This window comes from Phoca vitulina, unplaced genomic scaffold, assembly GCF_004348235.1.
Source record: "Phoca vitulina isolate PV1807 unplaced genomic scaffold, GSC_HSeal_1.0 scaffold1, whole genome shotgun sequence".
In the NCBI taxonomy this organism is placed as follows: domain Eukaryota; kingdom Metazoa; phylum Chordata; class Mammalia; order Carnivora; family Phocidae; genus Phoca; species Phoca vitulina.
Window position 1 is genome coordinate 5,807,000 of NW_022589704.1, and position 143,459 is coordinate 5,950,458.

A 143,459-nucleotide genomic window follows, 5' to 3' on the forward strand; every position below is an offset into this window, starting at 1 on the left:
TCCCCAAATGACAGCTTTTGGATCACCCTACTGTTATTCCTTTGGGTGTGTAGAAAACATAAATCAAAGGTGCTTTGTATGATTTAAAAAATAGCATCATGTGTGACCATGAAAGAGGAGCTCAATCTGAACTCATTCTCCAATCATTTCCCCAGAAGGCGGAGCAAGTACCATGTAATTGAGAGTGTATTTTCTCTTTTGGAAACGAAAATCTCACTCTTTTTCCTAAACTGTAGGTATTTCGGCAAAGATAGACCCAAATAATTTTTCCTCCCGTATTAAATCTGGATCCAGACAAACCCTTCACGTTTAGGACAAATATTGCATTGTAACAAGACAGGAGGGAAAATCTGAAGACTTGGCTTTCCTGTCGCATCTCTTTAAAATACAACGTTTTCAAATTAAAGCTTCAGAGTGACTGTAAAGAAAATGGAAGATTTCCAAGGTGGAGGAGGGTCTTCAGCTTATATTCATACTTAATTTCTGGTGAGACGTCATTGTTCATCAGTGGGTTCTTGGCCTCTGGAGAAACACCACGTTGCAGACATTGCTTAGCAAAATATCCCCAAAAGGCAGCTCAGCCGAGAAGTTCTCTGGCTGTTTGATGGTGCAGCTTGCACTGTGTGTAGGCGGCTGGGGTCGGGAGAGGGATGGGGGTGGGAGGTGTGATCCCAGGAGGCTGGCTGCTAGTCCACAAGGAGGATGCTTCTGGTTAGAACTCAAGACCACATCACGGTAACGGTAAGTCAGGATCACTTCATTAGACTCTAATCCTGTGTGAATGGGGATCTATTGCTTCTGTGGACCATCACTGTCCATACCTCTAACGACCCGTTTGGTCATCTGGTTCAAGACTACATCACGTCACTTCCGGCTCCCACTTACTCCAGTCAAACCACCTCACTGTTCACGGCTCATTCGCTGCTGCAGCCCCAACCCCAGGCCTCCTGCCCTTAGTTGGGAGGAGCTCTGGTATCTGGTGGTTAATAGGAAAAGAGCACAGATAAAAGGCATCCTTGCTCTTTTTCACAGTGAAGAATGCAAGCAGAATCTGCAAATGGGCCAGGCTCCTAGAATGTTCGGTTGATAACAGGTGCACTCAGTTTAGTCCAAATTGGAGCGCTGGTTGTGACTCCGAGTGAAGCAAACCCTGCTGGCTGTTTCGTTGTACGCTTGTTTTACTAAAATGCATTTGGCATTAAACTTAACTCATTAAACTCATAAGGCTTACGTGTGTACAGTGCCGTCTGTCAGTGGCACCTGGCTGCACGTTCACAATGAGGCTATTAGGCCAGTTTTGTTTTTTTTTTCTTGCCAGCTCACGGCAGAAAAATCGGTCCATCCGCTTGGGCTCTCCACTGGATCTGTGCCTCTTCCTAATGGGATTTCTGGGTGGTTTATGGTTATTGCAACCAACTATCGGACCACCCCCAGCCTCCCTCCTCCAGTGTACTGGCTAATGAAATGGAGGGAATTCTACTGAGAGTGACTGCCAGGAGAGTTCTCGTTTCCTTTGTAAAAGGAGACAAGCTTCGTTGGATGACCCCACGCCCTTTGCCCTCTCCCCTTAGGACTGCCTGGAAAATGGACCTGGCACCTAGAGATCTGAGAGCAGTCTTGACCAGGGCGCAAAGCCACGTTAAGGATGGCTGTGAGGGGAGAGAAGGAGCCTGGCTCCCTGAGCAAGTGCATCAGCCCCCAAACACTCACCCGCCCTGGTCAATTTATCAGTGAGAAAAACAAACCCTTTCCTCGATATAGCCGCTCTTAGTTTCTGTGGCATGCAGCCAAGTGCAGTCCCAGCAGATGGGCAGAATGATGCATGTCGTATGTAAGGTATGCATGGTGTGTGGTTGTTGAGAGCCTCTGGGTGGGGTGTGCCCTGGGTGCAGGCTGGCAAGCTGCACGGGGCCATGGCCAGCGGGCTGGCCTCTTCTCCCTTACCCCTCCTTAGCTTTACGCTGCTGGATCCCTCTGGGATACTCATTAAAACTCTGAATAGTATAGTCTTTTACAAGGACATCATCTTTTCCCATGGCTTCTAGGCCAGTGGTTGTTGCACTTTTGTGGATTACCAACCTGTATGACAATCTATTAAAAACTCCAGATATCCTCCTCAGGGAATGCACAGAGCAAAATGAACAAAAAATCAGCACACTATTTGAGGGTCTCCTAGACGCCCCCGGAAACCCATCGAGGTACCCTGCCTGGAAACATCCAGTTCTAAGCATATAAATCAATTTTGATTATCTGCCTATCTATACCCACTTTACTGATTAACAATATGCAAATTAGGTACTTGTTTGATTTTTTAATTTTGCAAATTTTGGTATTCGTTCTCTCCCCAGAGCCAATTCTAAATTACTCTCATTTCATACATTATTATCTGTAGCAAAAAATATATGGAATTATGAAAATATCAGCATTCCAAGGTAAGAAATCAAACGGCACAAAAAAGATATGCAACAGAAAGTTCTTCCCCCAAATGCAGATCTCCAGGCCTCAGAGACCCTTCTTGGACATCTGTGCAGATACAACCCACACGCTCACACGCTCATGCACAGGTGCACACATAGAAGAACGCCCCACACCTCCCGGGTACCTCTGAGCCCATTGAGCCCACACTGGCCAGCAGGAGGGACTTCTCCAGAGTCCTTGCCTAAGGACCAGCATTAACCAAATGAGAGGACTTGCTTCTGCCACACGGGGCCTCCCACGGAGGGAGGAGGCAGCTGGAAATCCCCACGCCTGGCCGTGAATGTGAGCCCCTGAATTCGGAACACTGGGCGGGGCCCAAACCTCAGGCCGGGCTGTGGAGCTCGGTCTCCAGCAGGGGGTAGGAGGCCCTGTCTGCCGAACAGGAAGCCCGAGGAGGCCCAGGACTGGCAGCGCGTGCCCGCTAAGCACCAGCCGGCGGCCCCTTTATGCCTCTCGGGGTGGGGACAGCCCAACAGGTGCCTGAGACATGGTTCGTATAGAGAAGCCTCCCTGAAAACAATTGCCTGGATTTTAATTAAAGTTCAGCAGGAGGCGGATGAAAGTGGGACAGTGTGGGGAGGCCAGGTGGCTCAGGAGTCTGGAGCCGTGGTTATAGAGATACGTGGACGTCACAACACAAACCGTGCCCATCGGCTCCTATCCAGAAACGGAAATCCCTTCCATTTCGTCTCTGCTTAGTGTTTTGCCATACAATTAAAAATTGAGCCTGCCCTCACACTTCAGCACACCTCGGACTCAGATGGGAAGCCTGGGAAAATGCAGATTCCCGGGCCCCCACAAGCAGCTGATTCTGAAGGTCCGAGAAGGCCTTGGAACCTGCATTTTTAAATGTGCTTCCTCCTGGTGAGTCTCCTTCAGGTGGTCCGTGGACTTCACTTAAAAAAAAAAATCAGGCGAGTGGTCACGGCAATTAGTTTAAAAAATGATCTTATATAGCTGACTTTTTTCTCAGGATCCCTAGGCTGCTACCCGCCTCACTCCCTCCCAGAGCTCTGGGCGGAGGAAGACATATAGGAATCCAAAATACGAATGATATTTTAACCAGACCTCTGTTATAATCTGATTGACTTGCAAAATAACCAAATAGGAGTGAATATTAAAAACATTGGAATAACACAAAGTAAAGTTTTATGTTTTGAAGACATTTCGAAAATAATGATGCTAATCGCCTGCCTTGTTGGAAGGGCAGTGTGAGCGCCGTGCAAAGCTCTTCCGTTCAGGAAGAAATGCTGCCTGAATGCATCAAAGATATCCAGGAACATTTTAAGCATAATTTTGGAATATAGTACATGTCACAAAGAGAAAACTGAGTTGCTTTTACTTGGGTATGAATTTCTGAATGCAAAGCAGATTTATTTTTGTTTTGATAGCCCCGGATATCCTGTGCATGGCGTCGTGACACCAGCCCTTGGTACCTCTCTATGTATTTTGCACAAACCTCATATTTGAAAAATGAGAGCTATCTCCCAGGGTCTGGGAAACAGACATAAATCTCCAAGGTCTGTATAAATTATTTCTAACTAGGTCAAGTGCCTGTGTCCCTCACCCATATCCATTACCTTTTCTGTCTTTAATTTCTCGACTCATCTCTCACATGGAAAATGTGATAATTAGGTATACGTAAAGGTGTTTTGCAAAATGACTTGGAGAACTGGAATCTGATTTCCAAAGAGATTTTTTTTTTTAACACATCAATGTATCCTTATGAATTTACTAGTTGCGCAAAGAACAGACCTTCATCCGGCACATCTGTCCACACACAGCATTGCATTTGTATATTTCGGTGTGTCAAGGCATGAAACTGACTCATCAGCCTGGATCCTACTATAAAGTCTTCATTCTGTAGCTGTTGATTCTAACCAGGCTCAGAGTCAAAAATGAAAGTGAGTCACTTCTCCAGATCCCTTCTCTTCTATAGGAGGATGGCCCTGGGAGTGCTGGGGCTGCCAGGCAACCACCCCGCTTGCCCGGCCACCTGCCCCCTGCTTGCTCAGGTGTCCAGGGAGGCCTGACAAGACCGCTCCCCGGGAGCTACAGATGTTCACCAAGTGTGTCCACGTCTGCTATTCTCACCTAGGTGCGATCATCCACATCTTGGGTGTGAAATGACTTTGCATTTGGAATGTAGAGAAAGACGCGGATGTGCGAACAATAAAGCTAACACTTATTATTCCAAGTGTGAGCTTCGGCTGAGCTGAACACATGTGATGTTACAGCGGGAAGACTGGTGAACTAAAACGAGTAGAGATAAAAATTTGTAGAAAAATATCCAGAATAGACTCCCCATAAAACTTGCATTTGTTTGATAAAAAGAAATCCCTACAATTACACACAAAGCTATTCGGACTCTAGTGCTAGTCTCCCTTCCCCTGGATGGTCTGCAGTGAACCCTGGGAGTTCTTCATTCAGCCAGCCATGCACCCGAGAATTTACTGAGTGTGAGCTTGAACGTATTGTGAGCTGGGCACCGTGGCATCTTCCTCACTCAGTTTATGGTCTGTGGGGCACAACTCGCAAATGCACGGAAAGACTTGGATTATATTTGCTGTAAGGGCGGAGGGCTGCTGGAAGACAGAGATGGGGTTTTTTCTTGGTGCATCCAAGAAGACCTCCCAGGGAAGTCTGATGATCAGAGCAGAACTCTGAAGGACTAAAATTCATCAGAAGCCCAGGTGCTTGTTTGCAAGCAACAGAAACTGGCCCTGGCTGATCCTTCTGGGAAGGGGATTATTAAAAGATAATTGAGTCATTCGCCAGAGGGCTGGGAGAGGAGCCATGCTCCACACTGATGTCCAGAACAGGCCTGATGAGGACGGCACCACCTATGCCATGGTGGGTCAAGGACCCAGGACCACTGCTCTCCCGAATGTTCCACCACACCCCTCGCTTCCTTCTGCAAGTTGCTGGTCTCTGAGTCAGAGATCCAATAGTCACATGCCTGCATTTAGCTGCAAGAGAAGCTGTGAATTTGTGTTGTCTGGGTTCCAAATATAGCAAAAGAGTTCTCAAGATGCCGAGCACCTAGAAAATGTGATAAAGCCATTATGACTACAGTGAGGAAGGTGGTCGAGGAAAAACAGCCACAAGGGCAAAGGGCCGAGGAAATAGACAGTCTCATGTTGTTTCTGCCTTATTTGTCCAAAACTTCAAGCCTTAAAAAAATGCATGGCTTTTGGTCATCAGCCAACATTTCACTTTGCCAAGAAAGGCATTAGAACCACAACTCTTACAATTTACTATCGTTATCAGTTACCAAAATAAAGGACATTTTAACACCAAAAAGGAATGGAGGGCTTAATCTCAGGACCAGGAGCGATAATTTGATTTGCATAAGTTTGGCTGAATGGAAATCCTCAGTCCACTGTGCTTATTTCTCTCATTTTGAGTGGACAGGTGGAAGCATCGTCAGGGCCAACAATGACCCATGGGTGGGCGTGGGGGCACCCCCCTGTTCATCTGCTTTAAACCCGGGGGCCACTGAAGGTGGGCGTTAAGCAGAAAGGGGCATGGGTTTCTATTTTAGAAGGACCGTCTTGGTGGTCATGTGGAGGATGATTTGAGGGGACCAGCATGGGGTTGCGGGTCTGGGGGAGACATGATAGTGGCCAGGATTAAAGGAGAAACCCCCTGAGAGAAATGGAAGGGTTTGAATCAGAAGCCTTCATTAATGATCAATATAATGGGAGTGGGTGTGTGGGGAGAGGGGAGGGGAGAAGCACTGTGGCTTCTCAAATCCTCTCTTGGTCTGCTCTGATGAGAATGCTTCCATCTTCCTCAATTTCAAAGGTCTGCATCTTCCTTATTGGAATACGGATTCTGGAGGGCCAGGAGCTCGCTCTTCTCTCCCCTGATGCTCTGTGTGCCCAAGCCTGGCTTCCAGGCACACACCGGACGACCAGCCCTCTGGTCGGCCCTCCCGCCAAGCTGCCCACATCTCACGAGGCTTACGCTGCATGCACACTCTGTTCTGGCCGTCTCTTGCTGACCCCCCTGGAGTGAAGATTACAAAGAGAGTTGTGTTGCATACGTAGGACATGAGTACACAGATATTCTTCTAAAAAGCAAACCAACTGAATTGGGAAATTAAGAAAAATGACTTCAGATATTTAAAAAGTCTCAGACATGACCATTTCTCCGATCCCTTTCTCCCTCATTAGGTAGTATATGGGCTCAGAGAAGCAAAGCTTTAAAAACACTATTTTGGCTAAGCTGGAGCAGAAAACATCATGCAAACCCTTCGAAGCAACTGGCAAAGCAAATCTGATTTCAGTTTCCTTAGGATGAGCTCCCTGTTTTTTAAATAAGGAAAAAAAAGATTACATCTTCATTTTCATTAACCTCTAACTGAACATTAGCATCTCCTCCGGGCATGTGTGGAGGCAAGGGACCTGTATTAGAAATCCCTGTGATTTTGTCAACGATTTCTCAATCTCAGATACTCGCAATGCTCATCACTATTCCGTGAGTTTATGGTGGATGAGACCTGCTACTAGGTTGTTACCTAGTGCATAAAATAGCATATATAACCTCACGACAATTAAAAAACCTTTTGCTAACTGTATGTAAATATAATTGCTTTCATTTGTGAGCTCCTGGTTTCCTTATTTTATGCATTTATTTAATTGTAAGGTCTCTACAGCTTTATTCAACTGCCAAAGGGGTCCATGACACAGAAGGGGTTAAAGCTGCACCGTACCCGCCCCGATCCTCTCCCTGGTTTCCATAACAGGACGCTGGGCTTGCCAGCAACAGGGGTTCTTTCTTCACTTAAAAAAATGTGGCAGAAAATACATAACAGCTCAGGTCCTGATCCCAGGGTCCTGGGATCTAGTCCCGCATGGGGTTCTCTGCTCCGCGGGAAGCCTGCTTCTCCCTCTCCCACTCCCCCTGCCTGTGTTCCCTCTCTCGCTGTCTCTCTGTCAAATAAATAAATAAAATCTTAAAAAAAAAAAATGCCTGGGTCTTAAAAGTGGAAGACATTTGTTTCTAGGTCAAGTACACCTCAATCAAGCCGAAATTTTTTTAAAAAGAAAAATTTGGGCTAAGTGCAAATATTTTAAATACTTGAGGTTTTAGGGAAATGGACCCCAAATCGTAAGGTTTAACTACTGCGCACACACGTTCCAGCAGAGGCCTGTGAGGGGTGGAGGGACAACCCGGCTGGCTGGTCCCCCCGCCCTGTCCCCAGGGCCCAGCCTTCAGAGGCACGCCCCGCTCCCGGGCACCTGCTTCTCAGACAATGGCCTGTGTGCTGTCGGGTTTCTCTCTGCTTCTGATGCGGAGGGAGGGCACAGCTGGGGGTGGACAGAGGGCAGGAGGGCACAGCTGGGGGTGGACAGAGCTCGCATTGGCGACTGCACCAGCTGGGCATTTGCCGCCCCCCCCAGCCCCAGCTGCTTTCCTTCTCTTAAACCAAGGTCCTCACAAAGATTAATTGGGGCAAACCTTTCATAGACTTCAGGTGTGAAGCAAAGCCTGGGCACTTGGCAGCAGTCTCTTTTTTCCCCCCAATTCAGGTTACTGTTTCAGATGATGCCATTTCAATCTATTTTACATAAAACTGAATTTTATTACAACATAAATCATGGAACAAACTGACAGTGTTTCCCTCATGCCCAGAAAAGAACTATTTTAGGGAAATTAATTGCTTTTGGTATATACTTGAGTTCCATCTACCATGTTCTCCCCTTCGAACGCTTCGAAAACTAAGCTGGGTCTGATGCCCTCATCACTGGCCGAATAGGTTTTATATTGGTTGTAAACCCAGTACAAAGCCCGTTCTAGCCACTCCAATAGCCAAGCTATCCGCATTCAGGGATGCGTTTCTATCAGTCATGGTCAATTCCCTCCCACGATACATTTGTGGCACCAGGCTCTGGGGATTCAGCGATGAGTTCAGACCCTCGATGACCTCAAGGAGCTCAGTGTGGCTGATGGAGAAAGGAGAGGGGTTCCAGCGTGGGGAAGCAGCTCAAAGGCAGGGAGGTATGAGTGTGGGGGATGCTCCAGGAGCTCTGCAGCTGATGGTGTGTGGGATGCGCAGCCAAGGGTGAGCGTGAGCCCGGAGCAGACCGTGTAGCGGGGAGAGTGGCTAGGTGGCCTGGGGAGGGGGGGAGGGGAAAGGGGCCAGGTGGCCGAGGTGGGGGCTAGGGTGTTGAGAGGAGTAAGGAGAGCAAAGGGAGAGAAGGCAAAGGTTGCAGTTCTGTCGTGGCAGTAGGAATGGTTGGGAGACTACAAGGTGCTGGGATCTGGTGACCTCTGTAGGGAAGGTCCCAGGACCAAGCCTGGGCTTGGCTGCTGTACCAGGTGACACCGGGGGTGGGGGCTTGGTGATCACAACAATGTGGCACCTGCCCCATGTGACATGACTGTATGACGGTCAAGTGAGGACCAAGGCGGGAATTTATTATGGACAAAATTGTCGTCTTCTTGGTAAATTGTTTTTTTTTTTTTTTTTTCTTTTTTTGCAGCCAAATCCTTTTCCTGAATATTTGGTCCTCAAAAAACACCTGCAAACACCATAATTTTATATGCAAATGACTATTATTTTGAATATCAGAATTAACATCGATAAAGAACTGGAGATTTTTTTTCCTTTTTTTTTTTTTTTATTTTAAGTAGACTCCATGCCCAGGGTGGAGCCCAACGTTGAGCCTGAACTCACAACTGTGAGATTAAGACCTGAGCTAAAATCAAGAATTAGATGCCTAACCAACTGAGTCACCCAGGCGCCCTGAGAACTGGAGATTTTAACCGAGCTTCTTGGACCGGACTACAGAACATTCAGTAAAAAAATAAAAGTTATCTGCTAAACCAATGGTCACACTGTCATCTAGCGGTGGCTCTTGGGGGAGGGAGCCATTATTCACAGATGCTTTCACTAGGTTTTATTGTTTTATTTAAAGTTTGGTTGGGTACAGAAAAACAGACACACACACTTAATAGGTTAAAATATCCAAATAAAATTTACTGCAACTTTTGTAGAATTTAATTTGTGCTACAAGACATGTTGCATAGGAAACTATTTAAAGCCCCTGAGGAAAAATATCCACGGTTTAAGGTGCAAGTGGTTTTGCTTCTTCTTTGGGGAGAAGGCGAGAGATGATCTCTGGAAAGAATGAAGGTGGAAATAAGAAGCGGAATTTAAGGTTATTTCATGGGATGAGTGGGGAATTGTGTGTCCTGGTTCTTGCAGCGTAAAAAACATAGTGTTTTCCTGTGTGTGTGTGTTTTTTTTTTCTAGCCAGTTGGTCTTTAGGATCTGAATCAATAGATACATAAGAATGTTTCAGCCCAATAGGGATCAACCACTGATTACACTAGGTAATTAACATAACATGTTTCAAGACAGCAGATTTAGAGAACGCGTTCCAGGTATCCCACGGTCCAGGAATCCCCACATCACCTCACACAAGCAAGCTGCGTGTCCCGGCACATTCCCGGGGATCAACTCTCTTGATTTGGCAGACAATTCTCCCGCCCTGCCCCTTCCTCCCTCCCGAGCTGCCACCTCCGCAGTGCGATCTGGAGCCCAGCACGCGGGCCCACACAGAGCCACGCCGATCTACAACGGTAAGGTCCTCAACGCAACACTCTGCCAAGTCCCTGACTTGAGGTGGGAAACATTTTCATTTTTGGAAAACGTTCGTCCTGCTTGCATAATCTTTCTATCGTACACAAAAAAGATGGTGTCCCCTATGCAATTTCCTAGGCCCTGGGGGCCTAGCAGGAAGGGACAGGGGTTGATTTCATATGGAACGAAGCGGGAGTTACCAGCCACAGTGGGCACCTCTGTGCACATGATAGCACAGGGCACCCCTCCCCGCCCCCGGGGAGAAACAGGACAGTGGTGGCTGGAGGCTGCGGGAGCCACCGCGTGGCAAATGGCACTGTTCTCTGGGATGACCGACTGCACACAGGTGGGGCCATGCAGAACGCCAGCTCCCAGCTGCCTTTCCATCTCGAGGGCACCTGCTTGCTCACGTAGGAGTTGACTTTGCCCACTAAAGCTCGAAGACGGTCCACATGTGCTGTCGCTGATCACTCACCGTAACACGAGGCAAAGGTACAGAAGAGAATGAAGTCGAGAGGGGACAGCAGGGGCTAGGACGCTCTCAGAAAGGATGGGCAGGAGCTGGACTCACCTACCGAGAAACCACATTCCTATTTGATTTATCCTTTTCACAAGCAGAGAGCAAAAGAGGTCCAACACTTGAACAAGCGTCTCTCCGCGCGCTAAGTGTTGAAATGCAAAGTGTGGCTGGGAATCGCAAATGCCCCAGTGACCTTTAAATACATATATACATCTGTAACATAATTTAAAAAGGTCTCTTAGAACATAAAAACCTCAAAGCATCCTCCCCTATTAAGGTGTGGTTTTTTTTTGTGTGTGTGTTTTTAACCTTTATGGTCCATTAAAAAAAATGAGATACCACCTTTTTCATATGCCTGCCCCCCCATACTTTAAAAAAAGTGATTTTAAATTTACATTTATACCTAACAAATAGAAAGCTATTTGATTGGCAACGACCTGCGGTAGAAATCCCCTTCAGGCCTCCCCCAACCCCCCCGTGATGGAGGAGGGTGGTGGAGCATTGTGTGTGCTTGGTCCTCGGGTGTGGGTCCGGCCCTCGAAGGACCCTGGACGTGTGTGAGCAGCGGCCCTTCCTCCCTCCCCGGTTCCACGTGGCGGCGCGGGCACCCAGGACCGATGGAGGGCGTGTGGCCCAGAGCAGTGGTAGCTGCCAGGGTACCCGCTCAAATCACAAAGTCGTCATGGTCCACGGGACTGAAGGCGGCAGCTCTCAGAATGTCCAGGGAGTTCACCAGGATCAGGGTCCCCGTGAGGTGTTTCCAGCGCTTGGTGATGGGGTTTTTCATCTTGTCCAGGCCTATGTGTAGCTCCTGGATGACATCCCGGTAGCTGTCCCCGATCTGGTGGCTCCAGGTTAATAAAAAGTCATAGGCGGGTTTCCACATGGCCTGCATGGTGGAGTCACCCAAAATAAAAAGGGGGGGTAGAGAAGATTAGGGACAGTAAGAGATTTGATCCTACTATTCGAGCCTATTAACTGCAGTCCCTTTGCTCATTATTTATGCTTCTCAGTGGAGAGCGAGGCAAACCCGGAGAAACCGGTGGAACGGACTCTGTCCAGAGCCAGCACATTTCTGAGGGAAGAAGGTGTTTTGTGCAAGAGCAGGCAGCAGAGGGTCCCTGAGCAAACAGGAAGGACTGCTCTCCTTACAATCCCTACACCCCTGCAGCACTTTCTAGGTGGACCATTTCTTTAGAAATTCGTGGCATTAATAAAGGACACCCTTATTCTGGGATTTCCTCCTTCCTAGGTCTCCCAGGCCCGAACCAGCTTTCCAGAAGCTTAAAGCAACCTCCGCCAACCAGTGAGACTACAAAGAACCTCTGAGCAGGAACCCCAGCCAGCTCTGGCCGAAGTTCCACGACATACCAGGTATTTAGCCAACACAGACCCGGCCAGAGGCCGAGCAGAAGTGGCCACAAAGGGCTCCGTTCATGCGCTGCTCCGTCTGATGGAAGGTCACTGAAGTTTGGGACGCGCAGCCAACAGTCCCGGGAAGGGGGAGACTCGCCCCACTCAGGGAGAGCCTACTGTGTGCTGGGCGCATGCTTTCTCACGTCAACTCACTCATCCCTATCCACACGCTGTCAAGTAGACAGCGCTGTGACGGAATCTCAGAGCCCAGGCTCACCTCGCTGTCCACGACCCCATTCCTGTCCCGGTGCGGAGACTCGTACGCGTCCATCTGCTGCTTGGACACCTTGGCGAGCTTCTCGGCCAGCTCCCTCCAGCGCTGCGCCACCTCGACCGCCGTGGTCAGGAGCACGAAGTCCTGGATGAGCCTAACCACCAGGCCCTGGCAGTCCATTTTCAGTAAGGCCTGAGGAGGAAGGAGCAGAGCACGAGGCAGTCAGAGGACAGGTCTGGTTTCACGTTGGAGTTTCACGCGGAGGCAACGCGCTCTTTACCCAGAAAGTTCTAAGGCCTAGAGAGTGCCCCCCGAACTCCAGCACGGCCGACGCCACAGGATGGAGGGAAAGCAATGAGTTTTGCAGGGCGGACTGGGTTTGCCAGTGTTCTCTCCCCAAAGTCATGTCCACCTGGAAACTCTGAATGACTATATTCGGAAATAGGGTCTTTGCAGATGTTACTAGTTAAAACCAGGTCATCGTGGACTAGGGCAGCCCCTCGTCCAATGACTGGCTGTCTTTATAAGGACAGAGACAGAGACAGAGGGAAGAAATCCATGTCAGGACGGAGGCAGAGACGGGGTGAGGCAGCCACAAGGCAAGGACTGCCAAGGACTGTCGGCGCAACTGGGAGCCAGAGGCAAGGACCAGACCGTCCCTCGGAGCTACAGGAGCAAGCTGCCTGCCAACACCTCCAGCAATGGCGGAGAACACGCCTCTGTTGTCCTGGGCCACCCCGTCCGTGGAGCGTCGTCTCGGCAGCCCTGGATGCTGACCCACGGGGTGAGGGCGGATGCTGCCTGTTGGCCCTGTTCGCGCTCCCTTGGAGCTGCTGGACATAGTGATGCTTCGCTGAGATGGACCGGGCGCCCGGGGCTCAGGGGCCCGGACCACGAGCTGGGCTGAGGTAAGGTGCTGCGGGCATCGGCCGGGCGCAGAGCTCCACGGGCAGAAGGACTCAGATGGGGGCTGAGGCGCACACTGACATCTGGGTTCTCAGGTTTTGGGGACAAGGTGAGGACCCCGTGCGGAGGATAAGGAGAACGGAGAGGCCCAAGGCTGAACCCAAAGAGCCCATCAGAACACTTTCTGGAATCAATGATTGCTCGCTTGCCAAAGCTGAAAAAACTTTCTAGTGTGTCTTCAGGACAGGAGTCACCAACTGTGGAGAGACTCAGGAGGGAAAGGAATGCCCACCACCCTGGGAAGGAAGGAGGCAAGGGGACCGAGCCTGGCCCAAATGCCCACCTGGCCCCAAGCCAGCAGGTGGCCACCTTGGGACTTGCTTCCCTCCCAGGAAAGGGGCCAGATCACGCAGGCTTCCAACATAAAGCTCAACAGTCCAATGTATTCTGTGAGACCCCGGGCTGGGGTCTTAAAGAAACAAAATCAAACCAGCTAGCACAAACCAGCAGGCCCCCGGGTCTGCCCACCGTGAGATGCAAAAGGCTTGCCACCCAACTTTCATGATAGCTGCTGGGTGCACGTGGGCCTGGCACTGTCCACGAAGGCTCTGTCGCCCAGCAGTCTCAGACTGCACCCCAACAGTGGGACAAGTGGGCCTCAGAGGCACCCTGGAGTCGGTTTCCCAGGCCCTCGGATGGTGAGCCTAAGACCAGAGAGGCTAGAAGCAGAAAAAGTCACCTGGTGTTCTTTCTATCCTTCTAAGCTCTATCCAAGCACCTATTGTTGTCACTCCAAGACTCCAAGAGCACGTGCTAAAAAAACCCACCCCACCAGCCCCTTCCCGACTGAGCCAAACACGCAGCTCCTTGTGAGAACTCTGTCCACTATTCCGTGAAGAAGGTGGGTGGCCTTGGCTGCGTGCAGTTACGGTCTGCTGGGTCCCTTACTGAGACTGAGTATCCTCATCTATAGTCCATGTTTATATTGGGGAAGCTTAACAAGAGGGAGGAATTGTGGCTTTTTTGGCAATTTGCTGAATGCATTAGCTGGATGCCCCAGCAGGTCAATTTCTGCAATTTGCAACAGGGGTGATGGGTCAATCTGGTTCTGTCCTGGGTCCGAGGATTGGCAGCTAGCTGGAACTACGGTTAGCCGGAAGGGAGCTTGAGGATCCCGTGGTCCTGTTCTGGTTTGTTTTGTTGTGTTTTGGAATAAGCTACTACGATTGAGCACTTACTGTGAGCCGGGCATGGGCTCATCCACTCCTCAGAACCCCCACGAGGAAGGTGCCGAGCTCACCCCAGTTTGCAGATTAAGCCGAGAGAGTGATGGAGAAGCCCCCACACCTGCAGGCGGCCTGTCCAGGATCCCTCGAGATGACAGAGGTGCAGGCAAGCCTTTGCAAAAGTTCTGCAGGCACTCACTCCTCGACATCAGGGATGGAACCAAACAAAACACCGATCTAGATTACGCAACATTTCAACTCTATGTATTTCAGAAAAGGGTCTGTTTTCACTTGAATTTTGATGCATTCAAGTGAAATTGTTTAAAAAAAAAATCAATGTTTAGTAGATCCGTCTTTCAGAAGATATAAATACACCTACGTCCCCATGTATGGCAGGGGGACATGTGATCCATTGGTTGAATTCTGGATTTAAATTTTTGTGGTGTGGTGGGGCTGAAGCCCCGAACGCGCTGCGGCTGGTGGAGTCCCCTGCTCCTCAGGGTGGACGGTCAGTCCCTCTGTGTCCCCGCTCAGCTTTTGCCCACGGCTTCCCAGCGCACACAGAGAGAACGTTCCAGAGGCGGCCTCCTTTTCTAGGCAACAGAACGTGCCAGAATCACGCTTCTGATTGGGGTCACCCCTGGCAGGAGCGATGACAGCGGCTCTGTCCCCAGGGGCACTGGGCGAGGACCGGGGCTCCATCGCGAGGAGCACGGTGAACACTGGGACGGGGGCTCCTTCATTTACTAACTTCAGCTCTGCTCACACTTGGATCAGCCAGTATGGGTTTCAACGGTCACAGAGCGGCCACACCACCCAAGGGGCATTTAGGCATTTTTTTAAGGGCACATTTTGGGTGCCACCGGGTCCTAGCAGGAGACAGCTTCCAGTAGGAGGTTCCGGCTCCCTTCCCTGTAGCTTCCTCTTTAATTTTCGCACACACACTAACACCCACAGGTAATCCCAGAAAATCCCATTCGAAACGAGGCTGACTCTGGCAGCAATCCCATGGAGGGATTGAGCCAGGTGACCAAACCTGTTCGACACAGGGCTAGACAGGGAAGAGGTTTCGGCTCTGTGGGCCCCGCGGTCTCTGTCGCAAGCCCTGAATCGGCCGGTGTGCGGTGAAAGCAGCACCGATGGCCTATGAAGCGACGGGCACGGTCTCAGTCTGGTGTGACTTCACTTACAAAAGCGGGCGGCCCCGAAGCCAGTCCACCAAGCCCTGTTTTTGGAGATATTCTTATAAGAGAAAAGACAATGAGGTATCATTTGGGTTTTGCTGTACATTAATCCCACCCATGCTTCTACTCCCAAGACGTGCAAACATCAGAAGGGCCATCCTCCCCCGTATGAGCTGCGGGTAGCAGAGCCTCCTGCTTTGGGGCCACCGGGCAGGAACCCCAGGAGCTGCCCAAACGTGCAGTGGTTAGCTAACTGCCCCCTCTCTGCGGGGGATAAGGAGGCTTTTCTCCCGACTCTCAGAGAATCACTCCACATGGTCCTCTCCAACCCCCACCCCTCCCCTGGAACCTCCCAGTTCGCCCCTCATTTCCATCAGCTTGGGGTTTATTCCACCCCTGCAAACAGCTGCCCTTCCCTTGATTTGTATCCTACAGTAACTTTCTCTTTCTCAGAGAACCTTCTCCAAAGAGCCTGCCCCGGACTCAAATGACCCCTGGTTGCCACGCTCTGAGCGCCGGCCTCGGCCCCTTCGGGGAGGCCTGCCCACGCCCCTGATGGTTCCCTCCCCGCCCCAGCTAACCCCCCGTCCCTCCCCACCATGCGGAGGGACCCTGCGTCTCGTGCCTGAGGGAATCCCGGCTATCAGGAATAACCTCTCATCGGGAAAGCACGTCGCTGAACCAGGATACCTCCTGCTGTTAGACAAACGGGTCCCTCGGGGTTCCGTCCTCCACCTTCCAAGCACATGCTCCCGGGGGCGGCCACCCAGACCTACTCCCGTCTCCAGCTTGAGCCAAGCCCTCTCCTTCAGCGTTGTCATAGTTCCCGGTACAAATCACACGAGCCCGTGTTTGCCACCAAGTGCACCGGAAGACGCAGGAAAGAACTATGCCGTGCCAAGAGCGAAGAGCAGCCTCTGGTTTCTCCCCCCCCTGTGAAGAAAACAAGAGGCCCAACGGGGGACCCACGGTTGGCAAAGGGAGGAGGGGTCTCCCGGGAGTCCGTCGCCACAGTAACAGCACCTGCACGCGCTTCCTGTCACTCCCCGCTGTGCACTCCCCAGTGACAAAACCATTTTCCATTCAGGACCCAACAAAACGTGGGATGAGCCAGGACAGCTGTGCAAACGCACGCCCCCGAAGCTGTGAAGGTCCCACCACTGTGCACGCGGCAAGAGAACAGAGCCTGTCGCCCACGACGGGGTGAGAGTGGCCGCAGGCCCTGGGGCCAGCCAGCCACCTGACGCGACCTGCCGGGGGAGCGGGGAGGGAGCACGCGGCAGCCACAAACGAAAGGCCTGGCTGCAGAGGGTTCCCTTTCGCGTGGCTGCCAAGTGTGGGAATCAGATGGAGGCTAAGTGGCCAAGGGGATCTCTGCCAACCTGGAAGGGTGACCCCCCCGGCAGTCCTCGGATTTGGCCGCACCGCTCACCTCTGACAAAATGCAGTTGCCTGTTCGTTTCCTTCACACGAGTCTATCTAGAAATGAGTATCTAGAAAGTTAGGTCCTCCACCCCCAGCCGTCCTCCTGATGTTCCACAGGAATGACATTCAGAGTGGGGTCCCCCACTGACGGCAGCTTCTGAGGGGCTCAGGGACTGTGGGGCATAGCAAGGGTCAGGGACACACCTGGATCCAGCTTGGCTCCCCTTCCTTTCACCTAAAACTCTGTACCTCTCCGTGCCTACAGATCAAAGCACAGGTGTTATCTGGGCCAGGTGGCCCCACACGTACCAATGTCTTGGATCACCGTGGCCTCTGGTCTGCCCCCATCTCGGCTCTTCCGAACCCTGGCCCTTGCCCACGCTGAGGCTCCCACCTGACAGCCCCCCACCCCCATCAAATGGGTGCCCGCACTTCCTTCCCACATCAGTACCAGCCCCCACCCCCAGGCCTGCTCGCCTTTCCCCGCTCTACCCGGGGGCCCTTCTCTTCGGGGTTCACGGCAAGTATGTCCTGCACTCATGTTCACTCCGTGCCTTGCTCAAGTCAGGGGCCCGCGTTCTCGGGGAGCCCAGCAGCTGGCATCGCCCCCGAGCACACGGTAGGCAGCCCAGAAACGGCGAGTGAACTTTGAGTACGAACACTCGCTCCGGCTGCCCGCAGCCGCTCTCCCCTGCTCTGCGTCAGAAGCTCCGGTCCCATACCTTCCACTCAGTAATCCTTGAGTGCCCATTCCGACATCTCCCCGGCCTGCCCGCAAGTCCTACCGGCAGAGGTCCCGGGGGGCTCCGTCCACCCTGGCTACTCGCCTCGGTCAGTGCCGGTCACGCCCACTCCCTGTAGCAGCCCCGCATCGCCCCGCCCCTCCCCTCCCCGCCGCGTTCGATCTGGCCTGGGGGGCGCGGTCGGCGGGGTGGCCGTCCTCTGCCAGGGACGGTCGCGGCTTCCACCGCAGGGCTAGGCGAGCCAGGGGCAGGAGGGGCATTCTCTGACGGTGGTCGCACACAGTCTGGGTGGGAAAGGGCAGGCAGGGGCAGGCCGGGAAGCCCACGTGCTTGTTCAAGACGCCCCTCGAAGCAACGATGGAAGGAGGGGACGGAAACGGAGACCCAGAGCAGAAGCACGGTCTGACCGCAGGACACGGCATGCTTGCTTTCATTCCTCGGACGTCAGAGTGTTTCCCGCTCCTTTCTCTCACGACGTTTAAATCCGATGAGGACAAGAGCAGGAAACACAAATGCCAGGCGCCAAGGCCATCTGGGATTGGGGAAAGCACCGTGCAGACAGCGATCTGGGCCGATGAAGGGCAGTGACCCCGAGCACAGGCTGTGGGAAAGGTCTGAGGGCACGACCTGCGGACTGGCACCGAGGGACAGGAAGAGCCTCCCTCCTGAGTCCACGGGGCAGAGTTCCGGGCTGAGGGAGCAGCGCGGGCCAGGCCTGACCCCACTCTGATGGGAGGACTGAACAACTCTGTTCTCCCTTCCCATCTCCCTGCAAACCCACCGTCCTAAAACTTTACCCCTTCAAGTGCGTTCACTGTTTCCAGACCAGGGAGTCCCATCTGATCAGAAAACTGTCATCACCATGCGAGGGGCCGAGACAGCTGCAGGGCGGGCGGACCCACCGAGGCTGCGGGAAGCCACCGGTCAGAGATTTGAGCATGGGGAGAAATGAAACCCGGCTTCCAGCGACCCCTGAAACACGCGGGGACAAATCAGCCTGTGGTTTCTAGAGATTTGGCCAACATTCTAATCTGCCCACTCTCAGGATGGTGATGGATTTAGTCCAGGAACCGAGCAAGGGAAACACTGCAAACCTCCGAGCAAACCTGCCTGGGGCTGGGAGAGACTCCCATCCCTCACGAGAGGAACCCAGGGACGGCCCCCAAAACATGTGCTGTCAGAGAAGCCCCCCACGTGGAAGAGAAAGAGCCACCATTTAAGTCTGGAAAGACCTGAAAGGAAGTGAGGAAACGTGGGTAAGCAAACGGCCTCCTTAGTCATCACTCTTCCACAGTGAGGAAGGGCCACTCCCACTGTCCCATTTCTCTCCTCTACCCACTGGAGGTGAGGGTTTCTTAGGCTGTAATGAAGGAACCATCAATATTGTTTATGTTCCATGAAAGCACCCGATTTTATAAACCACAGCGAATCCCAGCTTGAGGCCCTGGAGAGGGACCTGCGCCCCTGCCCACTGCACCGGGTCCATCCGAGGGGACACTAGGTCTTGCGGGCTTGCCACAGCTCAGGGGGTGCATCCACAGCCGCAGGGCCGGCGAGGGGAGGAGCATCCTGCAGGGAGGGGGCGGGGATGCTCCCCTGCTGCCTCCGCCCCTCCCCAGCCATGACAATCCAGCGTCCTCCCCACTGATGCTGCCATCACCAGGGCCCCCCCACCACCTCCTGGTTGCCAAGATCACCCCTCTACTCGCCACTTCTGTTCCCACCTCCTTCTCCTGGGCAACGTCGGGCCTCATTCTGCTGCATGCACCTGGCATTTTGTATTTCCGGGAGCCACTGGCAGGCTGCAATGCCTTCTCCCCGCAGTGGACTGCATCCCTTCTGGCTCCCGGCTCCCAGGGCAGCCAAGAGCTGCGTGTGCCACGGACGGACCTCAGCTGCACGCCCATGTCAACACGTGCACGCGCAGGTGGCGCATCCCCGGCTCATCCGGTCCTAGAGGCGCTCTCCCCGCATGGCGGGTGCCGGGTAGAAGAGGGAAGAGTACAAGTGGCAGAAATTCTGGGGGTGCCGAGGCTCACCTCTTACAAAAGTCAGGAGGCAAAAAGGCTGTGTGGAGCCTGGTGGAGCAAGGAAGGAACGCCTATGACCAAATCACAAGGGTTTCCGTAGGAAAAAGCCCAGGGATGTGTCCCTATCGGGAAGATGGGGAAGGGAACAGAGGTGGCTTCTGCCATAGACAGAACTTCCACCAGAGGCAAGGCGGGACGCCTAGAGAAGAACATTATCAAGCTTCTCCAAGTCAGCTACTCCAAGACAGGCCCCCGGAAGCACACGAACAGTTGGGAGAGGGTGGCAGAGCCCGGGCCGTGGGAGGCCATTCGGGGTCCAGCGCATGCTTTCCCCGTCGGCTAGCGGCCCGGGCGTATCCTGTAGCGTGACACCGACCTCCCCCTTTCCGCCTCTCAGGATCGCCAATTCCCAGTCGTGCTGGAGAAACAGAGGCTGTCCTCAACCCCTACTCACACACACAAAAAGGAGGCAGAGGAAGAAACATGGAGGCCTCGAGGAGAGGAAAACTCATATCAAGGCAAAGCTAGACTTTGGGGCGGCAGTTCTGAAAAACGTCAGAGTCCTAGATCCTGGTGGGAATCTGATGAAACATGGATCTTCTCCTAAGAGATCAAAACAGGGGCAACTGGAATGCAAGTCTCGCTGTGCCCCCCACCCCCACCGGGCACTCGGGGATCCGTCGGAGACCTCCGAGGAGCTCGCGAATCCAGCAGGAAGCCACCCGAATGGTGCTCTCCGTGGTGGATCTTGAGCTGTTTGGGGCTCCCGAAAGGCCCCGCGCAAACGCCCAGGTGCACGGGCACACACTACACCCTGTGCATTTCGGGGAGCGAAGATGTGCCCGGACGCCGGTCCGGTGATTCACCAGACGCACGCGCAGGGAGAGGCGGTGAGACCGGACTCGGCCCCAGGCCCCTGCTGAGCACTTACCATCATGAGCTCTTTCTGGAAGGATTTTCGGTCTTTGTTCTCCGTGTTGTTACAATCCTCCTTCAGCTTCTCCAGAACAGAGGCCACCCGCTCGGGCTCGCTGTCCAGCTCTGCCCGGCAGAAAAAGGTGAGCGGCAGATTCCCGTAGCCCAGGGCGTCGGCGAAGGAGCGCCAGCTGCCGATGTTCTCCATGAGCAGGGTCCTGACGGAGGCGTAGATGTAGGTGAGGAACTTACACGGCCGCAGGATCTGCTCGAGCAGCACCGACGTGCTCAGCTCGGGCCCCGAGAGGAGGCTCGGCCTGGCCTTGCCCACCACCAGCACGTTCTTGGCGTGCACGAGGCCGACCTTGCCCTGGTGGTAGCCGATGTACCACTCCTTGGTCCACAGCTGCCCCTTGAGCCGGATCTTCTCCTCGCTAAGCAGAGCGATGGTGTCGCCCTTCTTGTACTCCAGCAGGTAGTGGTTTTTGCTCTGCCGCACCACGGTCTTGAGCAATTTGCCGAACTTGAGGCTGGCCACCGGGCGGTCCTGAAAAGTCGGGTACTTGGTGGTGGCAGCAAACGGGGACAAAATGATCTTCCCGACCTCGTTCTTCTTGAGGAACCGTCTTTGCCCGGACGGCTTGATGGTACTTTTAGGGGGCGGCTGGGGAGTCTGGACACAGAACTGGGTCAGGATGGCCTCCTGGTCGCCTCTCACCTGAACCCGCAGGGTGAAGTCGGACAGCTCGCTGGGGTTCTGGCAGGTGATGGGGAAGATGAGGCGGCTCACCTTGCCCAGCTTCATCTGGAACCCCCTCACCACTTTGGCCTGCTCACTGCCTCTGACCTCGTAGTTGGTCATGTTGGAAAACATGCAGACGTGGAGGTCCTGGGGCCTGGACAGGACGAACTGGTGCTTACCCCAGAGCTGCAGGGCCACTGGGGCGGGGCTGGGGGCCTGGCGGGTGACCTCGCTGACCAGTAGTGTCTTTGGGGCACAATCGTGCCCAAAAATGGTCACCACAGTCTTGAAGGACGGGTGAATGTGTTTGGGGCCGTAGAGCCCCACAGTGATCTTTTTATTGATGAAGTCCCACACCGTGGAAGGGTAGAGAATGTTCGGGCCGTGGGCAACGATGGCCAGGTACATACAGGGCTCCAGGTTGTCGAGCTGTACCTGGACCGTGTCCCCATAGCTGTAGGTGAGGGGGATGGGGACGTAGGGCCCTTCCTTCAAGTCGCTCCTCAGGCACTGGAGGCCCACTGTGCTTTTGCTAAAAATGTCATTTTTCACCTCGGCTGACACTTTCATCTCCAAGATGATGTAGGTTTTCACCTCCAGGGTGCTCAGCTTCACCTCCAGCACCGGGCTGACGCTGCTGACCCGGTCACTGTTGAGCTCCAACGGGGGGTCCAGCAGCGCTTTCATGGAGATCTGCTGCGTCTCGCCAGGGGCCACGTGGCCTTCGGGCACGTGGATGCTGATGTTGGTGTCGGGCAGCTGCACGGCGCCCCCGGAGCTGTCCAGCTTGCACGCGATGCTCGTCTCCACCGCCTGGGTCTGGCCCCAGCCGGGGCTCTGGCCCAGCAAGTCCAGATCGTGGCAAGAGCGGGCCAGCTTCCGGTGGCTCAGCCAGGCGGCGCGGAAGTCCTCCCGGCTCTGGAACTGCTCCGGGGCCGGGGATTTCAAGCCCGTGAAGAACCCCGATGAGTCGGGAGCGTCCGCCTTGGCCTGGAGGACCGACAGCTCCGACAGGCTGTAGGAGCGCTTGCTCCTGAAGAACGGGTTGTCCCGCTTGCCCGGCACCTCCGTCTGCAGGCGGCTCGCGGCCGGCAGCTCGTCGAAGATGTTGCCGGTGCTCTTCGTGGTGGCGGAGCTGGACTCAAAAAGGAGCAGATCCACGGTGCTTTGGGGAGCCAGCTCGTCCACGCTGGGCACCACCGGCACGTTCCCGTTCAGAAATGGGTTTGTCTGGGCCCCGTTCCAGAAAGGGTTATTGCTGTAGGTTTTGCTGCACCCCTTGTCATCCGTCCACCCCCCGAGCAGGTCTAACTCCTTGGCCACCTCCTCTGGGCTGTCTGGGAGATTGTCGATCACCCCGCTGTCGCTCAGAGTGGAGTTCCGGTAGTTTACGGGCTGCACGTAGGAGGAGGGGATGTAGCCCATCTCCGTGGTGTTGTGTGCGTACCACCACTCCCCGCCGGACGTGTCCAGGACGTAGAGGTGGTCCCCCTTGGAGAACTTCAGGGTGGTGAAGTTGGTAGGGCAGTAGTCCTTGATTGCGATCACTTCCTTTGCGTTTCCAAAAGGTGTGGGATTGTCTACTAGCAAGGCACTGGGAGAAGGCACTGCACAGAACACAAAGAGACAGGAGGTGAGGGCGAGGCCCACGGCGTGCAGAGCACCGAGCAGAGCGAGGGAGGACGGCGCTGTTCGCGAGGCGCACAGGGCCCCAGGCAGTTAGCAGAAACAGCCGAAGCCAACTCCGGCTTCGCTCAGCAGGGCCAGCACGGCAGTCCTCTAACTCAGCACAGCGGGATCGCTAAGACGCCGTCTCGTTTTTAAATTTTTTTCATTTTTAAAGAACTCTTTTTAAAGAATTTATTTTTAAGTCATCTCTACACCTAACGTGGGGCTCTAACCCCCAGACTCGAGATTGAGAGTCTCAAGGTCCACCGACTGAGCCAGCCAGGCGCCCCAAATACCGTCTCATTTTGACCGGCCCTCTCTTTACTGTACCTAACTGCCCAGAGCTGCCGCCGGGTAGAGGGACAAGCTGAGTGTGACCGACTCAGCCACAGTGACGTTCTGAGCAGAGTGACCCACCGCCTGCAGCCGGGCACGGGCAATGAAGAGCTTCCAAAGCAGCTCTCAGGGTTTCTGAGCTGGTGCCACGCTCGACCCTCAACACAGAACATGCGAACGGGGTGGCGGAAGGTTCCCTTGACAAGCCGAACCCAGTCTTCACCAAAATAAGCCTTTCGAGGCTAGCCTCTTCCAGCCTCCTTTAAATGATCACTCAGGATGACGACTTGGAAACCGCCTCCCCCGCGTACCTTGAAAAGCAACGGTTTTACGTTTGGTGCCATTCACGTTATTTGTGAGCCAACGTTCAAGTCTGAAAAACCCCAACGCTTTAAACAGTGACTCGAGCTAATTTATGGTTCATGGCGTTCAGTATGTTACCCACGTAGACAGCAGTCGGAGAGGTCGAAGTCAGTCATCTCAACCAGGGGTGTGTGTTTTGAAAAGTAACGGATAATTAAATACCTAAGTGTTTTTTCTCCCTCTCATACACGACAAAGTATATCCAGAGGATGAAGAAAGTTCCTTCGGAGAGTAATAAGCCCCCACCCCAACTGTGCCTCGTTTCACAGAATTTGTAAATATTCTGAGGTCCTGTAACTAACAACTGTAAGAAAGGACCGTGTTTTTAGTGGGACTACCCCCACTTTGTCTCTAATACGTGATTAAGTCAATACGCATTCTGTTCTATCAAACTGGCCCTCCAAAAACACCATCTGCCAGTTTCTTCTTCCTTTGAAACGAAATAATGCAAATTGAATTATAGTTCCTTAGCATAGTCTTGGAAAATAAAGCGGGAAGTTTCTCTTTATTTCCATGAACCAGGTTAGAGGGATATGCTTGGCGGAAAGCTCACCTGGGCCGTGAAGGCTGTCACCTCCTACCTTCCGTGTGGGGTGTTGGGGGGTGGACTCTGGCCCTGGGTTCACTGGGCCTGGGCTGTGATCCAGGCCTTTAGAAGCCATGTGGCCCCAGGAGTCTGAGAGTCTTTCCTCAGTGGGCTCTGCTGAAGATAAGGTTCTGATTGTGTCCTTAGCATAATGCTGCTGAGCCCCAGGTAAGGACTCACAGAGGGTTATGTTAAAGTGGACATCTCCACCCCCCTCCTAATTTTATTTTCTCCATGGCACTTATCATTAACCGATATTCATATGTCTGTTTTGCTCACCATGGTAATCCTGGAGGACAGCCTGTCACATAGCAGGTGTCCAACAAATATTCTTAGAATGAATGTTCGTTCACGACAGAGAGGCCATATCCATGTTATGGGGTCAAGGTGTTCTCCCTGGCTGTGCCCCGAAGAGGAATCATTTACAGTGAAGGGAGGGGAGTGAATAAAACAGCCAAGAAAAAGAGAATACTTTTGAGGGAGAGGTGGGGGGGGGGGGGGAGATGGGTCAGGCTGGGGTCAGGGGACAACAAGATCTCTCTCGCTTTGTTTTCCAGGCACCGTCTCCAGTAATATAAACCACTTTTTGTTTCTTTGACACATCTAATGATAATGTCACATAAAAATTAAAACCAAATGAAAATCAGAGAGCTTGCCAGCTATTAAAATCTTGTTAGAATCCCTCAGAAGTTATATCCCTATTATGTTCCCCAGAACAATTCCCTTAGAGTGATATTTTTAAAATTAAAAACCCAAAGCTATTAAGCAGGCTTTGTATATAGCCCACGAAAATGTATCAATGCAAATTACCACTTTAGTTTCACCACACTGAAGAATAAAAATGGTTTCACTTAAAATTCCAAGCACTCTCCTTAGCAGAGAAGCAGTTAACTCATTTCACTCAAGGATCAGGCTCATCCAATGGGAAATGGCGCTCCTCCCTGCAGGGCCACCCCGTGGAAGAGGACTCTGGTGTGAGCTCCTTCCAGACGGGTCCCTCCATCAGTCACCTGTCACTGGGCACCCGGGGACACCAGGTGGGGCATCCATCCACTCAAATGCAGGAGGATCCTTATCAAATCCCATCTTAATGAATTCTGGGGAGTGCTGCCCAGATTTACAGCTATCCTGGATTTTAATACAAAGAAAATCCCTGCGTGTCAGGAAGTTGAGTGCACTGAGTAATACAATTTTTACCCCTTTGCCTCAGTTCTGCTGCAGGTGGAACGCTAATGAGGAGGCGGAGGACTTCGCAGTGGATGTTTTGGCTGGAATAAATCCCCACCTTGAAGCCTTTTGACCATCGGGTCGCGCATGCAGCTGCCTGGCTGGAGAGCTGCCTTGGCGAGTGGGTCCAGGGGCTCCGTGGGCATCGCGCCCTTGGCTAATCAGCCGCAGCTCGCGTCCCGGGTGATCTCATTTGTCTTTTTCCCACAACTGTGGGAAACTGTGGTGTTCTGTTAGTACCCTAACACCTCTCAGATCGTCATCATTACTTAAAAAGACCCCAGCCCGAATCCCACAAATGACGCTCCCATTTTCCAGGTTTAACCATAATTAGCTGGGCTATAAAGTAAGAAAACGATGCCCATTACCGGACTGTGAAAAACGAAGGGTCCCATTATTTATGGCAATACCTAGTAACTCTGCTGCTCTGATTAATAGAATCTCATGACCTCCTTTTTGCCAAGTCCGTTCGTGTGAAGAACATTTAACGCAATGCTCAGGGCTCCAAGCATAAAGCACCAACAGGAAAAGGAAGAAGTTAGGATACAGTGACAGGAGAAGAGATTCGGAAGAGACAAACGGGGTGCATATGGTTTTTAGGACATCGGGGAAGAGGGCCACGATGTTACCTGGGAGACAGCAGTTTGGTTCAAGGACTATTTATTTAGCACTGACGTTGTGCCAGGGGCTCAAGATACAAAGGTCAAGAGCAGCTCCCACTGCTCAGCTTGTACTCTGGATGGCCCAGCGGTTAACTTCAACACATTGCAGTAAACACCACAGGGAAGCTGCGGGATGCTGCTGCTTCAATCACGACGCACCAGCAAGCACCTACTAAGGTCAGAGGGGACTTCTAGGAAGAAAATGACCCACCAGTACCCATCACCCATCTCACTGACCTAGCTGTATGTGGCTGTTACAGAAAACCAGAGGCTCAGGGTGATTCACCCCAGGGCCACCTCTAAAGCAGGGGTTGGCAAACAACGGCCCCTTTGCTATTTTTGTAAATAAAGTTTTATTGGAACACAGCTGTGTCCACTGCTTACTGTCTTCTCTGACCGCTCTCGAGCTGCACCAGCACAGAGGAAGAGCTGTGATGGAACCCTTAGGGCCTGCAAGAATTACAATATTTCCTGGGTGACCCTTTACAGGAGAAGCTTGCTGACCCCACTCTCAGACCACCTTTTCCTCTCTAGCGGTTCTCAATATTTCATTGGCTGACCATACTCTCTCCTTCCCCCTAGTATCCTGAGCACCCAGCTCCCTACTTTAATGTCACCAAAACTCTCAAAAAGAGAAAACACAAACACATTGTGTATGAAGTTGCATTACCAAGGGGAATATTCAAAACCTCCCAACACACCAAAAAAACAAAACAAGACAAGTGGATTTATCGTCAATGAAGTTTAGAGAGCTGAAGTTTAACTGTCTGGGAACTTGGCAGCCTTGAAGGTGGAGAAGCCCTTCGATCTCAGAGGACTTGCAAATCCCGATCTGCCGCACCATCCCCCCCCTCCAGCCACAGTTCTGTCCCCGTGAGCTCACTTTTTTTTTTAAGATTTTATTTATTTGACAGAGAGAGAGAGAGCGCGAGAGAGTGCGTGCGCACAAGCGGGGCAGCAGCAGAAGGAGAGGGAGAAGCAGGCTCCCCACTGAGCAGGAAGCCCAGTACAGGGCTCGATCCCAGGACCCTGGGATCATGACCTGAGCCGAAGGCAGACGCTTAAAGACTGAGCCACCCAGGCGCCCCGCAAGCTCACCTTTGACATCATTAAAGCTCGCTTCTGAAAACCCTTCGCTCAGGTCAATCAGGGTCCCCTCGGACTTGCACCGAGGGAGGCCACTGGAGTTGGCAGCTCGGATCCGTTGAGCTGCCATCTTGAACTCTCTTCCTGGGAGGATGGCTAAGGTTTCATCTCTCTTCCTCCAGGTATCCCAGTGCTTGCTGAAGCTTTTCTCAGGCAACCATGCTGCACGATGGGGTCAACTTGGCAATGTGCTTCTTCCTGAAAGCGGGAGAAGAAAACACGAGAATTTCCCATAAGCAAGTGAAACATGGGTTGAACAGTAATTTTATAGGAAGTGGGACTGCTCTTTCTTCCAGAGGCTGTTCCAATAAAGACACTTATCCTGGCCCAGAGAGCAGAGTAGGGCTCGCTCCCTGGAGTCTCTGTGCACCTCATGCTCATCCCATCGGTTCTGTTGGTGCACAGAGCCAGGCCGCTTTTCCTGGCCTGCTGTCTGCACCCCTTCTCCCTGGGGCGCCATGGGGTTTGGGAAACTTGTACCAGCACCTGGCCAGCCTGCTCATCACACTGAAAAAGGAGGACAAACAGGATCCGTACAGTTTCAGGGTTCAGGAAAGAAGAACTAAATCTGTCTGCTGGTCCCATTACAGGTACAGCCCCAGCTGCGGCCCCCACATCTGGAAGAGGGGCGCTCAGCACTGAGCCTCTTGCAGCCCAGCCTCAGCGGGGTCAGAGGGGACTGCTCCCTGCCCACACTCCCCTGAAATCCTCCCTGGAGCCCTAACAAACAACAAGCCTAAGGAAAATAAACACGCTGCCCTTTCTGCCTCTAGGTCATCCCTGGGTACCATGTGCAGGTGCAGCCGCGGAGGAAGGTTCTGTGGACGGAGTACACGAATCATTGCTCTAAGGCCTGTTTCTTTCTGGAAGGGGCAGAGAGGGGGGCTCTGGAGATGGTGACGTGACTGGCTGTGGGCAGACCCTCACCAGCCCGCGGGCAGGAGCGAATTCCCCATGCCCTTCAAGGGAAACGGGCAGAGAGCAACCTGAGGGCAGGCAAACTTCACGCCATTGTAACGTGGCTCACGTAACCCGGTCTCGGGTTGTTCCTTGAGACGGCTGGAAAGGTGGCCTCTGGCCCAGGTGCGTCACCTTCGCTCATCAGGGGGACCTGGAGGGCCCAACACCGCCTTCTGCACTGGGGGGTGACTTAGTCGGTCCACGGCCGCCCTTCCCCCACGCTCCGCATGCAGCAGCCGAGGCTGAGTGCCACCATGCAGGGGGCACACCCAGCCTTGCCTCCAAATGCCATCATTCGTGGGGATGTCTGGTGTTCAACGTTTAACTCCACGACGCCTCAGTTTCTGTACTTGTCACGTGCGGTGACGACAGCACCGTCCTGATTGATTGGTGTGAAGAATAAATATGATAATCCATGTAAGGTGCGTGCAACAAGGAGCAGAGGCTCAATGTCGAGCCCCGCGGCTTGACCATGACAGCCAGGGCCTCAGCAGTCCCCGTCCTGGCTCAGGATGATCGCTGGCAGCGGCCACGGGGAGGATTTCTTTCCTTCTCTCCCAGAGAACACCACATTCCTCACTGGAATGATCCTGGAGGGAAGGTGGCACGGAGCTGGACGCAGAGACCGGTTCCCGGGCCAGAGACGGCGGGCACCGGAATGCAAGCAAAGCCCACCTCTGGGCAGCCCAGCTCCAAAAAGGAATCGTGACATTAAGCTACATCACTGAGATGAGAGAATGTGAAAATCCTTCGGATCTGAAAGACGAGTCTCATTGGCTGGAAATGGGACTTGTATATGGGGAGTGGGGCTTGGGGAGGACAGGCAGCGGGGAGGGGAGCTATAGGACAGTTTTGAGCCCATAACCTGTTGGCAGAGTGGACTTTCAAATTTAATGATGATTCCTACCCAAGATTCTCAGTCTGATTGTGCCTCCTGGGGAAGGAGCAGACAGACAGACACAGCCAAAGGAACTGGGGGTCGGATGGAGGGTAAAGCCAGTTAGCTGTGGAATCCGTGAGGGGCCCCCCACCAAGTGCAGAGCTGCTCCGAGGACTGGGTGAGCACGAGGGCAAGTGCTCTGGACCATACTCGCACCAAAGGATGCTCTTCCTGCGGCACCCACCCCGCGTCCGTGCACCCACATGCGCTCCTCGTTCTGGCATTCCTGTTCAGGACACACGGACCCCAGCACCCCTGGTGTGCTTTAGGAAAGGGGGTCCAGGCGTTTCCCAGGGGAGTCCATTCTGCCTGAGCTTCAAGACAGACCCAGAACTAGAAAGGGGCTGCGCACCTGCCATCCCTCCTCCTTTTCAATGCGTATTAGCGGATTTTCCGCTAACAGCCAGAAGAAATTATTTCACGGAGGGTTTAAAGGAAAAGCCGAAATGGGCACCATCATGAGACATTACTGCGAAGCGATGCCCTCGCTCCCATGCTGGTGCGGCCCCGAGGACCCCGAGGCTGGCTGGGGGAGCCCGTGCTGTAGCATTGAGGGTCCGGAGAGCCTGACTAGCTACCTGGTGGAGGCCTGGTGAGGGGGGTGCAGGTGCACACGGCGATGGGCAGGGGGCCCCTGCATGAGCCCCACCTCCCTTGAAGTCCTGTAGGGCAAGTTGGTGGGGTCGGATGGGGCTGATTTTATCCAGGGCAGGGACAGCGGGAGCCAGCAGCTCACCTGAGGCACCTACAGAACAGGACACAGCTTCCCAACGAGCACCTGGAAGAATCTGGAGGTTGGCAGATAAAACTAGAGATAAACATGCTAAGAGCGATCGGATTCTTGCATTCCCTATCACGACCGAGAAGGTAGCTTGGGGGTGAATCAGCGCCTTAGCGGCGGGCAGAAGCAAAAGCATCACCGGATGCCACTGGAATTTTTGGAGACTGATCACTGTTTTTGTTTACTGTGGATGGGGACATAGTTTTTACCCTGAGCCAGTGGAGAGCCAAAAAGCATGTTAGCAGTTACATAAAGAGATCTGCAGTCCTTGTAAAAACACGGAGACCCTCACAGAGGGTGCCATTCAAGGAGCAGATAAGCTACTAAGTGTACCGTTCTGACAACCTCTTCATGAGCCAGAATGATGCCAAGGCACCGAAGTGATTATGAGACAGCCACCGAGCCTCAATGCGCTATTCATGCTGCCCCTTCCATGGGCTGGGGGGGGCATTTGTCCCGTGGAGCTCAGTGCCCTGTGTGAAGCCCAGAATGGCCACTTTCCTTCAGGGGCAGTGGGAGACGGTCCTCGGACAAGGCCTGACCCTCACCCCTGCCCCTCGGGGATGTTATTGTACAGCAAAGCGGGCAGCAAGCCCCCGCCAGGCAAGCCTGGCAGACTCTCTCCCCCTAGAATCTGGAACCTTCTCTGACCAGATAACCATCGGGGTGAGGGTTCACAGAGCAGCTCTGCACCTCCAGGAACCTGCCCAGGAGGCAGCGGCCGGCAAAACGCTCCGTGCTCTACCCCCTTGCTAACCACTTCTTTCCAAACCCAGAGTGCACCGGGCCTTGGCTGCCGGCGGCCGTGGGATCACTGATTCCGCCCGCCGTCCGTGCCAGAGTGGGCCCTTGGCTCGCAAAGCTGTCCTTCGAGGTCAGGTCACTGCCCAGCTCAAAACTCTGCAGTGTTGCTCGCTGCTTTTAAATCAGCAAAAGTTCGACTTCCCTGCCCCGGCATTCAGAGCCCTCCACGACTTGGTCTCCACCTGCCCTTCCAGGCTTGTCACTCACCTCCACACCCAGGTGAGTTGGTGACCACACGCGGGCCCGCTGCCTCCCAGACGTGCCTGGCGCTCTTCAGCGCCTGCTCCCCGAACACACGCCCCTCACCTGCGCCTCCAGGAAAACGGCCCTCTCTCTCCACCCTTTCCGCTCCACCCTCCTGCCCACGGGCCTGCACGCTTCTCCGGTGACTCATGCGCTGGCCTCAGATCTGCAGTCAACGTCCCCGAGCTCCAAGTTCAAGTCGCTGGGGCTCAAGGAGCAGGCCCCTTGAATTAGTCCCTGACGTATCAGAAAAGTCATGTCGGGGAGAAATGACACAATGCTTGTTTTTGCTTTATGATGAGTGTGTGAAGGTGTGAGACTCTATTTTATGGACATAATACGACTGTTACCTATTACTGTATTTACCATACATTATACTGTCTACCCAATGTATTTCCTACTATTTCCCTATTTTATTAGTTTTATTTATTACTTTATTTTTGCTATTTTCCTATTTACGTACATGTTTTAAAATGCCTGCAATCAAACCAAAAAGCCCTAGGAAAGTAGTACTAGGGAACATTTATCACCTGCCTTCCCAGACACGGGTCAGGAATGATGTGCATGCATCTCCCTCTGACTAGGAAAAGCTCCAGGGTCAAATGCCCGAGCAGCTGGGCCCCCTCACAGCACAAGGAGACACGGCCGGCTTCTTGCTCAGTTGACACGTGACCCCTGGACCCCAGACCCAGCTCACTGAGGGTCCCCTTAGGACTGAGGGGTGTCCATCCTGAACCTCCCAGGTCCAAACTCAGCTCGGGGGCTGCCCCAAGCCCCCTCCAGGCTTCACCAACTCAGTCATGGCTAAATGGCACATTCATGCAGCCAAAAGCCAGGTCTCCCCCACCAGAAGCCCCCCCTCCCTCCGAGGAGGGCAGCGTGCATGCCGATATGCATACACCCCTCTGCCACACACACACCCCGGTCAGAACATGACCTCTGCCGGACCTCAGCACCTCCACAATTACAGTAATCAGCTCCTTTCCACCAAGTCCACTGTGTCCAACTCTGCTCTCCGGGAGCCTGCCCCTCAGTTAGCAGTCAGAATGTTTTTAAAAGTCAGGACTCTGTTCACAACATTTTGAAAGCTTCTTAGCGTGCTTACAGGGCCCTCAAGGTCCTCGCTAGCTCTGTGGACCCTTCTCCTGAAGTGCTTCCTCAGGGCCTTTGCACTTGCTATCCCCTCACCTGGGAGGCCCATGCCTAGATATTCACCAGACTTGATCCCTCAATTCATTCAGGCCCTGCTCAAATGCCACCTAATCAGCAGGGACAGGCATCTGCTGCAGCAACATCCCTAACTCCACCTTTTTCCCTACTTTTCTTATCAACACGACGTATCAAGTGCTTTCCTGTGTCCAGCCCAATGAATGCAAGCTCCAGGAGGCCACAGGACTCGATCTGCTTCCGTCCTCACTCTGCTGTAAGAGACCTGCACTGTCATTAAGCGTCTGCCTTCGGCTCAGGTCATGATCCCAGGGTCCTGGGATCGAGCCCCACGTCGGGCTCCCTGCTCAGCGGGAAGCCTGCTTCTCCCTCTCCCACTCCCCCTGCTTGTGTTCCCTCTCTCGCTGTGTCTCTCTCTGTTAAATAAATAAAACCTTTAAAAAAAAAAAAAAAAGAATTGCACTGACCACGAATGAATGAATTCTATTTTAATAGACAGAGCGCCTGGGTGGCGCAGTCAGTTAAGCGTCCAACTCTTGATTTCAGCTCGGGTCTCGATCTCAGGGTCGTGGGATCGAGTCCCTCATCGGGGTCTGTGCTCAGCGTGGAGTCTGCTTGAGGTTCTCTCCCTCTGCTTCTCCCCCTGCTCTTGCTCTCTCTAAATAAATAAATAAAATATTAAAAAAAATAAAGACAAAGGCTTCAGAGATATTTTGACAGGTATCCCTGGGATAACCTCTCTTTTTAAAGAGTCAAAATCCCCAGTGAATGTCTAGTGTCCCCCGGATGGCCTTGTGACTTGATTCTACAAGGCAGGGTGAATTTAGGAATCCTAGCCTATTCTGGAAATCTAAGCTACGCATTCCTAATCACTGACGGGTTCCCTGGGGGGCACCTCAGACGTGCCCGGATGGCCTGGCCTCCAAGTCCGGCCACCCTCCACTGGGGCGGGTCACTTCTCCAGGACAGCCAGCAGCTGTGTGCACCCGTGTGCAGGGTGGCTGGCCCAGGACCTCCAGAGCTCTCTGAAGGGTAGGGGGCAACCACTCCACCCCCCAACCCCCCATCCTCCCCACGCCACGCCTATACCCGGGAAGCCACCCTCCACCCTCCTTGGTAGAAGTCAGGTCTGGGAAGACAGGAAGGGGCATTAAAGCTTACTTGTGTGTGAGTCACAACTAATGAGTTTTTCTTTGCTTGAGTATAAAGGCTGATTCATGAGGGGAGAAAAGAGCCTGCTCCTGGCTCCTCCCCAGGAACGGGGAGGCCGGCCTCCGAACAGACAACAGTGTTGTGCATGCACAGAATTATTTACAGACTCCGGCGGCAGACTCGGGAACCTACACACAAGCCCTCAGCCACCCGTGCGACCCACCACTTGCCTCGGACTCCAGAATCACAGAACGTTCGTGTGGGGGCTGATCCGCCAACGTCCTGCCCAAGAACGTTTCAAATACAAAGCCACCAAGAATAACCGAGGAACCTGAGCATCTGTGGGGTCCCTTACTCAGGGCCCCAGGGTGTGCACAGTGACCCCCCGGTTCCTCCGGGGGCCTGACCCGAAGATGCAGGAGGAACAGGGCATGCAGCCTGCTCTGGGCTCCTCCCTCGCGAGTTTGGTTCGAGCCTCATTTGAGATGACTCACCCCCACATTTGATTTTAATTCCTGGAGTAAGAGTATTGTGTTGATTGCATCAGATTTCCTCCGGGTTAAAAAGAAAGCATGAGTTTCAACCCGCTCTAGGTGATTTCAGTCACCAGACTGTCGACAGAAAACTCCATCCCTTCTGCTCACCTTGCTCACTCCCCAAACAACAGCGAGCTCCAGAGAATCAAAATAATTCGAAGACACCCTCCCCAGCTGACCTGTCTCCCTGTAAGCAGCTGCCTGGAGCCCCAACACCCTGGGCCCCTGACCCCCCGGGCTGGCTGCAGAGAAGCCCAGAGGCATGCCAGTGAGCTTGCGGGGCCTATGGGGGCCAGCGGGGACTCCTAGCTCTCACACAGTCACCCTGAGGACACCGTAAGGTGGGGCTGGTGGTGACCCAGCGAGGCCAGAGGGAGCCTCTGTTTGTCTGCCTGCAAACGTCTCCAACACTTCTTGCCTCTGAGGCCAGTGGCCCTGGAGGCCGATTCCTCAGCCTGCAAACCAGCTCCCCAGCTCTCTGCATCTTGACCCTTGACCCGACCGGTCTGGGCAATAACCCAAGTGGAAAGCCAACACGTGACTGGTGTCCCCTTTCCAGGCTCTCCCTCTGTGGGCAGCGACAGCCCAGGATCCAGTTACGAGAGAGGACCAGCCGGGCCCAGCGAAACCCAACCTTCCGCACCACGGTGGCAGGAGGCTTCATACGTCAGGAGTCTCATCTCTAGAACCCTCCCTGCTGTGGGCACCTGTAGCACGAGACGAAAATGCTGTCCTGGACGGGAGCCTTGCCCCCTGACCAGCAGCCCCAGGCCAGTGAGTGGGCCTCTCTTCTCATTGCTGTTCGAACAGTTCAGAGAGCATTACACTCGTTCCTCCTGGTCCCTGGCTGGGGACCGGGGCTGGTAAGTATTTCTCATCTGGGCTGGTCACAAGAGCCCCCCTCACAGCCTGTCTGCCGCCAGCTGTGTCACACGGTGGGCTGGCCTCCCCGGGGACTAGCATCATTCACCAGCATCCAAGTGTGCTTCACTTCAAGTTCAACAACCAAGTTTAGAGCGGTGGCCTGCTGCCATTCAGAGCCCCCGGCAGGCCAGCTGTGAGGGTCACGCACCCAGCCCTGAGTCTGTCCGAGAATCGTGGGCATCTTCCAGGCAGGGGGCCCCGTCGCCTCTGTGAAGATCTGCTGTGCTCAGCTTCTAGGAACAAGCCTGGGCGCTCAGCAGAAGGAAAGCTAAGAACAGATGTGTTCAGGGAAGCTGTGCTGAGACAACGTGGAGAGCCTGAAGCTTGGAGAGCGAAGGTTCTGTGCGCCGGGCACTGGGTTGGGGACATGCCGCACTCAAGCCCTTATCGGATCCTCCAAAGCTCAAGAACCACCACCCGGGGCCCCCCGGGCGGTGGGGGGCCCTGCGGTTGCAGGGTGCCCATGCACATCTGCACGTCTGACTCACTGCTTCTATCATCCGAGGAGTGAGGGCCGGGGGAGCCGGCAACACCACGTGGTGTTTCACTGGCCAGTGACAAAGAGGACACTCCGGGTCTGGAGCGTCACAGGGCCGGGCCTCCTCCTGCCAGTGACCTGCTGCCCAGCTGGGGGACGACTCCTCCTGGCATGCAGGATCCATCCCACCGGGTAAAAACCACAGTCTTAGGCTCTTCTCTCCACAGTCCGTAGAAGACAACCCTCCGCCGCCCCTCCGCCCCCGGGCTCATCCTTCCAGACCCTCCACACACTCACCTGCCGACCACATCTGCATCACACCTCCCTTTGTCTTTCCAGTACTCTCGCCAAACCCAGCTGCTGTGCCTTCATCTGGCTCCAAGACCCCTCCCAGCCAGCTCCTGGACTCTGCCGGCTTTTCCCCCAACCCTGTTCCTGAAGACCCAACAGGGTTCCTACTTTCCCCTCCATTAAAACCTGCCCATCTGAGAGGGAACCTCGTCCAACAGCGCCTTTGCCAATAGAATTCCATCTCTGTTCCGAGCTCTGCGGGGACTTCCCCACCGGCTTCTCTGGGCGCTCACCGCTTTGATCCTGAGCACCACAGCTGTTAGGATGTGCGGGATTTCTTTGTTCCCTAACAACGACACTCATTTCCTCGAAAGCTGGATACGTGGTCTCTCTAATTCCCCGGCGCTACACCCAGTGCTTGGCCCGTGTTGTGTCTGGTGCCACCTGCTGAATGGACAGATGTCTCAGCGGACCCATTTCTGAGCACCACCGTGCACAGCGGATGGAGGACCCGGTCCCTGCCCTCTGCTGCTGATCATGCAGCTGTTGGGCACATACATGTCACCGACAGCACGAGGAGAAGGAGGTGGGTTCGGCCACGTCTTCCTGGCCAGCACGAGACCCAAAGCCCACGGACCGCTCGGTTTGCCCATCACACCACGTAGGCTCTGATGGCTGGCCTTTGTCTGTCCCGTGACCCTGCTGCTGCTGATAGTTCAAAGAGTAACCCACGTGTGGCACGTTGAGTGCTCCTCCAGCATGGGGTTCAGGAGGTCTGGTGGTTTGCGGTCTGCCCCCCGGAGTCACATGGGGAGGCCAGCCCACCGTGTGACACAGCTGGCGGCAGACGGGCTGTGAGGGGGGCTCTTGTGACCAGCCCAGATGAGAAATACTTACCAACCCCGGTCCCCAGCCAGGGACCAGGAGGAGCGAGTGTAGTGCTCTCTGAACTGTTCGAACAGCAATGAGAAGAGAGGCCCACTCACTGGCCTGGGGCTGCTGGTCAGGGGGCAAGGCTCCCGTCCAACACACTCATCAAAGCAGCAAAACACCAGCACTCAAAGGGGATGTGGTTTGTAAATGTTAGTCATTGATTCACTGTCTTCTTAAAAAAATAAAAATCAAATGGATACTTCTCTTTAGAGCAACACACTTTTTATAACTGAAGTTTATTTAAGGAAGTTATTTTAAAGAAGGCAGCTTTTGATTGCTTTAAAAAGGAAGCCAGTCTATCCTTGAAAAAGATCTTCCTTAGATACACTGGGGTCTTTTCTAATATACATTAACTTAAAAAAGCTTTGTAAAAGTTCATGTTAGGGGCGCTCAGTCGGTGAAGCGCCTGCCTTCAGCTCAGGTCATGATCCCAGGGTCCTGGGATCAAGTCTCGCATCGGGCTCCCTGCTCAGCGGGGAGCCTGCTTCTCCCTCTCCCCCTCTCTGCTCGTTCTCTCTCTCTCTCTCAAATAAATAAAATCTTAAAAAAAAAAAAGTTCATCTTAGATACCACTCTGGGACGTGAACATCTGGCCGGTGCCACTCATTTTACAGATGAGTAAACTGAGGCTTATTTGGTGTTAGGGCTGTTCTCCAGACGTTTTTTTTTTTTCCTGCGACTCAGATTAAAATGCCAGATTCAGACAAGGAAGAGACGGGACGCAGCTTCCAGGGTTTCGTGCTGGGCCGATCCGACTGAGCGCGCTCGCTAATGACATACAGATGCCATGTCTGAGGCTCGAGTTCAAGACAGGAATTTCATGCCCTGAAGACATGGCAGCAGCCGCGGACACCAGAAGGGTCGTGGGGATGAGTGACCGTGTTTGCACGACTCCACGGGCGGAAGAACGGGGCCAAGCCCCCTGAAGAGCCCAGCTGGAAAACAGCCCCAAATGCACGCGGATGCCAGACATGCTGGTCCAGCGCAATCCTGCTCGCCCCTGTGCTGTAGCTAACCAGCAAACACGGGCTGCCTGATGGAAAGGAGCGTGAGAAGGGAAAGTCAACACAGTTTCATGAATGGGCCAGCTCTGAGCCGGCCAGCAGCCGGGGAACAGCCTGACCCTGCTTCTCCCCGCGGGAGCCAGATTCTTGCTGCTATGAACGGCCCCCGTGGTAGTGACCATCTTTATAACTCATCTTCCTCAGCATTTTGGATTACCCTCTTAGGACGACTTTCTAGTACAGTATGAAGCATTGCCAAACACTTTCCTGGAAGGTTGTAGCAATTCAGACTCTGGACAGTGGTGGGTGCCCAGTAAACCCCCCCCGACACCCCCTCCCACCACTGCCGGCAGTTCAAAGAAAGCCTTGCTAAATAGGACAAGCGGGGAACAGAATACCAAAGTTCAAATTCATATTCCTGGGACCGTGACAGTCAGAAATTTCTCAAAACTACTTCTTACTTCCTGTTTTATGACTATTATTTTGTATCCTTTGCTCAATGGGAGTCTAACATTTCATCATCTCCGCTGAAAATATCTTCCCCACTCTGTCACTCGCACACGCTCAGATCCATTTGCTAACTTGTGACCAAGTCTCAATTATGCCAGCCCTATCAATCTTTCCTTTGTGATTTTGCCTTGAAACACAGAGAGGCCTACCTTCATGAAAAATCTGATAAACATTCACATCTATTTTCCTTTATTTAAAAAAATGATCTGTCTGCTGACATTAATGTACAAAATTTATTTTGCTGCCCAGTGAGGAACTTTATGAGATTCATTACCGAAAGGCTAAGCAATCACCCCTCTGTCAGGTCCCGAACAATTCATCCCCTCCTGACTGATGTGATGTCATTTCAATGCATTCTGAATGTGTGCAGATGCTAGGGTTTGAATCTGGTCTATTCTGTGTCACTAGTCTGCATATTTTTAGAACCACATCGGCCTTATGTACTACGGTAGTCTAATCACATCTGGTTATCTGTAAGGACTAGCACTTTTCTATCTCAAAGTCTCTTATCAGCTATTTTTACCTATTTTTTTCTTCCAAATGAACTTTAAAATAACTTAATAAGACGTCTTCCCACCTCATCTTCCCTCACAAAGGGAACCCCACTGGGATTCTGTTGGCATGGCATTGGTAAGAAGTGACACCTTTATATATTTTATTCTTTTCTTCCAGAAAAATGGTAGGGCTTATTTATTTAAAACTGAGTCTCAGGGCAGTGTAGATCAAAGACTGGCAAACTCTTTCTGTAAAGGAACAGAGAATAAATTAAACTTTGGGGACCACATTCTCTGTCACAAAGACTCAACTCTGCCCTCAAATCCAGGCAATTCTGCCTTCAAAGTGAGTTGATCTGACCCCTTCTATTATCTGCTTCTAGCTGAGCACTCGATCTCTCACCTGGACTCCCTGCAGCAGCCTCCCACCTGGTCTCCCACATCCCATTCCCTTCACCGCCCCCCGCCCCCAGCCCCAAACACACACAGCTAAGCCACTCTCCTTAGAAGAGCTGGGGGCCTCTTTACAAATTAAGTCTCTCCAGCAGCAACTCCTTGCACTTAGAATAAATCTATCTGACCTACTGGGACTCCATGAAATCTAGCCTCCTTAGGGGGACTGGACGATCTGGCCCCGCCCAGCCCTCCATGACCTCCGTTTCCTTCTCGGTACATTCATTTTCCAAATGTAACTCATTTCTGCCCCAGGACCCTTGCACTGACAGTTCCCTCTGGCCGGCAAGCTCTGTCCCCACAAACTTCACTTTGCTGACCGCTTTTGCCACTCAGGTCTTGCTTACTGCTTCAGAAAGGCCCCAATCTAACCACTCACCACCGCAGATACACTCACCCTGACCTCTCTGTGCCCTACTGTCCCCACCCACAAGAGAAAGGGACAACGGTATTGAGAGCTCGCACAACAGACGATGCCCATACACACTGCACAGGGCCTGGGGCACGGTAAACGGTCCACAGAGGTAAGAAGTGATGCTGTTATCATGACCCAGCATCCACACAAGCCTTGTACTTTCCATCAGCAAGTGCTCTGAGTCTGTGCAAGACACAGCCTTTTTTTTAATTTTTTTTTTTACCTGGCCTCGCTGCTTCCTAATGGCACCACCGTGGTCCGGACCGCTGCGATTTTGCCGCAGCAAAGAACTGCACGTGCTTTATTAAATGAGCCAGTATAATTTCTCTGTAAGCCACTAATCCCTTTGTGAACTCTACCTCCATTGCTAGAAGCCCAGGTTCCGTGGAGTGCAGGTCTGACGGTACTCACGGCACCTTACACAGCTACTGCAGGCCCAACCGTGAGTCTGGGTTTTAGGATAACACGGCAAGTCATGCACAGAAACAAATGTCTTTTGGTGAAAACCTAAACGCCACCAGGCCAGGGAGGGGATGATATTGTGGAGCCATCTACATTCCCATTTTTCGAATACCCTCTGTAAGGAGCCTGAACTGTGTAGCCGCCCCTGCAAGATGCTGCTCCCCTCTCATGCCTGCAAATAGGGCCTGATTTGGAAATAGGATCTTCGTAGACGATCAAGTTCGGATGAAGTGATTAGGGTGGGCCCTCGTCCACTACGACTGGGGTCCTTATAAAAAGGGGAAATTTGGGCACCGAGGGGAGGCCGTGTGAGGACACAGGGAGAAGGCAGCCGTCCACAGGCCGAGGAGAGAGGCCTGGAACAGCTTCTCCCCCACAGCCTCAGAGGGAACCAGCCCTGCGGACACCAAGATCTCGGACTTCTGGCCTCCAGAACCGCGAGAGTGAATTTTTGCTGTTTTCAGCCGCTCGGTTTGTGGTACTTGGCTGTGGCGCCCCAGGAAAATACACATCCCCGGCGTACCTCTCTTCGTGTCTCCCTCTGTCACATCTAATATCACTGGAACGCCGAGACACAAACAAAAGTCAAGCTCTCAAAACAAGAGAGTCATGGACCCTACTGAAAAATGTGACCTTGTCTCCACACTTCCAGAACATTCCATCCTAGGATCCCAACTACCAGGCCATCGCTGATGACCGCTCAGCGCAGTCTTGAAGGAGTCTGATGTCGGCAGACAACGGGTAACTAGACTTTGACATCCTAAGTGTTACTGTAAAATTCTTGCCAAGTCACCCCAGGGGGCTTGCAAAGGCATTTCTAAGTGGCAACCAAGTAATTGGGGCTTTGGAACAAGCTGCTCACATTAAGACACTGGAGGGGTCTGGGCATCATGGTTAACCGAAAACAGGCTCAGACCATTGGAAAACAGGAGGCGAGGGAAGAAATAGCAGGGCGGAGCGGAATGTGGCCCCTCGGCCACAGGCAAGGCTGGGGAAGGCTCCCCCGCCCCCGGGCGCCACCCCTGGAGCTGACGACCGGTGTCAGGTGCCTTCTGGTGGGCCCGGCCAGTCTCAGGAGTACAAATCAACACCCAGGGACTCAGCACTGAAACGAAACACAGAGGCAAAACCCCGTTCAGAAGTTTCCAGCAGCTGCTAGGAGCCGAGTGGAACAGCAGCTGAGGGCGGGAGATAAGGCAGCGGGGGCCACTGGTGTTCCCCCCAGAGACACAGAGCTGGACCGGGCAGGAGAGCCCAGCTCGCCCCGGACAGTGGCGAAGATGCTCCAGGGCCCGCCGCCCGGGAAGGAGAAGGCGGGGCAGCCGCACGCACGTGCAGGCGGGGAGAGCAGAGGCCTGGAGGCTGCACCGTGCCGCAAATCGGCATTGAGGGTTTGAATGTCTCCTGGCCCAAACTGGATCTCACCACTATGGATGCATCCAGACAAAGTAATTCTGGAAAAAGACCAGGGAAGAAAAAGCAGTTCTGGAGCATCTGCTGTTCTGGTGAGTTGATCTGCCCTTGCCTTCTCCCTGGAGGCCCCCCCTCGCCTGCAGCCTGGGGGATAAGCAGGTCCTTTCCTGCCCTCTCTCTCCGAGCAAGACTGCAGTGTGCACGCTGAGCCCCTGGCCTCCAGCCCCACGGCGGGCAGGCGCAGGCCCTGCCGAGTCCCTGCTTGGTCTTCTGCCGCGGGCCATGGTCTCCTCACCTGGTGCTGGGGAAACTGAAATGATCACCCATGTCTTCCTCCTCCTCGCCCTCGGACCACAGTGGGGGCTGAACTGCGGAGAAGGCGAGGCACGAAGGAGGAAACACAGGGCCCCAGGGTCGATCTGAGTGGATGAACACCGGCTCTAGCTATAGTTACTTAACCTCTCTGAGCCTCTGTCCCCCGCAGGGCAGTAAACCCGCTCTGCCAGATGAGCACACAGTAGGCGCTCAGTGACTATCGTTCCTCACGGTGCTCCCGGGAGAATGAAGACGAGTGGGCACAGCAGTGGTACCCCCCAGACGGCTCTGAACCACGGACTCGAATTCATGGTCTCCCACAAACCACACACTCTCTGCATTTCCACTTGGAGACGTCTTCGTTTATTCAAAACCGAAGTCACCACTTTCCCACCTCTGATGACCTCCCCTGTCATCAGTGGTGTCCCTGAGCCTGAAACCGCTCAGTTTGGGCAAGTTACTTAGCTTCCTGGTGCTTCCAGTTCCTTTCTATAAAAGGGGGATAATACTATCCACCTCCCCGGGGGTGAGGATAAAATCTGCTCCTATGTGCCAAGTGTCAGCTCCCCTAGCTCAGGGTCCCCAGTCCTGGCACATTAGCATCTTGGACAGGATCACGCTCTTGTCACGCGCGCGGCAGGACGTTCAGCAGCATCCCTGGTGTCTCCCTGCTCGGAGCTGGGAGTGTCAGCCCACGCCCACGCGTCTGAGCCCCAAAGGGCTCCCCGCAGCAGCACGTGCCAGTCCAGAGATGTGTCAAGGTTCGCAGGTAATCCTGATGCACGGGCAGGACAGGTAATCGCCACACAGCCTGGACCCGAGCAGCCACCCACCAAAGAATCGCCAGCAGGCCCTCCACGCAGACCTCAGATCCCATTCCCCTAGCCTCGACTGCAGATGGCGGGTCCCCCGCCTGGCCTCCTTGAGGCCCCAGCAAACTCTACCTGTAAGAACCTGGCCCTTCTCCAACGCCCTCTCAACCCCCCATCTACGTGACATCATTGGGAAAAAATCCGCACTAGTTCAACCCCCAAGATACCATCTTCATCCCCACCATCCCCCACCTGGCCTCTCAGCTGTGACAGTCCCCCTGTCCGACGCTGCCTGCCTCGGTCTACCCTCTGACACTCAGCCAGCTGCGCTGTTTCCCCCGCCCGGAAGGTTCTCCCTGCCTCTGCTGGCCAAACCCTTCAACCGATGCTCCGTAAACAGCTCTGCCGTCACTGACCCCCCCAACCCCCACCACGAAGGCACTGGAAAACAGCCGCACTTCTGGGCGTTACACAGCGGTCCTGAGTCAGCACACCCACCACCCTAAACTCTCGGAGGTGAACTTCTCTTGCAGTCGTGCACAAGACACACACAGGACTCTTGAAATGACTGGTGCCCCGTAGGCTGCAGACCCCGAATGCCCAGGTGATGTGAGCTCCACAAATCAATGGGTAACTTTGTCTTAAAGAACACTTTGACCTTGAAAAGATCAAGGTGCGTCCTCAGAGCTAAGTGACACAGTGGGCCCCAGCAGAGCAGTCCGTGTGGCCCCGGGAATCCGGGGACCCTCTGCTGCTGTGGTTATTGCTGTGTTCGGATAAGCCTTGCCATCCACCTGCAGAAGAGAGCGAGCCAAACCTCCCTGGGTGTGAGTCTGAACTGATGAAGACTATATGCATACACCGTCGACAGGTGGGAAAACAGTGTATCAGGAGGCCCGGAGGACCCCGCAGCACACAGCGATTCATTTTTAGAAGTAGAACACACTCTTTGGGCCTTGCAGAAACCCAAGCAGCGGCGAGGTAAATATGAAGCACTCTACTTGATGGTGGAAAGGGGGCCCGGGAATGGGTCTGCAGGAGGAGCTGGGTCCCACCCATTTGCCCACTGCTGCCCCTGCCTGGTGCCACCCACTCCACCCCCGATGGAGGAATCACGGAAGATCCACCCGACCAGAAGTATGAAGCAGAACCACCACGCTGGAACACTTCACACGCTCCACACAGCAACTCCACTGCTAGGCACGCATGCCCAAGAGAGAAGGAAGGGTCTGTCCATAGAGAGGCTTGTAGAAGGATGTTTGCATTGATTTTACTCATGACAGCCCCAAACTGGAAACAACCCTTGTGTCCACCAATAGGAGAATGCACAAAACCGACGGTGGGACGTCCCACGGTGCCACTGACAGGGGACGCTCAGCCAAGCAACAACGCAGAGGAAGCCCACAGGCACGATGGCGAACAAAATGCCAAACACGAGAAAGCACACATCACATGATGTTTTCACATGACGTGCAAGAAACCGGGATAGCGGCTGAGGGGAGGAGGCAGGATCGGCAGGGAAGGGGCCCCGAGAAGGCTCTCGGCTGATGGGAATACAGCTTGACGGGAGCAGATCATGCAGATGGGAGCCTGAGTCAAAATGCGCGCACTTAGGACCTCGGCACGACACGTGTGAGGACAGTAACCACAGCGTGCCTCTCTCGGCATGTAATGAAGCAACCAGAGCAGAAACATGGAGCTTCTGCCCAAAGTCAGAGAACTAATGAATCATGCAGAGCTGGGTGGAGGACCTGGGGCTCCGGGTCCCAGGCTGGGGCCTTTCAGAGGGAGCTACAACCCCCCATGGCACTTCCAAAGCCGGGAGAGTTTCCTCTGGTATCACCTAGAATCACCTGCAGCTGATGCCCTGAGCCTGGACCCGACTTGCCCACATTCATCAAGGGAAGCCAATGACGGGCCTTCCTCCCAGTCAAGGTTGAGGGGTGAAGGCTTCCTAACCACAGACAAAGACTTACCTGGCCAGCACTGTTCACACCCCACACACCCCACTCCCCAAACCCCACAGGCCACGCCGTCTCGTGCCTCCTGGTGGCACCCTGGGCTCAGCGAGGCTGGGACACGGCAGATGAGTCTGGAACAAATCACCACGTTAAGCCACCACGGTGGCTTAAAACAAAGGAACTGCTCTCTCCCAGTCGTGGATGCTGGTGGTCTTACGGTAAGCAAGGTGTCAGGGGGCCACGTGCTCTCAAAAGCTCTAGAGAAGACTGTTCCAGGCCTCCCTCCCGGCGTGAGGTGTCAGGGGCAAGCGTGTCTCCTCGGCTTATGTTCTGTCTCTGCTTCTGCAACCACGTGGCCTTCTTCCCTGTCTTCTATGGACACCACTCGGGATTAGGGCCCACCCGACTCCCGCAGGACCTCCTCTTAACTGAACGGATCACCTCTACAAAGACCCTATTTCCAACAAGTTCACATTTTGAGGTTCCTGGTGGACAGGTCTTTTGAGGGACACCAGTGTGCCTTGTACATGGAGGAACACGGTGAGAGAGGGGGCCTTGGGTTGGCTCTTGTCCGAACAGCCGCGTGGGCACCTGGGTCCAGCAGGCAGGGCAGGTGACAGAGGAAATCCGTGTGTAGCTTGGGATCAGGCCAGGCCTCGTGCGCACAGGGTTCGCTGTGAGTAAAAGCAAGAGCCCCCTTTCCCAGTGAAGTGCCTCACCCGCCCCACTCAGGAACGAGAGATGTAAACCCATCTTGGAGCGTTCTTCATGTAAGACACACATGTTGGAGAATACAGTAAAAGGTGACACCTGACAGGCAACTCTGGTTTCTCCCTCAGCTCCCATGAAGAGAACTTTATGGAGCCCGCTCCTAATCGGCACCCTTCTCAACCGTCGCAAACAGAGCCCATCCTGACGACCGCCTGTCCTGCAAACTGGGTCATCCACCCCGGTCCTCAGGGGGCATCGCGGGCCCCGTCTGCAGAGGCCAAGGAACATTCCTGTCCCGCCCGCTGTCCTTGCTGTCTCCTACAGCCAGCTGTCCCAGGCTGGCACCTGCCAGGGCTCTGTGAGCCCATCCTAGGGCCCAAGGAAGCTGCCAGGGATGTCCAGGCTCCTTAAACCAGTAAGCATCTCTCCGAGTCAATGCCACATCTGCGGTCAGCAGCCCTGGCGCCCCGGGCTCCCCTACAATAGGACCTAATCACTGAGTGAGGCTATATTTAATTGTGTGCCTCTCCAGCCAGGCTGTCCCTCTGGGTCAGCAAGGACGGTGTCCTTCAGCGGCCCCTGCAGCTCTCTGCACACGGTAATGATCACTCAGCAAATACCCAGACCAGTGAAGGGCCTGGGGGCCGTCTCCACCTCACCATTCGGGAATGTGGCCGCTTCCCCAAAGCAAGACTTCTTCCGTTCACAGCCTTCCTGATGTCTGCCTAGCACAGAATGCTGTTCTGAAAACAGTAAAGGTTATGCGAGGGGGTGTCTTCCTTAACTTAAGTCAACCACGTAGGTACGGGGCGTCTGCTCCGTGTCAGGACAGCTGCTGCGAGAACACAGCGCAGAGAAGACCGTTCCCGCCCGGAGCCGGCTCACAGGAGTGCCGAGGACAAGGACGGGAGCTGCAACAGAGGCCGAAACACACGTAACGCCCACCGCCGCCCGCTAAATGGCCTGTCCCTCCAAAGGATACATTCAATCCTGACTCCCGGTGTCAGCGAATTTGACAACAGGAACCAGGGAATCTGCAGGCGTGATCAAGTTAAAATAAGGTTATTCTGGATGAGGGTGGGCCCTAGATCCAATCACGGGTGTCCCCATAAGAGAAGGGAAATCTGGACGTGGGACCCAGACACACACAGAGGGCAGCCGGCCACGTGAAGACAGAGATGATCAGAGACACAGCCACCGGCCAACGATCAGCAAGACCACGGCGAAACTGCCAGACGCTGGGAAGAGGCAAGGATGGGTTCTTCCGGAGGAAACATCGCCCTGTGGCCTCCAGGCAGCGAGAATGAATTTCTGTTGTTTTAAGCCACGCACTTTGTGGTCACCGTTCCACGGCCCTGGGACTAGCACACACCTCTGCTGGACGCTGCGTGTGCATCAGGCACATTCTAGGTGCTTTCCCAAGACTGACGATTACTGCCTCCAACATGTAGTCGAGAAACTGAGGTTCGGAGAAGCTAAACAACTGGGCCAAGGTCTCCCAGCTCCTGAGAGGCAGGGCCCACAGTGTGAGGCTGCATGCCCTCCTCCCGAGGCCGGCGTGAGCCTAGCACCAGGACCGGAGGGATCAGCTCATTTCTAGACAATTCCAAGAACATGAGCTGTCTCTCCACCTGCCCACTGGGCAAACAGCAGCCCAGCTCCTAGAGACCAGAGCAGGATCCCCAACGTCCTGCTGTTGCAGGACAGCTAACAGGATGGTCAGATGGTTGCTCCCATGTTTTATTTTACTTTTTAAAACTTTTTTTTTTTTTTTTTTAATCAAAGCATACATTAGCAAACCTCTTGTGAATCATTCTCTGTCTCTCCATACAGCCTCTGCTACAAGTCTGTACCAGGCACAGATAAGATGGACCTCAACTGACCTGACAGTTTCCTACGAGAGAGAACTCACCAGAGGCTCTGGAAGACAGGACCACACCCCTTTGGTAATTCACGGCTTGTTTTTCCAGCCATTCTGATGGGGACACAAGGAGAGGCGCTTGGACGGGGAGCAGGTGACCTGGAGCCAAAGGTAACCGGGAGCAGCTTTTCTTCTGCCTCCAACTAAAAATCAAAGGGACCGGGGTGCCTGGGTGGCTCAGTCGTTAAGCGTCTGCCTTCGGCTCAGGTCATGATCTCAGGGTCCTGGGATCGAGCCCCACATCGGGCTCCTTGCTCAGCGGGAAGCCTGCTTCTCCCTCTCCCACTCCCCCTGCTTGTGTTCCCTCTCTCGCTGTGCCTCTCTCTGTCAAATAAATAAATAAAATCTTTAAAAAAATAAAATAAAAAAAATAAAAAATAAAAAATAAAAATAAAAGGGACCTGAGGATGATTATTCCATACAGAGGCTCAGAAAGAGGGTCAGGGGAAGAAAGAAACCACTCCCGGGTAGAAAGGGCACCGCCGGGGATGCCTCTGTCCTCGGCTTTGTTTGTCCTGGTTCGTGCCCAGACGGCGAGCTGATGCTTGGTGGCCTGTTCTCCCCGGCCCTCACTGTCCTCTGCAGGGAGGCCGTGCTGTCAACTATCCCAGAGCCCCGTGCAGCACCGGCGTCTCCCCCGCTGCTGGATCACTGGCCCATGACAGGGCTCCACGCTGGCTGGCGCTGGGGGATGGGGCTGCAAACGGGCCTCCCGCCTTTGGGCTTGGAAACCCTGGTGCAGCCCCCACCCTGCCCTGGGCTCCCCGCGGTGGCCCTCCTCCCCCTACCCCCCCCCGGAAGTTGCTCCCGCCCACAAGCTCAGACACCGTTCTCACTGGGGTTGGCAGTGAAGGCCACAGGGAGCCCAGGTCCTAAGGTGCTTTCTTGTGTGTGTGTCTCATCGGGCAGCCTTCTGACCGCTGACCGCTGGTGGCCTCCCACACATGTGACCACTTTCTCCTTTCTTTCTGGGCTGGCCTTTGAGGGTGTGTCTTGCAGGGGTCTCCCCAGCATCCCCCCAGGGCTGTTCCTCCCACCTTCCTTCCCAGAATCTCCTTCTCTGCCTGCCCAGAGTGCCCAACGTCCCCACTGTCTGTCCCTGTCCCTCTGCTCTTGCTCCTTGGGGCATTCTCTTTAGGGGGACTAGCTGCCCCTTGTCATGGGGTACCCAAACTCATGTCTCACATGGACAGCTGCTTCCCACGCCCACTCAGGATGGCCCACGACCACCTTCAAGGCATCATGCTGGCCTCCTCTGCCCCCACCCAGGCAGGCCTGCCCCCCACCCCTGCATCCCCATCCTGGCAAACGGCACCGCCCAGAAATCACCCATCCTAGATTCCCCCACCCCAACCAGTCGGTTCTCCAGCTGGACCAGAAAACTGTCTCTGGAAGGCAGTGTTTCTCAACCTCACTACTGCCGTTTGGGGTCTGGTCATGTTTTGCTGTGGGGCAGCCTCCCAGCCTCTACCCGCCAGATGTCGGTAGCAGCCCCAACCCCAGCTGAGACCACCGGTAATGTCTCCAGACACTGTCGCATGTCCCCAAGCCAGCATCGCTGTAAAGGGCCGGAAGGCGAGTTTTTCAGGCTTTGTGGGTCTCTGTCTGCAGCCACCACTCAGCTCCACCTCTGAAACGCCAACACAGTGTAGACACCAAACAAGTGGGCATGGCTGGGCTCCAATAAAACCTCCTTTACAAAAACAGGGTGCATGCAGGGTTTGGCCCCCCTGCCCCGGGGCCACACGTTGCTGGTCACTGCTCTAGACTCTACCTGTTCTCCGGCCAACTCCCTCTCCTTCCCCTGCCGCTGGCCCTCCTTCAGCCACTCCGCACGTCTCACCTGGACCCCCACCCCCGACGGCCTGCAGTCCGGCCCCCACTGGGTATGGGTTCACCCTGGCCCCGGGAAAGCAGAGATCATGTCAATTCTAACTAGGAAGACTGTATCACCAGTCAGGCCCGGTGAAAAGAGCCTTAACAGCAAATTTAAATCTCCAAAGCAGGTCCGATGAGTAGAGATGATGAACCTCATTTGGAAAACCAATTCATCCCAGGACACGCAGATGTTGCGTGGTACCCCAAACCTTCACCTTCACCGTGACAGCACGCAGGCTATTCACTGCACCTGCCCAGAGCACCCCCCCCACCAATACCTCCCTGTCTCTGCCCTTCTCTGGGCCCCGGGCACAGTCACAGGATGGAGGGGTGATCCTGGAAGCCTCAGGCAGCAGAGACCAACACGCCCATCCTCAGAGGAGGTCTGCTCACTGGCAGAGCAGAAACCCTGGCTGGCGGCCCCCAGGGGTGAAGTAGAGTGAGGTGAGCCCTGAGTGCAGAGACCGCTGGTCCTGAGAATCCTACAGGACTGGCTGCCTTCATCCTACAGGTTCCTTTCTGGGATGTTTTAGTATCACACTTAAAAACCCACTAAAAATAAAAGGGAATACGCATTGTTTCCCCATAGAAATGCTACTGTGTAGATTTCTGATTGATCTATTCTTTACCAAAACCTGAGAATGTTAGGTAGGATACTGCCCAAAGCAGCAAGGAGCCCTTCTGAGATTTCCTTGGACACAGCCATCCCCAAAGGAAAAAGGAAAGGAAAGGAAAGGGAAAGAAAGGAAAGGAAAGGGAAAGAAAGGAAAGGAAAGGAGAGAACGGGAGGGGAGGGGAAGGGAGGGAAAGGAAAGGAAAGGAAGGAAAGCAAAGGAAAGGAAAGGAAAGGAAAAAGCCCTGTTGGCACACAGTGGGAAGAGACAAAGGAGGCCAAGTCCAAGGCCACACGGCCCACCTGCCGTCCCGTCTCCATCTGCACCTGCACCCTGGGTGGGAAGAGCTGGTGCCCAGCCCACTCCCAGTAAAGAGAGGGCAGCATTCTCTGGTTTCCTCCATCTAGCAAGCCCAGGACAGGATTAGTGCCTGGAGCCAGGGGGAGAGAGCTAGACAGCTGCAGGGGCTCTGCCTACTCCCCACCCCCCAGAGGTCAAACCCCCACTGCTGAGGGCACGGGGATGCGACCTTGGGATGCCCAGCGCAGCTGCTTAACGGAAGCTAAGTGCTCAGGCACGCGGGGACCCCGCGGTAGGGCATTGTTCCGAAAGCCAACAGTCTCTGGCTCCCCCTTCTCCCTTTCCACCCCCACCATGTGAGGCCCTGAAGATGTGTTCAACCTGCAAAAACCGGTTGTCAGGAAGGGTTCAGTAAACACCTGCTGCTTCTGAGGGGTCCTCCAAAAGGCGGAGAAGGACCAGTGGGGACACAAGGCAGTCAGCAACGGCGGGGACCCACCATCAGTCAGGTCTGTGAAGTGCAGGTTCCTGGGCCCTGCCCTGGTGCTTCGTGGGTGGGGACAGGCTGAGCTGTCACCCCAGAGTCCCGCCAGAAAGGGGACGGTGTACTCAGCTCAGCATCATTTGAGGGGACTTTCATCAAGAGGCAATTAGGTCAAGTCCTGGCTCTTGGAATTTTAATAATACTGGGGGCTGGCATGGGGGCCAGGTGGGGGAGCCGGAATCCAAAGCCAGGGGTCTCTGCAAGAACCAGGAGACCAGAGAAGACAGCTCTTAGAATTTTAGTCAGAACATCAAAACAGAATCAGTCTTAGCAGAACGAGCAATCGCCAAAAGGCAGAAACAGTCCAGTGTCCATGAACGGAGGAACAGGCCAACAAAACGTGCCTAGCCATACACACAATGGAGTCTTACTCTCCATAAAAAGGAGGAAATTCTGACCCATGCCACACCATGGATGGCCCCTGAAAACATGGGAAATGCAGAAGATGGTCACAAAAGGTCACATATCGTAGGGTTCCAGAACAGACATATCCAGAGAGACCAAGAGCAGGTTAGTGGTTGCTGGCGGCCAGGGGCAGGGAGGGATGTGGAGAGACTGCTCACAGGTCTCTTTTTGGGTAAAATGTTTTGGAACCAAATAGAGGGGGTGGTTGCACAACTTTGTGAATCTGCTAAATATCACGGAATTGCGACACTTTAAAATGTGCCCATCAGAAACCCATTTGGGGCTAAAATGTGTGTGTGCAGAGTGAAGAGTCGGAAAACATACCTTCACCAAAAAACTGGTACACAGTGAGCTCTATCTTAGTTATAATCAGCAATAAACCACTAAAGGACAAAAGGAATGTATGAGCGGTCAGGAAAAAGGAAAGGAGGCGTCAAAGGAAAAGCGAGCGAAGGAAGAAGCCGCGGACAGGAGGGATGGAGGGGGATTGGTCAGAGGCGCTGACCGAGAGCCTGGAGCACGTATCCCCGCCTCAGCAGTGACCCCGTACAGGGACGGGCTGGGACCACCCTGGGTGCTTTTGAGGGCTCTAAAGACCCCACTCCAACTCACTAAAGCAAAAACAGGAACCGACTCCCACAAGCAAGCTGAAGGAGGCCAGGGGTGTGGATGCAGACACTCAGTGCCTCCCAGCCTCCAGCCAAGTCCCCCTCCCTGCGGGTTCAGCTCTAGCCACAGATGCACTTCTGCACAATGTGGGAGCGCAGTCAGAGCCGTGAAGGGGCCACACACGTGCAACTGCAGCTTCTCGTTCCCATTTTACAGATGAGCAAATTGAGGCACAACAGAGGGTCGGTTAGTGGGGCCTCATCGCTGTTAGTCACCCAGACAGGTTTGCTCCAGAGTCCAGGCCACACCCCTCCAGAGCCACACTGCTCAAGTGGGAGCAAAAGGTTCTCCCCAGGAGGGCCCCGTTTTGCACAGCCAGGATGAGCTCACCAAAGCGTCTGCTTTTCTCATGTTGAGATCGATGAACTGGGAGCCTGGCCTCCGAGGCCTGGGTCTGTAGGATCTAAGCCCACCCCCGAGTCCAGTGTTTGGGGGCCAGACCCTGGCCAGGAGAAACTGTCTGGGTCACGTTGGCCCAGTCCCACTGGAGGACTGCAAAGTGGGGGTGCTGTTGGCTCCTGCCACCCAGCCCCACCCTGTCCACAGGGCCCCTCGCCAGGCCACCCACAGGCTCATTCAGATTCACTCTGACGCCCACTCACATGTGGTACCCTGAAGAATTTCCACAGTAACTTGGCAGCCCAAGATGCGCAAACTAATTTCTAGTGACTTATACCCAAACCTGCCCCCTGACAAATATTTAGGCCCCGGCAGATGGAGGCCTGATTCTGAAGTTACATTAAATCCCTCTGAAATCAAGCGATCCAAGCCAGGTGGGAATCTGGTGAGTGACACTCCCGTCAGGTCCATCCAGGAGCCCCTGGACAATTCTAGAACCCTGCTTAGCCTTCCACCATCTGACCGCAGATCTCCTGCTATGGGGCCCCTGTGTGATGGTGCTGAGTTTGGAAGCTTCTGTCTGACCTCGCTTTAATCACTGTTCACCTTCTCCGAGGCACGAAGCTCCCTCACCTGTACGATGAGGTTAGTAATTAATATCTGGCTCGCCCTACCTCTCCCTGAGAAGATCAAGAACAAATCTCAAGAGAGCTTTACAAACTGTAAAGTGCTGTGCAAAATTTAAATATAAAACGAAGCTACAAAGGACCTCTTCAAACACTGCACAGTACATTTCTCTCCCTGGAGCTTCCTCTTTGCCAGGTTTGACTTGGGCCCCGGAACCTCGTGCACCATTCATTAAAAAACCAGCCTCCTTTGGAAGACAGTTCATTAACTCCACTTCAAATGCCACTTCAAGACCTCAATACCGTGTAGCCTGAACAACTTGGGAGGACCCGTGGATGGCCTGGTAGTAATGTGGACGCTGCCCCTTGACCTGGACGCTAGGTTCCCATTAATCACCTGCAGAGCGCCTTTCGTTTTCAGGTGTTGTTCTGAGTAAGCCCGAGTTCAACTAAAATCCAAAGAATTTCCATAAGCCAAGTCTCTCTCATTCTGTAAGTGAGCAAATTTAATATCTGGATGTAACAAAAAGCAAAAGAATTAATGAGGAGATAAAGGAAAGAAGAGATTTAACTGGTTTCTGTCCAGTTCGACGTTGATTTCAGCTGAGCACTCCAGCCCAGGGGAGACATTTGGTGCCCCTGTCGGACCCTACCCCCGCTCCTCTTACCTCCTCCTTATCCCCAAGCCTGTCTTCGGGCTTCTTCCGAGTCAGGAGCTGTTGCCTTTTTTGAGGGTGCCGATACTCTGAGAAATGCGGTAAGGGTGACAGGCTTTCTCTGCAGAAAACCACCTGTACCTGTAAAGTTCTGCTGCAGACCCCCTAGAAGGACCATGCTAGGAGGTCACGGGCCCCGGGTTAAACACACCTGCTCACTTGATAAAAATGATGTTCAACAGAACAAGACCCAAAACAGAGGGTGGACACGATCTGAGGACATTGCAGGCCAACCTAAAGCATCCATCGATGATCATTAATTTCACCGACAATTGCAGGCAGAGAGGGGGCTGCACATTCCAGCCCCCACAGGGAACAGCGAGGGTAAACAGATTTATGGTGATGACAGGGAAGAAAGGAAAAAGGATCAAGTTGTGTTTACTGAGCAGAGTCCAGGGCGGCCCAGGGGTGGATGGGGATGGGGGCGGAGGTCCCTGTTCACAAGAAGCCAGGGCGACAGGCACACAACACAGGTGCTGAGCATGGCAGACCCTCACCGGGGGTGGACAGTGGGGCGGGCGAACCCCCGACCTGCTGGGACTGAGGATGGCCAGGTTGTAAAGGGAGGACACTGTGACCTTGGGAAGACACTGTGTGTGACCTTGGGAAAATGCTGAGCTCAGACTGATGCTGGCTTTTTTAAAGTCTCTGCTTCCTCTTCTGCCAAATGCAAAGCTTTCCTGCTGCCAACAGAGTGGAAAGGAGGTTTCGAATGCATCACAAGTGCAACTCGGGACCTGCGTCTGCCTGATGACGATGGAGCCTACAAATACGACCAGAGTGTGCCAGGAAGATCCAGCTGGTCCCTCTGCGCGGCCCTCCTGCAGGCCAGCTGCTCACTTCTTGGAAAGAGGGGCCCCACGTCATTCACTCTGGCCAGTGGGTCATGTTAATCCTTCTTCTGACCTTTGGGACCCCCGGGACGGCATGAGGTGGGGAAGGCAAGGTGCCTGACAAACAGCATGAACCGCAATGTCAGGGGAGGGCAGCCCGCCCTGACCACATCACCCTCACGTTCAGAGAAGCCCCATGATGGACGCTCCGGGGGGCCCTCAATACAGACACAAGAAAAGGAAGGTCCAGAGAGGCTAAAGGGCTTGCCCAAAATGATGGGGTGGTGCCAAATTCCAAAAGAAGGTGTGGGGGAGGGAGAGGGCAGGAAGGAAGTAGGGAAGGAGGGAAAGGAAACTGCACATAAATAAGCCCAGGTGAGGATGAATGCAGGTCACCTCCTCGACGGCCCAGGAGTACCACCAGCCATCACTGCCTGGCCCAGGGACACCCCCACAGCCTTGCACGCTCCCCCTGATGGATTGGCAATGGACACCTGTGCAGGGAAGCCAATCCGCAGCCCGCCTGCTGACCCAGCCATGGAGGACTGGCTCAAAAGGCTGAGCTGGCCTAAGCTGCTTCTGAGCACTGGAAGCTGGGGAAAGCAAAAGTGGCCCCGGGGGCAGGTCTGGCCAAGGACTGCTGTGCACTGGCTGGCAGCCATCCCTGGGCCAGGTGCATGCTGGGTGAGCGGCACAGACCAGGTGACGGGGCAGAAGCACAGGTGTGTGTGGGGTGGGGGAGGGGGGCGACACGGGACGTGCAATTCCTGAAAAGCAGCTTCATTTCTCAGATCCTGGTTCTCAGGTCCTCCTCGACCCGCTGTGCTTGATCTGGATCCTTCCAATCACCCTCCTATTTCTCTTGAGCAAGTCTGAGAGCATATTTAATTCCTTTTCATCTTTAAGAACTTTCTAGACACTGGTTCCATTCTTACAGACAAGGAAACCGAGGTCCAAAGGAATTAATTTATGCAAAATGCTCATGGATTCATGACTGAAATTCATCTACACTTAGAAAAGAGGAAAGTGCTAAAGCTCTTTGCAGAGACACTTTTCTGACCCAAGAAGAAAATACATTCACTCTGCCCTTCCCAACACCCCGTGAGCTTTAAATAACGAACTAACAAAGGGGAAAACTCAAGCCGGAGAGATAGGGTAATGTGGGGTTTTCTGATTGGCTTGGGGAGTTCTTTGTAGTCTGCGCGGGTTTCAGCAAGAGATTGGGAGGCTCTTGAAATAAACGATGGTGGAGTCTTCCTTCACTCACACCTTTATCTCCAAACCAAGTATGTTAAAAATTTCTCATCTGTCCTCAAGACTTCCCTGCTTGAAGGAGGCTGAAGAGGGCGGGCCAGGGACGAGGCTAACACACAGGCTTTTAAGAACGCAGATACCATTCTGAGTATAACTCAGCGCCAGGAGTGATGCTCAGCTCTCTCATCTGTCTGCATTCCCCAGGTTCCCCAGAGCCGGCTCATGACCTCACTCAGATTCAACCGCACTCTTAATGAGGCACCACTGATGGGAGACATTTGCAGGCAGAGGTTTTGAAAGAGGCTGAGCCATGTCTCAGGTCCAACGCATGGCTGGGGGGCTGCCCTCTGGGACAATGTGAGGTCAGACCTTGCCCCCGGGGGTGTCCGTGCAGGCCTCATCAGGTGCAGAATCGCGGTGGCCCTGGGTCATCTGGCCAGCGACAGTCCCAGCAGGCCTCGGCGTCCTGCCGTGAAGGATGCCGGACTGAGCTCTGTCTTGAGGACATGTGAAAGCGGGAACCCCCTACATACAGACTGGAGCCCAGTTCCATCCTCAAGAGTCACCGCTTAGTAGGTGCCAGGGGATGGGGGCAGGGGCGATGGGAATAATGACCTCAGGGCACAGGGGATTCTCCTGGGGTGATGAGAAAGCAGTAGAGCAGGGAGAGCTGGTGCCTACGCAATGCTCTGGAGGCACTCGATGCCAGGAAAGGGCACGCTTTAAAATGGTTCATTGGATGTTATGTGAATTTCACCTCGGAACAAAACAAAAGCCCCAAAACCCCACCCCATCAGAAAGGTCTGGAGAAGCCTGGTCTGAAAAGTAGCCCCTGAAAAGAAAAATTCATTGGTGCTTCTCCACATGGTCCAGGCCGAGGGTGCCTGGCCAGAGTGGGCCCTACACCGAGACAGAAGAGGGGTCCAGGTAGCCGAAGGGTAGCTTCCTTTAAGATCAACTCATTCCTGAATTGTATCCTTGACTTTCAAGCATATGGACAGTTCTATGAGAAAAAGTTGGTTTCACCTCTAAAAATTAGCTCTGCGGCTCACATTTGTGGCTTGTCATTTGTTCTTATTGGTTAGCACTGGACTCGGGGATCCTTGCCTGCGTGAGGCATGTGTCCTCCCAGGAACCAGGTAAAGAGGGGGGGTGGGCCAGGAAGGAGTGGCTTAGGGCATGAGCCTCACCTCTTATCTGTCAAATGGGCAGGACAGGGCCCTCTTCCAGGGCTGGAGGAAACCAAACAGGGGCGGGTGGTTAGCTGAAGCCTTCCCAGCAGAACCGTGGGAACGAGCCACGGCCTCCCCCAGAGGAGGGACGGGGCTCTGTCCTTGGCTGGCACGCTCCCCGAGGAGCTGTGAGACCAAGTTCTGATATCTGCCGGTTACACAGTCATTCACACGGGTCTTCCAGTAAAGAGAAGCAGAGTCAGGGCTCATTTCTGCTCCCTCACTTGGTCCATCATCTTGAGCAGTAGCCCTGCAGCAGGTGCTTTAATAAACTATTTCTGGTGGTGCTAATAAGGGCGTCACTAAAAGGTTGAGACTCTAACCGGGACTTGCTGGGACGACACGCGCCAACCACACAACGAGGCAGCAGCAGAACTCTGGACGTACGCATTGAAACCCTGGGAAGAGCCACCTCACGATGAACTTCAAATAAATCAGATCTTGAATATTAAAGATGCACAGAGAATACTGCATTTATGTTCCTGGGAGGGGATGTGTCACGATCCCTTTTTCTGCCACAGCCAGTGGATGATTTCTCTAAATGCTGTAGGACACATGTCCAGTCCCCTAAAATCTCAGCCTGATGGCATGTCTGCCACCCCCCAAAACAGGCAAGGCTGAGCCTCCCTCCCCAGGCTCCTAGGAACCCTTTACACCAAGATGGAGGCAACGGGGACCACTCCGGCTTACCTCCAGGTGGAAGGCTCTGTCCCACCAACCTGCTTCCTCTTCCCAGACATCGTGCTGCCCCCGGGAACCCTGGGGTTCAGTGCCAGAGAAAGCAAGCCACATAAATACTGCTCAGGTTACTGCTGGAGCAGGCGAGGGGTCCCAGGCAGAGGTCCCCGTTAACCTCCTCCGGCCTTATTCAGGACGGGGTGGCCCCCACTTGCCAAGCTGCACCCGAAATCCAAACCCAGAGGGGAGACCACGTGAGGGGTCAGACAGCGAGTCATGTTGTACAACTCACTGGTGTCTATCAAGTTTATCTAGAGAAAAGAACCGAGCCACGTATTTGCTGGTTGATTTCAGAAACCCTGGCATTCCGGCCTGTGCCAGGCCAAAAGAATGCAAGGAATTTGGATGCCTTTCGCTGGGTTTCCCCGCAACCCAAACAGACCACAGCCTCCAGGACAAGGGGCTGTACTTATAAGGCAAGGGCAGAAGTATTTTAAGTCCCGAGACCTCAGTGTGTGGAGGACAGACCCTGGGACCACAGAGCTCCCGAATTCCTCACATCATTGAAAGCCCCCAGGGCGTAACGTGCAGGCATCCCAAACATTCTTTCTGTCCGAAAGCAGATACTGGAAAACAATGAGACCTGATAGAAAAGGTGGGGAGAGAAGAACGTTGGAACAAAATCCAGTCATTCATCCCCCAAGTTGAACAGAGGATGCGGAAGACTTAGGGAGAAACCTGGAATAATCCAGGCAGCTGTCCCTTTATATGGCAGGGTTTTTATTATTCAAACGTGATCAGGAGGGAAGCGGCCTCTGAGTGGCTCCTAATGAACTCCCCTCTTCCACCCGGTGTATGCAGAGGACCCATTTAATTCAACCCGATCTTTTCACCTGGTAAGGGCACAGGGTGGCTTTTCAACCCAGGAAGGCCGTGTAGATGTCCCCACTGAGGTGACTGTTCTACTGCTGGCCAAGGGAGTAAGAATCAAGAGCCGCTAAGATCCCACCCCGGGTGAAATGAGATGGGGACCACACTGATCCTGGGAGCACCGAGCCCTGTACGGACTCGTCCCATCACTGTGCTGTACAACCTGAAACTAGCATAACGCGGTATGTCGACTGCGCTTCAATAATAAAAGAAGAAGAAGAAAAAAAGAACAGCCAAGAAAACACCCGAGAACATCCTACGAGGAGACCATTCGCTCTGTCCTGGCTGCTGCAGAATGCCCGTTCTGCCAATGTGTTCCCAGGACAGACGCCCTCCCCGAGCCCCTCCCCGAGCCCCAGCGTGGGTGAGCCGTGACCGCAGCCTCATGGAGCTCTCTCAGCCCGCACCTCGTCACTGGTGGCCATTGTTTGGGAGCTCATAACCTCTTGCGTTGTAGGAATAACTCCTTTGTGCAAACACGAAGGGGACGGCCAACCTGGGCTCTGCCCCACGGCTGTCAGGGCAGAGAACGAGCTGCCCGTCTGGTTTCTGGGTAGAGTGTTCCTTTGGTGGCGCCAGAAAGGGAAGTCCCCGGTGCCATCTGACCTTCCCGGGTTGGGGACACTGAGAGCTGATGAGGATATGAAGACAGAGCCGTGGGGGAGATGTTTGCAGAACTGTAAAAGGCCAGGAAGCTTCTGGAAGTGACTCCTTCCCTCCGGAGCTGCTCTGCAGGCATACGGGGCCCATCTCCCCATCGGGGTCCATGCACGTTGGCCACGACAGTGGTCTCCACGCAGCAGGCCAAGACCAGCTGCTCATCCCAACAACCCAGGCTGCATGGCTTACCTCCAACAGGTCACCAGCTTCCTGACGTCAGAGTGAAAGTCCCAGGACCCAGCCTCCCGTCCACAGAAGGCAGATGCTGCAAGACAAAAGGGGAACACAGGATTCAGAGCCTTTGTCACCGAAACCTCTCCACGTTGCTTTCCCTCTTCCACGTCTAGGGTGAACTGTGCCCTGAGCCACGTTCACACGGTAAGGTGGGGACAGTGGCGGGCGCTGCGATGTGGCCCCGGATGCGCCTTCCATCCCCGCTGCTGGACGAGGCCTGCAGAAGGGCCCTGGCCCAGAACCAGCCCCTGGAGGCCCCTCTCAGCCCCTCCCTCCCTCCCTCCCTCCCCTCCCCGGGTAGCTGCGCAGGGGTGAGAAGCTGCCCCCTCCCCACTCCCTGCTGCTGATAACATGATGCAGGGCCGCCAGGGGCTTGGAGCTCCCGTGGGGTCTCAGAGGCCCACCTCGGCCTTCCAGGGGTGCTGACCCCAAGCATGAGCCCCCAGTAAACCTCTCATGCAAAGACCTGTGTCAGAGTTGGCTCCCTGGGCAGCCCAGCCTGCAACAAGGGCTTTTTATTTGTGATTTTTTTCCCCCAGTGCCATGTCATCCCTCATCTGCTGTCACTTCTGCAGAGACTGGCAGGCAGTTCAACAGAATAATCTTACCGGCCAATCCCAGTCTCCCTGCGAGCAGTGGGGCTTCCTGGGACAGCTGACTAGTTTACAGGACGCTGTCCCCCCAAGCCCCCCGCCTTGGGGCTTCGACAGTAAAACGAACTCCAGATGTACAGAAAGGCGTGGAAATAGGAAAAGAAATCAACCCGAAGCCAAGAGAAAACTGCGGCGTGGACACAGTTAATCTCCAGGTAGACAGAACTTCGCGCAAGCGGTGTCCGAAGTCGCAAAGGCAAAGGGAAGAGCTCCATCAAAGTCAACCAACACTACGAAAAAGGCACCAACGTGAGAACATTTATTCAAACACGACAAAAGATTCAGATCCCAAAGGAGACAGGAAAATGCGGGCTGGGGGCGGGATGTTCAAGACACAGGGAGCAAGACACCGATGTCCAGCCGGCGCACTGATCGTGGACGTGTCTGCCTCGCTATCCGCGGGCCCAAGGAAGACTCGCGGGACTCCCGAATGTTCGTCCAGGTGCCCGCGGTACTCGGAAGATCCATGCCACTTGAGAGCCCTCATCGTGTTAAAAAGGGGGAAACGTGCTGAAAAGGGACAAGAGGCGGTGATGATATTAACAGACGTGGCTTCTCAGAACGGGGTTGGTGGGGGCTTCTGCGTCTTCGGACGTCTCCACTCTTGCTGATCTGTTCTACAGTGAGAACAGCATTAAGTAGAGCACGCACTTCTTTTTTCCTGATCGTTAAGAGTCATTCCTCCCAAGTCACAATACCAGCCTATATAAAACTGGGGTGCCTCCTTTCCTATTCCCCACCGCTCCCCCAAATCTTGGCTGGGGTTGTGGGAATCTCTCGCCTCGTTCTGACGGGGTGCCAGCTCTGCTGGGCCTCGCTCCCCTGCTCTGGTCCGTGCGCAGGCCCCTCGCCTCGGCCTCCTGCACCTTTACTGCTGCTCACCCCACCCCAGGCTGCCCAACGCCCATCTCGCAGCCACGAAATACACGTTTGCTGAGAAACTGCGGACCGCTACCTCGTCTGAACTCCAAAGAGTTGCCAGTTTTTCTCTTTTTGAAGAGCTTACCGCAACCCTCGTATTCACTGTTGTTTTAAGGGCTGAGTCACTTAGCATTTTGGGGGAAGGGCCTTGCAAGCTCTCTGGGGCTTGTCATTCACTCCTTCCAGAGGATCATTTAGGTAGAGAGTTTTATTTCATCACGTGAATCTCTGGCAGGTTCCCCAGACTGGGGGTGGCTGGGTCAACTCCTACCTCATACCTAATATGGGAGGACCCAACGTTGCCCAACAAGCTGACTCAGAGATGGCCATGCTGGACTTTGGGCAGGTACAGGGGTGCGGGGGCACACACACACGGAACCCTTCAGCCATCTGGTGCTGGGAGGGAGGGGAGGGAGGGAGATCTGGCTGTGAACGGTCTGGCCGGTGAGGTCTGGGGTGCATGGATTAGGTGGACAGGACCCACTGGCCCCTCTCCAACCCCCTTGCTCCATGGTCTACCTCTGAAAGCCCTATGTTTCGCACAAAGACCAGCGTTCCTGAGAGGAGAGTGGGCATGATCTTTTGACCGAGCACTGCTGTCCCCAGGGAGCGGCCACACACCTGTGTGGGCTCTCTAGTCCCCAAGGCCCCCAGAAGAAACCACAGGACTTCATGTAGGTTCATCGAGTTGGCATCAAGTCCCAAAGTCTAGAAGATGCCGAACTCCCGGATACTGTTTCAAGAAACATCACTGCTGTCATTGGACAAAATGAAGGGAAATCTCCAAGAACCACCGAGCTGTCAAAAAGCAACATGGAGAATACAAGATTCTGTTGTTTTTGGGAGTCTCCGAACACATGTGTCTTCACCCACAGTCCAGTGTCCCCTGTGCATCTGTCAGGAGCTGTTTTAACAGTTTATAGTCTCAGCTGAAGACACAACTATAGAGGGTTTACCCTACTTGAGGGGTTCTGGAAGGCTGGGTGCATAAATAGTAAGAAGCTCCTAACATTTAGAGAGGAAACTATATTCATACAAAGACAGAGGTGACAGCTTTGTCCTACATTCTCACTCCGGGACAGTCACCAACAAGACACTCAGCCAGGCTTTCCACATCCCCTCTTAATAGATAGAACTGTGTCCCCCCAAATTCTTATGTTGGAGTCCTGCCCTAACCCCCAGGACCTCAGAATGTGACCTTATTTGGAAATAGGGTCTTTACTGGGGTAATGGAATTAAAATGAGGTCCTTAGGGTGGGCCCTTATCCTATCTGACTGGTGTTTTTACAAAGGGGGAAATTTGGGGGGGTACACACACACACGGAGAAGAACGCCATGTGAAGATGAAGGCAGGATTGGGGTGAACGCTACGGGCAGCCAGCAAATCACCAGAAGCAGGAGAGACTGGGGCAGATGTTCCCTCACAGCCTCAGAAAGAACCAGCCCTGCCGAGACTCGACCTTAGACTTCCAGCCTCCAGGCGGGTGTAAGAACACATTTCTGGTGCTCAAGCCACCCAGCGTGCACTTCGCTATGGCAGCCCTAGGAAATTTTACGCTCTATCTGCAAAATGGGAAAAGGAATTCTCACGATACCGCCCATCTCAGGGGCTGCTGTGGGCATGACAGATTTTTTTTAAGGTTTCCAAGCCACCATGACGGACAAGTATGGCTCCATCAGCAAAGGATCGCTCGTACCCTATGTCTGCCGATCTCTGGAGTCTCTCCACGGCAGGAACTGGCTTTCCCTCATCCCTACTCCTTATCCTGAAGGACACCAAAGTGAATAGAAAGTAGAACCAGATAAATTAGCATCCTCCACCGGAGGCAAACTTTGGCCCAAGGGCCAAATCTAGTGCATCATCTGTCTTTGTATGGCCCATGAACAAAGAATATTTTTGTATTTTTAAATAGCTGGAGGTGGGAGATAAAAATAAGAGTGTTCTGTGACATGAATATTATATGAAATTCAAATTGCAGTGTCCGTAAGTCAGGTTGTCTTGAACAGAGCCACGCCCATTTGTGTACCAAATACATTCCGTCTGACCCTTTACAGAGAGAGTCTGCCGACCCCATTGCTATACCAGCCCTACCCATGCAATGGGGCAAAGAGCCAGGCCGTATTCGGCTCTGGGCAAAGGGAAGTGGGCACGTACCCACAGGGGCCTGGTTAAGTGCCAGCCGCGCTGGCCAAGCCGATGGGCATCGTGGCTAGAAACACAGACAGGAATGGCCCCAAAGGCAAACTCCATCAACTCACAATAGCTATAGAGAGCTGCTACCCCTGGACCTCAGTCGGGGAGGGACTGCCCCGCCCCCAAGAGCAGCTGAGCACCAGCAGTCTTGTTGCGAGCGACCCTCGGAACAAAGTGGGATCTCATGGCCTGACTTCACCCCGCGTTCTTCATTGTGATGGGAGAAAATCAGTCCCCTATAAGAGAGCCAATTAACAGAACTAAAATAAATAAATAAATAACACTCTGGTAGACTGGCAATGGCCTTTATATTTAATGTTGTCAACATCAACACACATGACACCGTTAACTGAAAGCCTATTTAGGCAGGTGGTGGATGATTACCGCCAAGTCAAAGTGTCTGAAATCTCACCTGATTTAGGTGGTGACATTTTCTCACCCAGAATGCAGAGCTGGTTCACTGATGTTTCCCATAATTACACAACATTTCAAATTTTACCGAGTATGTGATTTATAGAGTATGTGATCCTTTTCCCTCTCCTGTATGAAACCTGTATTGAATATTAAGCACGAAGGGGAAGGGGTTTATTGAGACGAACAACCAGACACCTGCGGTGGTTTATTTACGTGTCTGTCCATTCACGCTCCCGGCCTGTGGGTTCCTACGGGGCACCTGACGCAGAAGCCAGCCGGTGGTCTTAGTCACTGCGTGCGGCTGGCCGGCATTTCTGGCTGTCCTTCCTCCCTGGGTGGAGGCTTCTGTTTGTCTGTGTGTGTGACAGAGGGACTCAGTGCTACCTGTCCCCTTTTTTAGACACACGGACGCTCACACCTGCAGGCAGGTGCGGTTTCTCCTCCTCCTCTGGGTTTCTGCCCCCTCTGGTTGCAGCTGGTGGGCCCTGTTCTGGAAATCTATATGTATTTAATTATCACAGAAACAAATGGCCATGCGTGAGACCAGAGCAGCTTCCACAACAATCAAGTAGAGCATTTTGCAGACTCATTGAGGTGAATCACTTAAAAATGGCCTGCTAAATGAGACAACATTAAACCTTTGAGGAAAAATTTAAAAAGCTGGACACAGACGACTTCACTAACATCTTTGCGTTGTTACTTGACTTTTAAGGTGGAAATCAGGAGGATGCGCTGTGATTCATGCCCGCCGTGGCTCTCCAACTCACACTCAGAAGAGACCTCCACCCAGTGAAGATTCACGGACACGGCTTTTTGCATTTAAAAAAAGCAAAGTTTTGGGGCGCCTGGGTGGCTCAGTGGGTTAAGCATCTGACTCTTGACTTCGGCTCAGGTAATGATTTCAGGGTCTTGGGATGGAGCCGGGTCGGGCTCAGCAGCGGGAGCCTGCTTGTCCCTCTCCCTCTGCTCCTCCCCATCGCCCCAAATAAATAAAATCTTAAAAAAAAAAAAAGAAAAGGAACTTTATTCTTCTTCCAGGATTTGACTAACTTTTCCAACTAGCTGGGTGGTCACTTAAGGATGTTCGCAATCTGACCCAGCTCGCAAGCCCGGGCGTCCCCAGTGAGACCGGAAGTTTAAGTCCAGTGTCTGGACAATGAAGGAGAGCTGCCCAAGGGCGGCATCCTGGGCTTTTGAGTCTGACTTTTGATTCTTTTTCATTCTAACTGTGCCCGTGGATAAATGGGCGATGGCTCCAGTCAGGGAGCTGCATCTGGGAGCGGGCTGTTGGCAGGAGGCAGCCAGGTAAATGGAGGATTTCTGTGGGTTCGCATTTCAGCTCCGCCCTTCACGAGCTCAACGGCCTTGGTTACACGGCCTAACTCGAGTCTGGGCCTTGGTTTCCTCAAGTGTAAAACCAGGCTCTCCATATCATGCAAGAGTCTATCCAATTAGACTTGTTCTTCTTTGGAACGTGGAGGACCAAATACTTAGTGCCAACTACATAGTAGAAACCCCACAAAATGATTGGGGAATAAGTAAAAGGTTGAGAACCTAACTGCTAACATTTGCATCAGGCCGTGGTTCTTGTCCTAGCGCCAGGCAGACTCCTGGAGGCCTCATTCCAACAGACGGCTGGACTCCACCCCTGGGGCTTGGGGCTGGCCTGACAGCCTGCTCTTCTCCCTTGCTCCCAGGCGATGGTGACGTTCCTGGTCCCTGAACCACACTTTGAGAACCACTGGTACCACGCATGATGGTTGATGACGTACTTTCCCACTAGGCCTCTTGGCTGTTTCCCACAGTGATGCCATGAGGTGGGCAAGCAGGTATCGCTGCGCCCATTTCCGAGATGAGACAACTGAGACCAGACACTTTCGACCACGGACCTGAGGTCAGGAAGTGGAAAGCCGGGGTCACCAGGCATGGTGCTGGGCCAGCACCAGTGACTGATACACAGAAGATGGTCAAATGCAAAGTGAACAGAGGAAGACAAAGCAGGTTGAGGTAAGACCAGATGGCTCAGAGTGAGGGCATAAAGATGCCACACTGGGCTCCGATATCACCCTTCCTTCCTTCTTTCCTTCTTCTGAGACATAAATTATAAAACCTCCCAAGGGTTTTAAAGTAGGAGGAAATTAAGTACCCTGCCTGCACCAGGTGAAAGGAGTTCAGGTGTGAGTCTTGGGAGAGGGTACAGAGTCCAGAGCACCACCCCCCCCCCCCCCCCCCCCCCCCCCGCCCCAGCAAATGCTGAGAAGGCTGAGAATATTTCGGATAACTTGGTGTGTTGAAGACTCAGACCCTGTTAGGACCGGGACTCGAGTCCTGGCTCTGTCTGAATGCTGTGCTGAATGTTCTTCTCAGTGGCGGGCAGGGTGGGGAGTCACCCGGCCCGGGCGTGAGTGCTGGCTGCTTCTTCCAGAGCCCCACGGCCACCCGCTCGCCCCTCCTCGGCCAGGGCCACCAGCCTGGTGACCTCTCGGATGCTCCTTCCTGGGGTCAAATCGTCACCCTGGCAACCTGTCACCTGGGCAACAGTTTAAGAGGCAAGAGAGGGAGACACGCAGCTCCACGCCTGACTCATCCCAAACTAAGACCCTGGGAAGCCTCCCCTCCCTATTCAGCTTTGTAAAAGGGCTGTTGAGGGGGGAGGCACCGGCCGCCCCATGGGACTGTGGTTTAGAAAACCCAGCCAAAGTGGTGGAGCAAAGGGCAGAATACTTACTCTCTAAGAGCACGAAATGATCCATCATTCATTAATCCAACTATGTATCACAGACCACTCCCCTCCCCCTGCCTCCGAGAACAAACCATACCCGCAAAGCGTATCTAGAAACTGGGTCAGAAACAGAAGCGCTGGGACACACACTTTCTGAAGCCCGAGACCTGAATAAAGTAATAAGGGGACCATTCTGTATTTTTAAATATTTATCCAAAATGAATCTGCAGTTTCTAATCTCTTTGTTGAGATAAGCACAATGTTATCCAGAAATGCAAAGCAGTCCCCAACCTCAGGGAATATCCTACTTTTTAACCAAGACGTTTTAAAAAATGCAATCTTCAAAAAAAAAGTTACGAAAACCCTGCAAACTCGAAAAAGCCACTGGACTGGTGTGCGCCTCGGGAAACGTTTCCACTGATGGCACCGGGCTGGGGGACTACCACCCCCCTGGCCACCAGCAAGGCTGCGTGGAAAGTCACCTCCCTCTGGGTCCCCCCAGCTTCCTGCTACAGCGTGAACTCATGGAATGGGGTCCTGGAGAGAACACAGCAGGCCAGGTGGTTATCATGGGGCCTGAGAGGTGGGTTCTGTCTGCCATCTCTCTTCCCGACAAAGCCATCTGCCCCTGCATGACCCGTCTCTCCGAATGCGGGCTCCGGGTATTTACTTAGGCTTGCCTTCATCATAAGCAACTGAAAACTAAGCATGAGAGGTGAACACGACTATAAATGCAGCCCGAGCTTCTGTGGCTGGTGCCCGTTTGGTTCAGGGGACAGCAGGAGGTTAGTATCAACGGGCCACTCTGTGTCATCTCACAAATTCCCATGGGCCTCTGCTCCTCGTAAAGCACAGAGGGACAGCAAGGGAAGGAAGAAACTCGGGTCCTGCATTCTGGAACTGGAAGGAAGAGCAAGTAGGCACAGAAATTCAAGCCTGGAAACGGAAGACACCAAGGGACAAAATGCTCACCCGAGTGCAGAACCGGGTGCGGGGGCTCTAGACGGGGAAGGTGCCGGCCAGCAGGTGCCCAGGGAGGACGCCAGGTGCACGGGGCGGAAGTCCCTCTGCAGGTGGGAGTCCCCAACTCCTTACGTCAGGCTCTGCATTCAGAGGTCAATCAAAACAGATGGATTCACAAATGTGAACCTGGCAGCTCACCACGGGGCCTTCTGGCCAAGGCACAGACACAGCTGGGTGATACGAATGAGCACATTCAGGCAGCTCTGGTCCAAGCCAGTGGGCTATTCTATAGTGTCAGAAATTCCCAGTTTAGAAAGCCAAGGAAATATTTTGTTCCATTAATTAGATACATTGGGCGCCTGGGTGGCGTCTGACTCTTGATTTCAGCTCAGGTCATGATCCCAGGGCTGTGGGATCGAGCCCCGTGTTGGGCTCTGTGCCGAGCCTGGAGCCTGCTTGAGATTCTCTCTCTCCCTCTCTAGACCCCTCGTCACTCACGTGTGCTCTCTCTCTAAAAAAAAAAAATAATAATAATAATAAGATACATTTACACTCTGCTAAACTGGAGAAAAGCAAAGGGTATTCACGCTCCAACGGACATTTTACATTAAAAATAAATACATTTGCCCTGGCTTGAGTCCAGGCTGAAGGCCAAGGCCATCAGAGCTCACAACTCCCACAGAGTTCCTGGCCTTAGGTTGGGCCTGGATCCAGTTCAGGCCCCGCAGTCCCAGGCCACATGTCAGCAGGGAAGCCCACCGCAGCCTTCTGAAGGCGCCAGGAGCTACGACCTTCAGTCCCCTGCATTCAGGGCTCTGCCCAAATGTCACTTCCTCAATCCCTCGCAGGAACTTGGTGGCCTGAAATGCCAACTCATTCTCTTTCAGTCTGGAGGTGAGAAATCTGAAACCAGTCTTAAAGTCAAGGTACTGGCAGGTCTGGTTCCTTTTGGAGGCTCTAAGGAGAGAATCCGCTTCCCAGCCTTTTTTGGCTTCGAGTGGCTACCTGTGTTACTGGCTTGTGGCCCCTCCTCCATCCTCAAAGCCCACCACCCTGATCCCTGTCTCCTTCATCACAAGGCCTTCCCTGGGGTCAGATCCCTTTGCCTCTCTCTCTTAAAATGACACTTGCCATTACATTATATTTAGGATAATCCAGGGTAATCTCTCCTTAAATGAATCATATCTGCAAAGTCCTTTTTCCGTATAAAGTAACATTCACAGGTTCTAGGATTAAGATGGGAATATCTCTGGGGGGGGGGGTAAAATTCAGCCATCCCATATCCCATCCAAACCAGCACACTTCCACCCCCCTCCCAATCCCTCAGGCGACTTATCACTCCTGACATTCTCTGTTGATCGTTTTATTTCCTTTCTCTTCTACTAGAAGCAAATGCTGCATGAAGGCAGGGACATCGTCGTGTTCAGCTGGGACCCCCGGAGCACAGCAGGTGCTCACTCAGTCGAACTACAGAAGCCCCCAGAGCAGTCACATCCGTGTCTGGAACAAGCTCACCTGCTCCATCCGTGGGGGCAGGAACCCACCCATCTCACTCACTGCTGTGTCCCCAGCCCCAAGCCTGCACCTAGCACATAGTCAGATGCTCCATTACTAGTACCTGTTTCCTGAACGTTCATACCTGCCACCTGCAGTTTGATTTTGGAGCAACTCATCCACTCCCAGGGGGTCCCAGCTGCCCTGTTCTTCCGCCAAACCTACCCTCCTGCTGCCTCACCTGCTTTCCCCGCTCACCTGCTTCCCCTGCCACCTGCCCACCTGGGGCCTGGCTTCCCCGAGCCATTTCAAGGCTCTCCTCCGTTTGGCCCTATTCCATCTCCAGCCTCCTTAGTACCCACGGCCAATTCCCTTCACTGACCAGGTCAGCCGCCCAACCCCAAAACCCCTGCACACACATCCCACCTTCTCCTGTAGGGAATGCCTCCTCAGTCCCCTCCCTGCCCATGCAGAAATGACCCAAGGTCCAGCTCCTACCCACCTCTCCCCCAAAGCCTGTGACTTCACTCTCGGCAGCACGCCCCGCCCCCACTTCGAGGCTGGCACTTCCAGGCCAGCCAGCCCAGGTGAGCTCCTTCCGGTTGCCTGGGGGTGCGTCTCTGATGAGCACTCGTGCTCTCCAGAGGATGACGCTACATTTCTCCAGTGCCCTCCTGCTCCCGGACCTTCCGTCAGGCAGACCGGCAGGTCAAGCCCCCACTCTGCATTTATGAGCTACATGCCGCAGGGCAGGCTGTGGGCCCTGCAGCGCTCTGCCAGATGGCCAGCCCTGTGCCAGCACCAGGAGGCGTCCACGCTCCGCACGGAACAAAACTGGGGAAGCCACAGGTGTGTCCCCGAGTGCCGCAAGCAAGCCAGCCCAGAGCAGGCGAGGCCCCTCCGCACCTGGGAGAGGCCCAGGCACCACATGAGACCCAGAACGAGGATAGCAAAGAACAGCCGGGGCTGAGGGGGGCATTGGCTCTCCAGAGAAAATACAGGACACCCAGTTAAATTTGAATTTCAAACGCAGAACAAATAACTGTACTAGTGTAAATATGTCCCAGATAGTCAAATACACCTGGATGTCGTGCATTTTTATTTGCTAAACCTACACCCCTACGGGGGTGGGGGGTGTACACGGGTGGGCACCCCAGGCTGTGCCTCACCTCCGGGGAGGGGTGGGGGGTGGCCTCCCAGGAAGGAGGAGGGGCGATCAGCCGCCAAGCCCGCTGTGGTCCACTCCTTCCGGACTTCACTAACAAAGATAGTAACTTCCCACTAAAGAACTTGAAAATAAATAAATAAAACAATTCTTGCTGGCTGGAGAAAAAGGTTGTTTCAATAATATTTTTCCATTCCCGCATCATCTGCAAGAACTCACAAACAAAGCAGCCACTTTCCAACAACAAAGATCGCCATGGAAACAGATCACCTCCATCCCGAAAATCATGACTTCACCTCACATTCCACAGAAACCGACTACAGACTGTTACCAGAAAAATCCCTGTGCAAACAAACAGAAGCCAACTGCCACTGAATGGCAGGAAATGGAACCGCTTTTTCTAATTTTAACTTTCTCTAGGAACGTACTTGTTCTAAACATGCGGGGCACAGTCTCCCCGGACCCACATTCCATCAGTGGAGGGATCACCTCCAGAGTGCAGAGCAAAATGCAGACTGAGAGTGGCTGGCGGGCAGGGCGCACCCCGAGCCCCAGGCCCAGTGCTGACTCACGGATTTCTCCAAAATGACGGAGGCTGACACCAGCTCCTTGAGCAAAAAGTACTCCCAGGCCAAGGGGGTGGCCCACAGGAGACCCAGCGGGCAGCCTCGCCAACAGGGATGCAGAGTCAAATAATTACAGTAAGCAGGAGCCTAATTTCACAGGGACAGCCAAGGCCGCCCAAAGACTGGACCTCGATGGGCCAGAACTGGCACCCTCGAAAGTAATTCTGTAAATGAGCCCCCTGAGACAGGATTCGGCTTTTGACTTATTGGGACTGTGAAAGTCTGCGAGGCCAAATGACAAACGGGAAAGCTTGCACCACTCCAAGCCAAGAAAGGCTCTTTTTCCAGAAAATTCAAAGAAATCCTGCCATTGAGTAAGGAAAAGGAGTTAAAAACCATGAAAAGGACCTTCACCTTGGAAACACCAGGAAAGCCGATAAACAAGTTTACGGTGATTTGTCCAGAAGGAAGCAAAAATTAAAACAAATTGGATACCCTCTCCCTTCCATCAGACCTCCTCCCAAAATGACAAGTCCTACCACAGGGAGCGGTGGTGGGGATGCAGAGCAACCCGAATGACCCGAACGTTGTTTGTGGGGCTCCCCACGGCGGGACCCCCCGAGAGAGGCATCTGCGTGCAGGTGGTAACAGCAAGGGCTATGAACAAGCTCTGGCCCTTGAGGGCAAAGGGAGTAAGTAAACGGAGGTATGAGCGTACAGTGGAAAACCACACTGTAGTAAGAGTCAATAAACTACAGCTAGACCCCATCCCCACAGGTGAACCTCAGGAACATGATGTGCAGCCAAAAAGGAACTCTCAGAAGATTACGCATCGGGCACCCCGCGCTGCGTAACAAATGACCACACACAACACACCCACTTCACGGTTCCTGTAGGTCGGGGATCCAGACGTGGCTTGGCTGGGTCCTCTACTTCAGGCTACAGTCAAGACTTGAGCCAGGCCTGGGCCTCATCTGAAGGTTTGCGTACTTATTGGCAGCTTTCAGTCCCTTCCCGGTTATCGAACCACAGGCCTCGGGTCCTTGCCAAGTGGGACTCTCTCTGTGGCATCGTGCATGATCAAAGCAAGCAAGAGACAGAGTCTGTCTTCAAGAAGGAAGTTATAATCCGATGTAACCTAACCATGAAGGGATGTCCATCACTGGACGAACCCTATCAGAAGTGGGATGCCAGGCTAGCCACAGCAGGGGAGGGATTACTCAAGGGTGTGAATAACAGGTGGGGACCCCTGGGGACCACATCAGGGTTGGCCGGCCACAAACAGAAAGTGCATGCTTCCATGTACATGTACGTTGCAAACACGAAAAACAATGGACAATGCTTAAGGACCCAATGTTTACTGGCTATGTGGAAAAACTATGAATAGCAGGGGAAAACCACCAAGTTCAAGTTAGGGGCTACTTAAAAGCTTACGCTAGACTGGGTAAAACACACCGGGGACGGGGTAGGAATTCAAAGGTGAAGTTCTACTTCTCGGCCTGGGTAATGGCTACATAAGTCTCTACAGGCATTCATTGTATTCCTGATTTTTCTGTTCACCCCCCAACGTGTTCTTTGTATCTACTCAACATTTAGGGACCCCAGGGCTGGCCTTCCGGCACCTCGTGGAAGAGCGAGGACGGGCGCCCTGCACACTGCTGCCGCCCCCCGCGCACCCTGCCCCGCAAACAAAACAGACCAGCCTCCACCCAGAAGCAGGGCCCACCTGGAAATCCTTCTCTCTCCTCCCAGCAAACCAAGTTCAAAGGCCTCCAAGCTTTACCTGGAAGCCTTCTCCTCCAGGGCTGGATTATGACTCAGAATCTGCCCCCCCTCTTCCCCGACTCCCTTCCCTGCAGTTAAAGTTGGGGTCAGAGGCCCTGCAGAGTTCACCCCCCCTTCATCAGGCCAGGGGCTCCCCTCCAGGGCCCCAAAGTGCCCTGCGCCCACGGTGGTGGTGGTGGTGGTGGGTGTTACCTCTTGAGACAACTAAAAACAAGAACCATCCATGGCTGCAAGCTGGGAGTCACCCAGACCACATCCTGTTTGGCTACAGCATTGATTCAATCATGCCAATATTGCCGAACAAAAGAACTTTCTACGCAGACTTACAGAAGAGAGACGTGACGTCAGCGGCAGGGAACCAGCCCAGCCAGAGTTCCTGCACTGGTCAGTGGGCACAAACGGCCCGAGGGCAGGCCAGCGAGGCCTCCAAGGTTTCGGTGGGGGGGAAGGGGGAGCAGGGCCAGAGCCTCTGGTCCCTGAGCCCACGGGCTGAGAGGGAGGACAGTGCCTGGGACCTTGCATTTTGCCCGGCCCTGCACACCCTGGTCGTAGCAGGATCCCAAATAGTTGAGTGAATGAGTGAACGAAGCACCTCTCCAGATGACATGAGGAAATGCACACTATGAATGGATCACCGGAGGGGGACCAGAGCACCGCCCCCCCCCCACACCCCGCGAGGCCCGTGGCGGCGGGAGCCACCCCGCTCTCCTGACTCCTGTCCCATGGCCAGGCAACATGTTGAAAGGGAGGAAGGAACACAAAGGAATAAAGAACTCTCGAAGTCCAGCCCCCTAAAACCCAGGCCTTCCCTGGGAAAATCCTCCACAAACTGCACAGCCTGTTCCTACTAGAGAAGGGACCAGAAACTGTGTTTTCTCTAAGGTACCTTAAGCACATGAGGAATCTGGACGAGTTTCCTCCATGACCGTATGGGGAATGTTGTGGTTTTTAACTGAAATGTGTCGTGAGTCTCGGTTGGGGATGGAGAGACAGACACCCGGGTTTGAGAAGTGAAGGGAGGCCGGGGGAGGACCTGCTGGAGAGCCTCGCCAGCCATGAGGGGGGTCCCCGGTGCAGTCAGGACCCTAAAAAAAGGGGCCATCCTAGCTCTGGGTCACCTCACGTGAGCCCTCGGGGCCCCGGGGCTCATCTCTGAGAAGGGTGGACCCCAGAGGCTCACAGTGGCTGGTGCTCACCCAGCGCAGGGCCTGGAAACTCTGGTTCGATGCACATGAGTGCAAACACATCCCCCGGGAAACGCCACCTGTCCCCCCTGAGCGCTGATGTGCAGACTTGGGACTGCCCAGGGTTCAGGACCCGGTTCCCACCCTCGCCTAACTGCAGGGCCTTGAGCAGGCAGGCGAACCACCTTCCTCTCTGAAAAGGGGCAAAAACGGTGTCCACCTTGTGGGGCTGTTGTGGGGAGTGAATCATAGGTGTGGAGTGTTAGAACAGTGCCACGTCCACGGTCAGAGCCACCTCCGTGCTCACAGGACAGAACCCCACGTGCGCACACACACACACACCCCCACAAGCCGCCTCGGACGCTCCCGGCTCTCCCGCTCCTCCCACCTGCCACCGCCTTGTCTCTCTGCAATCTCCTCCCTTTACTCAGGCGCAGGCTTATCTCTCAGTTCATCCTTCTGACAAAATTTCTGACAAGTTGTGAAGCATGAGCCCTCTCCTCCCAGAGGGCTCCACCACTGCCAGCCCAGACGGAAACTCTGCCGACCGCGGAGGCCCTGCCACTCAAAGTGCAGTCTCAGGTCAGAAAAGCACCTCCCCGAGACCTCCTGTGCCAGGATCTGCATTTTAACAAGATCCCCCGGGTGATCTCTGAGCACAGAGATCTGAGAAGCGCTGGGCTGGAAGACGGCAGGTGCAGCCGGGGACCAGCGTTTGTCCACACGCTCTCCTCACGTCAGGTCCTGTAAAAAAGACTTCTTGCCTGAGATTCCGAACCCCGTGTCTGTGAGTGCGTGCATGCGTGCCCCTGGCGGCTTTCCCGGTGCTGGGCATGTAACGGTGCTCGATCCCTGTGCCCCGACTCACGGCATAAACCGAAAACACCTAAAGGACAGAGGCCTCAAAGCAGCCGTGTGTATTCTGTACATACGTTAATCGGCCATCTTCAGAGGAGACAATCTCATCCTGTTGTCCATACATCAATCTCGAGTTGCTAAAAGGATTAGTGGGGTCCTGGGACGCCACCCCAGCACCTGCAGCCCCACTCTGAAGCCCGACGTTCTGGACTCTGAAAGTCAGAGCAGCTTATAAATGGGCCCATTGTCCCTGCTGCTCTGCTCCCTTTCTCAAGTTCACCTGGCAAAAAGATGATCTGTGTTTGTGTTTGGAAGCCAGCTCGCTCATTGGCCAGGAGAGCGGCTCACCTCTAAATGTCTGGTCCAGCGGAGAACAAAGAACGTGCTGACGGAAAGAGTCAGGCCACGGCCCGAGCCGGAGTGGACCGGGCCCACTGCACTTGGCTTTGTAGAGAAGGGCTGTTTCTGGCCAGGGCGTGGGGGCCCTGGGCTCCCCCTGGCAGGGGGCGCCTGGTACCACTGGCCGGCATTAGCAGGCTACCCGCACCCCAACACCAGCAGGGGTGGGGCCTCGTAACGCAGACATGCCTGCAGAGGGCCAGCCCAGCCGAGAGCCACGCCAGGGGCCCCCACTGCCCACTGCCTTCCCTAACACTCTTTTGTCTATTCTTAAAGATAAGCTTTCTTTTAGAATAGATGCAGATTTACAGAAAAGATGTGAAGATAATGCAGGGAGTTGCCATATACCTCCCGACACCCAGTTTCCCTTTTACTAACCTCTCACATTAGGATGACACATTTGTCCAGAGGATGAACAGATGCAGACACATATAATAAACTAAAGTCCATTCTTTAACCAGATTTCCCTGCCACCACCCCCCCCCGCCCCACCGGCTATCCTTCTTCGGTCCCATCCAGGACACCACGTGACATTTAGTCGGTCTCCCGAGGCTCCTCGTGGCTGTGACAGTTCAATTCCTGCCTCGCACCCCAGGCTTCACCTGTCCAGGCCCCGAACTCTGCAAAGCACCAGGCACCTACTGGCTGGGCCACGCTCGGCCTGCTCCCAGGGGCAAGACCAAGATGTGTGCCAGGCGCATGTCACACGCGCCTGTAATCAGGGTGAGTTTTACGATTATCCCCATTACAAATTGCCACGTGTCCCAGCCAGGCAGGCCTGCTGTGGTTCGAGATGCACTGTATCCCCCTCCAGTGTGGGCACAACCAACTGGCTCAGATCCACCTAATTCCCTCCCTCCTCCCACTCATTGGCCAAAAAGCACCCCAACACCACCCAGTCAACACACAGGGCACCATGGGGAGGGAGGAAGTAGCAAGAAGCCGGAGAAGCTGTGCCCAGCAATGATTCCCTTGTTTATTTCTGAGCTAGGAAAGCTCGTCCATGCCAGCAAGGGCAGGAGCCCCGGGTCTCCCTGAGCACCGAAAGGGCAAAGCCCATCCCTAAGGCAGAAGCCTCAGGGCTGGTCAGGCTGAAGCTTCCAGGAGCTCTTGCCTCAAAGTCGTGCCTCAGGATCGCTGTTAGCCTAGAGCCCTGTGTCCTCCTAGAGCCACCCTACCCCCTCCGCCCAGCGCAGTCTCTTACGGGGAGCACGTGGGGTCAAGTTCACGGATCTCTGAATGCATTTTCCCGCGGCTGGTGAGGAGCTGGCCCACGATAAAGGAAAACATTCCTTCTCGGGGGTTCAGGAGAAGTTTCCCAACCACACCTGTCAAGCTAGACCCAGAAAAGCCCTTCGAAAGGGGCTCACATTCCATGTGGGCGGGGCTACCTGCAGGCCCCCCCAAATCCAGGCTTCAGAAAGGGGAGCAGGGCGGAGGGAAGTGAGAGAAAGCATTCACTGTCTGCTCCAGAGGGCCCGAAGCATGTATTCCTTCCCCCAAAGCTGGAGTGGCTGCTAGGCTGGTGCCTGCCCCATGAAGGGCGGCTGACAACGCCTCGCTGGCTTGCTTTCAGAACAGAGGGAGCACTCACGGCTTCTGCCCAGCGAGGGTGTCTATCGAGCTGGGGACGCCTGCCAGAATCGCAAGCAAGGCTGGCCCGGGTGCGCAGGAGAGGGTGCGCTCCTGCTTTCGGTCACCACGCAGTGCGTGAAGAGCTACCGCCAACAACGGCCCCGGGAAGACAGCGTTCCACCTCACGCCGGGATGGCCATGTCGCCGAACACGTGCAGGGGACGCCAGGGTGGCCAGCCAGCGCTTTCCCACCGCTGCTGAGCGAAAAAGCAGGTCTGCAGGACTGAGCGCGAGTGACCCCGTTTCTGAAATAATGTCCAAGTGATCTTTATCTCACAGTGATGGAGGTATAGGCAGTCAGGTGACTTTTAATTTCTTCTACAGGCTGCATTTTCTGAGTCTACGAGAAGCACAGATCGCTCATACACAAACAGACCGGACAATGAACGGCCAGCCTTCATGGGCCCTGGGCAGCCTCGAGCCTCAGGTTCCAGGTCCCCAGGGCGATGTGGGTGTTTTAGATGTTATTCCTCACACTGGACTTCCATTATATGGGTTCTTGAAACAATCTGCAAGGGGGGAGGTGGCTTTCTGAGAGTAATGCCGGGAGAGGGCTTGTTCCCTCTTTTCATGAAGAAACGTCTCCTTCTAAATGGTCTACTCCAGAAATAAGCTCCCCCAACAACTGTGTGATAGGAGAAAACCCCGGACATCTCGAACAATTCACTAGAGTCTTCATTTTTACCCCAAGCCCTGTTTGTACCTATATAGTAAAGAAAAAGGCTTGTGGAAAACAATTTATGGAAAATCTAAGTAACTAAGTGCCATTGAGAAGGAGCAGACTTGCCCACAAGCATGAAAAGACACTCACCGTCAATAATCCCTGAACGCAAATCAAAACCACAAGGAGGTACCACCTCACCCGCATTAGAGTGGCCACCATCAAACCGACAGAACGCAGCAGGTGCTGGGGACCCTGCGGAGCTGGGACCCTCGTGCCCTGTAGCCGGGAATGTAAAAAGGTGCAACCGTTGTGCAAACAGCATGGTAGTGCCTCGAAAAATTAACAGAAGCACCAATATGACCCAGCGATCCTACCTCTCGGTATATACATCCAAAAGCATTGGAAGCAGGGTCTCAAAAGATATTTGCACACTCCCGTGCATAGCAGCGTTATTCACAAGAGCCAAGAAGTGCAACCCAAATGTCTGTGTGTAGATGAACGCATAAAGAACATGGGGTCTATCCTCACAATGGAATATTATCCTGTCTTGAAAAGAAGGAGGTCCTGTCACCCACTCTGCCACGGACGCACCTTGAGGACATTACGCTGAGTGAAAGAAGGCAGTCACAAGAGGACAAATACTGCATGATTCCACCCAGAGGAGGGATTTAAAACAGTCACGTTTATAATAGAGCCAGAAAGCAGGAAGGTGGTTACTAGGGGCTGGGGAGAGGGAGGAATGGGGAGATGTGGTTTGATGGGTAAGTTTCAGTTTTGCAAGACGAAAAAAGTTGGGGGATGTAGATGTCTTTACACTACGGAACTGTGCACTTAAAAACCATCAAGATGGCAAATTTCATATTATGTGGTTGTTTACAATTAAAAATAAGTCAGTAAGATTTTTAAAAAGAGAGGGAGGTCATAGGGGCGCCCGGGTGGCTCAGTGAAGCATCTGCCTTCGGCTCAGGTCATGATCTCGGGGTCCTGGCATCGAACCCCGGGTGGGGCTCCAAGCTCAGCGGGGAGGTCTGCTTGTCCTTCTCGCTCTGCCCCTCCCCCATCTTGTGCTCGCTCTCAAATAAATAAATAAAATATTAAAAAGAGAGAGAGAGAGAGAGAGAGAGGGAGGTCATATATACCGTAGCCTAGTTCGTTTGCTCAGATTGCTTATGAACAAATGTGTATCTGGCAGCGCCCTGCAGCTACACACACACACTCTTTTCAGTTCGGGCCTGGTACCCACAAGACAGGTCTGAAGCAGTTAAAAAAAAAAACCCTCCACTCCCAGTTGTTTGATGTGGCAAAAAGTGACCCTGCTCCCCCAAAGCTAATAAACAAAAAAGACAAGTCTACCTGCACGCCACCTGGGAACACACAGACACAGAAACCTGAGCAGTACAGGTCAGCAGAATCCACCGCGGACGGAAGGAATCAGCCAAGGTCAGTCAAGGTCACTTAACCAAGGAAAGTGGTCTAGACCCTGGGAGACAGCCCGCTCCAGGGGGAGAAGAGAGACTCACTTTTCACCCTCTATTGTCTGTAATACTTGGAATTGTTACAAAAGCCCTTGTTATTCTTATAAAACAGATTTAGGTACACCAAAAGCTTAGAAAAACATCATCTTGGGAATGATACCCGAGATGCGTATTCCAATGGGGTGGGGGGGTGGTCACTCTAACCTGGTGATTTTCTGTCTTGGCTGGGGGCAGAGTCACCTTAAGATGCTCTTAAATTTAGAGATGCAGAGGCCCCAGCCCCAGGCCGACTGACTCTCTAGGGGAGGGACCTGTGCAATAGTTTTAACCTTCACAGGTGATATTCTAAACCTGCTGAGGTTTAGAGATTCACCAAGACCTCCCCTGTGGTCACAAGAAAAGTAAGGATGCTGCCTGTTCCAGGTCTCAGTACTGATGCTGGAGACTACGGGGTTCTGCCCAGATCAGCCGGAACTGAGACACCAGGACGCCGAGGCTCACTGTGTGTGTGTGTGTGTGTGTGACAGACAGACAGACAGACAGACAGATGGGGGCGGGAGGACTGTGGAGTTCTGCCCAGAGCGGCCAGAACTGAGACATCAGGACGCTGAGGGTCACTGTGTGTGTGTGAGAGAGAGACAGACGGACAGATGCCACAGGGAAGGGGGGATATTTAGCCTTAAGGCCTTGGGAGGAGAGTCCCACCAGGCAGGAGGCAGCAAAAACAAGGACCAGCGGTACAAACACGCATCACTTCCGGAACCATGGTGGAATCTTAGGGACTGGCCTGGAGGATGCAGGGAAGAGCAGGCTGGAGATGAAAGTGCTCAAAGGCCAGCCTGCCAGTCCCTGTAGGCATGTCACGCTGAAAAGTTTAGGCTTACTCTACAAAGCCAGGAAGGCCTCAGAAGTCTGCAGGCCACATCGTGTTTTCAGTACTTGGGAAAGAGCAGAGGCCACGGGTGAACCGTGTCCAGCACGCTGAAGCCGCTGGTGTGCGTGAAGGACTCAGTCAATGAATGGGCAGCAAGAACAAGGGGGGGCGGGGTCACAGAGCCACTCCGCTCACAGCTGACGTCAGCACACACGGGCCGTGACGTGACTGCGGAGTCCCACAGAAACCCAGCAGTACACGTACCACACAACATCCCCAATACAGAGAAGGGGGTGCTTTGAGCACTGGGGTCGGGGCTGGGACCCAGACCCTCACCATAGCCCACAGTCATCCCCAGATGAAAGCATTAAACATACACAATCAAAACCATATGCACACAAGACCGCAAAACCCACCTAATTAGATATCCCCACACAACAAAAACTGGGTAACAACAGACGCAAAAACACACACGTCAAACTTCTCAGTGAAAACTGGGCCGTGGGAAGAGGAGGGATGGAGGACGGGAGTCTGGCCAAGAGTCTCACGTGGCCCAGGGAACAGAGTCCATGAGAACCAACCCCGCACACACTCTTGACACTCTGGTGACTCCAGTGGGCATGCTCTCCGTTCTAACCCCAAACCAAGGAGAAGGAGCTCACCAAGAGCGCCGAGAAGCAAACTCTTCAGATCAGGTGGCGACAAAACCAATGGTAGCATCATTACACCGAAGAAGAACAGTCCAGAAAGGGGGCTTTCAGCCAGTGAAAAGAATCGCTTACACACGGCATGAAATCCATCTAAAGCAAGACGACCCACAAAGGGGGACAGCGGAGTATCAGAAAACAGGACTGGAAATGTTGAACACACACTAGAGAGGATTTTTACACTGACAAAACTGTAAAGTGACAAAAAGATCTGATTATCACGCTGAAGACACGGTTAGCGGTAATCCGGAGAGAAGGACGTTCCCCGCAGTCACGTGAGGGAACGTGAGCCCAGCTCCCGAAATCCGATAGTCCCACAGACAGAACATATGGCACCCACCACAAAACACAACATCACCGATGAGCTGAATTTAATCGACCTACATCAAACTTCCTATCCTGGAGAAAATGCGGTTGCTGTATGAGTATCCGAGGAATACCCGGAAACACTGGAAGCATTCTTGAAGCCTTTATGGAGCCCCAGTGCAGTCATACCAGAAGTTAACCAGAAAATAAGGGGGAAGAAAGAGGGAAAAACAGAAAAGGAAAAACATGAAATACTTGAAAAAATAACTCCCGGTTAAGGAGGATATTAAAATAGGAGCCGAAGACTGCTCAGAAAGAGCAAGCTCAGGGTCCTGCTGGCTCCAGGCAGTCATCATATGACGATTTCTGGGGGGCCCCACTATGGAAACACAACTGTAACCATGCATCCCCACCGGGGTTCTACTGATGCTGCCCCTTCCGTTTATACCCTCTGGGTTCAAACATTCTGGAACCTTCCATCAGTCATCACCTTTACCACAAAGCTAACCTGAGTTCCAGACCTTCTGGGCAACTATAGCCTGCCATTCATTCCATCAGCCGTGGCCCGGTTATGAAGGACCAGGTGGCCCTGGGCCTGAGGGAGGGAAGGCCCAGTGGGGCTTCTCATCTTGTACTAATTCTTAGTTCAGTATATAGTGGCTACTCAGAAAGGCACCACAAAATGGGAGATATCTGAGGGCAAACTTGTTAGGTATAAAGACTTATCTCTGAGCATCTACCACTCAGGGTCGTGAGGGTCCGTGATTCCAGATGATCTCAAACAAGAGCGCCGTACGGTGCCTGATGCGGTGTGCATCTTGACAAATGACAGCTTGGATGGAAACAAGGGGGACGTGGTCACACAGCCCCACGTCACGCGGGAAGGCTCACGTGTGCTTGCCAAGTGTGAGGGCACAGTGGGGAGAGAGAACGGACACTCTCTCCTGCCCAGCTCCCCACCCTCCCGGCATTAGGGTCTCCTCCACCCCCACCCCCAATCCCTCAAGCCTTGGCTCCTGCTGGTGGACTGGAATCATCCAGACCACCCATGTGGCCATCACCTGCCCCTTCTCATCTCAGCTGAGACCTCACCTTGCCTGCCTGCTCACACCACTGCCCCCCACATTGCTCCTGGGTCGGGTTCTGGTTAGCAGCTCGTTCATCCCGGGGTTTCTCTGCCCTGGGGGAGATCGGACACCCAGTGTGGGGCAGAGCAGTGTGGTGGTTGATAGCCTGGACTCCAATCTGGCTTCTGCACACACAGCTCAGACAAGTCTCCTACCCTCCTGGTGCCTTAGTTTTCCCCTGTTCCACAAGGATGGCAAGAGTCCCTCCCCACAACAGTTGTAAGGACAAAGCCATGGGATGGCACACAGCAAAATGTCAGTGACGTCTTAACTACCACTATTAGCTATTACTACTATTATAAGCATCACATATCTGCGTTATGCAAGACGCCCAGGAAAAATCCAAAGAAGAGAGGAACTACAGAAACACGATTTGTTAGCAAAGTGGCATTCCATAGTTTTTTAATACTTCTATTATCAAGCATAATGTTCACTTAATTAAAGAGGCTGTTTATACTTTCTCTGCCAGACAGGCGACGTTCGCATTAATTTGCCGTCTACGAAAATGACTTTATTTCTGAAGTTTCTGAGGCTCCTTACAGTTCAAAGCCAGACATGGGGGTCAAGGACGCAGAAGCCCCGCAACCTGGGAAGCAAGATGGGAAATGAGGTGCTCGTCAAACTGAGTCAACCCCGCTGCAGTGCTTGCGAGCAAATGCCCTTCGGCGACACGTCTGGGGTGGAGTCATTCGCGGTGATCTTTGTCCTTCCGCGCGGAGGGTCTACGTATGCGCGGCCCACTGCTGCAAGCGCAAGCCCCGGGTTCACGGTCAAGTGTTTGGGTAAACATCCCTCCCCTGTCAGTTAACACCCAGGCATCAGCACCACATAATAGTCTTTACTCCCTTGTACTGCGTATACTCGCTGGGTCCCTGGACACATTCATGAGCCTCTTGGCTTCGGTGTCATCATGGGTAAGAAGGGAACGATGCCACTTACCCCCTGGGTTTCCACAAGGGTCCACTGGGCGAGAGGCCCCGGCGCAGACAGTATTAGCTACCGCTTCCGGGTCTCCTCTTCTCTCCCCAAATATTTTAAATGTAAACATGACTTTGTTTCATTGAAGACAATGGAGGGGGCTGGGGGCGGACAGGTGATGACCACCCCAATCCCCGCCCGCCGATTTTCATATTCAAACAACCATGATTTCTGTGCACTCCCTTCCAGGCCTGTCTGCGGGCTCCACAGAGCTGCCTATTTGTAATTCCCGGCGGTAAAATCTGAAGGCAGAGGACAACCACAAACAACCTGACATATTCAAAGTCACACTCGCTCAAGTTTTCCCCGTAGTGCCTAATTTACAGTCCTCCTCAAAGCCATAAATGGGCATTTTGTCGTGCACGCCTTGCTCACCTGTTACTCGCGGCCTCCAACACGGCACTCCCCTCGGGGATCCCTGCCATTTTCTCCAGGCTCCTGCTCATTGAAATAACCCGGCTTCTTCCCAGAAAAATCATCAGGCTCCCAATTTAGCAAGCAGCCAATTTCTCGACAATTCCACTAATGACACAAAAGCGGTGTTTATGACATCATGTTCCAGCTCTTAGATAAGTTCTTTTAACCTTGAAAAAGGCATGGTTTTACTCCGAGCACGTTGAGGACAGTTGGTTGTCCTCCCGGGGCAGAAGGCGGCATGGAAGGTCCTCCCCAAGTAGAACCAGGATTAGCCGGGTCAATGTGGGTTAAACACAGAAATCCGCTGGATGGCCAGCAAAGCCGCCACCTCCCAGCAGCTCAGGCTCCTGCGGCCCGAGAAGGGGGCTGTCAGGAGGGGAAGGACGGCCCAGCCTGGTGGGTTTCAGAACCTGACAAGGAAGGCCGGGGATCATCCTGTGTGCCGCTCCGAGGGCCATGGGCCGGGGGCACAATTCGAAACAGCCGACCTCGGAGAGGTGTTCCGATCTATCTCTCGGGGTCCCTCCCATGCTGTTTTCACTGGAAAACCTCCCCTTCTTTCTCAATACCTTTTCCTTTCTGGAATATAAAAATGCTGCGGCTCTCTTTATCATCTGACGGCTGGCTTAGTTTCCAGTGTCATTTTGCTAACAAAGGTAACCCTCAGCACTGTGCAGAGGGGTCATTCAATCAGATGATCTTATGAGACTCTCCGAGTAAGTCGGGAGGGAGAGGCAGCCGTGTGGGTCACAGGGTGGGGTCACGGGAGCCCCCCAGGGGGGCAGGGGTAGGGGAGATGAAGGGTGTGAGGAGGTGTCCAGGATGAGGGGCGGGGTGTCAGGGCACCTCCCAGGTCCCTTTCAAGTCATGACTACACGTTTAATGAAGTTTTTCCAGTGCCTGAAAGTTCAAAGCTGAATAAAGCCCAGAAGGGCTGTTCCCTCCAGCCACCTGCCCCTCACATCCCCTGACAGGTGCTTCCAGAAAGCTGTCACCTGGTTTGGTTCCTGGCAGTGACTCAACCCCCAAAACCCCTGCAGGTGCCTGCCCAATTCTTTCATCTCTCACTTAGTGGGGCTCTTGCACGAAGCATGTCCTGACCCCCCAGTACACCTCGTGAACCCTGACCTCTCCTCCTGGGTACTGGTGGCCACTTGCCCGGCAGAGACCTTCCCCAGTGGTTTCTCCATCACCCGCCTGGAACACAGCGGGCTCAGTGCGAGTGAGGGAATGAAGGCTTGTGAGTCCAACAGCTCATCAGGAGGGGAAGAGGGCCAGGGACAGCATCCCAGACAGTTACAAAAGGCTCAGCTCTCAGACCCAATCTAGGGGCTCTCCACCCCCCAAAACAAACCACCAGTGTGAATGAGCAGTCCTCCGGCCTTCCCAGCAGCCCCCAAAGTGCTGCCTCATGTCAAAATAGGTGAGCAGTGACTCATGGACACGGTGGTGCCAAGACCAGAGGCGGCAGCCAGGCCCCTCTGCAAAGCCACGCTCAGGAGGCGGGCCAAAATATATTCAACCCATAATTTAGTTTTCCTCTCTTGCCACAATGAAGAAGTCCTGTGACACCAGACCGCAGTTAGAAATCAAAAGGATGGCCTCCCTGTCCGGGGAAGGGATTAAGCACTTTCTCCTCTTAATGAACCTGGAAGTTGTAAACCACGTCTGGGGGGAGGCCTTGCACCAGATCCAACTGCAGTCCACCTCGCCAGAGCGATCCAAGACGCCGCCTCACACAGCACTCCTGACACCCAGAAGGACGTGACCCCGGGGGCGCACAGTGACCGTTCATGCAGCTGACCGCAGGGAAATCATCAGCCGTTCACCTCTGGGAGGGAGGGGGCCCTGAGGACCTCCGGACAGAAACACCTCCTGTGTTCTCAGACACACACCTTCCCCATATGTTGATGTTTCTGAAACTGGTGTTTGAGTAGGGCGCCTGGGCGGCTCAGTCGGTTGAGCATCTGCCTTCGGCTCAGATCATGATCTCAGGATCCTGGGATGGAGCCCCATGTCGGGCTCCCTGCTCAGCGGGGAGGGAGCCTGCTTCTCCTTCCCCTCTGCCATTCCCCCTGCTTGTGCTATTTCTCCCTCCCTCCCTCTCTCTCTCTCTGTGTCAAATAAATAAAATCTTTAAAAAAAGAAAAGAAACTGGGTGTAAGTGTACATCCTAAAATTGAGCTGTGCTTTCCCAACCCCACCCCAAAAGCTCACAATGCAGAGCGTGAGCAGTTGGACAGTCAGGAAAGAATCCCCACAAATGTGGTACAGGCATTTCTAAGCCTGGTCTTAAAGTTCACCCAGTTGTATACAATAGTCCTAGAAACTCTTCCCAAGGTCACTGCCTTTGGAGATGCTTTTCTGAGTAGCGACTACACATTCATCCAACTATTTTTTTTTTTTTTTTAAAGATTTTATTTATTTATTTGAGAGAGAGAGAATGAGAGACAGAGAGCATGAGAGGGAGGAGGGTCAGAGGGAGAAGCAGACTCCCTGCCGAGCAGGGAGCCCGATGCGGGACTCGATCCTGGGACTCCAGGATCATGACCTGAGCCGAAGGCAGTTGCTTAACCAACTGAGCCACCCAGGCGCCCGTCATCCAACTATTAATATAATTAGAAGTTCTTTGTAGATTTTAAGCACAATAGTGGCAAAAAAAAAAAAAAAAAAATTCATTCGAAGGAAAAACTTCCATGTATTGAAAGATGTATGCATCAAGATATTCACTGCAGAGCTCTTTATAATTTCAAAGTGACTGGAAACTGTCTATGAATAAGGATTTTTAAATAGGGTGCATCCGGGTACCATCTGAGGATCTGAATCTGTGTTTATTGATGTGAAAACATGTCAACAACAATTTTAGATAAAAAGCAGTTTTTAAAAAGCGTAGCATTCATTCGAAAGATCCGTATAAAAAGAATTGCTATGCACAGAACAAGTCCCCACTCTATGATCCTGCTTTGTTTGGAAGTTTCTAGACTTACATGTGACAACACTGGAAACTCAGAGAAAAACATCCAGTTCAGACCAGACTGGTTCTCATGGGTGGCAAAGTTCCAGCGATGTTAACTTTTTTCTCCTTTTGCATTTTCTAATATTTCCAAGATGAACATATAATTACTTGGGTAATTAGAAAAAACTCAAGTGGAAAGGTTTTCCTTTCCTTTTTTTTTTTAAGAAAAAAGAAGGAAAAATCACAAGAAAATATTCCCTAAACAATTCGTTTATCTAGAAAGTACTTGTATTGAACCCAACACACTTTGGGTTGGGTGCCCTGGGAGGTGCCCTGACACCCCGCCCCTCATCCCCTGCTCACGGTCAGGCCTTGGAAGACCCGGGCTCGGTGGCCTCGACCGATTGGCTGCTGGTCCCCACACACTCGATCCGACGTGTGAGCCTGGGCTACAACCTGCTGACTCTATCCCTTGCATTTCCTCCAGCTCCCAGAAATCTGAGGAATGGGCCAAGGATTGAGGGAGCTAATCCTTATTGAGACATTTACCAATACATCATGCAACTAGTCTGCGCCCGCGCACATTTCAAAGGTCAGACTGAACACCTAAAAATATCAAAGCCCTGCACTCCTGTTTAATGCAGATGGTGAAACATCACCAAAAAAATCTCTATTTACTCAATTTTTAAGAAAAAGTCCACAGTGCACACAGGACTCACAAAAAACTCCCCAGGATAGGTACGGGGCCCAAGGCCAACACAGGGGGATGATGCAGTAAAATCCACAACTCCACGTTGACATCTGCCAAGCCCCAGAAGTAAGTACTATCGCCACCATGTTACAGATGAGAAAACCAGGTCTTGAAGGAGTCCAAAAGGTTGTCCAATGTCAAAACCGGAAGGATACAGAAGCCCAAGATTCGAACACAGACCGGTGTGTGGGATTGAGAGAGAGCACAAGTAGGCAGAGAGGCAGGGAGAAGCTGACTCCCTGCTGAGCAGAGCCCAACGCAACTTGGGGCTCGATCCCAGGACCCCGAAATCATGACCCAAGCCGAAGGCAGATGCTTCACCGACTGAGCCACCCAGGCGCCCCCAGCCACTTAATTCTTAATAAGGATTCTCCTTGAAGCACATACGACTTTCGGTTGTGCAAATCGGACTGTTTCATCATGGATTGATTAAAAAGAAAGAGCCATTTACAGAAGACTCCACCACAGTGCCTGACACAGAGGAAAAGCCCAATAAATGGGTGAAACCACAGAAAAATCCCTATGTGAAGAGGTGGGTAGGAGTATTTCAAGTGTGTGTGAGCGTGTATGTCCTCAAATAGTAACTATGAATCTGAGAGATTCTGAGCATCTAAATGTCAAATTACCTGAAACTGAATTTCTCAAGCTCTTAAAATATTTATAAATAAAATACCAAGTGAAGGAACCGACGAAGCTCCCGCCTGGAGAAAAGGAATTCCTGGGGGCCATTTCCCTCCTTTCCCGGGACTGGCTGGGCCAGCGTCTGCCACCGCCCGGATTACGGATTACAGAGCAGAGAAGGTTCTAGCATCTGTCTCTGAGACGAACACACGCTCTTCCCCAAATGAACAGCCCCGAAATCACAGGTGGTTCTAACAAAATACAAGCCAACTATGTGCACTACGTAAACTCTAAAGAACTCATTTTTGATGTGCGGCCAGTATCTCGTCTCCCATGACGTCCCCCAGAGTCGGCACCCTCTGACAAGGGCTGGAAAGGTGAGCGAAATGGGAAATTTGGGTTTCCTCGTCTGGCACTATAAGGGTAAGATATCCAACAGCTGCCTACCAGCACAAAACCAGGACCCCGAGGGATAGGGCTCTCCTCTTGTGAACATCTTGAACACTGATTTCTGAAACCACAAAGGGAAAAAAAATATCCCAACTTCTGCGAGGGGTATTGGGATGGGGGCCACGGGGAGGAACAGTGAGACCGGACCAGAGCCGACGACCCGGTTTACCTACCACCACCACCCTCACCACCGTCCACTGAGTGACTCTGGTCTTAGGCCTCGGGCCCAGCACTTTACATGAAGTATTTATAAGTATTATATCAGCTCCAATAATTATTTCCAGTGAACTTTCAACCCAGTGCTTTTATTTTCCATTCACACGAAGGACACATACAAATATCGGACACCACTTCTCAAAGCGACGATTCTCAGGGTAATAAAAAATATTTGAATGCACATGCATTTTTTCAGATATTCCACTTACTTCTTTGTATCCAAAACTTATTAAAAATTCAAATCCTTTCAAAGTGGGCAGCGGCGTAAAATGGGTAAACAGAGGTGGGGCGAGCCTCTCTGAATGAAACGTTAAATGTCAGAGCGACCGGGGTGCCACTTGACAGAATTTATGAGTAAGCTGATTACTATTCACAGGCCAGAATTCTTAAAAGCCAGAAATTACTTCTGTCACATATTGTGCATTTGGAACTGCTAAGACGTCTAAGAAGAGAATATTAATGCTGCCTCCGAATGGTTATACGGTAAGTCACCACCCGAAGTGATCACCTGGGTCAGCCCCTGTCTCCACCTGTCAATCTCCTCATCCATGGGACGTGCTGTCTGGCACTGAGGATGCGGCCATCAGTGAAATGTGACCGGTGCCCAGCAGCGCCCAGCCTAGCAAGACAGCGGACATGCAAGAAGCAGCGGGTCAGCTCCCGACCTCGGGGACTCAGGAAAGATTTCTTGAGAAGGAGTCTAAACTGGGTCTTAGGGACCAAGGAGTTCCCCCCGCCACAACAGCCTGAAAAGGCATTTGGGGAAGTCTTTTAACCTGTTCTTCCTGAAGACAACCACCCATATCCATCTCCTTCTCTCACAGGGCGTGGGGGCACTCACCGTCCTGCACCACTGTGGGCTGGCCCCCGCATCCCAGGCCCTCCGTCTGACCCAGCCCTGGGTCCCTCCTGTCTCAACACCATCAAATGACAGTCCCGTTTCTTTTACCACTAATATTTTCCCATATTCTCTATTTTTTCTAGAATCTTTCAACTACCACACTCACACGGTTCTGACAAGCCAAACCCAGTGGCCTCCTGTCTTCCCGTTGTTGCTTCTTCGATCAACCCCACAACTGTCCTGTTTGCACTGGGCTCCCAACCGCCTTCCTCTACACCCCCACCTTCTGCCTGGCTTCAGGGACACACACCCCGCCTGTTCTCTCCTCCAGCTGCTTCTCCACTCCCTCTTTGGCCTTCCCGCCCCATCTTCATGAGGTGAGTCAGAAGCGTGCTCCCAGGCCCCCCGGCTCATGCTCGAGTCTCCAGGGGGCTCTTCCACGCTCATGGGCTCAACCCTAAGGAAATGAGGCCCAAGTCAGCCCTCTCAAAGGGTTCTCGGTCCTCCTCGGATCAGCAGGCAGACCCTGCAGGTGAACAACCCCAGGGACGCCTCCTTAAATTCTACACCCCAGGGGCCTGGCTTCCCTCTTCCTAGTGTCAGACCTGCTAACGAGGCTGGCTCAGATGTTTAAGGACCCTCCCCCCTTCCCATGTGCTTGCTGCCTCCCAAGGAGCTCTCACATTTTAAAATAATTTTACTGCTAATTGTGATAGAGAAAAAATAATCAGAGTTATGTGTGCAACCAGTTCAGACTGACAAAGCTCTTAACCAGTGAGTTTCTCCTGTCTTCACTTGGGTGGTCCCGGGAAGCTCCTCTAGACTCTGGCTCTCTGCTTTAACACCAGAGATCAGCTCATCAAACCCACCCAAGGATTGGTCTCTCCAAGGACAGAGCTCCTGGCTTCATCCTGACCCCTTCTTCCATGAAGACCCTTCTCTGTTCTAGACCAGCAAGAGCAACCAAGGCAGAACAAGTATGTCGATCACCACCCATGGAAGGAAAGAGTCAATGGAGTAAGGTCTCCAATTGGCAACTGGAAAGATCTGGGCCTCTGCCTGCCTTTCCAAGAACCTGGCCCTAAAAACCTTCCTTGGCTCCTCAAGGGAAAGTTGCAACTCCAGCCTCAAACACAGGGTCTGCCGTCCCTAGTCCCATACCACTCCTCCATCCCTAGTCCCATACCACTCCTCCATCCCTAGTCCCATACCACTCCTCTATCCCTAGTCCCATACCACTCCTCCCGTCTCCTTCCCACAGACTCCCTACCTCAGCGTGGAGGATACATATGAAAAGGGGGATTCTGATGGGGAGGTTTTAGAAACTGCCGGCCCCGCCCTCAGAGATTTGCATTCCCCTGGGGATCAGGCTGGCAAAGGTGGATTTTTAAAAACCTCCCAGGTGATTTCAACATACAGTATGTTTTGAAGCTGGCCAAAGCACGCCACCCAGTGACATCCGAACCCTCTCCCCGCCCACCTGCTGGGCAGACATGGTCCCCGAAGAAGCCAGTTAACCATGTGGCCGGCTCTGTAAGGGGGGCCAGCAGGTGGGCCCAGTGTGGTGAAGGGCGAGCTGCAGCCGGCTCTCGCTGGCTCACACGGGTGGTTCAACAATGCCAGCCCTGGGAGCTTCCCAGTGGCCACAGTGCGGATGTTTAGACCACACCACCGAAACCAGCAGGTGCAACAGTGAAGGTTCTTTGTTCCTTTCCTCCGAGCAGGTTTATCAGCACACGGGCCTCCTACACTGGGAATCCAGGAAAGGACACCTGTATTCCCTTCAGGCCTGGGGACTAGAACAGGCTTCCGTGTTCCTAAAAATGGGGCAGGGTTTCCCTCAGTCCCATAGCCTGGGGGAAGGGGGAAGAGGGAGAGAGGAGAAGATGAATCACAGGAGTCTGGAACCACAAAAATCCTTCCACAGGAAGTATTCTTTTCAATTTGTTCAAAAGCGCTGGGCTAACAGGAACCAGCAGAGAGTTTCTCCAGAGACGAGCTTTTAATGAGCAGATAAGAATAATCTCCTCAGTGTGTCATTTATTTCATTGTGAAGTGGAAGGTGGAATCCTTATCTTACACTTACTTGAGAGACTTCCCATAATCTTTATCTTATTCTCGTGACCTCGGTCTGCCCGGAACACCCTCACTTCATGGTACAAGGACAGACTTCACGGGGGCTCCTGTGCGAGTTACCCTGACTGCAACAGCTCAGTCTTCCAAAGAAACCAACCTGGACCCTGCAGACAGGGCGAGGACAGAGCAGACCCCCAGGAATAAAGGTACAACCCGGCTGTGTTCCCCTTAGGCTGCAAACATTTTACAGGTTTTAAAGATTTCGTCGCCTTCAGAGTACAAGTTCTATAACTGTGTAGGGCAGGCTTCACGCGCCTGTCATCATGCCACCCGAATGCATGAGCGTCTTTGCTCTCAGCACCCTGGGAGATGTGATTAAGAGCGCTGGGCTCAGGCACTTTCAGGTTCAATTCCCGGCTCTGGCACTTTGGGACCACTGTGCTGGGGGACTACTTAAATCCTCATAGCTTTCCTGTATAATGGAACCCTACACAGTTTGGGTGAGGATCTTAAAGTGTGCATGCCAGGCCTGGTGCTTCGTAAGCCCTCAGCAAATGATACCTCTTTCTACCCCTAAAGCACCCCAAATCTCAACTTAAGTTAGGTGAGCTCAGTACACCGCTCTCCTTCCTGACATCCTATTGGCTTACTGACAGTTCGGTCTGGGCAGGCACCAGTCCACCTGGCGGATGGGGGGGTGGGGGCTGATGCCCTCTGTGGGATTCACCCTTCCCTCCTTGAAACACACCACCCACCCCTTGATTTCTAAAATACCTTCTGTGTGCTCTGGCCTTCGGAAGGCTGAATACTGACAACCTTTCCCTTAGGATGCTCGGCCAGGTGGCATCAGGTGCTGTTACGTAACACGAGGATGCCCCCAGGGCCCACTGAAAAGCAGGCTCAGGCTTCCTGAGACATCCTGCATAAGTAGCAGGATTGTTCCCTGGGTGTTTGGGGACTCGGTGAATTATTTTTCTGTCACTCCTCCAGAGGGTGATGGCGGAATGTGGGGCTTCTCTTGTGCCAATAGCTGGGAAGGCAGGCGGCCTGGCGCTGCGCAGGGAGCTGCGGGTCGACACTGGGTGGCCCCGGGCTCCCCTCCAGGCCAGGAGCAAAGCTGGCCAGAGTACTCTGGGTGAAGTCTCCGTAGCTGTTTGGGTTTGGTGACCCTTCCCGGTTCCGGCTAATCAGACAGCGACCTCAAGACAAAGAGGTCCTAGCGCCCAGCTCCAGGGCCTTCGGAAATATCACAGGGGCCTGCCTCGAATTCTCAGAAGAGAAATCACACCACGGTCCAAATTCAGGTGCTGGACTTGAAAAATAACAAAGCTAAGGAAAACCCACATGGCTGGACCAAAGCCCCACTTGCTAAAACAGCAGCTTCTACTCAGTCAAAACAAGGCTGATACCCGAAACAGGGAGCCAGGGAGGAGGTCAGCAAGGGTCGAACCCCGTGGCTCTTCACCTTGTTCAGGCCAAGGACTCCCCTAAGAAGCTGAGGGAAGCCAGGAGGCCTCCTCCCACAAGTAACTGGCTGGGATCGGAAGATTTAAATGGGGGAGGGAGTGGCCTCCCAGGACCCAGGGGCGTAAACCCCATTCACATTAGCGTCACCTCACAAACAGAAGAGAAACCATTAGAATAAGAAAAAGTCCATTCCAGCAGCCACAGGAAAGCACGTCCAGGCTGCTGGGTAACCAGCAATCAAGTTAGCAAACAACAGCAAGGGAGAAAATCCAGGAAGACTCCCTCTTCCTCCCTCCACCGAGAAAATTAAGAGCATAATACTAACTGGCAGAGAGCCCAGTTAAGGACACTTAGCAGCAACTTGTCCAGCCCCCTTTCTGGGTGCTTCTGGAAATCCCCCTGTGTCTGGGCTGGGATCAGCCACTAGACCTCGGGCAGATCAAAGTGCCGGTGGGATCCAACAATAAAATAATGAAAACTATCAAATGACAGACTGAAGCCCCGCAGACCTGCTATGGAGAGGCTCTTCCAGCATGGTTTCTATGCCAGGAGAACAAAAGGCAACCTGTGTGCTCCTCTCCCCACTCCGGCTTTGTATACCTGACATTAACAAATGGTGTGAGTCCCTATTCATTGTTTGAAAGGGCCACAGAGTGTGGTGCCTGAGTCCTGGAACAACAGGAAAAAATTAAAGCTCACAGAAGCTTCTGGGGCACCGCAGATCTGAGCTGCTCATTGTTCATTTAGTAAACAAGTGAGCCGTAAGACAAATCCCTAGGAAGCCAGGTTTGTTCACTTTCCGAGTCCTCCCAGAACTAACTGTTCCCTCTCGGATCAGCATGGCCTTGGCATTCCACAGATGGACAAGCATCGGGCCTGGGCAACGGGGGACCTGTCCCTTACCCTCTCCATGTCCACCCATATGCAGAAAGCAGAAGGGAGAGGCCCATCGGGGAGTGTGGTCTCCTTCCAAGCCCCCACCCACGCCCACCCCCCTTTGTTGGGCAGAATGCACAGAGCCGGGAACCAGGAACGTTCTCCAGGCTCCACCGGACATTCCTGGAGTCTGTTTCCTGGTCAGGACGGCCAGGTGGGAGGTAGACTGTTTAATTGGATGACGGCAACAACGTGGAAGAGCAAAATGCTCCCTAGCCCCTTAAAGTACAGTCGCTGTCCATCCAAGGATGTCAAAACGCTTCACAAACCACCCATTAATTTTTATGGTGGCCTGAGAAGCAGATTGAGAATCATTACCTTCATTTTTACAAGGCAAGTAACCAAAACCACAGGGGAAGGTGGAGAGGCACCAGGCCAATGCAGTCTTAGCCAGCGTTCTAGGCTGACTGCTTCCTTCTCTCTCCACCTCAGGCCCACAGAAAGGGAACTGGTAGCCAGCTGAGAAGGCAGCCAGGCCAATAAAGCTGAACTTAGGTGTTCAGAGACCACCATGCTTGGAAGGGTGGGGAGGCGAGAGTTGCATAAAGGATTACTTTGATTTAGGCAAGAGAAGCTCCGGCTGTAACTTACTCATTAAATCGGTAAGCCGGTGACCCCAAGAATGCAAACATTAAAGGCCGATAGGAAGAGTGGGATCACGGATGGCTTCTGTCTTACTGTTTACATTTGTCTTTATTTTTTCCACGTTTTCTACCCAAAGCGTATACTGCTTTTGTGACCAAACAAAAGTTATACGAACTTATTACTGATAAAGGACACAGTACAAATCTGCAGCACTAACTTGCCAAGAAAAAGCACGAATAAAATCCAGCCCGGCGTCCCCTTTCGAAATCTCACTGATGGTGAGGCTCCGCAAGCCTCTCCGCCCGTAGAGGGCCCGCCGCTCTCGCACCGCCCAGCACCCCGGGGAACGGCCAGCGCCGGCCTGGTCCCCCGGCTGCAGGAGCGGCCCCGGGCCAGGAGCCGCCCGCACTCCCGGGCACCACCAATCCGCAGCGCGGAGCGGGCTTCCCGGGAAACATCACTTAGAGAACAACGTGCCTCTCTTCCAGCCGTCCCCACCCGCCGGCAGTCCGCGCTGTCAGCTCGCGGCTGCTCGCTCACCGGACGGCCCAGCCAGAACCCGGGATTTGCATTACCATCCTAAAACCAGGCATCTCCTAAGTTGAAATATGCATTGTCACCAACAAGTTTAACCCGGGACCGCTCGCCCCCCTCCCCTCCCCAGAACCGCGCGAGGGGGCGCCCCGGGGACGCGTGCGGTCGCCGCGCCGGGCCACCCCGCAGGGCCTGCCCGGGAGGCTCCAGGGCCGGGGGAGAGGGCTCCGCGGGCGCACGCGGGGGCTCCCGACAGAGGCTCGGCGCCGGGAACCCCGGCCCGCCCGCCTGCACCTAGGTGACCCAGGCGCCCGAGCGGCGGCGAGGGGCGCGAGGCTTCCCGAGCCCAGCGCCAGCTGTGCCCGGGCACCCGGAGCCCCGAACTCAGGCGGCGGGGGAACGATCGGTGCCCACGAGGGTGCGAGCCCGCCGAGCCCCGGCAGGCGCCGTGGGAGCGAGGCCGGGCACTGGGCGGGAGCGGCCCGCAGGGGACCGCCGGACTGCCGCCTGCCTACCTGGCTCGCATTGCGTCCCCGCGGGCTCCTGCGGCTCTCCTCGCGGTCTGGGAGCTCGGCCCCACCGGGGGCGCGCGCGGCTCCGCGGGAATCTCCGCGCGGCGGCGGCGAGCGGCCAGGACCGCCGAGAGTGCCCCGAGCGCTCGGCCCGCGCCTCCCCGGACCGAGGGTGGTCCCCGCGCCGGGGCGGGGCCGCGGGGGCGGGGGCGGGGCGCGCGGGGCGGGGCGCGCGAGGCGGGGACCAGGGCGGGAGGGCAGGGGTGGTCTCCGCGGGGGTGGAGCCTGGGGGCAGGGCGGAGCCTGAGCCGAGGCCACTTGGGAGACAGGGGGCGGGAGAGAAAGGGGGACGCGGAGGGGGAACCAAGCGCCCACCTCCCGAGGCAGATCGGGCGGGGGCGGGGCAAACATGGAGGGGGCGTGGCCGATCTGGGGAGGCCCAGAAGCCCGGGAGGGGTGTGGACGAGTTGGGGGGGTTGTGGGGGGTGTGGGGGCAAAATGCCGAGGCCGGAGGGGGCGCGGTTTAGCCAAGGAGGCTGCGAGACCGGGGCGGGGTGGGAATAATTAGGGGGCAGGACTAAGTAGGGGCGGGGCTTAGCTGAGGCCGCCGACAGGCCGAGGAGGGGGGAAATGTGGATAATTAGGGGGCGGGGCCGAGCCGTTGGTGCCCGGAGGCCGGGGGTGGGGGGGCGAGTGCGAAGGGGGCGGGGCCGAGCGGGGGCCATCCGGAGGCCCGGGCGGGGTGTGGTTTGCTGGGGCTGGGCGTGCGCGCAGGGGCGAGGCCGAGCCGGGGCCGCGGGGAGGCCGCCCGGGAGCGAGCGCGCAGGCAGGGGGTGGCGCCGCGTCTCCCGGAGCCCTAGTTGGGACCCCGCCTTGGTGCCTCCTCATCTTCCTCCTCCGGGCGCCAGCCGGGGAATGGGGTACCGGCCGCTGAGCGCCCCCGGGGTCTTGGTCCCTGGAACAAGCAGATCTAGATACAACAGCTTCATCCTTACCTTTTGGTCGCGCTCCTGTGTTCCTTGCACCCCCGCCATCCTCCCATCCCTTCTCGGGGAACCCCACGCGGGGACCCCTGGGTGAGGTACGGCTCCGCGAGCGTCGGCCAGGACGCGGAGGGTGGTACCTAATGCTGAGAATCCTGCTTCCAACACACGGTGGGAGGAAGGCAGTGCAGGGCTGTGGTAAGTAAGGCGAGAAGGAGGGCAGTCACATTGAACATTACAAAGAAGGAGAACTTCCTGCTCAGCAGAGTGCAGGAGGAATTCATAGCATCATAACCATTTCCACTTGTGTCCCTATGCCTGGCACCTAAGAAGAGCTCAGTAGATGCTCAATAAATGCTCAGTAAATTGCACCACCACTTACTGTGTGGCAAGCACTTTCCATGGAATGACACACTTAATCCTCAAAAAATCCCGTACTTGACTACTCTTTTTAGTCCGTTTCACACATGAGTGGACTGAAGCTCCGAGGGTTGATTTGACAGCAAGAAAGTAGTAGAACCGGAATTTGACCTGAGGCCACTCTGGAGGTTGCGCTCTAACCACGTGGGGGACTACCAGCTGCCTTGCTGCGGGACTGGAGTCCCCCCTGCAGGACTGAGGGCCCCCTACAATGCAGAAACCTGGAGGAAGCACAGGTCTTTCCTGGGACAAAAGCTCTCATTTATTGATCCAGGTCTAGACCTAGACATCCCTGGAGGTGTTTCTCACCATTACCTAGCAAGGCAGATATTCTTACTCTCATTTTATAGGTGACTTTAGACCTTATGTGCTGTATCGTGATCTCATGGGGCACATGAATCTAAATTCAAACCCTGGATTTTCTGAATCCCAAGCCTTTGCTGCTCCCTCTGTCTTGGAGATCTCCCTTTACCTAGGGAATCGTTTTCTTGATTTGCAGTCCGCGTTACATTTTCAGAAGGATTCACAGGAAGACAGAGATATGGTTCAAGAAGGGTGGAGATCGGGGTTCTGATCTGGGTGTGGGCAACTGAATTCCTGAAAATGGATACAGTTAGCCCTAAAATGTATGCCGCAGGCTTTGAAAGGAGCCTCAGAGAGGAAGAGGACGTCCAGGGGGCATGGCGGGGGCCCAGGGAAGTCTCAATAGTATAGGGACATGTGAGGAGCACTGACCCAGGAGCCAGCTGCTGGACTCCAATCTCTGGCGAGTTATTTTACCTCTCTGTGACTCAGTTTCCTAAACGAGTATGAAAATTCAATGCTGCCTGTGAAGTGTTTAGCAGATAAGCACAGATTAGCGTTCAATAATTTTCAGCTACTGTTATTACTGCTATTCCGAATGACATCCTTACTGTGTAAAAAATGTCTGTAATGCATAGGAAAGACAAAACAGTAGAAAATTAGAAAATAAACAAAAGGTATGAAAAGACAATGCCGAGAGGCACCACAAATGGTCCAAAGCGTGAAAAGCTCTGCAGCCACACTGATACGGGGCGTAAGAGCATCACACGAAGATAATCAAATAAGAAAGCCAGAGTCCAGTCTGGGAGAAGCTGAGCTCATTGAGGAATGAGCAGTAAGGAAAAGACAATAAAACCACGAAGAACAAAGTACTGTGGACATGCAGGATACAGCGTGAAAAAACAAAATGCCGGCTCATTTTGCCTGGGGGCATGCAGAGAGCACTCCTGATGGCATCCATAGTTGTACCAAGGGGACTTGCTTTCATGGTGTCATCAGCATCTTTACACCACCCCACATCTTAGGAGAGGTATTCTCAGAGGTCAGAAGGTCTAAAGACTGGAGGAAAAAATGTGAGCGTACTATCTATACTTTTACTACCATAGTTCGAATTGCACTTGAGCCTGGTATGAGCTGGGTGACATTACACGTTTAGGTGGAGGTTGTATGCGGACCGTTTCGTCTTTCCTGCTCTGGAAGGAAAGGAGGTCTCAAGATGTTGCTTCCAGTTGAATGTATGCTTTCTCGTTCCACCAGTTTTTATTACTTGCCCTTCCAAAGACAAAAGAAAAGAAAAAACCGTAAGATATTCATAACATTCAATTACTCGGTAAACATTTCTAGTGGGAACACGTACAGCAAAATCAATAACTTAGTGTTTTAGGTACAAAACGAATGCACGTTTGTTTCAAAGGATACAAATGATTAGAGAAGTGGGTAGTGTAACAAGTGGGCATCGATCCCCAATTTCATACCCTCTCTCAGGATTCCACAATGAACAGCGTGTTATTATGTGTCCATCCGGACACTTTTCCTAAACATTTACAGATGTGTCAGTGTGTTTGTACATGTATCTATCTTATATGTGAGTGTGATGTGAACGTGTATACACACTCCCATATCTGTAGACACATGCTCAAATACATTGAGAATGGGGGCAGTGCTTGCTAGCAAGGACTAAGTGAGACAATACGTGCAGATTGCTCGGTGTGGTGCCTACACGGTCTATAAACATACGCTATTGTCATTATCACTAATACACACACATACTTACAACTTGTTGTTTGATTCACATAAAACCCAAGAGAACAATCCTAGTCTTGCATCAGCTGTACATAGAAATATCTTTTTTCAAGGCTCCTTGATAACTCAAGTAGTTATCAAGGGGGCGACCACGTTGCTCCGAGGCGGAAGGGTTGATGAGACAGTCTGAGAGCGTGAACTTCAGGCTTCAGACTTGCCAGGTTTCTCCCTGAGCGTGGGCTCCTTTATAAGGGCGTGCACTCCGTGTGCAGGGAAAATGCTGTTCTAGGAGGTCTCTTGTGAGTAGGAAAGTAAAATGCGCAGGTAGGTTAGAGGAAGGGGGTGGGGTGAGTTTGGAACATGCACCTCTATTATTTCTGTCAACATGCACCTCTATTATTTCAATGAACAATAGGTTAAAGCTAATCCACCCCAACTGCCACCACCAAAGATTCATGCTAGGGGCTTCTCAAAATAGACACAGCGGGACCAGACATAGCAGCTCGAACAATAAAACTCCTAGGGGACACATACTGTACTTTATTCTACCAAGCTTGCTCATGTTATAGCATTCTGGCCACCTATCAAATACACTTCCCATTAGGGTGGAAATACTCCGAAATCGCATGTGGACCCATCATGAAAGTGTCTCTCTGTGGACAAGAGCATTCTCAAAGAGGAAATAAAAAGAGTAATGTTCTTTTGGCGAAGTGAAATCAGTAATGGCCCAAACGCCCATGATAAGAGGAAAATAGAATAAAAAGATACAAAACACAGCTACGGGAGAAAAGAAGAGCATAAAGCATGGGATATTTTTTTAGTAGGCTCCATAAAACAGGCACTGAATCATCAATGTGGCTGAATGGAATTTCATATTTGTTGTCTGTGGCTCAGAATGTGAAAACTGTAGCCTGGATAAATGCCTTCTGTGGATTTAAGTTGAGGGAGGAGGTGGTCCTCGCATAGTCATAAGCCTAAAGAGTGAGATTTGTGCATGTGAGAAGTATTTATTGACCACCTACTGTGTGCCAGGCAGGCCCTGAGAATCTGAGGCTGGGAGAGACAGAATCAGCTTGGCGCTCTTGGTGCCGAGAGTCCAGCGGTGACTTGAGACAGGAGAGGGGCCAACCTACTGGTGGTATGTGCTCTAAAGGTAAGCGCCAGGGGCAGAGAAAGGAGACACCTGCCTTAGGTACGACAGCCGGACAGGGCCCTCTCGGGAGAGGTGACATCAGACCCAAAGTGAAAGGAGCCAGGGAGGGGCATGCCAGGCAGAGGGAACAGCATATACGAAGACTTTGAGGCCAGAAAAAGCTTTTCACCTTTAGGAAACTGAAATGCTGCCCTGTGTGACTGGGGTGAAAAAGTGAGGTGAAGAACGGGGACAGGTGAGAACGGACAGATGGCAGGGGCTGGACCCCCAAAGCCCATTGCCTGTGTAGGGATGTGGGGGTTCAGATGCTGCTCCATCTTCTGCCACTCCTACAGCAGCTCAGAGAAAGTTGCTTTGCTAAGAATTCTATCAGGCACTAGCTTTACGAGAGAGAGTGCCTGTTGTCAGGAAATGTTGGGTGACCCGCCTGCCATTCTGGGAAGCCTCCGTCCTTGCAGCCCTGAGATGCTGTAACACTGGGCACTCCAACTTGCTGTTGTCCTTAATTAATCCATACACACAGGGGCATAATTAGGGCATCGCTGGAGCACACGATTCTCTCATGCAGAATCCAGAAGGGATGCCAACAAAACAGTCGACTGAGGGGAGTTCTGTGACTTTCAGGAAACTTCTAGAAATACTTCTAAGTGAATATTCATTTTCTCACTCATGTATTCAGTTACTCATTTAACGATTATGTCTAGAATGCTTACTGTACATCAGGTGGTGTGCTAGACGCTGGGGATAAGAAGATGAGTATATTCTAGATCCTTCTATCTCAGAAGCACACAGCTGGGGAACAAGCCATTAGGTTATAGCATGGTTAGTGGTCCAACACGTGCCAGGACAGCCACCTAGATGTGGGTGGGGGTGGGCATCCTCACGGCTGGGTGGCAGAGGCTGAGTGCAATTGTTACAGGTGTAGAAACGGGAGGAGGGGCGGCGCCCAGGAGGGGTCTGCCAGTGCCAGGCTTGGAGGCTGGAGGGTCTGTGGGCAGGGAGCGAGCAGCTTGCCGCGTGCAGCAGCAGGCACGACGTGTCTGTGGACACACACACAGGCCAGCTCCAACACCGGGGAGTCCTGCAGCGCCCGGGACCCCAACTGCGCAAGGCCAGGCCTCCCCACAGGGAGTATTTCAAAGTCAAACTGTGAGAATTTAATAAAAGTGCTCAGTCAGTTTGGGAATAGACGGGAGACATGACAGTTTTGCAGACCATGGCCAATTTTGTGAGTAGAAAATAGCATGAACAGCAGAAAAGTCTGCCTGGAGGTCTGATATTTACCTGGATCTATTCAACGGTAAGCACATGGCTTTTCCACATGGCCCGGGGTAAGTAGCTTTATTTCTTAAAAAAAAAAAAAAAAAAAATCAGTTACTACTGGTCATGCCAACATAGGTTTAAATTGGGCTTAAATATGGGTTTAAATTAGGGCTAGAGTTTTCAGAACCTGTGAAGGCCATCAAAATGCTGTAGTCGGGAATGCTAATTCCTTTCTGCGGTGCCCTCACCACGAAGCACGCTGCTTACCCTTCCTGCTCAGAGCCAGTTAGGAAAGACCGTTAGGTGGTTTTCAGGTATGTCCGTGCTGTGGGAAGCAGAATCTGGGGAACCTTTAGGATCCTAATGTCTGCAGTCTTGCAGGAAGAAATTAGTGTTTATAAGAAATAATTATTTGCAAGAAAAGGAGAATTATACTGTAAAATAGTACCTTGGTCCAAAAGCCATGTCTCACATAAAATCTAACTACCAAGGGGCACCTGGGTGGCTCAGTTGGTTAAGCATCTGCCTTTCGGCTGAGGTCCTGATCTCAGGGTCCTGGGATCGAGCCCCATGTCAGGCTCCCTGTTCAGCAGGGAGCCCCCAAAAAGTTAACAACAAGCATTGAATTGCTGGCTTCTAGTGTGTTTGGAATATTCTTGTCTGCCATCTGAACCCCCTCATTCATGTACATGACCCAGTTTTCCTCTGGGGAGTCATGACCCCATCCCCAACTTCAGGCTCTGACAATCAGAACCACCAAAACTTAGGGATGGACACGTGACTCAAGTCAACCAATGGGACATAAACTTCAGGCTTTTTCTGGAAGCATGTTGGGAGGGAAGCTGTGTGGAGACATGGTGGCCATTTGCTCTTGCCAGAATGGACTCCAGCCCTTGAAGGGAAAGAGGAATTTGGGATGGAGAGAGACATGTTCCTGCAGCATCACAGGAAGCCCTGGGATATAGAGATTTCCAGGTGACAATGATGATAATCATCACCATGATTTATAGTCCCTGGCAGGGACCTTGTGCCAAGTACCATAGCTGGGCAACTATACTCAATCCCCATAGCCACTCTTTGAGGTGGGCATAATCCTCATCACCCCCACTTCAAAGTTAGGGGAACTGTTTTAAGAGTCCCCAGGACTTGTTTCCATCAGGCATGGAAAGACACACAGACATGCAAGTGACTGTCATGAAGGAAGAAGCTTATCCTACAGTTCCCTAGAGACAGGAGGCGTGACGCACAGGGCCACGTGGGGAAGCACCAGGGTTAGCTGGGAGGCAGAGGGAGTGGGAAGATCAGGGCCAGCAACGGGAAAGAAGGAGCAAGGCAGGGCAAGCAGGCTTGAGATCTGCTATTTTGAATAATTGCAGCAGGCTCTGGGGCCAAGGGCTGTCACTAGCTGTCTGGTACCTGGCCGTGGGGGTGATTAGGGCCACCAGATAGTGGCTCAGAGTGGAGCGCACAGTAAAGGATGTGGATGGGGAGCTCTGGTTGATTGAAAAATGTGCTTGCAGACAAGTGGTTCACTATCTTGAGGATATAAATGTCAAAGTATCAGAATCCAGAAAATAAAAGATGCGGTTCTACAGAAATGAAGGCTCAGAGAATTTGAATGATTCAGATGAGACTATAGCTAGAACAGAGGTAGACGCTGACTGCAGGTCGGCCTCACTCCAGGATCTGAATTTCCAGCCACTGTTCAGTGCCTGGAGACCCGCTTCTCTGGTCCACTTGGCATCAAGGGAGGTCATGCTTGGTGGGACTCTAAGGCAGTCTTGGTCTTTACCTCATGATTCATTCTCCTCTGTCTGCCAACAGACCTCACTGCTTATCTGAAAGCAGACAGCTCCATCCCAGAGATGAATCCAGAAGCTGTCAGTAGACTTTCTGCTCTGGTCAACAGAGTGCCGAGCATCCGCTGGACCATTACACAGGAAGAAGGGATGATGTTGGGAGGTGGCCTGCTCTGGGCTTGGCCTTGGGGTGATCCCTCTCCGGGGGCCACCCTTTAAGCTGATTATTCAGTGTATCAGCCTGAGGGGCTCCGCTGCTCTCCCAGGACAAGGCCACATTAGGGTTCAGGAAGGTCAGAGGACAGGGGGCCTAAATACTAGTTATGTTAAATACTTTCCCTCATATTATTTTCATTTTTACTGAAATCATTCTCAATGATTAATTAGGTTTGCTTGAGATCACATATAGCTAGAAAGTGGTGCACCAGAGACTTGAACCCAGGTCTCTTTAACGTCAGATGTCCTTCACAGCAAGTCTTGCACCTGTTACTGCTTGCTAACAAGTAAGGCCTATGTAGTCCTACGTGGGCCCTCTGCCTGCATGACCCTGGATAGCTCACTGCTCTTGTCTCAGCTTAGGTCAAATCAGCAGGTGGACCAGATCATCTCCAAAGTCCCCACAAGCCCCAAGTCTCCAGATCCTTTTATTCATTTAACAAATATTTACGAGCCGTTATGGACTGAATTGTGTGCCCCCCAAAGCAGTAAAGATGGTGGGGACAGAAGCTACAGTTTGGTGGCCAAGTGAAGGGCCTCAGTTTCAGCCTGGCTGACTTAGTGGGCTGCGCCTCCCTCCAAGGGATGGAGAACTCCAGAGGTTCTGGAGGAAACGCTGAGGTCAGGTTTGGACATGTCATGTCTCGGATGCCTTAATGATGGGTCTGATGCTTCACTGAGAGGTACGGGTTGAGGTTGTAGATCTGGAGTCATCGGGATGAAGGGCTTAGCTGAAACTTAACTGAAGAGGGCTGAGGCCCCTCTATGAAATGTGCAGAGAGAGAAGGCATGACAGCAACCTGGAGAACACTGGAGTTCTTTCCTTGGTGTGCTGGGGTCTTTGTCACTTACACCCTGGCACTTTACTTTCACGGTCCCACCAGTCTAGTAGGCACCTGCCTTGGCATCTTCGGACCTGCTGTTCTGTCAAACCCTTCCCCCGCCCCCCAGGTCCTCACATTGTTCCATTTCTGACCAACTGTGTCCTTCTTGGAGAGGTCTTCTCTGATCACCTTTCTCCTTTTAGACACCTCCTCAAGCGTTGCTCCTGACCAACTTTGCCTTGCTTTATTTTGTTGCCTAGCTCATATAATCCTTAGACATCAGATTACATATTTATTCATTACTTGGTTATCACTCATTCCTTGCTCTTCCTCCCTCCTCCCCCCCAAGCTGGATTGTAAGTTCCTCAAGAAAAGAGGCTACTGTCACTGCTTTATGCACCCGTAAATAGTTGGTGTTCCGTTACTGTTTGCTGAATGAATAAATGAGCATCCAAAGAGGAGTTGGAAGAAGACTAAGAAGGGACAGTAAAGAAATAGGAAGGAAGTCAGGGTGGATAGGATCCTTTCAAGGCAGGCAGAGAAAAGATTTCAAGCATAAGAGTGGGTCAGCGGGGTCAGGTGTCCGCAAGGTGGCTCAAAAGATAAACGCAGGAAAATGTCCATTGGATTGGCAGTAGGAAAATGGATCCCTTTAGCCGGAGCCATGGTGGAGGCACAGCGGGGCAGAGGGCAGATGGCAGTGGACTGGGCTGGGCGTGGGAGGTGTAGGTTGATGACCCGCGTTGAGGACTTTCTCAAGAAATTGGCTCTGAATGCGTGAAGACGAAGAAGACAACAGCAAGAGGGTGACCACTTTTTTGCCCAGCTTGCTGTGTGTTGGTTTGGGGTACAACATTCAGCTAAATGAGGGGGCACAGTCTGAATGGGAGTCTGGAGAGTACCATTCCAGAGCTGGAGGCCTTTGCGATGGTGGCAAGAACCAAGGTGTGGCCGTGAAGGTGGGGTGATGAGAACTCTCACGGTGGCTCTGCCTCTCTCTCTCTCTCTCTCTCTTTCCAGTATTTAGCCATTCATCTGTCTGAGGTCAAGTCTGGATGAGATTGCCCTCCTGCCTCATGCCCTGCACTGTTCCTGATTCCCATTAAGTGGTATTCTGAGAACATTGGCTTCGGTAAATATCTGTTTTCTGCTGGGAAGAGTGCTGATAGAAGCAAATAGGAGGACCACAGCCCATTGTCTAATAGAGGAGGACATAAGTATATGTTTGTGTCTTCCCCAAATTTGCATGTTGAAATCCTGACCCGTCGCTGCGGTGTGATGGTGTTTGGAGGTGGGGCCTTTGGGAGGTATTCGGTCATGAGGGTGGAGCCCTCCTGCTGGGATTAGTGCTTGATCTGGAGACCCCGGAGAGCTCCCTGTCTCATTGATCCCCACCACATTCAGGACACGGAGGGCTGGGGCGGGCTGCAAACCTGGGGGAGGACTCCCACCAGAGCGGACCCAGCAGGCGATTGGGACTCCCAGCCCCCAGGAACTGTGAGCATTCAGTGTCTGTGGTGTTTGTGGTAGCAGCCGAGCTGGCTGGAAGGAAGAGAGGAAGAACACTGTGGGGGACAGCTCTAAGGATTTTGGACAATAGCATTTCAGAGGCAAGAGTCCAGAATGGACATGGACCAAACCCGGTAATGAAAAAAAATAGGGGATTCAAATACATATCGCCCTCATCTAGCCCTCAGAATTGAGGAGATCATGGCTGGGAGAGCAGGCAGTGAGCAGAGTTCAACACACCGAGATAAAGCTAGGCCACGTTTAAAACAAACCCACTGGCTCCCTCTGAGGATATTACGATGCCTGCTTTCTTGCTGACTTTGAGGGCCAGTTTCTCCTAAGGTTATGAATGCATTTTTAAAATCCATGATGTAACAATTCATGGAATTAAAAGGCTATTTGCCCTACAAATCACGAAGCAACAGAAGAAAGGGGGGAAACTCCCACCCAAACAAAATAGAATAGAAGGCAGCCGATCAGAAAACAAACAAAAGAGCATCAACCAACATGCAGAAGCATCACCAGATAGAAATGATGACAATGAGTACAAATGGGTTTTCTCGAAGCAAAAGGAAAAAATTTGAATTAAAAAACAACAACATCCAGTGATAGGCTCCTCGCAAAGGGCAGGCCTAAAACGTGGCGAGAAAGGGATGGCCAGAGGCAAACAGGCACTAGCGAGGAGGGAGCGGAAAAGGGAGGAGGGGTGTGTTAAGGGCATCGCATCCCCGGGAAAACGGAGGTCAGCTCAGGTGGGTGCGAGAGGCATGCGCACTGTCCCCTGGGGGAGGGGCCGCTCACCTGTCATCTGTGCGCCGACCGTCCCCAACTTACACCCCAGGTTCGGTCTATCCTGTCATGTCCCTACCCCGTTCCTGCCTGACCCGAGGACCTGCCAGCTGACCGACCATTCCAGTTGACCCAGGACCACGCCGTCTCCGGGGACTTCGGGTGCTAGACTGGGACAGCCCCGGGCGCACCAGGAGGGTGGGTCCGCCAGAGTCCCTCGGTCACGGGGAAGGGACACGCCCTGCTGCTTTCGTCTGCGAGGCTCACCACAGATTGTAACTCCAGGCCTGGAGAACCCATTCTTTGTTTCCCTTTGTTTTCAAGCCCAGGAGGGCAAAGCCCTCACTTGGGGTGTCTGCGGATGTATTCCACCCTCTCCCACACTGTCTCCCACTCAGTCAGTACCGGTTGAACGAAAGAACACGTGAATGATGGCATAATGGTCAGGAACCTTCTTGTGCTGCGTAACAGCACCAGAATAAGCAAGGCAGCTTCCAAAAATTGGTTCCTTTAAATATATTTTAAAAAGCAGTATAAAATGACAAAACGCAAATGTGTGTGTGTGTGTGTGTGTGTGTTCCATTTGGCCAGCTTCTACAGAGATCATGCTGGAACACCTCCACTCCTCACAACCCTCCCACTGCCTTTCAATTTGTCTGTATCCCTTTCTTTTGCTTCCCAAAGGTTTAACTTTGTGTACATGTTAGTTTCATAAGATTTTGGATTTCTTCAACTTTGTTGAGTAAGTTTGGATTCCCCAAGTAAAGAAGGAAAACAGACTTGCCATTTATTACTAACCTAAGACGTGTTTCCTCTTGCTGTAAGAATTTCTCGTCTTGGTACCATTTATAGAAACACTTCCATTTCCCTAAATATTTATTAATAGAGTATTTTTATCACTAAACATGTCTTCTAAATATTTACTTTTCAGGAACCCCCTTGCAAAGTTCAGTTTATAAAACTGCCAGGGGAAAGTGAGGGCAACATCACTTCACAGGCCTAATGTGGCTTTAACAACGGTGGTGAAAATTTGGCCATTGGCATCCCCACTATTTTACCAATAGATTTGGTTCTGTCATGTTTTGTGCAGTGGTTCTCATGTGGAGAAATGCTTATCCAAGAATATGCATGCAAACGTCTGCGGGAGGGGCCCTCCTCAGAGTCCTGCGGAGAAGAGTGGCACCTGAAAATCACAGACGGGGATTCCTATTCTTGGATCATAGCTGCGGCGGGTGGACACCACCCAATGCGGCCGCGCTAGGAGCCAGGACGCGCAACGAGTACCCCACATGCTCACATAGGTGAGGCAGCCCCTCAGGTCCCCGCTACCTCTCCAGAACTTCTTCCATTCTAATTGTCCACCTTTGGTCGCCATATTGGCGGAACAGCACAGCCCTTCCCTTGTCTGACCTCACGACATCTCTTAGACCTTAAAGGACCATTTGCAATTTTTAATATTTAGTCTGTTTGCTGACTGCGTGTAGCAGGTGTATTCCGATTTCTGGGGTGAAAATTGCGACCCTCCATAACAGGTGCCATCAGCACTTTACTTGGTAAGAGAGAATGGGTTCCCTTAAGCATGTCTACACCCAACTCTCTGAGGCTTTGTGCTGAAGTTTTGTGGATGCAGTTGTCTGCAAAATAAATTTCACTCTTGGTTTTTCTTTGGACTGTGTTACTTCAAATGATGGGGGTTGTTTTATTCTATCCTCTGTGTTAGCTCTTTTCATCAAGGGTGTGGCAGCCCACAGGGGTCTCTTACACATTTGGTGTATTACCAATACATAAAGGATCAAAGTTGGCTAATGTTTTACTTCCAAATAAATTAGAGCTGCTCCCTCCAAGGCAGCATCCTCTCTCACTGGCATCCGTTTTGCTTGATTGGACAACGAGAAGAATTGGAGTGACAGCCAGCAAGCAGTGGCTTGCTCCTTTGCTCTGGCAAAGCCCCCGGGCTGTGTCACACCTGTGAGCATCATCTGGTCAAGTGTAACTGGGGGAGTCAAGCTCAAGAAGGCTTGCATTATGTCACTTGTTTGCCAACAACGCTTTCAGCTCTTTCCTTTCTCCCTGAGGTGAGAGAGGCAGTTCTGGGAAAAGCACTTGATGTCTGATTGGGGTGTGGAAACTTTTCAGTAGAGCTAAGGAGATGGTTTATTATAAGATTCATGCTTGTGTAAAAGTTTTGATGTACTTTATAAAACTAAATTATTTGTGCTCATGGAGGAGGTAATGAGAAGATAATGCAAAATGGGCACAAAACCTAATGGTTTTTACCTTCAGCCTTAAGAGTGTGTCTTTGTGTGTCTCCAACCGATCGTCCCACCCAATTGTATTTTCTTCAGTGGGTATTAACGCTGAGTGCACATTCCTCTTTGTGCTGAGCCAGCCCGAGCTAGTCACAGGAAACAGTTCCAAGGTGGCTAGAGAAGAAAAACTGGAACCATATTTATACTAGAAATCCACAAATTGGCTAATCCCCACTCCCTGAGTTGAGTGTTGGTTAAAAACAGACAAACAGACAGAAACCAACACTGTGTCCAAGTACAGAAATGTCATAATTTATCAAAGTCCTAACGGTGGCTGGTAATCACCCAAATTTTGCGAAACTGACCACTTAATGTCTTGGTCCTAATTACTCAGTCTCTGAAAAATATGTTTCCTAGATGTCTGGGGGAGTTGTTTTAAAACTTGATATTCTTGAAATGACAATTTTATCTTTTAGGTCATCTGGAGATTGTTCTTGAGCTGTAATATGCTGTCTGCCCAACTGCTACTTTTAGCTGTTACTCAGAAATTTAATTATTCAATTTTTTGCATGCTTGCTTTCCATCTTTTCATTTAAAAGGACTATGTCTTTTACTAAGGGCACTCCTCTCACGTGCCAAGAACTGTGCCTATCTGGAGTAGAGTTCCAGTAAATTTCAATTCAATGTGCTACTCTCCTCGTAGAGCAACAGAACAGATTTTAAGATCTTATATTCATAGAACTCTTGAGGTCATCTTCATGTTCTGAGGTACTCAGAACTCAACGTCCACGTCTTGAGGGGACACAATTTAGCCCCGAACAAATGTCAAAATCGGGAGTATGGAGTCGCACCTGGCATGTTGAGAGCGTTCAGACAACTGTCACCGCTCTATACAGACAGGACTCACGCCCTGGAGCTGGGTTGCAGAGGGCATGCCCTCATGCTCAGAGAACTGACCACAGGACTGGGTCAGGATGGTGGAGGTGTGTTGTTGCCCCTGTTGTTTGAAGCCTGGGATGACGTTGAGTTCGTGGCTCGCAGGGCAGTGGGGGGCTGGGCACTCCGCGCTGCCCTCCTTTATCGGGGGCTGGAGCATGGCTCCTTGTTGGCCGATCCCAAGCAGCTCTGTTCTCTGTCTCTGTTGGTTTGTCTCTGAAGAACAGTGAGCCCTGGGGTATCACCGTAAAATGTGCCGTTGGAAGGATGGGCTCTTCACTTGCCTGTGCACCTAGGACAGGATACGGACAGACCAGGCAGATGGGGCAGAGTTCACCCACGGATGCTGATGCCAGAGCTCGCCTTCTTAAGTCAGTCCTTCTGGGGCTCAGCCCTTACCTGCGCTTCACAGGTGTTTCTGCACAGAATGACAGACCATGTTGTGCTAGAATGGCCTCCCAAATCTGGCATGACACTCCTGAACCCGCTCCTCAGCATGCCTGGCTCAGTCCTGGGGGTTGAGCTTGAGAAGCCGCGAGGCCACCTTCGGATGCGGAGACCCTAAGCTTCATGCTTTTTCTCGTCTTCTTTTTTTAATTCCTCAGGGACTAAAATCATATGAATGAATGCAATTTCTAGAGAGATGGAAAGAAATTAGGAACAAATACAAAATGCTCATGATTCCTCATACTTTGTGTCCTAAAAAAAAAAAATAGGCTGAACGTAACACGGTGTATTGGAGTCTTGCTGTTCTAGTAACAGACTCTATGATTTGGGGTTATGTTGGGAAGCAAGTTTTAATTATGGGTCCCCTGGTACTTCCAAGAATCTGCCTCTAAACTGGACTTAGAGATGGAGGCTGCTTATACCTACCCCTGTTCTCCGGAGGATGGGTCTGAGCTCTGAAGAGCGCTAACAAGCGTGTCCATTTTCTGAGTATTTAACACCCTACAAGTGTGTGTGATGAACAATCTGAATGCATAGACATTTGCATTTCACGGTAAAATGCATTGTCAAAATGATGTACTATTCACTCAGCTGTGTATCAAGGATTTGATACCAAATGTCATAGTGCAATTATAAGGAATCTCAGGAAAAGGCAGTTACGGTGGGGGGTAGTACATCGCCATAGAAATTGGGGCTTTTTAACAGAGAGTGAAATAATTAGGATCTTGTTATCCTAGGATCCCGAAAATGCAGTATTCTTAAGAATGTCTACATTTGTCTATATCTACACTTCCCCCCATCTACCTATCTATTGTCTTTCATCTGTGTCGGAATGTGTCAATTGTATGAATCTAATGCCTAGATAGTCTTAGGCAGGGAGCTGTTTTTATTTAAGAATGTACTGTGATAAGCTACTTGATGAAAATCTAAAACCCTGAGGGTGTTACAGGGTGAGATACAAAAAACAAAAGGCTAGTAGCTAATCCGCTTCCTGTTGAAATATACAAGAGAATGGGTAAGAGCAGTAAGAAGGGATGGCAGCTCAGAGCAGTGTTGCTGGAGTCTGTCAGTAGTGCAAGTAGATGAAGGACCCCTAAGAACTGGAGTGTTGGCCATTATAGTTTTTAAAAATCGTCTAAAATTGGCCGCCTGGGTGGCTCAGTCGGTTAAGCATCTGCCTTCAGCTCAGGTCATGATCCCGGGGTCCTGGGATGGGATCAAGTCCCTCGTTGGGCTCCCTGCTCAGTGGGGAGTCTGCTTCTCCCTCTGCCTCTCCCCCAACTCATGCTAGCTCTCCCTCTCTCGCAAAAATAAATAAATAAAATATTTTTAAAAATGTCTAAAATTATGAAATGTAACATACATACAGAAAACAGCATAAAATGTTAATACGTGTCTTAACAAATGATTATGAAACCAAAAGTCCTGCCCAAGGTGGGGAATGAGAGTACTCCAAGCTCCAGGACTCCAAGACCCCAAACGTGTCTCTTGCCCAGTACAGCTCCCTACCTCCCCTCTAGCACATGGGCCACCCTCATTCTGTGATGACATCTTTTCTTTGTTTTGACTTTCGCATCCCTAAAGATATACCTTCGTATCATCTGGAAAAATTTACGTGCAATGTAGTGCTCAGATCCTAAGTGTTGGGTTTGATGAGTTTGACAGTTGCAAAACCCACATTCCAGTCAAAATATACGGTATTTCAGTCACTCCGGAAGCTTCCCTCTTGCCACCTGTTGGCCAGTGCTCTGCCCAATAGAAGCACCACAGCTGATTCCTAGAAACCAGGGATTATCTGCCGGTTCTCCAGCTTTATGCAAACGAGCCATACAACACGCGTCTGGGTTCACATGCTTGTGAGACTGGTCCATGTCATGTGAATCAGTAGTGAATCAGGACTTTATCTCTAAGTAGGAGTCAGTGTATGAATACGCCACAGTGTTCTCTTTTTCAGTTCTCCTGTTAATGGATACTTGAGTTTTGTAGTTTGGTTTTGACAACTAAAAAAAGGGGCTATGAACATTCTTGCACACATCTTGTGAAAGGATGCTTTCATTAGTCTTGGACGGATCCCAGCCATGGAATTGCGGGGCGCAGTGTGGTATATGTCTCCCTGCTGGCTGGTTTTCCGAAGAGGGTGCACAGCAGACCCTATGTCAGCACCCCGCCATCTCTCCAGCACATGCTGTTGTCGGTCTTTATAATTTTAAGTATTTTAGTGAGTGTGATTGGTACTTCATGAGGGTTCGCCCAAGACACCAGACACTCAGCTGCAGGTCAGCACAGAAATCAGAATCTGCTCGTGGTCTACGTGAGGCTTCCCTGGTAGATACCCAGCCGTGACTGGGGTGAAGTGGGTGGAAGGAAGGGCTGGGAGCGCACAGAGCAGATGGTGGCCAAACAAAAAAAATCACTGGGAATGATTTATTACGATTGAATTTATCTCCAGGGTGGTGTTACCTGGGCCACTGACCTCGTGCAGCTCTTTAAAATTGACCAGGTACTTTTCATTTGTCATGCTGAGTCACCTGCCATGCTACGATGAACACGGGCCAGGAAGCTCATGTTTGTTCTTGGACACATTTTTGCGTCAACGAGGAGTACCGTAAGCATGACACCTAAAACTGGGGACCACAAATAACATCCCAAAGGAGGAGGGAAATGTTGCCGAAAGAGTAACTCAGAAATCAGGCCAGGACTCTGTTGCACACAGCTGTAGATTTGTGTCAAACGGGACCGGGAAGCGGTGAGTGAGAACCACTGCCACGCATCCAAGTACAAGTGTGCACTGCTCCAGACGCCGGAGAATGAGGCCCGTCTGCTGGTTAGCATTCCTCTGTTTTAATGACTCCTTTACGGAAGATTTAGGGCCCCGGTAACAGGAAACGAGTCATAAAATATATACAGGTTCTAGGAACAGGATCTGACTGGCTCTAGGGACAATTTAAACTTATATGACAGTGAACTTTCCTGTATAAGAGGTGATTTTTCCTAGGTTGTGAACGTGCTGAAAATGCAACGCTCCTTACAGAGTTGTTCTAAAATGTATTTCATGTTGATTCATGAAGCCAAGCGAGAGGGATAAAAAACTGAGGCTTCTCCTTTGAGGCATGAATTTGGGAGTGATCAGATATTTTTCTCATGGAAAAAGGAAGAGAGCAAACGAAGCCAAGTAGAATTAGGTATAAAGACCACGGGAACGTTACCATGTGTTTGGACCATGGGTGCACCTCCCCACATCTGTGTGCGTGCCTCGGTTTCTGACCAGAGCGGCCTTGGCAGTGTCAGAGGGCCAGGCCACGGGCACCTTAGGGACCTAGCAAGGTGGCTGCCCGGGTGCTTCCTGTGGCCCGAGGGCAGGACCTGAGGGTGCCCTGCCTCACACTCACACCACGTGTCTCTTGTCTCTGGCCTCCGGCATCCCTGTCGTCACCGAGGCTTGACCCCATAGGACCCACCAGGCGCCTGCATACCCAACCCACAAGTTCAGGGCCGCACGCTCTGGTGAGTAGCTTTGACTAATAGGGGTGGAAGCTGGGAGCTCCATTCTCCTCTCCTCCCCGTGGGTGGACGGTTCGGATTTGTAGTCACTCTGAAAACATCTCTAAAGCTGTCCTGTGAGACAGGCAGCCTGTCCCAAAGCGGCGACCAGCTGGTGACTCGTCTTTACACCCACTCTCCTCCTTCCTGCCCAGTTAACTCTGGGCCTATAAATACTCAATAAAAATTTACAAATGAATGACTTTTAAAAATTTCATGGATATTTGGAACATTTCACTGTTAGCAGTTCCAAATATATTCCAAGCTAATGGACTTCAGTTTGTCATTTCAGTCATACCCCCTCCTTTACTTCAAATTAAAATTTGCCAGCGCTGGGGCCCCTGGACGGCTCAGTCGGTTAACGGTCCACCTCTTGATTTCGGCTCAGGTCATGATCTCGTGGGTCATGAGATGGAGCCCCGTGTTGGGCTCGGTGCTGAAGATTTTCTCTCTCCCTCTGCCCCCCCCCCCCGCCCCGGTCCCCCAGCTCACGTGCTTGCATGTGTGCTTTCACTTTGGAAAAAAAAAATTGCCAGGGCTGTTATGTCTGTTGATTTCTTAATTGACTAATGATAATTTGTGGGCCTAGTGTAGCGTAATTGCGTTAAGACCTTTCTTCTGGGCGTGGTAACCACCAGCCACTGAATCCTGGGCTCATGGCACTGCTTGCGTGGTCCCCCTTCCCAAGTGCCCCCCTTCAAGTGACGCGAGTCCTCCGAGCATCTCTCAGCTGCTGAAGTGGCTCTTGCTCAGGAGAGCCCGCACTGAAGTCTGGCTGCTGGCAGCACTCTGCACCCCCATTCGGTGATGGAAACAGATTTTTTGCTTTATATTTAGAAAACTGTATCTCAACTCAATATTTGATGATTTGGATTCATGCGTTAGGATACAAAAGGATTTTACATTTGTGTTTGACGATGAGCCACATGTTCAAAAACAAATCAAGTTGAATTTGATGGTGTGGGATCACAGAAATTGGAGCGAGTGTAGTTCACCTTCATTTCCCCAGAGGGGGAAACTGAGTCCTAGAGGAAGGCACGGACTTGCCCAGGGTCTCACCATCGATGCCAGCCCTGGGATGGGAGCCAGGTCTTCCAATGACCAGTTCACAGAACTTCTGTCACAAATGCTGTTTCTTTTGATTTTATTTATTTCTGTTCCAATACACATAAATACGTCTTTCCAATTGGCTGAGTATTCTCACTCTTTTTGTAGCATTAACAGAGAATTTTCAAAGGAAGTTTTCATTATGACTCTCATACTGCTATAGAATGAACACATGCCCAAAATTTTATTCAACTCATTAGTGAATGGAGGAACCAGTAAGATGTTACAACCTGTTAGGAGAATTCCAAAGACCACGCAGATAAAGGCAGGCAAGATGCAGAACTGATTTTACAAAGAGATGCAAATGGCTCGGCAATCAATTGCATTCCAGGAGACACAACTAATTTGCATTTTTGCGGACAAAAAAAATTTGCATTGGTGTTGATTTCTACAACTTACAGAGTTGTAAAATAGCTCAAAGACAGTGACCTTGGAGAGGTGTGCTCACACAGCAATCTTCTTTTTTGTCCAATTCAAAGTCTTCCAAAATTCTTCCTAACTGTGGTAGGAAGTGATAGGTGTGATTTAAGAATTCAGAGTCTAGGGGCGCCTGGGAGGCTCAGATGGTTAAGCATCTGCCTTTGGCTCAGGTCATGATCCCAGGGTCCTGGGACCGAGTCCCACATTGGGCTCCCTGCTTGGCAGGGGAGCCTGTTTCTCCGTCTCCGTCTACTGCTCCCCCTGCTTGTGTTCTCTCGCTCTCTGTCAAATAAATAAATAAAATCTTTAAAAAAAGAGAATTGAGTCTATATAACATATTTTTAAACAAAAGTCTCATTGTAATTGTCTCCTCTTGGTTATATATATGCACCACACCGAGAAATTTGATTTTAAAAGCAATTAAGTTTGGGACAAATCCTAATTATTGCCTCCTGCCCTTTCTCCCTGTGTTTATAATCACGTTGGGTCAAAGTAAATGATGTGATAGCCTTGGTGGAATGACTTCAGTCTAATGGTAAATTTCTGTGTCAGTTCTCAGTTCTGTAGCCCAGCCTCAAAGATCCTCTTCTTCCTTTAACTGGTGTCCCAAGGACATTCCCCCACCCCCTGACCCCCTCCATTTTACTTCTTGGACAGATATTTAAACTTGGCCAGACCAAACCTGAGAGGCTTAGCTAGGTTTGCCCTTTGCAACTAGTCTGACCGACTAGATGGGTTGTTATAAATGACCCTCCTTTCTTTCTGAGCCCCAAGACTCTGTACCCACTGCAGGTTTGAGTCATTCCACCTGGATCTTGGCTTTGGGCCTTATTTTCATTTCTGTACTGAGTCTAGTGTCTGTCCCACTTCTACTATGGCCCTGACCTCCTGGGGTTGGGTTCACCCCAGGGACTAAAACCTAACACATCCCTGTACCCCCTCCGTCCACCCAGACCAGTGTTAACTTCCTGCCCAATGTCTGACCTTTTCCCATCACACATCAACAAGCCCCCCTCTGTGGTCTTGCAGATTTCCTGAGCCATGTCTGGAGAGCTTTGCATTCCTTCGCCGCCATAGTGTTCCCACTGGAGAGAGCATCTTTGCAGCTTCCCCGGGGAATCTGCCCCATCCCAGTGCAGAGTCTGGTGCCAAGGCTACGGGCTTCTCCCCTGCAGAACCCATCCTAAGTCAGCAGGTCCAGATCTCACACACGTATCGTGCTATCTCTCAGAAACAGTCATCCCAGCAGAGAGGTCTAGTGAACACACGTTTCATTAACAGATACTTAACAAGCACCTGCTATGTGCTGGCACTCTAGGGCTTATTATCTTTAACCCTTAGGAAACAGAAGTGTTGGGTGTGATGTGAATTTAGACCAATTGCTGAAGGGCAGGCACATAGGAGCGCTAGCAGCCTGAGTCAGGGTGAAACAACATCTCAGGATTTTTTTTTTTTTTTTTGGTAATTTCAGCGAAATGTATGTATTTATTTATTTTTAAATTTTCATTCAATTTATTTAAACTAAAAACAAAACAGAACAGAATAGCTCATCAATTTCTACTATCCCAATCTCCTGCCTCTTGCAACCATTATTCTCTGTACCTATGAGCTTGGGTCTTTTTCTTTTCTTTTCTTTTCTTTTTTTTTTTTTTTGATTCCACATATAAGAGAGATCACAAGGTATTTGTCGTTCTCTCTGACTTATTTCACTTAGCGCAATGCTCTTTGGTTCAATCCATGCTGTCCCAAATGACAGGTTGTCTTTCTTTCTCATGGCCGAATAATATTCCAGTGTGTGTGTGTGTGTGTGTGTGTGTGTGTGTGTGTGTGTGTGCCATGATTTCTTTACCCACTGATCTGCCAATAGACACTTAGGTTGTTTCCATAGCTTGGCTGTTGTAAATAATGCTGCAATGAACATGAGGGTACAGATATCGTTTTAAGTTAGTGCTTTCATTTTCTTTGGTTAAATACCTAGAAGTGGAATTGATGGATCCTGTGGTATTTCCGTTTTTAATTTTTGAGGGACTGCCATACTGTTCTTCACAAAGGCTGCAGCAGTTTGCATTCCTGCCAACAGTGCGTGCGGGTTCCCTTTGCTCCACATCCTCACCAACACTTGTTATTTCTTGTCTTTTTGATATTAGCCATTCTAGCAGGTGGGAGGTGATATCTCACTGTGGTTTCAGTTGTTGACCACCTGGATGTCTTCTTTGGAAAAATGTCTATTGAGGTCTTCTGCCCATTTTTTAAATTAAATTGTTTGGGTTTTTTGCTATTGAGTTCTATGAGATATCTATGATATATATATATATATATATGTTATAATTTTATCTGGGCTGCTATTATTTAATACATAAATCTATGATACGGTGACAAATGGGCTGGTTTCCAAGAGCTGGCTTTTGTAATATTTCCTTTTAATAATGACTTCTAAAGTCCTTTGTTAAACAAAAAGTTGCTTAGCACAGTTAATGTCAAATAAAAATAAGTTATTTTTAGGTTCACTAGCTATATATATATATATATATATATATATATAATATCAGCCCCTTATCAGATATATGATTTGCAATTCTTTTCTCCCATTCAGTAGATTGCCTTTTTGTTTTGTTGACTTTTTCCTTTGTTGGGCAGAGCTTTTTAGTTTGATGTAGTCCCACTTGTTTCTTCTTTTGTTGCTTTTGCTTTTCACGTCAGATTCAAAAGATCATCGCCATGACCCATGTCAAGGAGCTCAAGTTTTCTTCTATGAGTTTTATGGTTTCAGGGGTTATGTTCAAGAATTTGATCCATTTTGAGTTAAAAATTTTATATGGTGTAAGATCGTAGTCTAGTTTCATTCTTTTGCATGCGACGGTCCAATTTTCCCAACACTACTGAATAGACTGTGCTTTCCTGATTTTATATCTTGACTCTTTTATTGTAAATTAATTGATCATCTATGTGTGGGTTTATTTCTGGGCTCTCTACTCTGCTTTATGGATCTGTGTGTCTGTTTTTATGGCAATACCATACTGTTTACTACTTTTTTTTTTACTATAGCTTTGCAATATAGCTTAAAATCAGGGAGCATGATGGCTCCAGTTTTGGTTTTCTTTCTCAAGAATGTTTTGGCTATTTGGGGTCTTTTATGGTTCCATACAAATTTTAAGATTGTTCTATTTCTGTGAAAAATACCCCTGGAATTTTGGTAGGGATTGCACTGAATCTGTATACTGCTTTGGGTAATATGGACATCTTAACAATATTAATTCTTTCAATCCATGAACATGGAATACCTTTCCATTTATTTGTGTCTTTTTCAATTGCTTTCATAGTATCTTGTAATGTTCAATACATAGGTCTTTCACTTCTGAAGGTGGCAAGTGATTAAACACTTTTATTTGCAATTTGTCTGTTATTTCCAAGATCAAATGTTATTTCCACAGAGAGTTTCTCTATGAGGTAAAGATGGTAATCTGTGGGTGGGAGTTCTGGGAGGAAAGTAGCAGAGTGCAATAATCTGCTGGATCAATGGAGGACAGTTTTTGTGTTTTTTTTTTAAACTAAAATCTAGGGTTGTAATTATCTTAGTTCAGTAAAATGTAGGATAAAATTAATGTCACTTTCTTTAGCACAATATTCCAGTGAGACTGTGGCTAGGCAAAGGATGACTTGGAGAAAAGTGTGTTATAATTTTATCTGGGCTGCTATTATTTAATATATAAATCTATGATATGGTGACAAATGGGCTGGTTTCCAAGAGCTGGCTTTTGTAATATTTCCTTTTAATAATGACTTCTAAAGTCCTTTGTTAAACAAAAAGTTGCTTAGCACAGTTAATGTCAAATAAAAATAAGTTATTTTTAGGTTCACTAGTTATTTGTCCTGAAATTCTAGTTAAATGTTTATTGCTAGTTTATATTAATAGTGGTAGCAGCAAATTTTTAGCTATGTGTTTTATAAAAAAAAAAGAAATGATGGTTTAGATAGAACCCAATAACTGTAAGGAAAAGCTGGTGATTTTAATTTCTGTGCTAGTAGAGGATGTGGCTAATTAAAATAGCATCGGGTCCCTGATTTGCAAATGTGCATTTGGCAAAGCCATGTTTACTGACTCACTCTTTCAGAGGTCCCTGGTGACTTCCCAAGAGCCATGAAGTATATTTTGTCTCCAGGCAAATGAGTAAAGGCTGTCAGGATTCAGACAAGTGCCCCCGAGAGTGTATGGACCGTCAGAATGGTGGTGATGGTTAGTCATCCGCTACTCCAGCAAACACGCTGGGGTTGAGTGCAGCCTCTCTGTTCCTTCATCTCTGGACTCCAGTGGTGAAATAGGCAGGGCCCTCCCCTGCTGGATCTCTCTGTGGCCTGTGACCCCCCCACTACCTTGCCCCCGATACTATATCCCTGGTGCCTTCAGAGTTCTTCCCTAAACCCCCTGTCCTTGTGAGCTCCCATTCCCACTTCTCTCAGACTTGCAAACAGCAGGTGTTTGGGCCACTAAGGATCTCCATCAAGACCGTTTTACCTGGAAAGTAAGGCCTATTAATAAGGTTGAATGATATATACATACATGTATATATATATATATATATATATTTGCCGTTTCTAGCTTTCCTTTTGTGAATTGTTTGATGTCATTATCTTTGAAGATTTTTAAATTTGAGAGAGAATGAGTGAGGGGAGGGGCAGAGGGAGACAGAGAATCCTGAAGGAAACTTCCCACTGAGCGTGGAGCTGGATGCAGGGCTTGATCCCAGGACTCCGAGATCATGACCTGAGCTGAAACCAAGAGTCAGAAGCTTAACCAACTAAACCACCCAGGCACCCCTTAATGCTGTTATCTTTGTACACTTTTCTTTAGGGGGTATGTGTAAAATCATTTGTAAGTTGTTTTTTTTTTTTTTTTTTTTAACATAGTAATGAAGTTAATCCTTGGTTTGTTGTGTATGTTGCACATGTATATTCTAGTTTGCTTTTTTATTTTATTCATGGATGTTTTGTATTGTTTGTTTTATAAGAAGATGCTTTTTAAAAATGTTGTCAAAGCCAATGCCCCTTATGAAGTGGGAATCTCTGTCGTTGGTACAGTGGGGTCCATATCCTAAATGATAGCTGTTGTGACCAACCTCATTCATGTTCCTAGAAAAACTTTCTCACCTCTCGCCTACATTCTTGAAGCCGAAGGTGAACAAGTCCTGATGATGTGTGTCGGGCAATTGCTAAAGTTGGGAAGAGCCTCTTCTCCTGAACAGGGAGCACTAGGGGACATAAGCACTTTGGGGAGAAAAAAGACAGATTGGTCAAAACCTGCGTCTTGTAGAGTATGAATTAAATACATTCTTGCATATTAAAGTACAATTTCTTCGTTGGATTGTGTCCATTTCCTTGCTCCTTTGCATGTACTAATTCTTAAATCTGGAGATCTTTCCAGATTAGCATGACATTTGTGATTGCACATGGAGGCCAAGGAACATGTTGCGATGCTAAATAATTCACAGTCTCCTTGTCTCTATATACATGTGCACACACACATTATTCTTTCTGGAAGGATTAGTATCCCCCCCACACACACATGTAAATATACCAAGCGTGAAGCATGATCCATTTTTTTATGTTGGCAACAAAGACAGTGAATGCTGGACTTGCAAATAGCGTTATTTTTATTAAAATATTTAGTAAGATTTAATGAAAATACATTTTAAAATGTGGCTCTACATAAATAACTATGATTTAAAATTCTGGTAGGCATTAATTAAAACTTGGCCCTTTAATTTTAATAGATAACCTTGGATATTTTAGAAGAAAAATACTATTTGAAAACTTAGAAAAATAATTCAAATTTTATACATTTGGAAAGCAATTAAATTTTATCTTTTAATCCCTAAGATCATTAGTGTCAATGGAATCTAAATTATGTAGAAAATTAAAAAAAAATAGTATAGTGATTTTTGCTGAAGTGAAGGCAAGGAAATCATTTTTATAGAAAAAATACATGTTATTTGTTATGTGTTTATTTGTTGTATGACTAGTCCAAACATTGCTGGCTCAGCAACAGATTACCAGGCACAACACAATATTAAACTCAATCTTTGATATTTTGCCAACTTCCAATCATATGAAAACCATAGCTTTATGTAAATTTTTGTTTTTGTTGTTTGTTATGACAGTGTATTTGTCATGTTAGGATAAAACAGATTTCATTTAACAATGTGTTAGCTTGATTTATAACTTTTGGATATTTACACATGTGATATGTGGGCCACCATTTGTAATCTGTGTTTCTGGCCTAGTAAATGTCTGGCAATCCTAGTCAAAACAATCCTGTTGGCATATCCGTCTTTAGTGTCCAGCTTTTAAGTCCCCTTTCCACCTTGACATAATATAAATCTTTCGCTACTTTTTAAAAAATTATTTTTAAAGCTTTGTTTTATATCAATCCTTAATCTGTCTGGAGTTCATTTTGGTTTAAGATGAAAAGTAAGAACTTAATTCTGTCTCCCAAATTCTTAGTCAATTTCATACATATGGTTTTGCTGAAAAATCTTTCACTTCTTCACTAATTTGTAACTTTACCTTTATAATATATTACATTTATTTATAACATGTGTTTTTATCCTGTTTCTGGGCCATCACTGTACTGTTTTAATTCTTCTTCTTTTTTTATCAACATTTTTTGCTTTATGATATTCTTTAGGGTATGTCTCACTTCATTATCTTTATTTTTCAGAAATGTATTAGATGTTCTTGAAAATGTATTTGCCAGATGAGCTTTACAATGTTTGGCAAGTGAAGAACAGTTTTCTTCTTTGTTAAAACAAAAACAAAATATTTATGAAATTTTCAGGATAAAAGAGAAAGAAAATTTATCCAATAGCTCTTATAGCATTTTTAAAAAAAATAATCTTTTCTTTCAGGCTTTGGAGACTATGAAAACACATTTTTTCATATTGATGAGTTCCATTCTGCTTTGTTTTATAAGAGGAAACTAGGGCATGCTGGGAATCTGTGTCAGGGGTCAAGGCCTGTGCAGGGGCTGAGGGCCCCTCACTGGGTTGGGGAGGCTGGCTTTGTTCAGCGGTGAGAAACCTGGGGGAGCCCACTCTGAAAACCCCCACAGAACAAGGAGACATTCTTTGAGGACACCACTAATGAGAAAGTGGGTGTTGCTGTGTTTCCAGAAGTCTGTCTGGCTATGGCAGGGGTCTGAAAAGAATGAGGAACCAGGGAGGGATCTAACAGGGGGTCAAGACGGGCCTTGATTCTTGGGGGTGACTTAGGGTGGGAGGTAATCCAAGGTGGGCTCAGACCACTGGTGGTGCCGGGACTGCGTCTGTGGGCAGAAGTGGGGGAGAAAGCATTGCAGTGTGGGGCACGCAGGGGACACAGGTCTGCTGCTGGGCCTGGGGTCCTGAAGTTTATAAAGTCTACAGACCTAGTGATCCTTCCGAATCCCCAGTAAGAGCTGTCGACCTGGTACAGAATTCTTGTTTGTTTGGGGTGCCAGGCTGGCTCAGTGGAGCACACGACTCTTGATCTCAGGGTTGTGAGTTCAAGCCCCACACTGGGCATAGAGATTGCTTAAAAATAAAATCTTAAAAAAAATTCTTTTTCTGTTCAATCTTCTCTTTCAGGCTTTGAAGACTGTAAAAACATATTTTTGCGTATTGATGAGCTCCAGCCCTCCTGGAAACATACTGCGTTCAAGGCAGGTTGCCTAGAAATACTTTGAAAAGACTGACCCCAGAGCCTCATCTGGGCTTCCTTCCATGAAAATTACACGGGAAATTCAGGACATCCTACCCACAACTCACACAGATGCTCCTTCCTTGCTGGACCTGCTATCCTGTAACACAGTGTGTGCACTTTCTCAGCACCCGGTGGTTAAAGATACAAAGGTACAGATTTTAGAAGATGCCCCTCTCCACACAGGACTAGCCGCATGATTCACAGGGCCCAGTGCAGAAAATTAGAAGTTCAAGACCAAGTGTAGAGCGTTAAACCTGGTGTTGGCCATCCAAGCATGGCCCCGTGGGCGAGCACAGAGTGGCTTCTCCCCAAAAGGGCACTGATGGTATATGACATACAAAAATACAAAAACAACACATTCCAATAATCCAATGTTTAATCTGTGCAAAGAGAATCATAATTGTCCCAGGGAAAATATTTTGGCTTGATAGCCTCAAACAAGTTGAAAATATTGAGAAGATCAACATCAAAGGAGATGGAAGATCCTTTAAGGAAAATTGGAGAGAAAGAAAAGGAAAAAGCATCAGCTACCCTGGGGTGCTTGTAGGGTGCACAGATCCGTTGCACCATTGTCCCAGCTATGGTGAGAAGAAATCATGTTGATGACAGAGACAGAAGTCAAGAAAACCCACCGATCAATTATTGAGAGGACAAGAGGCACATGATGATATGTCGCCCAAAGAATAAAAAAAGCAAAATAGCAGAGATATAAAGTTTGAATAACAACAGATTGAAATGTTCAGATAGATAAATCAAACTGAAGAAATAAATGTGACATAAGAAGGACAACTAAATGTAAGAGTAGACAGTGAATGGAAAACAGTATGAAATTATTAGTATTAGTTTGTATCTGTTGGCTAGTGTTGCGTAACAAAGTGTTACAAACTGGGTGTCTCAGCTCTGGAGCCCAGAAGTCCAAGATCAAGGTATCTATCTGCAGGGCTGGTTTCTTCTGATGCAGTGAGGGAGAATCTGTTCCAAGACTTTCCCAGAGTTTCTAGTGGTTTCTTGGTGTTCCTTGGCTTGGAGAACACAACCCAGTCTCAGCCTTTGTGTTCACATGGCGTTCTCCCTGTGTGTGGCTCCGTGTCACAATTTCTCCTTTTTATAAGGACACAGTCATGTCAGATTAGGACTCAACCTACTCTAGTATGAGCTCATCTTAACTAATTATATTTGCAATGATTCTCTTTCCAAATTAGGTGACATTTCGACATAGTGGAGTCAGGACTTCAGTGAAATTTGGTGGGGGGGGGGGAGGGGACACAATTCAACCTGTAACAATGATAAGATAAAGACAAGACCAGGACAGTAAGGAGAAACATGGAGAGTTGCATTTCATGAGTGTAGGATATATTATGAAACAGAAATCTTTTATGTGAACAAGGCAAACAAAAATCCAACCTTTCTGGAAAACAGAATCAGAAACAAATAAATAAAACAATAGGCGTATTTAACAGCCTAAAACAGCTTCTTCAGGCTGAGACCCCAGGAAGGTGATCCTCAGGACAGAGAACCAAAAGGGGGTGGGCTGACCTGGGACCGAATAATGCCATCATGTCATCATGTCGCCATCTGATGCCCACCGTTCTGCATGGGAAAATTCTTGCCGAACCCACTACTCTTCTTTCCAGCTTGGCTACTGCGCACGTGTACGTGTGTGTGCACATGCATCTGTGCCCGTGTGTGCGTGCGTGCACACGTATGTGTGCGTGCGTGCGTGTGTGTGTGCGTGCATGTGCGTGCATGTGCGTGCGTGTGTGTGCGTGCGTGCGTGTTCACAGCCTGGACCATAGAGAAAGTAGTGAAGATTTTGAAAGAGAAAGTGTGTCCAGCAGGAAGAGAACCAACACGTTCTGGGAGGGCAGCAGGGAGGAGGAAAGTTTGGGAGTCCTGTGGACTCCTCCATCAAGCTCCTCCAGGGGCTTCTCTGAAGAGAAGAAAGCCATTGTATGAAGCAGTTGTCAGCTGTGAAGCGACATGAAGAATGACAGGAGAGAAGGATATTCAAGAAAATTTGCTTCTCAGTATTTGTCTATTTTCCCTTTGGCCTTTTTGAGACACGAAGCGAAGATCGGAATTCCTTTTGTGTTTTTGCTTTCTTGGAAGCGACCCCACGCAGCCTGGACCAGGCGGGCTGCTTTTTTATGCTGACTACAATCCTCTCAGGGTTGTTTGAGGAGCACCTACTAAGTGTAGGGGAGGGACAGAGCAGGGAATGTGCTGGACACCACCCGCCCTCTGGTCTGTATTCCAGGATTTCCTCTTACTACCCCTAAGTGCCTTCCAGAAAGTTCCCCCAACTTCTCATCCTTGTTTGCCTCATTTGTCATGTGGGGCCAATTAATAATAGGATTAGGTAGTTAATCAGTGCTAGCTCTCCAGCAGGCTTCTGATGAGCATGGTGCAGATGGTCCCGCTGAAATGTTAGGTGTTCTGGTCCTGAGGGGCTAGAAAGAAGATGTGAAAGGCACAGATGCCTTATGGCCCCTCTCCACTGGGGATGCCTACGCCCCCAGTCCCTCCGAGGTCGCCTGTGTGAATGGCAGCTGCTCTCTTCACAGGGGGGGACCACCTCCCATGACCTCAGGTATGGGTTCCACCTGAGCTGTTTCAGCTAGCGAAACTCCAAACAGTTCGTCTTGGTTAATCATTATTCATCTCATGGTCTTAGACTTGCAAACTTTAGTGATGAGGGGCCAAAGGTGGTACAAGGACAACCATGGTGTAGGACCTAGCAGGGGTGGTTTCTGGTTTGCCAGGGCCTCTGTCGATGGCCAGGGACCCAGAGGTCATGATGAAATGTCACTTGGAAAGAAGACACTGGTATGAACATGGCTTCTATCTCTACGGCTGCTTCTGCCTCCAGCCACCTTTGATTGCAGGTTCTCAACCGGTCTTTTTTTTTTTTTTTTTTAAGAGAGGGAGAGAGAGAGAGAAGTGGTGGGGAGGGGGGCAGAGGAAGAGGGAGAGGGAGAGAATCTTAAGCAGGCTCCATGCTTAGCGCGGAGCCCAGCACGGGGCTCGATCTCACATCCCTGATATCATGACCTGAGCCAAAATCAAGAGTCGTCGGACACTTAACTAACTGAGCCACCCAGGTGCCCTCATTGGGTCTTTTCAGGAGGAGAAATAAGAAACACTCCAAGAAGCAGAATGAGCCAGCACAGAGTAAGAAATGAATTATCAAACAAAAGGGCTAGAATGTATTTGAGTGAATAATGAGGAAAATATATCCATTTTTGCCTTATTAGAATATTTGAAATTCAAGAGAACTGATGTTTATCCATGTGTACTGCATCTATTATGTCTTAATCGCTCAGTCCATTTGGAAAGATGAGCGGTAGCTAGCTAGAGAGGAGTTCAAAGTGATTTATAATGGGCTTGGGGTGCACTGTCCCCCCTCCACTCCAGAGGCTGTTCCTGATTGTCCGTGCAGCCCCACCCATCTATTGTCCTCGCAGCCCCGCCCATCTGTCCACTAGAAGCCACGCTTGTGCTTGACCACAGTTGTGCAGGGTGGCCAGGGAAAGTCCTCAGGGGACTCTAATGTAGCCACAGACAACCCACAAAGTTGAGAAAAGAAATGATGTCAGTTGGGGGTGCATATCTGTTAAGCAATAGCAAAATTCTTTCCACTTCTTATTTTTTACCCTTCAAAACAAACTTATTTCTGATACGATGGTGCCAGAGTTTTTTGTTTTTCTTTTCTTTAATGGATTCTGATGGCAGCCACTGAAAGAAAATTTATTTTATTTGCATGGATTTTGGCCTGGTTGCACAATATATGAAAAGTAGGGTAATTTTTCACCCCAGTAAATTTTTCAATTTTTTGCACTATCCAAATGTTTCCAACTCAGAGATGATTTCCAAAGATACCTGGTGATTTCCATCTTGCTGCACACTGGAGACAGGAAGAGGATATTCAGAAAACAATTATATTTAGCATAACATTTTTTCTCAGCAAATAACTATATAAGCTGTATGCACATCCGCCTCTGTGGATCACAGACTGGCAGTTCAAGAACGCCATCCTGGTTGGCTAAAACCCCCGTACGGATCATTATTATTATAAGTCCCTGTATTGGCAGCACCGATTTTTATATAATTTTTATTGTTTCTTGAAAAACAACTTCCCCAGGTAATTACTTTGATACCTACTGCTTGTATGCCTCTCTTCCCTAGTGGGATACATACGGAGAGCGTTCTTCCAGAATGACATGGATGGTTCTTCTATGCAGTCGGCGAACCACCTATCTTCCCCCAAGGGGTGAAATTCTGTTGTTGAGAATGACTGGCAGCCGGCTGATGGTGGACAAAGATGCGGATGTTTGCGTTCACACCCTCCATGCTCTGTCTCTTGACACTCGTGCTGTGATCCACAGGGTGACTTCCCTATGCCCCTGCAAGGTGCATGCCCGCATCCCTAGGCACCCCAGGGCCCCCTGCCTCACCTTCCCCCTTCTATCTACCTCCACGGCGCGGCTGCCTGAGAGGCCTGCAAGGACCCCCCGCCAACGCCCCAGCTGTTCCGCCCCCAACGGCCACATCCCTAACATGATCAAGGGCTTTCAGAGTCCCAGGGAGAAGAAACAATTTGCAAACTTGGATAGAAGATCACTTCTTTGATCTGAAATCTTCTTAAGAACTTTCAGTTCCAAAAGAATGAGAAATGTTTCTAAGCAAAGAAGTGGGTGATAAGACTGGGAGAGAAGCAGTGTGGGGTGGGTGTTGAAGGCACAGGATCTGGAGCCAGAGGGGCCAAGGTCAAGGCCTGGCAGCACCTTTCCCCGCGCCGTGGGCTTCAGCAGGTCACGCCCCCACGCCGCACCTGTTTTTCTTAGAGACATCCTGAAAACAGAGCTACTTGCATATTGGCTAACGTGAGACGGAAGCGAGGAGACACCAGACACACAGGGAGCTCTTGACAACAGTGAGATGCGACTGTCCTTGTTTTGACTTTAAGGAAATGAAAGCGTGTTCTTAATTCTCCTGCTGAGACTCGAGTCACCCGTCCCATCCATCCGCGGCGTGGGAGGTAACAATAGACGCCCTGCAGGAGCCCCCCAGATTAGAATGTCACCGGCTCCTGATCAGATGGGACGTGTGGGCAGCTGGTCCCTCCATGGCTGAGGGGACAAAGCCGCCTTCTGCTTAATTCGTTCACCGCCTCTAAGATGCTGCTGTGGGCTGAATTATGTGCCTCCCAAGTGCACCCCCCAGTACCTAACAATGTATTTAAACACAGGGCCTTCGACGAGGTGACCGAGTTAAAATGAGGCTGTTAGGGTGGGCCCTAATCTGATCCGACCGTTGCCCTCATAAGTAGAGGAGATCAGGACACACGAAGAGACACCAGGAATGCGTGCACAGGGGACAGAGCATGTGGGGGCACAGCAAGAAGGCGCCTGCCGCAAGCCAAGGAGAGGGGTGTCAACAGAAGCCAGCCCTGCCGACACCTTCACCTTGGACTTCCGGCCTTTGGGCCTGAGGAAATAAATGTCTGTTGCCCAGTCTGTGGTACTGTCATGGCGGCCGGGGCTCACTCAGGCGCCATCTCGCTGTGAGAAGCTCCTTGTGCTGACAGAGGTTCCCCTAAGCGGACAGGCCTCCTCCAGGTACCTCCTGTTCTTGCTTCTTTGTATCAGTTCCCAGCCCCCTCCAGCCGTCCTGGCCCAGAGCCTCAGTGGTTCTCAGCTCTGGCAGTTTGGTGGAGTCGTCCAAGGAGCTTCTGACAGAAACACCGTGTCCTTGCACCTTAATTGGCATGCTGAAAAGCTCCCAGGTGATTGTCACGGGCACCAGGGCTGGGACCGCGTCTAAATGTCTTGACCTTCCTTCTCCCTCTTCCCATAGGGAGGCTAGCCTCCTCAACTGGGTCCTCCCTCCTCTCCAAGTTCTAGGCCCACTGGGGTGGCTTCCAGATGTGTCTGCCTGTCTCTGGTCTGTCTGTCTGTAAGCTGTCCTCCAGAGGGTCCTTCTATACTCTTCTGGTCACAACAGCCATGATTTGGCTCTACCATTCATTTCCACCCTCCCGGCTGACGCCTCCCTGCCGCAGACCCCTTCCTGTGGTCACACTATGTGGTTACGGCATCTCAACCACAAGAGCCATCAGGCCTCTCCCCTCTGGCTCTCAGGGCTGCCTGCTGGGGCTGGACCTTCTCCTGCTGGCTGGCAAGGTGTCCCACTGGGGAAGCCTTCCTCAGCCTCCCCACCGCGCCTCCGTGTCTCCACAGCTCTCTTCATATCGTCACATTCACATACACATATTTACAAAATGTGTATACATACATGCTTACATGTATGTGTACATATAGAAGCCTACACATGCACGTATATATATTATGTGTGGTTTACATTTATACATGGGGACACTGAGTGCCACACAGGTGGAAAGGTAATTTTGTTCATCTTTAGTCTTCATGAGATTTATCTACATGGAATATATAAACAAATATTAATTAAATATTTTTCAAATGAAAATGTATAAACATGTAAAATAAACATTTAAAATAAATACGTGATTTTGTATAGTTATATAAATATAGAAATAGGATATACATAGACATATCAATATATAAATATTTTGAGGAGCACCTGGCTGGCTCATTTGATAGAACAGTTGACTCTTGATCTCAGGGTTGTGAGTTCGAGCCCCATGTTGGGTGTAGAGATTACTTAACAATAAAATCTTAAAAAATATATAAGTATATTGATATATAAATAAATATTAATAAATGCATTTTTTTTCCAAACGAAAAACTGAATTTGTCCCAAATCAGGAGGGGAAGGGCTTGAAATGCAATCTTTATTTTAAACCAGATTCTCATATATACACATATATATATGAGACATATGTATATATATATGAATTTCTCAGTTCCCTATCTTATTCTATTAATACATGTCCTTTCTTACACCAGTGTCCTACTATTTTAATTATAGCTCTACAATGTGCTCTGATACTTGGTATGATACTTTCCTTCTCTTTGTTTCTTAAATTTTATTGGTCTTTTGGCATATTTTCTTCATATGAACTTAAGAATCAAGTTCCAACAAATTCCTGTTGGAATTTTGACTGGGATTATATTGAATTTATAGATTAATTAGGGTGAAAATTGATGTCACCATGATAACAAAAATTTCCACCCAGGAATATTCTGTCTATCTCTTTGGGTCTTTAGGTTTTTCAGTTAGGTGTTACAGATTTCTCTGTAAAGTGACAGCACAATTCTTAGAAGGTTTAATTTAATGTGTCTGATGGGTTTTGATATTGTAAATGAAAGATTACAGTTTTTATCTATAGTGAAAATTTTGAAAAGGATACAACATGAGGGAATAAGGAACCCTAATATACTGAAACCCAAATCTCAACAATTATTAGCTCATGATTAGTCTCATCTCCTCGCTATCCCACCTAATGCCCTCCCCCCTTCCCTGCCCAACGATTTTAAAACAAATTGTGGATTTCATATCATTTCCACCATGGACTCTTTCAAGTTAATTTTGGGCCCAGCAGCTTACTTACTTTTCTTATTAGTTTTGATTACATGTAATTAATTCATTGTGTCTTTTTAGGTGGAGACTCTTTTCATCTTATCTCTCCCAACCCCAACACGTTACAGAACCTCAGGTTGGTCGTTAACGGTTGGTTTGAGTAAATTCGTTCCCAACCAGCTGTCATGAGTGCATCTCCCAGCTTGCTGTGTGTCCTACGGAGATCCTCTCGACCCCTAGCCTCATGCGACATCGAAGGACAGTTTTTCCCAGTACACGGTGGCCTTAAACTCATACTCAGGTTGAGCACGGCAATGCTGTTTAACATCCCACAGACCGTGCACTCCTTGGTCATTGGGAAAAACATCCTATAGTGTGGATCAGCCTCCCCCAGACCCCTCTGAGGACCCCGGTCTCCTCCATCCTCAGAGGTGTGTGCCTTGGGTTCATTCTTGAGGACCAGCCGCTGCCCAAGTGAGGCAAGGTTCACCTGAGCACAGCCTGGCTAATCATTTCTGTAGAGTTTCTATTGCTCAGAACCTGGATCCATTATTCAGCCTTTAAACAGGAAGAAAATATGCAAATGCAGCATGTAAAAGTGCTCACACAGCACACATCCTACTTTGGTGCTGGCAACTGCTAGACCCACCGGAGTTTAGAAAGAGAGAGATGCTTCATTGCCTCTGCCTGCAAATCTATAGAAAGAGATGCAAACCTCAGCCACAGCCCGGCATTTCCTGGACAAGGGCGCCAGGCCAATTGTATATCTTTAGACCCGACCTTCAGGGATCCCGTCATCAGCACATAGCAGGTGGAGAGCACGAGACCCGCCTCCCCAGAAGCCATGGGTCAGGCCAGCCTGGTGGTTCCCCTGATAGAGGTCAACTGGGTGCTTTGTACTCAGTTTCAAATGCAAGCGCATGCCTTTCTCCAGTAAAATAATCCCTCTGGGAGATCATCTGCATATTAATATAAATTCCTTTGGAAATTTTTTGTTTGACATACTGGGTTATCACATTCTGCTACGTATTGGGTAAAGTGGGCACGTTTTCTTGCTCTGATGCCGACCCCTATCGGAGAATTCGCTGAAGAGGGCTGCACACTCGCCTAACCCATCCCCATCATGATGTTAGGGTCTCATCCATAACACGGCCTTGAGAGTGCTTCATTTGGAAAGCTGGTCCTCAGGAGAACTCCCACAGCACACCCTTGACTTCAGCTTCCCCTCCGGCTCTTGGGCTCAGGAGCAGCTTTATTTGGTTCTCTCGTCTAAAACGGAACGAGCAGGGTCATATACCTGGGCTGGGAAGATTTACTGTCATTCAAAAGTAGCTGTTGTTTAATGAAAAGAGGGCTGAATTTGAAATCCCAAACAGTGGGTTCAGGCCTGTGTACAACTTTCTATTGGGGCCACCCCGGTGGAGTCATTTTATATCCGGGACCCACGGTGGCTGCATCTGTGAAATGGGTAAGGCAGTTACGTCAGAGCACAACTGTAAGATCAGACGGGATGACCGGTGTGAAAGTATTTGGCAATGTGTTTATACTAATATCACTGTAACCGTATATAGCTGTATCACGCTCCAGAACACGACGCACGCTGTTCAATGTTGAAGTACCTCTGTTTGTAAACAGCTGTCCTCCTGAGCCCCATCTGCCCACCCCCGAGCTCCTCACAGCTCTGACCCCCCCATCGCCTGTTTGCTCCTTCCATCCCACTCCCGCGATCTCAGAACAAACGGGTTAATGCCTGGCACTATTCATGAGATGCACATTTTCTGCCCTTGGCTGCAAGCAACACATTTATTTTCAGCATTAACTACAGCTTAAGCCCAGTGTTAAAAACTAGAAAATGCAGAAATTAAAATTGGCCACTTCAGGCAAATTCTCTCTCTTTCTCTCTGAAAGTATGAATTACTACTTCTACCTTCTGGGTAAGATGAAATGAGTATAATAGCCCTGATCTTGTTTGTCCCCATAGAATATTTCATATGGTAGAAGAAGGATAAATTATGGGTTTTGAAATTTCCTGAAGCTGCAATTCAGGAAACGTATAATTAAACCCCAGCATTGTCAAAGAGTAGAAAATATTTTTCTTCCAACTTTCCTATGGTTTAAAAACTGTTCGGGGTTTTGACTTTTGTGACAGCAGGTGTAGATACTGCATTGAAACTCTAAGAACAACTATTACATAGTGAATGAAAGTCAATGGATATTCTCATGTTGCTTAGATGTTATGTTCGTTTCCTTGGGCTGCAACAAATTATCAAAGACTTGGTGACTTTAAAACAACAAAAATTTATTCTTTTACAGTTCTGGGGGTTCAAAGTACAAAATCCCATCCCTCCAATCTGCTTGTATGGTTGCATGGCCCTTTTCTTTGTGTCTCAAATCTTCCTCTGCTTTTCTCTTTTCTTGAAAGGACACCTGGCTTTGGATATAGGGGCCACCCTAACTCCAGGATGACCTCACTTTTAGAAAGTTAACGTAATTACATCTGCAAAGACCAAATAGGGTCACATGCATTGGTACTGGGTGTTAAGACTTGGACGTATTTTGGAGGTACCAAAATTTAAATGACAAGAGATTTTAAAATCCCAGGAAAAGCACCTCAGGGACTGATAGCAGGGGTTATCTGTTTGGAGAGTATAAGAGGAAGAGGAGAGAAGGTAACAGGAGAGGAAGGGAGAATTTTGCCTCTTATATCATTTTTAAGCCATTTAAAATTTTGAACCCAGTGAATCAGTTACTTATTAAATATTAAGTAAACAAATTTAAATAAAAATGATAAAATAGAAGTATTACCAGTTATAATGTCACCCTAGATCTTCAACACAAAGATTAAAGACAAAACAAAACAGCATTAAGATTTTTTAATAAAAGGAAGCTGAAGGTGTTGTAAGTTGATATTTATTTTTACATATCACAGGTTACGCAAAACATCATAAAAAAAGTAGAAAATAAAATATCATTATATTGGCCTGATTTTGTGGTGATTCCCATTGCCTTCATTCCACATGCGTGTGTATTTGTATGTGCCCAATTAGTCAGCGAGTATTTCTTGAGCAGCTATTATGTGCCAGCCCTAGTCCCTTGGATACACAATCAACAGAAGGGACAATAAGCAGGAGGGAACTGATCATCTCATTTCCTTCTTGTAATGACCCTGAAAGTGGTCATTTATTGAAAACTTCAGGGGCGCCTGGGTGGCTCAGTTGGTTAAGCGACTGCCTTCGGCTCAGGTCATGATCCTGGAGTCCCGGGATCGAGTCCCGCATTGGGCTCCCTGCTCGGCAGGGAGTCTGCTTCTCCCTCTGACCCTCCCCCCTCTCATGCTCTCTCTCTCATTCTCTCTCTCTCAAATAAATAAATAAAATCTTTAAAAAAAAAAAAAGAAAACTTCATCTTACAGATAAGGAAACAGGTGGATGAAGTTTTCTTGCTCAAGGTCAAATAGCTAGAAAGTGACAGGCCTATAATTTGAGCCAAGAGCTCTTTGACTTCAGGAACACATCCTTTTAATCACTATACTTAACTGCTTGAGAGGTCAAATCATAATTATAATGTTATTTATTGAGTGTGGAATTACATTGATGGGCATTTATTAGCTTCTTGGAGAAAATATTTGATTTTTTTATCATATCTTAAAGTATATTAAATAATTAAGAATTACAAAATGGAAAATAGAAAAAAAGTGTTAATCCTATAGCTCAGAGATAAATAGCTTGTAACTTTATAGTTTTTGTTCTATTCATATAAATAAGTAAGCAAATAAATATACTTTCAGAGCATAATTGTCAATGTTAAGGTAAGCATACATATTTATTTGTTTTTCTAATTATATTATGACCATCTTGACATGTACACTGTACATATTTTTTAAAGACAGACTTTTTATTGCCTGAAAAAATTGTCTGAATGATATAATCTATTTAGCCAACCCTATATTGTTGGACATTTAGGTTGTTTGTAATTTTTTGCTATTATAAATAACTCAGGAAGAACATCTTGATGTACATATACATACATACATATATACATATATAGAAAGAGTGTCAGTGAATAATCTAATAACTATGGTGACTGTTTGATCTCCATATGTCTAAGGAGGGAAGTTGCAGTATGAACAGGTACCATCTCAGCTAATATGGTAAGGACATTGATATATTCATTCTTGAGGTTCATTTATTGAAAGTCCAGCTGTCTTTCCTCCTTTTGTTAAAAAATTATAGTACCAATAGCAACCATTTACCTCAATTGTTTATCAGGCTTCCAGCTGCAAGAAACAAAGAATTATTCAAATTATGCTGAGTAATGAGAGATGCATTACAAGGATAAGTGTGGTAATCAGTAAAATTTCAGCCACATAGCCAGACCTCCTGCAAAGTGCAGAAACTGTGATAGAGCACAGACAATGCGGAGATGGAAATAGGAGGTCATCAGAAGCTAAGGGAAATTCCAGATACCTCAGGACCAGAGGTTTATGAATACTCTTTATGGTGCTTCATTTGTGGCCTAGATATTTTCTTCCTCTGTTACTTCTGGTTCTCAGTGACTTAGGCTTTTCTCATTGTTACATCTCTGTTTAACTTCCCAACAGAGAGAATCTGATCGACCAAACTAATTACTGTGATGTTTGTCGCCAGGAGCAGGGCCGGCTTTGTGGATATGTAACCCCTGTGCTCAGAGGGTCCTCGTGCTTGGTTTAATGTTTTGTCACTTGAAATTACTACCCATTTTGTATTTGAACTTGTGTTTTGTAAGCGAAACCTGAGGGGACAATGGAGCACAAGTGTGTTCAGAGAAGGCACACACAATGTGTGTGTCTCCATTCACACGCAGCTTTTGTGATGCCCCATATGCACAGAATTCTGGGGACCCGGGATGCATGCAGAGTTCAGTGCGACTCAAAGTGAGTAAAAGGTAAATGATAATCTTGCTGCATCCATGGCTGAACTCAGGGAGGGAGACAGAGATGACCCCAAGAGGCATACTTTCCATTAGATGCAGAACTTGCTTCGAGTGCAGGAAGAAGTCAATAGCATACTGAGAAACACTAATGGCCACAGATCCTATTATTATCTGTTCTTCCTCCCTGTATGAGCCAACGACTTATGCCAAAAATGATGACATACAAAGAAAGGGCAAAAGACAAAAGCCTCTTCTTTTTCTTTTCAGTCCTTCCTTACTCATCAGTAAGTCAAAAATAGAGTGTTAGTGGAGTATATGTGTATCAATAAGTGAAATAAAAACAGTTGAGTCGATGTTTTGCAGCACTTCTGATGTTCTGGTAGGAAGGAAATATATGTGCGTTGTACAAGCTACAAAATACAAATTGTGTAATTTTGGCTATTCAGCATGTGAGTTAAATGCTCTTTATTTGCATTTAAACAGAAATCCCACAATATAAAGAGAAATGGTAAAAATTTTACATTTTAATTTTTCTTTACTTGAAACAACATTAAATAGCAAATAAAAAACACCATAAGTTGTGAAAGACTGTGGAAGAAAGGAAAACACTTTATATTTTATTACATTGAATGACACTTTCCTTCTTTTTTTTATTTTTATTTTTTAAATGATTTTATTTATTTATTTGACAGAGGAGACACAGCAAGAGAGGGAACACAAGCAGGGGGAGTGAGAGAGGGAGAAGCAGGCTTCCCGCCGAGCAGGGAGCCCGATGTGGGGCTCGATCCCAGGGCTCTGGGATCATGACCTGAACCGAAGGCAGAGGCTTAACGACTGAGCCACCCAGGCGCCCCGACACTTTCCTTCTTTTTGAACAAGAGAACCCCCATTTTCATTTTGCACAGGGCCCCACCCCACAGATTGTGCTGCGCCCCCTGCAGGGAGCTGTCCCACAGGGTTCTTAGCGCCCCCTGGGGGCGTGGCCTGCTCTGGCCCAGTCAGCTTAGGGGCCAGGAGTCACGTGAGATGAAATATGGCTGCCTCCCAGTGAGCCTGGGGCAACTTCCTGGAAAGTATCCCTTAGAAGGGATGGCATTTTTTTTTTTTTTAATAACCTTTTTACTTTGGAGTGATTTTATGTTTGCCGAGAAATTGCAGAGATGGTGCCGAGGGCTCCTGTAGCCCTCGCTCAGTTTCCCCTGATGCCCGCCTCTCAGGTTTCCACGGTGCTTCTGTCCAAACGGTGGAAGCGGCATTGGTCCGTTGACTGATGCCAGACTCTGTCCCCCGGCGTCGTTCTCAGGCCTGGCCCCAGCTCATACATAGCACTGCTTCCGAGTTTCGCAGGGAGACTCATCCAGGGCCTGTCTGACCCTGAAGGCGAGGTTCCGGGTATTCGGGTGGAAGACCACAGAGGTGACTGCCCTTCTCATCACAGCACTGCGGGGGCACGCGACATCTTGTCGCCGGCATGCTGGCCCGCGGCCCCTCTGCAGCCACGGTGGCTGCCATGCTTTTTCTCGAGGTGTAGGCCTCCTCGAGAGAGTGGTGGTCTTTTCTCTCCCGGCTTTGCTCTTTGGAGGGAGACGAGGGCCCTGCAGTCGGAGGGAAGGCCGGTATGGGCAGACTTCTCGGTGGTACCAGCTTCCACTGCACCCTGCTCTTTCCCTGGGGACCCAGGGTGTCGTTTGCGTCATTTTTATAGATCCTTGGCACTTCTTACCCAAGTACGACACGTACACAGATCCCGGGGGAACACCCCCATGGCAGTCAGCACCGTGTAGCTGGACGGAGCGGCGGAATGTTCTGCAGGTCGCTGTCGTGGCTGATGCACATGTAAGGGCCGAGGGCTGGCCCCAGGAGTTCAGAGTGCTGGAGGACACAGCAAGAAGACCGGTGTTTGATGTGTGGGAGTTTCTTTAGCTGCTGGGGGCATCGTGTGTGGACCGGGCACTGTCTTCTTGAGTGTAGTTGATGTCACTGTGACCCTGTCCTTGGAGCAGCTTGGGCACCGTCACGTTAGCCACCTGGATGAGGCCCTATGGCTTCCAACCCCTCCACCCCCCCCACCCCCGGAGCTCGGGGCTGGCCGAGTCGGGACACAAGGCTGAAGGGGGGGCCCGCTGCAGCCACGTTTCATGCTCAGGTCTCTGCTTCCACCTGAATGTCCACGTCAGGCTGGAGGACCTGTTGGGGCAGCAGGAGAGCGAGGACAGGAACTAGGACGTGTAACCCCTGGGAGGTTAGCCCTGCAGGCAGGCTCTGTGGGGGGAGCCCCCAGGTGCACTCTGAGGGCGGCCTTGCTGCAGACCAGCGAGCTTGGGTCTCTGCCTAACCAGACACAGTGAGGCTTGCGTCCCCATCCTGGCTAGACCTGGCAGCTTGGGCGTGTCATGTTGTTCCAAAAAACTGAGTCACTTCAGGGACGCCTGGGTGGCTCAGTCGGTTAAGCATCTGCCTTCGGCTCAGGTCATGATCTCGGGGTCCTGGGATCCAGCCCCATGTCGGGCTCCCTGCTCAGTGGGGAGCCTGCTTCTCCCTCTGCCCCCCCACTTGTGCGTGCGCTCTCTCTCTCAAATAAATAAATAAAATCTTAAAAAAAAAGAAACTGAGGCATTTCAGCCTCAAATGGGGCAGTGCTCAGAGACCAGAGTGCAGCAGACAGAGTCCAGCCCCCGCTCAGCCCCCCAGGAGGTGAGGGGGACCCCCACTGTGATGTCAGCTGGGCAGCCCTTTCTGCCCCCATATCAGGATTCCTTATTATTAATGCACTGTAAAGTAAGTGCGGGTCTGGAGCAGGCAGCTTCACCTTTAAGTGGAGCCCACCTCACCTTGGGAAGCAGGTATGTGGCTCCTCCAGACGCTCCCTGGGGATGGGAGGTCAGACGAGGGAGGCCCCGCCACTCCCATGCCCACTGAGCACGTCGGGCCTGGGGGAAGGGCCATTTTTTTAAGCAATAATATTTTGGAAGTCTCCCACCCCTCTTCACCCAGCGAGAACTTGTTGCATTGCTCTGTTTTAAACACTATCAAACCAAGTTTGAGGCATGACATTTCCTCAGCCCACGAAACTTGAGTGTCATTTTTTTAACTGCCTCTGAGAATCTGTTAAAATGGGTGTCGCTTCCCTTTTTAATTTCACCTTTCACATGCTAGGCTTTGTAGTAACTGGAAAGCAACAGATTATTCTGAATAATGGCAAAAAACGAAATGGGTTTTCTTAAACATTTCAGATGAAAGCTCAGCCCAATTAATTATTCCAACAACAGAATTTCTGTGTACCTCTCTGGGGAAAAATGGATCTTAATGAAATATTAGGCCTTCAAGTCTTCTTTGTCTTTTTTGTTTTTGTTTTTGGTCTTTGTTTATTTGTTGTTTAGATGAGCAGATGTGTAAAATAACTCCTGGAGGTTGTATAAGCCTTCCTTCTCTGGCTGATTCCCTCCTGTTGCAGCACTGGAATGCTCCCCTCCCTGGGCAGAGACAGCCATCCACATTGGGGTGTGGATGTCCACGCATCTACCCAGGCACCCACCTCCACCCAGCTGCCCACCCACACATGCACACTCTCCCCAGAACTGCAATCAGATATTCTTGGTCCAATCTCAAATGCTGGTCATGGAGCAGAGAGCTCAAAGTTTGCAGGGAATGTGGGATTTCCTCTCCCATGAAGTTCTTGGGAAACAGATTTTCTGGAAGACTCCCCATCCCAGCAGCTACACGGTTCTTGACAACCCGTCTTCTTTCGGGGAAAAAGCACAAGCACGCCCGCATAGCTCTTCTCCACTAGGTTCCACAGAGAGCTGGTATCAGCAGCTTTGCCAGCCTGGGGGAGGTTCTGTGACCTCTCTGGAATTTCAACGTTTGCTTTCCCTGGGTTTCGTAACTAGTTCTCAGCTCTTTGAACTGCATCCAAGCGCCCAGTTCATGATGTCGTAATTGCTCACCCGAGACAAGGGCAGAGATTTGATTTTATGTTGTAAAGTGCAGTGCACCTGGGTACCGCATAATGGCTCTGTAAGGTGCGTATTGCACCAGCTATGATTCGTTCCTATCATTTGGTTCTAGGCCAAAATCTGATAACACAAACCAAATACTTCAACTGCTAGAAGACGCCTAACTGGGAAAAACAAAGCAAATCTTTTCTTTTCCTTCTCCTTTAGACTTAAACACACACACACACACACACACACACATGCACACACACACACACATACATATATATTCCAAATACTCCATGTGACTTTTAAACAGCAATAACCAAAAAAAAAGACCTCAAGGGAAAAGGATCTAGAATGTATTTCTCTTGCTGAACTTGGATGCACTTCAGGGTTATTAGCGAACTGTGCCAAGCAGCATATGAAATCAGATAAGCTTTGAAACATATTAGCTGTGTGACCTCAGGCAAATGACTCAAACTCTCTGAGCCCAAGTTTCCTTATCTGTGAAATAAGGATCACAATGCCTATCTCAAAGGATTGTTGTGAGGATTAGATTCAATAATAAAAGCAAGCCCCTTGCTCAGTGCCTAGCACGTAATATAGACTCAGTACATGTTGGTCTTTCTCGTTTCCATCCATGGAAAACACCGGTGTGGTAGAGTGGGTTTCTGGCCACCTGTCTCACTGTGCAGCTTGGTGGGGAGGGGCCCCTTCAGGCTCGCAGGAGCATGATTGACCTCAGCTTAATTGCAGTTACCTGTTTCTCCTCCTGCCAGTGTGATCGATGCTCACCACTGCTGGTGAAAGCTGGTCAGCATAGATCAGTCCCCTGGCCACAATGATTGGGTCAGCACAGACCCATCAGCATAAAGCTCAGTGGCTTATTTTTCTCCCTCTGGGTGTGAGCTAAGCAGCTGGACCCCTGGCTGCAGAGGAAGGTGTCTTGGGATCTTAAGGGAAGCCCGCTGCTGGACAAAGCCAGCAACAGAAAAGGGTAGTACAGAGAGTATCTCTAAGAAACAGGGGGGAGCTCTGTTTAGACAAAGGCTGAGCTGCATTTTTCAGTTACCTAACCATTCTACCCCCTCTCAAGTAACAGCTACCTCTTTGAGCTTCCATAAGAAGAGATAGTCACTGGCACTCACCTTAGGGTTTTGATCCAGATCTACAACTAGGCAAGAATGCATACTGTTTCAGCATTTCCACCAGCTGGATCATTTCTGATGGATTTTAAGACCAAGTCCTCCACACTAGATGTGTGAGTGAAACTTCCACTATTAGACAAAACTCAGTTGTGTACAGTTGCTTCTAACTTTTCCTGCTGGTGGGGACCTCCTGCAGAATGCTAAACCTCTGAAATCCCTCCAGAACATGAGAGTTGGCACAATACTTTCAAGGACAGACTGTTGAACCCAGTAATCTAACTTCTGGATATAGACATAGCCCTAAAGAAGAAAAACAGCTTGTCCAACTGTTATTATGGCATTATTTATTTACATGGCTTAAAAAAAGATTTATTTATTTATTTGAGAGAGAGGGAGAAAGAGAAAGGGAGAAAGAGAGCACAAGCATGAGGGTCAGAGGGAGAAGGAGAGAGAATCTCAAGCAGACTCCACACTGAGCAGGGAGCCCGATGTGGGGCTTGATCTCACGACCCTGAGATCATGACCTGAGCCAAACCAAGAGTTAGGTGCTTAACTGACTGCACCACCCAGATGCCCCTTTATTTACATGTTTTAATTAAAATTAGAAAAACATTACATTCAGTTATAAAACCTCTGATAGTAAAAAAGGATATAAAATGAAATATATTAACACATTCCAGCCACATGAACTGCCTCTCTGATCTCACTTCTCAGAGGTAACCATTGTTAACAATATTATTCTAAAATCTTTATTTATATAAATGAGCATATTGGAGACATTTTTTTGTAAAAGACTTTGTGTTTTGAGAAGATTTAAAGGAATACTGAAGTAATAGGGGGCCTATGAAATCATACTGCAGGGAAAAACCCACCCACCCAACCACCACCCACCAACCAACCAACCAACCAACCAGTGAATCCTGAAGCAACTTAAATGTCATCAGTATGGGGCTGGGCGAGTGAATTTGATACTATCTAATGGGATGCTAGACACCTGTAAAAAAGAATGAAGGAGGCCTACATGTACTGAAATGGAAAGCTGTCTCAGGTATGTCATTAAGTGAAAAAAAAAAAAAGCAAGTTACAAAATAGTATGTATAGTATTTATCCCTCTACAGTACAATCGTATAGTTTTGTATACTATATTATTACTTATCCTTATATGCAGCAACTTTGCTATAGTTGCTTATTATTAGTTCCAGGAGTTTTTTAGTTGATTCTTTTGGATTTTCTACATAGAATATCATGTCATCTACAAAGACAGTTTTATGTTTTCCTTCCCAATATGTCTACCTCTTATTTCCTTTTCTTGCCTTTATTGCATTAGCAAGGGCTTCTAATACAGTGTCGAAAAGGAGTGGAGAGAGGGGACAGTCTTCCTTGCCTTGTACTTGATCTTAATGAAAAGCTTCTAGTTTCCCACCGTTGAGTGTGATGTTAGCTGTAGGTTTTTTGTAGATATTCCTTATTGGGTTGAGAAAGTTCCCCTCCATTCCTAGTTTACTGAGAGTTTGCACCATGAATGTATGTTGGATTTTGTCAAATGCCTTTTCTGAGTTATTAACGTGATCATGTGATTTTTCTTTTTTCAGTCTGTTAATGTGGTAGACTACTGTACTATTTTTTTTCTTTAATTTTTTTATTGTTATGTTAATCACCATACATTACATCATTAGTTTTTGATGTAGTGTTCCATGATTCATTGTTTTTGCATAACACCCAGTGCTCCATGCAGAACGTGCCCTCTTTAATACCCATCACCAGGCTAACCCAGCCCCCCACCCTACTGTACTATTTTTTTAAAAATATTTATTTATTTATTTTAGAGAGAGAGAGCAAGCACAGAGCAAGGGAGGGGCAGAGGGAGAGAGAGAGAGAATCTCAAGCAGACTGCACAGAGCCTGACACATGGCTGGATCCCAGGACCCTGAGATCATGACTTGAGCTGAAACCAAGACTCAGCACCCAACCAACTGAGCCACCCAGGTGCCCCTACTATACTATTTTTTAATTTGCTTTTATAACTCAAGATGTTTTTGGATTAAGTCAAGATATTTTGGATCGTTTTGGAGCATAAGTCTCAGAATTTATGCTCTAGTGTTAATTCTGCCACAGTGCTGAATCAGGCTCCCTCCTTACGCAGTGCTGCAGACCTGATCTGGCTAACTAAACCTCTGCACATGTTTTTAATCCATTGAGTCCAAAGAACTTGGAAGGGATTCAAACAATATGTGTCAGAATCCATATTGATTTCTGATAATAAACAGTTCATAAGAATTAACAGACAGAAACAATTAATAGCTTTATAAAGTGATATTGTAGAAAAAAATCACTAGTGAATGAAAAACAAAACAAAACAAAAACCCTGCTTCAAAAGAAACCAGAACAGATGTTTTCCAATGAAATGGAGTTCTGTAAGGAATAGGAGAACGTGCTGCCAGCTTTCCAGTGTGTATTCCTTAGAACATTCAGGAAGAGGTTGCACCTGTGAAAGTTGAGCAGGGAAAGACAGTGGGATCAGGCAAGAATGTGTGGAGGTGAAAAACATAATAGTGGAATTTAACATCCTAAATGGAAGCAATGAGTAACAGATTCTACGCTGAAGAAAACTGATTCAGTTAAGTAGATGATGAAATGAGAAATTGTCCTTGTACCTAAAAATGAAGGTCAAGGACCTGAAAAAGACAAGGAAGTGATGTGATGGGAGGTAAACTAAGGGACAGAGGACAGTTCAAGGGGACCTCATGTACATGTCAGGAAGGTAGAGCAAATGGAAAAGAAGCAGTAAACACATAGGAACTTTCTTGAGCTAAAGAAAATTGGACCTTCAGATTGAAAAGGCTCAGAAAATCAAAGCAAAATTCATTAAAAGTGCCCAACATCTGGATTTCGCATGGTGACACTTTATTTCAGGCATAAAGAAGAGACTCGAAACAAACAAAAAAAAGCAGCAACAAAAACAAATCAGAAAACCCCAAAAAAGCCAGAAATCAGCCTGGCTTCTGACTTCTCCACAGAATCAATAATCCAGTAGGCAGCAGAGTGGCGTCCTTAGAATTTTGAGAAAGACTCTGAAACAAGTGTCCAGAGAATAAAGGTGGCACGTGCGGATGGGCAAGTCAGAGAGCACCTGCATGCTGGAAATTTAGAGGAAAGACTCTTAATTCCATTTCTTCATGAGTGCAAATTTAGAAGCACCTCTTACTAATAAAAATATTGATTAAAAAAAACCCCATAAACACCAGAAAAGGGAAAAACGTAGCAAAATGGAGAAAATAATGCTTCTGTGTCAGACCACAGACAAAGTCAATACGTTTCCTTTAAAGCAGCACAGGGAAGAGTTCTTCCTTCCTAGGCATCTCAGAAACATGTCTGGCTGTACGTTGAAAGCCGTGACAGATGTCGACATGCTGAAGCTTTGCATCATCCTGTCCAGGAATAGTCTCCAGAAGTGCCCGATGCACACTCCCTCCTTCCCACTTTCCAAGGTTCCTGGGCACCTGGGGCAGCGTCTGCACTTCTGCTTGGAGGGAAGCTCACACTGATGATTCAGCAAGTCACGGAGCAGGGATAGAATCCAACGTGGCTCACCTTGCTGATGACTCAGGCTCACAACGATACGGATTAAAGCCTCAAGCCCGACTCGAGTATAAGACAGCTGAGTAGGGTGCCTGCAGAGCCCACCCCAGCCCCACTCTCCATGGACCCCTCTCCCGTCCTCCGGGGTGCAGCCATTTGGCTCAATATCACCCAAACACCCACTGTGTTTTCCAACATTTCCACCTCTGTTCATCTTCTTTCCACCTGGAATCCACTCCATCCTCTCAGTTCTACCCAAGGTTGAGATGCCCTCTGTGCTTTGTAGCTGAGCTGGGCACTGGTCAGGAGATGAAGCCGGCACCAGGACATGCTTCCCAAAGGAAAAGACCTCAGTTCTGATCCTCAGACTATTACAGATAGATGGTCCCCCACGTACGATGGTTCGACTTAACGATTTTTAGACTTTACAATGGTGGGAAATCGATAGGCATTCAGTAGAAACCGTGCTTGGAATTTGGAATTTGGATCTTTTTCCAGGCTAGTGGTGTGCAATCCAATCCTCTGTCAT

General features: G+C 50.7%; 1 protein-coding gene across 3 annotated transcripts; it reads right to left on the bottom strand.

Annotated features, from left to right (window-relative positions):
* Positions 1–9,190: 9,190 nt before the first annotated feature.
* On the bottom strand, positions 9,191–95,554 carry SH3BP4 (SH3 domain binding protein 4). Of its 3 annotated transcripts, none has more exons than XM_032394448.1 (6): positions 95,415–95,554; positions 58,929–59,004; positions 27,334–27,579; positions 20,668–23,000; positions 12,226–12,414; positions 9,191–11,481 (listed from the first exon to the last, which is right to left on the bottom strand). In XM_032394448.1, exons 3-6 carry the CDS (start codon positions 27,449–27,451, stop codon positions 11,257–11,259), a joined length of 2,865 nt encoding a protein of 954 aa, XP_032250339.1. In that variant the 5' UTR covers positions 27,452–27,579; positions 58,929–59,004; positions 95,415–95,554; the 3' UTR covers positions 9,191–11,256. The 3 variants fall into 3 exon arrangements, with proteins under 3 accessions (XP_032250339.1, XP_032250252.1, XP_032250429.1); XM_032394361.1 differs by lacking the exon at positions 95,415–95,554 and adding an exon at positions 94,423–94,584; XM_032394538.1 differs by lacking the exon at positions 95,415–95,554 and adding an exon at positions 66,850–67,147.
* Between the last annotated feature and the right edge of the window lie 47,905 nt (positions 95,555–143,459).

Excerpts from the sequence above, each read along its gene's own strand:
- SH3BP4 (XM_032394448.1), bottom strand. The coding sequence starts at position 27,451 with ATGGCAGCTCAACGGATCCGAGCTGCCAACTCCAGTGGCCTCCCTCGG. Across the intron at positions 12,415-20,667 it reads TCCAGAAAGAGCTCATGATG|GCCTTACTGAAAATGGACTG; the intron begins GTAAGTGCTCAG and ends CTTCCTCCTCAG. Across the intron at positions 11,482-12,225 it reads ATGGGGTCGTGGACAGCGAG|GCCATGTGGAAACCCGCCTA; the intron begins GTGAGCCTGGGC and ends TCCACCATGCAG.